The 144,179-nt window shown below is 47.5% G+C and overlaps 1 protein-coding gene across 1 annotated transcript; it reads right to left on the bottom strand.

Annotated features, from left to right (window-relative positions):
- Window positions 1–34,507: 34,507 nt before the first annotated feature.
- Window positions 34,508–125,611, bottom strand: AMOTL1 (angiomotin like 1). Its single transcript, XM_028119656.2, has 13 exons — window positions 125,384–125,611; window positions 99,529–99,681; window positions 94,041–94,953; window positions 80,376–80,667; window positions 74,157–74,301; window positions 72,783–72,872; window positions 54,024–54,169; window positions 50,484–50,633; window positions 46,515–46,705; window positions 41,759–41,881; window positions 40,879–41,105; window positions 37,857–38,117; window positions 34,508–36,537 (listed from the first exon to the last, which is right to left on the bottom strand). The coding sequence occupies exons 1-13, from the start codon at window positions 125,430–125,432 to the stop codon at window positions 36,431–36,433; spliced, it is 2,847 nt and encodes a 948-aa protein (XP_027975457.1). The 5' UTR covers window positions 125,433–125,611; the 3' UTR covers window positions 34,508–36,430.
- Between the last annotated feature and the right edge of the window lie 18,568 nt (window positions 125,612–144,179).

Below are 144,179 nucleotides of genomic sequence, written 5' to 3'. Positions count from 1 at the left end.
AACTCTCTGCAAAACACGTATCCGTGACCTGAAATACACAAAGAACTCTTAAAACTCAACAATAAGAAAACAATCTGATATTTAAGTTGTCAAAAATCTACACAGGCACCTCACTGCGGAGGACATACAGATGAGAAATAAACAGATGAAAACACGCCTGACATCAGATGTCATTGGGGAACTGCCAATCAAAACAAGGGAGCACTACAGACCTATTAGGATGGCTGAAATCCAAAACACTGACAGCAGCAGATGCCTGCGAGGATGTGGCACAACAGAAACTCTCATTTATTGCTGTTGGGAATGCAAAATGGTGCAGCCACTCTAAAAGACAATTTGGCAGTTTCTTGCAAAGCTCAACATAAGCTAGCCATATGATCCAGCAATCATCCTGCTTCTAGATATTTACCCAAAGGAGTTGAAAACTTATGTCCACACAAAACCTGCACTGAATATTTATAGCAGTTTTAAACTTAGAAGCAACAAAGATGTCCTTCAATAGGTGAAGGAGTAGATGAAATCCACCCAAATGGAATATAACTCAGCCAGAAAGAGAAATGAGCTATCAAGCAATGAAAAGACCTGGAGGAGGGACACGTGGGTGTCTCAGTCGGTTGAACAGTTGCCTTGGGGTCAGGTCATGATGCCAGGGTCCTGGGATCGAGCCCCGTGTCGGGCTCCCTGTTTAGCGTGGATTCTGCTTCTCCCTCTCCCTCTGCTCCCCCCCCCCGCTTATGTTCTGTCTCTCTCTCTCTCTCAAATAAAATCTTAAAAAAAAAAAAAAGACATGGAGGGACCTTGAGAGCTAAGTGGCAGAAATCAGTCGAAAAGGCTACATATTGTATGATTCCAATTTTATGACATCATCATCATCATCATCATCATCATGTTTGCAGTCCCAAACCCAAGTTCAGAAGGCACTGTCACAGCAGTGATCTGATCTGATCCTCACAAGAATCCCACAGATCAGGCAGGGCAGAGATCTGGATCCCAGTTACAGATGGGGAAGCTGTGATTGGGAGACTGCCCTGCCTGCCATCCCATAGCAGATAGTGAAATCACCTCTTTCCATCCCAGATCTTAATTACACCCCACTGCCTCCAGTCCAGCCTCCAAGGCCTTGACTGGACCACAGACAATGGTGAGGGTGACCATGGGACTTGATGTGTCATCCTGGAGAGGAGTGCAGAACACAGTGTCTAACAATTGGATTCAGTCGTTCCCGTTCTCTCTGGGCTCTGGACCAGCGCAGCTTTCGCTCGATCCCTCCCTGTGGCAGGCATTAACACTCACCGCACGCAGAGACAAGGCAGCAGGACGCCTATTATTTATGCATTGAGAGCACATCAGCAGACTCCTTCTTCTCCATCTGCCTGGAAGAGTCGGGTCAAGATGTGCCAACCTCTGCCCCATCAGCCCTGCGGGCTGATTCACTGGCCACACACATGCCTGCTTGCAGAAAGCAGAAAGAGGATTTTCTGTAGGTAGGAGAGTTCCCCTGAGGTATCCATAGATGCACACAATGGAGATCTGCTAAAGAAATGTACAGATGGGCAGGAAATGGGAAAGAGGAGAGAGAGTCTCTTTCCCTAGCCTCTGGTTGCCATGGCAACAATGTCATCTTAAAAGGAGCACTGATCATTTTAAGTCAGAGGGGTTTTGTTTGTATGTTTGTTGCTTTTTTAAATAACTATGAACACATACTAGATTCCAGCTTTTTTAAATAACTATGAACACATACTAGATTCCAGCCTCTTCCATAGATGGAATTTGGGAATAGAGGAGTGGAAGGATGAGTCTGCACCCCAGCTCCACACCCAGGCATAGAGTCTTGGGGACAAATATGTCTCTGAGACTGGAAGCCCCTAATTTAGTCCCCTGACTCAGAACATACTTTTCAAAATAGTTGAGCATGTTGGTGGGAACGGAAAGAGCCATACCTCGAAAGCCCATACAGGGAAAGACTGTGGAGGGTGGGATTGGCCTTTGCAGTAGGGCTCACCCCCCCCCCCCCAGTGATGGGGGCTGTCCTCATGGCAATGAACAAGGATGCAAGGATACAGCAGCTGTGTGGGACCTGTGGTAGGCTGAATAGTGCCCCCCCGCCCCAAGATGTCCACATCCTAAATGCTGAATTTATGAATATGTTACCTTGGTCAAACGCACTTTGCAATTGTGATTCAGGATCTTGCGATGGGGAGCTCATCCTAGATGATCTTGGGGCCCAATGCAATTACAAGAGTCCTTCTAAGAGGGAGGCAGGAGGATCAGGGTCAGAGAAGATTATGTAACAACAGAAGCAGAGGAAAACTAAGAGATAGGAGAGGGAAGCCGGAGCTGCATGCCGAGCAAAACAAGCATCCTCTAGTAGCTGCAAAAGGCAAGAAAACAGTCTTCTCCAGAACCCGCGAAGGAATGCAGCCCTGTCAATAGCTTGATTGTAGACTTCTGACCTCCATAACCGTAAGAGGGCAAATGTGTGCCGTTTGGAGCCACCAAGTTTGTGGTAATTTATTACAGCAGCATTAGGAGACTCATAAAGGACTAATTTTCAGGAATGGGATGAGCCATCGTCACAGAAGCCAAGGGACCAGGACACAAGGGCCCATCAGTGAATGATGAGACTTTGAACCTCTGTGTGCCTGGCATCTGACAGCAAGACGGACCCCCTGGAACGAGTGAGGCTGTGTTGGCCCAGGGGAAGGATACTGGCTACCGCCTTCCAGTGAAGCACGCGGTGTTCAGGAGCACTGTCACATGGAGTCCTCTCTTCCTTTCCACAGAATGGCAGTGGGGAGGGCCGGGAGGAAAGGGGAACCTGACCTTCAGGTGTTTTAGAATGTCCACAATGGTCAGAAGTCTCCAGTAGCTTTCCTCATCCATGCAAACCATTGGGGAAGACACTAGAACTGTGGTCAGCACTCCCCAACGAAACCGATCAGCTATCTACTTTGCAAATTCAGGGTGGCCTTTAAGTTTGGAAATAGTTCTAGTCTTGTAACTGAAGGTCATTTGAAGCCAGTTGTTAGGCCCATGCCTCTATGCGTATATACCCCATATCTCTGGAATCTTTCCTCCACATACAGGCATCTCTCTTTATTCAGGTCACCTTCATTTGTCACCTCGATTATGGCAACAACCTCTGACTGGTCCTCCTGCCTCCACTTTCTCCTCAGATCCGACCCCTACATGCTTTCCAGAATGCTCATCTTCTGTCACCTCCTGGATGAAAACCTTCCCCCAGCTTCCTACTGCCTTTAGGATAAAAGTCAGAATCCTTCACTTCTCCAGACCAGAAGCTCATCAAGGGCAGCAGTATTCGTTGGTTCAGCTAGAAGTATTCGTTGGTTCAGCTGGGAGTCCCCTACTGCCTGTTACTGGGATGTCTCGCGGGAACCTCCATGCCTCACCTTTTGTGACTTCACTTTCAGACCACTCCAGCCATATTAACTACCTCTCGATCCTTCCTCAGAGCTATTTCTCCTCCCCGCCTTTGTACCCCCTCTCCCCCAGTTTCTGTCCTGTCAGGGACTTTTCCTGAATACTGCCTGAAAGGGCTCTTTTAATTCAGGATGGCATAAGAACTGCAAATGGGTCCATGGGGCAGGAACAAGCCCATATTGTAGAGTCAGTATGGCCCGGCTTATGGAATCTGGGTTGGCGATCGCAGGGCAGCTCAGAGCACGGGCCTGAGCGTCAGGGAGTGCTGGGCCGAGCATCCTTAGGCCCCGCTCTGCCATCACAGCTCCTTAGGCAGATGACCCATCTGCCTAGGTCACAGTCTCCTGTTCTCTAAAATGGGAATACTGCGGGTACCCACTTCAGGGGGTTTCTGTGAGTAGGAAATGTGATCGCATTCTCGAACTTCTTAGCAGGGTCGACCTTGCTGGTCATTGTTGGGATGCACGGCCATCAGCATGCACAGTGCACAAGCAGCAGCCCGCGTTGGAAGCCTTCGAAACCAGCCTCCCCTGGTGAGACAAGTGGCTCGGGTTGTGCCCGTCCAGCTCCGCACTCTGTCCTTCCATTACCCTGTGTCTGCATCCCTCACCGGTCCAGATCCCATTCTGGAACGTAACCGTCCACAGCAGAGAGGACTCCCTTGGGTCACTGTGGATAAGCCGCCACAGACAGTTTGAGTCTCCACACCCTCAAAGATTTGCTGTCTCGGCTATGCTGAGGCTTTCCATTGCACACACTTGGATTGCTCTGGCTCCTTCAGTTCCATTTGCAATGGCAGAGTCAGGCATTAAAAGGGAATGTTGGAGATGCCTTTAATCACCCTAGTGCCTCGACCAATGCCTGGAACCAAAGAGGGTCTCCATAAATATTTACTGAACAAATGAATAACGCCTCTGAAGACTACTCCTACAAAATGTTTACAAATACCCTCACCAAGGGTCTGCTGGACGGTGAAAGAAGTTGCCCGCACTTCTTGGCACTGCCCTGTCTCAGGAGACTTTCTCTTTCCTGGGCATCAAATGTACTTACACGCAGCAGCTGGAGCCAAAAAGAACTTGTTCCTTGTCAATAACATGTAGCTTTGTCTTCATTGTTTCAGCTTAGCTGTTTTCTCTTCAGTAGGAGGGGATTTCAAATGTACTTGGAAAACTGGGCAGACCTATAAAAGCATAATTGCTACTGTTTCATGTAACAAACTATTAGAGATTTAAAGCAAAAGGAGCCTGGGTCCCTCTCTAGCCCTGATTTTCCAGAGATAGAGCGATTTTTACATGGGTTCAGTGGAGAAAAGTTGCATTTGAAAGAAGCGAGGAGAGAGAAACCCAAGATCAAGAATTCTTTTGAGTGATTCACTAACCAGTAGTTTGATTGCTGAGAGTCTCTCAGTCCTGCAGGTGGCAGACCTCAGTTACATCAGTGAAACCGTGAACCAAAAGGGCTCCCTGGGCTGGGGCTATTTATTTGCTGTGCCTGAAGTAAGTATTTAGAATATACAAAGCACACTTCACCCATCTCCCTGCCTCTAGTCACCCACCATACACTGGCCACATGGATCCTTCTAAAACGGATCCAATCGTGACTCCTGGGATACCACTCTTCTGGTTTCCTTCTACCATTTTGATTTTCCCTTCTCTGTCTCCACTGAAGGCTCACCTTTGCCATCAGTCCTTCCCATGGAGTTCATCGGGGCTTTGGCCTAAGCTCTCCCCAATACTCTCTCCCCGTCCTCTCCTCCAGCAGTGTCAAGCATACCTAGAAACTTTATTCCCACCTACAAACAGATGATCCGTATATTTCTATCTCCAGCCCAGATATCTCCTCTGACCTCTAGATACATTCATCCAATCGCTTGCTTGAAGTCTTCACTTAAATATTTCAGTGGCATCTGGGTGCCTGGGTGGTGCAGTCGTTTGAGCATCTGCTTTGGGTTTCGGCTCAGGTCCCAATCTCACGCTAGTGAGATCAGCCCTGCGTGGGGCTCTGCACTCAGCGTGGAGTCTGCTTGAGATTCCTTCTCCCTCTGCTCCTCCCGCTACTGCTCTCTCTCTCTCTAAATAAATAAATAAATTCTTAAAAAAAATATTTTGGTGGCATCTCAAACTCCACTTGTTCAAAATTTTTGCAGTGTTACCTATTTTAGCCAATGACCCTGCCAACAGTCCAGCTGTGCGAGCCAAACCCAACTGTCCTCTCCAGCACAGTCCTCTCCAGTCCCACATCTGCCAATCACCAAGCCTCCCCTCCAGCTCCATCACTACTACTCTGGAGCAAGTGTCCACCATCTGTCACTTGGGCTATTACAACAAGCTTTCAGCAGACTTCCGTGGACCCTTTGGATCTTCTACCAAATCCATTTTCCCCCCTGAATTGCAGATCTGATCAGGTCACCCACTCCCAACAGTTATTAAAAAAAAATTCGATAGCTCTCCTCAGGATTTCCAAACTCTCCTGAAGATAAAGATCACCTGGAAAATCTTTTAAAACAGTTTCTAGGGGCCCAATACAGATCTATGGAATGAGAATTTCAGGAAGGATGTCCAGCAATCTGTTAACTAAATAAGCACTCCAGTAATTCTCACTATGAGGCAAGTATGAGGCTCTAAAATCTCCCACATGACCTGCAGTGTGTCCACAGCCCTGCGTCCTGCCTGCCTTTTGGGTCTCACCTCCCCTGCACAAGCTTTTTCCCTGAGCTCCAGCCTTCCTTGCCTTCTTTCATTTATCAAATGCAACATGCTGTCTTGTACCCCCATGGCCTTTGAGAACGGAATATTTTACTCTTGCCTGAAGAGTCTGAGCTCTGACACAGAAATCCCACAACCTAGATTTCTTGCTAAGTCTGTTGGGGCTGCAATAACAAAATACTATGGCCTGGGTGATTTATAAACAACAGAAATTTATTTCTCACAGTTCTGGCGGCTGGTGGGGCCTAAATTTCTGGTCCACAGGTGGCACCCTCTTGCTGTGTCCTCACATGGTGGAACAGGTAAACAAACTTTTATAAAGTCTCTTTTATAAGAGGCACTAATCCCACTCATGAGGTCTTCACCTTCATGACCTAATCACCTCCCAAAGGCCCCACATCTTAATACCATCACATCAGGCATGAAGTTTCAACATATAATTTTGAGGGAAGCACAAACATTCAGACCACAGCACCTCCCCGTCTTTTGTCAGATCAGGTACCCCCAAGGCCTGTAAGCTCCCTGTTGAAGGGCGATAGAAAGGGTTTCACTAACAACCAGCAAATACGACATCCCACATTTACCTTAACTCTGTTCTTTCCAAGAGAACAAAACCCCAAGGTCATTTTCTTGTTAATCAATCTCTTAAAGAAAATTCACTTTGCACCAGTCAAAATGCTGCTTTATTTAAATGTAGCCTGAACACCACACTTCCACCAAACCAATAGCATCCTGCTCCTTTCTTTGTTTGGAGAGAGATTACATTAATGCCTTTAGTTCTCCCTTGCTTCAGCAAAAAATGAATTCAGTATTGTTTTCCAAATTTTAACAGTTGGACTAGGCTTCCCACCTCCCACCTCCCCTTCAAAGGCTCCCCCTGTGGCCTCGCCTAGTCGCTCCCTACTTACCCTTGACCTCAGCTTGCTGTCATTTCTCCTGAGAAGGATCCCAGAGCCCCTGAAATGCCCCCTCTTTCCCAGTGCCCTTCACGGCGGGAGTTTTACAGTCCTTTGTCGGTTTATTTGTTTAGAAGTTGTCCCTCACTAGACTGTAAGCTCCAGGAGGGTAGAATCCTTCTTGTTCTCACTCCCTGCTGCTGGTTCAGCACCAGGCCAGGTGGGACCCCTCCACACAGTTGAGAAGACTCCATATTCCTTGAACGAATGAAACAATGAATGAATGAAGTTCTTCTTTTGTTTTAAAATATCCAGTTGATTCACCATTGCCGGGGGGATAAAGGATGAACGCCTTCCTACTCCAGAATGGACATAAAGACATCCTGGATGCTGCTTCCATCGACGTCCAGCAGTGTCGCCTCCTCCATGCATGCCCCAGCACGCCCACCACTACTCTCCTCTCCTTCCCTTCTTGAATGCCACCCTCCATCTTCTCATATTCAAGAACTTCTCATTCCTGACTTAGAGAAAATACAGAGGAATATGTGAGAACACATACTCTGGGGATGCAGTCAGCGAAATTCGGACTCCGAGGAAATCCCATAGAACGAATGACTCCGTTTCTTCAAAAAATAAGTTGCAGGAGCGGGGGTGGCTGGCAGGTGGGGTGAGAAGTGATGGGGAGGGAACATGGCGATTAAGAGACAAGAATACATCAGCTGGGGCACCTGGGTGGCTCAGTCGGTTAAACGACCGAGTCTTGGTTCGGCTCAGGTCATGATCTCTGGATCATGGGATCGAGCTCCGCGGCGGGCTCTGTGCTGAGCATGGAGCCTGCTTGGGATTCGCTCTCTCTCTCTGCCCCTCCCACGCCCGCCCCCAAAACAAAAACAGTGAGTGCACCTTGTTTGGATCCTGATTCAAACCCAACTGTAAAAAATAAACATTTATTACATTTCTGAGACAAGTGGTATCAAGAAACCACGAAGTATCTTTAGGTGATATTAGTATTGTGGTCTTAATTTTTAAAAAGTATCCTTATCTTTTAGGGAGACATCATGAAATATTTATGGATTAAATGACCTAATGTCTGGGAGTTGCTTCAAAATGATAGGAGAAGGGGTAAGTTGATGGGATGCGGATGAAGCGCAACGGGCCATGAGTCGACGAACGTGGAGCAGTGGGCCTTCGTCCAGGGGTGCAAGGGCGGACATGGCCAGGCCTTACTTCCCCGGGCTCCCGGGACCTCCGCCTCCTCCCTCATGAGGAGCCCCCGGGGCCAGCCCGCCCTCCAAGTGGAGGGGAGGAGCCCTGGAGACCCAGCTCGCCAAAGGGCCCTTGCCAGCCTCCCTCGGAGCCCCGCCCAAACTCACCTCCCAAGCCTGCCCTCGGGCAGAAGGGCTAAAGCAGACATTCTCCAGCTCCTCTCTTAAGTGCATCTTCACGGCTTTAGGAGGAAGGCCAGACCCATGAGTGTGGCCCACAAAGCCCCTTCCTACTTTCCCCATCTCCTCTCTCCCACTGCACCCCCAGTCCTCACTTGGCTCCACCTGCTTCTGTCCCTGGAACTTGTCTGGTCGCTCCAGGCTTTCCTGGGGGCTCTTTCCTCCTCCAGTCCCCGCCCCCTACCCATCCCGCCATTTCTCCTGGCGCTTTGCCCTTCAAATCTTGCTTTAGGCGTTACCTCTTCTAGGAAGCCTCCCTCCCAGGCAGACTTGCTGCTGCGTGAGCCAGATCACCCTTCAAAGAAGGTTTGGCCCCCGGGGCAGGGACGCACAAGCAGGCACCAGGGGCTGTCAGCTCTTCCCAGCCTCCATATCCAGTGGCTGAGCAAGATGGTGGGGGCGGGGGTCGGGTAGGCCCAGCAGTGTCAGCTGATGGAGGCCTGGGACAGGCGGTCTCCTCTCCCCAGCCCGGGCCTGCTTGGCCCAGGCTTCGCTGGGATTGATCATCGCCTCAGCCCCACCCAGCCTTTCCTGCCTCCCTTATACACGTGTGAGCCCACTAAACGTCTTGCACCCCAAACTCCACCTCAGCAACTTCTGGACCAAGAACCCAACCCACAGTCCTAACTTAATGAAACTGCCTGAAAGCATGAAGTTGAACAAAAATCAAAATGGCCACATTAATGCTTCCTGTAGCTCGATTTTAAACTAAGTGACCTTTTCCTCTCTTCCCCAAACCTCCCCACCTCCCTTCTTAGCTTTTTGTTTCAGGAACCTGGCACCACGTGGAAAACGACTAACTGAGGAGGTTGGCAGCAGGTACCCAACTCCTGCTGAAACTGGGTAGATCCTGAATTTCTCTGTGAAACCCCCCAGGCCCTTCTTCTGGGAGGGCTTGCAGTTTTTGAAGACCTTAGCCTGCTGCAGCCTCCTTTGCCCGGCAAAGCAATAAAGCTATTGTTTCTCTTTATCCCAAACTCTGTCTTCCAGTTATATTTTGGCTCCAAAGGACAGAGGTCAGTTTTCGACAATATCCTACACTTCCTTCTGCCCACCCAGTAAATGAACCCAGAGTCCATCCGGCAGGCTCCCCTTGGCATGCTCAGGCCCCAGCACAAGTCCAGTGAGCAGGAAACTGGAAATCAGTATCAGAAGCCCACTGTTTATGGTATTCATAAGTGATTTTGAGATCTTCCAATTGTTGGCCTATGAAGTCATCATTAATGAGATGAAAGTATCAACACTTTTTGTATTTATTTATTTATTTATTTATTTATTTATTTATTTATTTATTTTTAGAGAGAGAGTGAGCAGGGAGAGGAGCAGAGGGAGAGAGAGAATCTCAAGCAGGCTCCATGCTAAGTGTGGAGCTGGACATGGGGCATGATCTCACAACCTTGAGATCGCGACCTGAGCCGAAATCAAGAGTTGGATGCTTAACCGACTGAGGCACTCAGGTGCCCCTGAAAGCATCAACGTTTTGAAGACCCAAGAGATTTTGGAGAGGAAGCACCATTTTTTCCCAATAGGGGCGTCATTCAGAGAACCTTGCTAAAATGAGGTCTGCAGTGGGTGTAGCCATTCTTTGGGTCTATTAATAAATAAGTTTGTCCCCTGGACAAGACATCTAGGGACACCATCCTACAGATACGTTCAAAGAAAAGTTTTAAAATCCTCATACAAGCTGAACACAGACTGGGAACAGGCACTCCCTGGGGAAGGGGAGGCCTGCATAGTAAGCTTCCCAGCACTTTCTCCCTTCAATAGCCAAGGGGCTCTCTGGGGCCATTTTAGGCCCATTTCCCTAAGTAATCTGCAGCCAGAAAGAGGCGGCCTGGATCCTCTTCCTTAGTAGCTGCAGGGGAATCAGGGCAGAGAAAAGGCCTCTCTTTCCTATGCCACGCCTCCCCCACAAGCAGATCTGCCAGATCTCTGCAGCGCCAAATCAGTAATAATAACACCTGACATATACTCAGTACTCAGGGGCTGCCAGGCCTGTCCTGGGAACTTCTTGTGGGTTGTCTGGGGGAATAGGCTGCAGGTTACCGGCAGCAGCCCTGAGAGACAAACATTACCCCCACACAGAAACAGGAGCTGAAACTCAAGAGGTTGAGTTGCCCAGAGTGTGTAGGAACATCAAAATCAAGGTTTGAATCCAGGTATCTGTGACCCCATAGCCCGTCCTCTGGAGCCACAGAAAAAATCATCTTGCAAAGATGGCGCCTGTCTTCTCCGCTGAGGCTGCTCTCTGGAGGCCATGAGGTAGCCGCTGCCCTGGGCATGTGCTCTGCTGTGTCAGCAGAGACCCCGTGAATAGAGGTCCTGGATGCCTGTATCCTGTGATGCTCTGAAATATGCTAAATGCATTAAAAGTTCTGGGACCGATTCCAATGTGTGTGGGGAGTGGTTTCCACGTTCTCAGGACACAGATGGGTGTCCTACAATGTAGCCCCATTCTGATGCTCTCTTCCCGGAGATAGCCCCGGGTTCCAGTTGGAGGGCTCCATCCCACCGGACAGCCCCCAGCCCCACACTTCAGATGCCAATCACAAACCCAGCTTATCACGTGTGGTTCTGGCCACCCGGCTACAGATCAGGGGTTCTAACGAGCCCCTCGTAGGATTTGGTTAATTTGCTAGAGTGACTTCAGATGCCAGTCACAAGTCAAGGTGCCTATCTGTGCTTTTGACCAACTGGCTATAAATCAGAGGTTCTCGTGACTTTCTCCTTTGGGGTTGAGTAATTTGCTAGAACAGCTCACAGAACTCAGGAACCTTTTACTCATTAGATTACCAATTTATTACAAAGGATATTAGAGGATTCTAATCAGTAGCCAGATGAAGAGATACTTAAGGCAAGATCCTGAGCAAAGGAGCTCTGTTCTCAATGGAGTTTGGGACCCAGCATGGGAGCACTTGGAGATGTTCTGGTTCCTAATCTGGAAGCTCTCTAAACCTCCTCCTCTGCAGTTTTTAAGGAGGCTTAATTAAATCTGGGCCATTGAATCTCTAGCCCCTCATCCCTCCCCAGAGGTCCAAGGGGTGGGACTGAAAGTTCCAACCTTGTATTCATGGCTGGTTCTCCTGGCGACCAGCCCCCATCCTTAGGTGCTTATCGAAAGTCACCTCATTAACATAAACCCAGTTGTGGTGAAAAGGAGCTAGTTATGAATAACAAGACACCCTTTATCCCTTTTTTAAAAAAAGATTTTATTTATTGAGTGCACAAGAGAGTGCACAAGGGGGCTGAGGGGGAGGGGGAGAGGGAGAAGCAGCCTCCCCGCTGAGCAGGGAGTCTGACCCAGGGCTCGATCCCAGGACCCTGAGATCACGACCTGAGCCGAAGGCAGACGCTTAACCAACTGAGCCACCCAGGCATCCCCGACACCCATTTTTACCTTTATGACCCTGTTTTCAGGAACCGAGGACAAGAGATCAAATGTTGAAACCAAAAATGTTTCCACCGCTCTTATCACTTAGGAAATTCCAAGGATTTGGGAAGCTGTGAGCCAAGAACAGTGGATAAGGACCAAATTGTATGAGAAATATATTTTGATCATCTGAGGGACCAGGTACATATGTCCTATAAATCACAATATTGCACACATCTTCTGGGAGTTAGAGCAGCTGGGTGAGAGCAGCAGAGAACTGGCATGTACGCGGCAAGACAGCATGGACTCTGGCATCACACCTGGCTCAAATCCCAGGGTGGCTAGTCACTGGCCGTGAGCCCTGGCACAGGGGACCACAGTGCTCTGGACTTGCCTCATTTCCTCATCTGCAAATGGAGGGTGGTTTCTAACCTAAGAGGTTTAAATTAATTAGTAATGCGTGTAAAGTGCACCGTAAATGTTGGTTCTCTTCTCATCAGCATATGGTCTCTCCACAGCCCCAGCGGAAATTCCCAGTGAGTGACCAGTAATGACTTGAACAGACTTCAGGGCCTCTGGGAGAGGTATTACCATGTTCAACTTCATTTTGCCCTCCAGACATCAGAGGATGACAGCGAGGCCTAAATAATGTGTCCCTTGGTTGCTCTGACTGTATAAAAGGTTGGGCAAGTGCCAAGAGGGAGCACTGCCTGAAAGAATTTCCAAGCAGGGATCCTGGAGAGAATGGTGGCCGTTCCCACAGTGGGCCACTAGAGGGCGCACTGCTAGGGCAGCCAGCCTTGTCACCAGGTCCCTTCCTTCAGTTCTGTGCTTTTTTATTTCTTCCTTTTTTTTATTATTATGTTATGTTAATCACCATACATTACATCATTAGTTTTTGATGTAGTGTTCCATGATTCATTCTTTGTGCATAACACCCAGTGCTCCATGCAGAACGTGCCATCTTTAATACCCATCACCAGACTAACCCATCCACACATGCCCCTCCCCTCTAGAACCCTCAGTTTGTTTTTCAGAGTCCATAGTCTCTCATGGTTCGTCTCCCCCTCCGATTACCCCCCCTTCATTCTTCCCCTCCTGCTATCTTCTTCTCTCTCTCTCTCTCTCTCTCTTTTTTTAACATATAATGTATTATTTGTTTCAGAGGTACAGGTCTGTGATTCAACAGTCTTACACAATCCACAGCGCTCACCATACCACATACCCTCCCCAATGGCTATCACCCAGCCACCCCATCCCTCCCACCCCCACCACTCCAGCAGCCCTCAGTATGTTTCCTGAGATTAAGAAATCCTCATATCAGTGAGGTCATATGATACATGTCTTTCTCTGATTGACTTATTTCACTCAGCGTAATACCCTCCAGTTCCATCCATGTCGTTGCAAATGGCAAGATTTCATTCCTTTTGATGGCTGCATAATATTCCATTGTATATATACCACATCTTCTTTATCCATTCATTTGTCGATGGACATCTTTTCTCTTTCCACAGTTTGGCGATTGTGGACATTGCTGCTATAAACATCGGGGTGCACATACCCCTTTGGATCACTACATTTATATCTTTGGGGTAAATACCCAGTAGTGCAATTGCTGGGTCGGATGGTAGCTCTATTTTCAACTTTTTGAAGAACCTCCATACTGTTTTCCAGAGTGGCTGCACCAGCTTGCATTCCCACCAACAGTGTAGGAAGGTTCCCCTTTCTCCGCATCCCCGCCAACATCTGTTGTTTCCTGACTTGTTAATTTGAGCCATTCTGACTGGTGTGAGGTAGTATCTCATCGAGGTTTTGGTTTGGATTTCCCTGATGCTGAGCAATGTTGAGCATTTTTTCATGTGTCTGTTGGCCATTTGGTGTCTTCTTTGGAAAAATGTCTGTTCATGTCTTCTGCCCATTTCTTGATTGGATCATTTGTTCTTTGGGTGTTGAGTTTCATAAGTTCTTTAGAGATTTTGGATACTAGCCCTTTATCTGATATGTCATTTGCAAATATCTTCTCCCATTCTGTTGCTTGTCTTTTGGTTTTGTTGACTGTTTCTTTTGCTGTGCAAAAGTTTTTATCTTGATGAATTCCCAATAGTTCATTTTTGCCCTTGCTTCCCTTGCCTTTGGTGATGTTTCTAGGAAGAAGTTGCTGCGGCTGAGGTCGAAGAGGTTGCTGCCTGTGTTCTCCTTTAGGATTCTGATGGACTCTTCTCACATTTAGGTCTTTCAAACATTTTGAGTCTATTTTTGTGTGTGGTGTAAGGAAATGGTTTCATTCTTCTGCATGTGGCTGTCCAATTTTCCCAACACCATTTGTTGAAGAGACTGTCTTTTTGCCATTGGACATTCTTTCCTGCTTTGTCGAAGATAAGTTGACCATAGAGTTGAGAGTCCATTTCTGGGCTCTCGATTCTGTTCCATTGATCCATGTGTCTGTTTTTGTGCCAGTACCATACTGTCTTGATGATGACAGCTTTGTAATAGAGCTGGAAGTCTGGAATTGTGATGTTGCCAGCTTTGCTTTGCTTTTTCAACATTCCTCTGGCTATTCGGGGTCTTTTCTGGTTCCATACAAATTTGAGGATTATTTGTTCCATTTCTTTGAAAAAAGTGGATGGTGTTTTGATAGGGATTGCATTGAATGTGTAGATTGCTCTAGGTAGCATTGACATCTTCACAATATTTGTTCTTCCAATCCATGAGCATGGAACGTTTTTCCATTTCTTTGTGTCTTCCTCAATTTCTTTCATGAGTATTTGATAGTTTTCTGAATACAGATTCTTTGCCTCTTTGGTTAGATTTATTCCTAGGAATCTTACGGTTTTGGGTGCAATTGTAAATGGGATCGACTCCTTAATTTCTTTTTCTTCTCTCTTGTTGTTGGTGTATAGGAATGCCACTGATTTCTGGGCATTGATTTTATATCCTGCCACTTTACTGAATTCCTGTATGAGTTCTAGTAGTTTTGGGGTGGAGTCTTGTGGGTTTTCCACATAAAGTATCATATCATCAGCAAAGAGTGAGAGTTTGACTTGTTCTTTGCCAATTCGGATGCCTTTGATTTCTTTTTGTTGTCTGATTGGTGTGGCTAGGACTTCTAATACTATGTTGAATAGCAGTGGTGATAGTGGACATCCCTGCCGTGTTCCTGACCCTAGGGGGAAAGCTCTCAGTTTTTCCCCAATGAGAATGATATTTGCTGTGGGTTTTTCATAGATGGCTTTTATGATACTGAGGTATGTACCCTCTATCCCTATACTCTGAAGAGTTTTGATCACGAAACGATGCTGTACTTTGTCAAATGCTTTTTCTGCATCTATTGAGAGGATCATATGGTTCTTGTTCTTTCTTTTATTAATGTATTGTATCACATTGATTGATTTGCAGCTGTTGAACCAATCTTGCAGCCCAGGGATAAATCCCACTTGGTTGTGGTGAATAATCCTTTTAATGTACTGTTGGATCCTATTGGCTACTATTTTGGTGAGAATTTTTGCATCCATGTTCATCAAGGATATTGGTCTGTAATTCCCCCTTTTGATCGGGTCTTTGTCTGGTTTCAGGATCAAGGTAATGGTGGCCTCATAAAATGAGTTTGGAAGTTTTTCTTCCATTTCTATTTTTTGGAACAGTTTCAGAAGAATAGGTATTAATTCTTTATGTTTGGTAGAATTCCCCTGGGAAGCCATCTGGCCCTGGGCTTTTGTTTGTTGGGAGATTTTTGATGACTGCTTCAATTTCCTTAGTGGTTATAGGTCTGTTCAGGTTTTCTCTTTCTTCCTGGTTCAGTTTTGGTAGTTGATACATCTCTAGGATTTGCTGGCATATAGTTGCTCATAATATGTTCTTATAATTGTTTGTATTTCTTTGGTGTTTGTTGTGATCTGTCCTCATTCATGATTTTATTTATTTGGGTCATTTCTCTTTTCTTTTTGATAGGTCTGGCCAGGGGTTTATCAATCTTGTTAATTCTTTCAAAGAACAAACTCCTAGTTTCGTTGATCTGTTCTACTGTTCTTTTGGTTTCTATTTCATTGATTTCTGCTCTGATCTTTATTATTTCTCTTCTCCTGCTGGGTTTAGGCTTTATTTGCTGTTCTTTTTCCAGCTCCTTTAGGTGTAGGGTTAGGTTGTGTATTTGAGACCTTTCTTGTTTCTTGAGAAAGGCTTGTATTACTATATACTTTCCTCTCAGGACTGCCTTTGCTGCATCCCAAAGATTTTGAACAGTTGTGCTTCATTTTCATCGGTTTCCATGAATTTTTTTTAATTCTTCTTTAATTTCCTGGTTGACCCATTCATTCTTTAGTAGGATGCTCTTTAGCCTCCATGTATTTGAGTTCTTTCTGACTTTCTTCTTGTGATGGAGTTCTAGTTTCAAAGCATTGTGGTCTGAAAATATGCAGGGAATAATCCCAATCTTTTGGTACCGGTTGAGACCTGATTTGTGACCTAGGATGTGATCTATTCTGGAGAATGTTCCATGGGCACTAGAGAAGAATGTGTATTCCGTTGCCTTGGGATGGAATGTTCTGAATATGTCTGTGAAGTCCATTTGGTCCAGTGTGTCATTTAAAGTCTTTATTTCCTCATTGATCTTTTGCTTAGATGATCTGTCCATTTCAGTGAGGGGGGTGTTAAAGTCCCCCACTATTGTTGTATTGTTGTCAATGTGTTTCTTTGCTTTTGTTATTAATTGCCTTATATAATTGGCTGCTCCCATGTTAGGGGCATAGATATTTACACTTGTTAGATCTTCTTGTTGGATAGACACTTTAAGTAGGATATAGTGTCCTTCCTCATCTCTTATTACAGTCTTTGCTTTAAAATCTAATTTGTCTGATATAAGGATTGCCACCCCAGCTTTCTCTTGGTCTCCATTAGCATAGTAAATGGTTTTCCACCCCTCACTTTCAATCTGGGGGTGTCTTTGGGTCAAAATGAGTCTCTTGCAGACAGCATATTGATGGGTCTTGTTTTTTTATACAATCTGTTACCCTGTGTCTTTTGATTAGGGCATTGAGCCCATTTACATTCAGGGTAACTATTGAAAGGTATGAATTTAGTGCCATTGTATTGCCTGTAAGGTGACGGTTACTGCATATTGTCTGTGTTCCTTTCTGGTCTATGTTACTTTTAGGCTCTCTCTTTGCTTAGAGGACCCCTTTCAATATTTCTTGTAGGGCTGGTTTCATGTTTGCAAATTCCTTTAGTTTTTGTTTGTCTTGGAAGATTTTTATCTTTCCTTCTATTTTCAATGACAGCCTAGCTGGATATGGTATCCTTGGCTGCATATTTTTCTCATTTAGTGCTCTGAATATATCATGCCAGTCCTTTCTGGCCTGCAGGTCTCTGTGGATAGATGTGTTGTCAGTCTAATGTTTCTACCATTGTAGGTTACAGATCTCTTCTCCCGGGCTGTTTCCAGGATTTTCTCTTTGTCTCTGAGACTCGTAAGTTTTACTACTAGATGTCAGGGTGTTGACCTATTTTTATTGATTTTGAGAGGGGTTCTCTGTGCCTCCTGGATTTTGATGCCTGTTTCCTTCCCCACATTAGGGAAGTTCTCTGCTATAATTTGCTCCAATATACCTTCTGCCCCTCTCTCTCTTTCTTCTTCTTCTGGGATCCCAATTATTCTAATGTTGTTTCGTCTTATGGTATCGCTTATCTCTTGAATTCTGCCCTTGTGATCCAGTGGTTGTTTAGCTCTCTTTTTCTCAGCTTCTTTATTTTCCATCATTTGGTCTTCTATATCACGAATTCTCTCTTCTGCCTCATTTATCCTAGCAGAGCCTCCATTTATTATTGCATCTCATTAATAGGCTTTTTGATTTCAACTTGGCTAGATTTTAGTTCTTTTATTTCTCCAGAAAGGGTTTCCCTAATATCTTCCATGCTTTTTTCAAGCCCAGCTAGTATCTTTAAAATCGTCATTCTGAACTCTAGTTCTGATATCTTACTATTGTCTGTATTGATTAGGTCCCTGGCAGTCGATACTGCCTCTTGTTTTGTTTTTTTTTTTTTTTTGAGGTGATTTTTTCCATCTTGTCATTTTGTCCAGAGGAGAATAGATGAATGAGAGAACAAAATGCTAACAGGGTAACAATGACCCCGGAAAAATATACACTAAACAAATCAGAACAGACCTGAAATCAGGGGAAAAGAAGGGGAAAGAAAAAAAAGAAAAAAGAAAAAGAAAAAGATAAAAACAAACAAACAAAAAAAACAAAATGATCAGGCTGGTGCATAGATCAGTGCCACACACTAGAGTTTGGGCATGTTTTGGTCTGTTAGAAGAAAGCGTCTCCCAAAATTTTGAAGAAAGAAAAACTTATATATGTACAAAAATAAGGGTAAATACAATGAAGGGATGGAATATGACTGTAAATTATATTATAAAATTATAAAAGATTTTATAAAAGGAATTGATAAGGTAGAAGTTGGTTGAAAAAAGAAAGAAGATGATTTAAAAAAAAGGGGGGGGAGAGAATGTGATCAGGCAGGAGACTAGAACAAAGCCATACACTAGAGATTTATGGTATATTTTGGTTTGTTAGAAGAAACTGTATCCCAAAATTTTAAAGAGAGAACAACATATATATATACACCAAAAATAAGGTTAACTAGTATGAAGGGATAGAATATGACTCTAAAAATGAAAAATGAAAGAGATTTTTTTAAAAAGGGATTGATAAGATGTTGGTTGAAAAAGGGAAAAAGAAAAATTCAAAAAAAATAACTTTGAAAGACTAAAGAATCATGGTAAAAAAGCCATGAATTCTATGTGCAGTATTCCCCTAGCTCTGGAGTTCTGCCGTTCTCATTGATCGGTAAACTTGGTCTTGGCTGGCAGTTCGTGCTGATCTTCTGGGGGAGGGGCCTGTTGCCGTGGTTCCCAAATGTCTGCCGGAGGTGGAACTGCCCCGCCCTTGCTGGTCCGGGCTAAGTAATCTGCTCGGGTTTGCTCTCAGGATCTTTTGTTCCCTGCAAGCTTTCAGTACAGCTTTGGAGGACGAGTGTGAAAATGGCAGCTTCCCAATCTCCACCCTGGAGGAGCTGAGAACTCGGGGCCCCGCTCCTCAGTGCGCCCCCAGAGAAAAGCAGTCAATCACTCCCGTCTCCTCAGTCTGCAGCCGCACTCCGTGCTCACCCGGCCTGTGACCGAGCGTTTCTATCTCTGGCCCCCGACCCCGTGTGGAGTCTCCAAACCCAGCAGATCCCTGCAGTGCGCTCCCGCGCCGCTCCTCCTGGGGAAGGAAGGGGAGTCTCCCCGGATCTGCCGCTTGTTGGGTCCCTGCTGGAGGAGCAGTGGCCCGACTGGGCCGTGGATCACAGTTTATGGCAACCCCGAGCTGAGAGCCCGCGCCTCGGCTCCGTCTCTGCAGCCGGCTTCCCCGCTCCAATACCTGGGAGCTCTGCTGCACTCAGGCACCCCCGGTCTTTCTGTGACCCCGAGGGTCCTGAGGCCACACTGTCCCGCGAGGGTTCCACCCCCCGCTTAGCCACTGGAGGGACGGCCCTCCGTGGAGCAGACTTCTAAAAGTTCCGATTTTGTGCTCCGCGGCTCTAGCACTTGCCAGAAGCGGCCGACGGAGGCCCCCTCCCCCGCTGTCTCTCCTCCTGAATATCGCCTCGGATTCACTTCTCCGCACGTCCTACCTTCCAGTAAGTGGTCGCTTCTCTGTTCAGAGAGTTGTTGCTACTCTCCTGTTCGATCTCCTGTTGAGTTCGTAGGTGTTCAGAATGGTTTGATCCCTATTCAGCTGAATTCCTGCGACCAGACGAAATCCAGGTCTCCTACTCCTCCGCCATCTTGCTCTGCCCCCCCCAGTTCTGTGCTTTTTAGAGGTGGAATGGATGGCCAGTTTCGTGGTGACATTTCCATGTCATATGCAGGCAGAATACCTTTCCAAAACATCTTTCCCCTAGGTCCGAAGGCACTGATTAGTTTCCATTTTTTGACCTAGTTGTTTAGAGGCAAATTTCCAAAGTATCATTAAAGCTTACCAACCATTCTCTGATTGGAAGAGAAGAGGAAGGACTAGGAGGGTGATGGGAAGGGGAGCAGGGTGGGGGAGGGGTAAGAGTCATTGAGGAATGGGTCACTGGAAAGGGAGGAGCAGATGGAACTGAAGACAAGCCTCAGTACTAGTCCAGCTCTTCCTCCGCAGTGACAAGAAAACCACAGAGGACTTCAAAGGAGTCCCATTATCCCACCTAGCACTGAGAAACCCTCTGCAGCCCTGGCTGCAGCCCGACTCATTCCACTAAAGCCCATCCAGACATCCTGCCCCTGATCAGAATGGGGAAAAGTGTTGAGAGAGACGAGCCATCCTGGGTGCTGAGCACCCCTGCCCGGTCTCACTAAGTATGGCAAGAATGCCAGGACCTGACTGCTCTTTGCCCAGACCGTTTTTCAGGGCTGTATTTGCAGCAAGCAGCAATCACCCTAGAGGAATGAGGTGATGTCTTCCTCTGGACAGAGAGCAGGCATGCTTACTGCTCTCTATAAGAGCAGGGGCTTCCTCAAGCTTAGTCGTCCTCGGCTTTGACACAAACCCACTTCGAGGACAGCATCGATCTAAGGGGCATGCGAAACTGATGCCAACATGATGCTCACGCTGCTTTCTGTGCCATGAAGAACCAAGTTCTCTATCTCTGACCCATGACCGTCCTGTCTCTGGCGTCCATGAAACAGTACCAGGCTAGCTTATTACCTCGGAAGTCGGGGAAAATCCCAAACCCAGAAGGGGCTTTGGGAGCCTTCTGGTTGGGAGGAGGGGCTAGGGGATTTATCATTTAGATATTGTTTTTATTTTTGAAGCTGCATCTAACTCTCAAACACATTCAGGGCAGGGTAGGAGGCGAACACATTGAAATTCATCCACGCATCTGCCCCGCCCCACAGAGGTCCGCTCTGGCACCAGCACACCATGGATGGGGCTTTCTGAGGCAGGCGGGCAGGTGCATTCTATGGTGAGGCCCTGCAGCCCTGGCCACGCCGCTGGCTGTGTCCTAGAGGGTAGCCTGGCCTCGGGGAAGCGGCGGGGAGGGATGCAAACTCTGCTGATCGGCAGTGTGCAGCCTCTCTTGCCTCCCAGGAATGCATGACTTGAATTTCAAGGGATTGAAAAATTATCTTATGTCATGGATCTTCAGCATTATTAAAGAATAGATGAAGGTAGGGATTTGAAATCACAAATATCCAGGGTCCCCTGTTTTTCTTTTATTAACCATTCTGTGTGTGTGCTTTGCTGTTAGCCCCCTGGAATCCTTGTGGGAAAGACGAAAGATAAAAAACAAGCTGACCAGCAAATGTCAGAAAGACAAAAACCCCACCTTCAGATCTCTTGAGTGATGCTGGTGAAGTTCAAAGGAGGAGAGAAAAGGGATTGACACAGATTTTCAGAACATGAAATTTACCCACCTTTCTCGAGCTCCATGTAAACAGAAGTTCTGTAGAGCTCCCACTTGAGATGCACGCGGGAAGTAAGGGATCGGTCCTCATCATGGGACTCCCGGGAGGGGACATGGCCTCCCATTAGGAAGCCAGGCATACCTGTAGCCTTTCATGTTGATTTTTATTTTCCAAAAAGGAAAGGAGCAAAAAACCAAATTTTGCTCCAAGAAAGCTGGTGGAGTTGATAACATAGGAAGAGGGGAGGGGTGTTCTCACACTTGGAACCACTGTCGCCTCTGCAGGTCTTAAGCGATGGGGGTCCACAGTGACGATACACAATTGTCTGGTTTTGAAGTGTTTGGAAGGAAGGTTCTACAGAATCTTGAGGGGCGAGGCCATGATTGTATTCCCTAACCATCCTTATCGTGAGGCATGGGCGGCAAGCCGCCGAGGCTGGGCCAGGAACCCTCCAGCGCGTACATCACTCAGGCTCTGAGTGATCCGTTACTCTGGTGACCAGACCAGCTTGCCCGCTTGGGCAGGAGGAGAGATGTTTTGGCTCACATAGCCAAATCACCAAAACACCAGAAGGACGGAAATGCAGTTCTGTGGGGGACCATGAGCAGGAACTCTGCTGGGGTGCTCCCAGGGGCTCATCATTCTCTCTCAGCTCCTGCCCCATGATGCTGGGCACCCGCCCCCCCCCAGAGCCCAGCTCCACCGCCAGAGAAGGGTCTTGCTAACCTAAATCCAGAGCCTCCCAGCCTCCCTGGGACCCAGCTGTGTGGCCTCTGAGTCAGGGCATCGATGACACTCCTGGGTATGGGGGCCAGTGTCCATGAAGCTGCCTCCCTCCACACCCTCACCTCACTCCCCATTTCGTTAGTTCCTTTATCCCTTGCGAGTGGCTGGACGGATTAACCCACCTCCACCCCGTGCCAAGGCGAGCATAAACAAGCCGCTTCCTGGCCCTCTGCAGAAAGCTGACCCCCGGACCATGAGAATCCCCGATGCCCGAGTCAGCCCCACAGAGCTGCCGTCCCCCAGCCTCCTACCACTAACTGTAGCTGACATCCACCCATCGGGCACTTCTTCTGTGCCGAGGTATGCCCTGAAACTGCCCAGGCTTGTCTTACACTCCTGCTGAGGAGCTGTGTTACAGATGGGGACACAGAGGCATTGCAAGCTTCAGTGATGGGGTTCAAGCCCACACAGCTAGTAGATAGTGGGGCTGGCTCCCAGCTCGGCCAGTGTGACTCGAGGGGGCCTTCGTAAGCACCCGGTGGCCAGCCGGTGTTGCCCCATGCCCAGCATGGGGGCCATCAATTCCTCGATTCCTGTTATCATGGTGGATGGGGAGTGGATGCACGGCAGGGAGGCGGGGGCTCCAGGGTGACGTCCCCTCTGCGACATTATTTCATTCCTTGAAGGCTGACAGCAATGATAATAATACCTGTCCCACAGGGCTATTGTGAAATGAAATTAGATAGTGCACAGGAATTGCTTCGCACAGAGCCTGGCACTCGGCAAGTGACACCCAGGAGTTCTGACTCCCTGGTATTCACACGTCACCCATGATGCAGATACAGCAAGAATTCAATTGGTCTTCAGGATCTGTTGAATAGCCTCCTGTTGAGCTCAGAATCACCCCTCCCTTTTTAGTGGTGACGACATTGTAGGGCAGAACACTGAGCTTTGAATTAGTCCCTGCTTTCCTTCCCCCGAGGAAGGCAGGAGCAGGGAGAGGGACGGGGCCTGGGGCCATTGGCCTTGCACATGGAATCCAGCCCCATCTCTTGGGGTGTGATTTTAGGCAGACCACTTAACCTCTCCAAGCCTCCTGTGATTTCCTATATATAAAATGGGCAGGAGAATACCCACCTCTTATGTAGAGGGGGAGAATCCAATGAGATCATGTATTTAAAACTTTGGGGGGCAGACTTTATCTTCCAAAGTGATCACACAATAGCAAGATTTCTGATCCCTCATGCTTTTCTAGAACCTGCCGTTTCCACCGGAAGGGATTAAAGCTGCCCTGCCCTGCCCCCTCCCGCTTGAACCCCACCCAGCAGGTCCTTGTAACTGCCTCAAAGACCTGTGGCGGAAGAGGCTCTTTGTGACTTCGGACAGGTCATAAAAGGCAATCAATCCGTCTTCTGCCTGGCTCACTACCCGCCCAACATGGGTCTTTGACCCCATGGGCCACCGCGTCCAAAGTCCAGCCACCCTGCAGCTGCCCCACTGGAGACACCACAAAAAGGGAGACGTCCCAGGACTTCCCACTGTTGTCACCCCGCCTTTGAGCCCCAACTAGGCCAAGCAGAGATGAACTGCTCCCACCAAGCCCTGCCCAAATTGCAGTTTTGAGCACACTAAATGGTGGTTTTGCCCTGCTAAACTTTGGGGTAATTGTTACGGCCGTAGAGTCTGAAACACCTGGTATCATTCATTCAGTCCCTTCCTACTAGTGCGGACTCGGCAACCCTCGTTGTCTTTCTGTAAAACAGCATTGATTGGATCACATTCCTGCCTAAGTATACCTTTGCGGGCTCCCAACATCCTGTGGCCACAGGACAAAGGCCAGATTCCTGGACACAGCAGCTCAGGGACCGAGAAGACCATCTGGCCTCATCTCCACCTGCCGCTGTGGAGAAGAACCTTACGTCATGAGCGTGCCCGGCTTCTGCACCTGCTGTTCCCTTTGCCCCAGCCTCAGGCCTGTCTCCGGCTCTCAGCCATCCAAGTTCAATTCACAACTCTTCTGCTTTCCGATTTCCCTCTCTTTCAGACCCCAGACCAGCCTGTACGACCCATGGAGTTGACACTGTACTGTGGTCCCTCCTGGTCTTCTCACTCAGACTGTGAGCTGGGGGTGGGGCCGGCAGGTGCAGCACCTTATTCATCTTTGCTGCTTTCATTTAATGCAATTAAGAGTGTGCCGAACTGATGTCTGTGTGTGTGGCACATTCCAGCATGTTGCTCAGTGTGAGTTACTTACATCATGAGTTATTTGTGATGCTGTGGATGTTCTTCACATGCCGAGAAGGCTGAAAAACCAGCTGCTCTGGGTGGTCTCCACCACACTGTGATGGGTGGCATCTCTCCAGCCCTGGATCTCAGAGGCAGAAGGGAGCCGAACTCGCCATCGGCTCCGTTATCCCTGGGGAAAGGTCCCCCTGCCTATTGCCATCCGCCATCTTGCGGCCATGGCCGTTCTCTTCTCAACCCTGCTATAAGGTCATGGGTTTGAAGGCTGGCAGAGGAGTCCCCAAGCATTTCCCACTGTGATCTCAGTACTGGCTCCAGCCCTCCTGGCTCTGACCCTGGGAGAAATGCCAGCTCCTGAGTCTGGGGTGACGCCTCGGCTCTTTAGCACACACGTCAGACATGGAGCTCTGCTTGGGTGACCGCCGGGCTGACCCACAGCAAGCCCATCGCTTCTCAGTTTCCTGATACCCAGGCAGGGAAGGGGGCAGAGCTCTGAAGGTACCCGATGCCCACGCGGCATCAGCACAGATGGCCCACTCTGCCCAACACGAGCTGAGAGGTCTTCAGGGGAGCCTGGCTCTAAGTTGGCTCCGTTGGCATTTCCCCATGACCTTGGGAAAGTGCCCCCTCTTTTCTGCCTGGTTTCTCCCAGTTGTGTAAAGGAATCATGCTAGCTGTCCCTAGGCAGTGTTACTGGCATAAAAGACATACTTACGCTCTTTAGAAGGAGGGCATTATGCACAGGAGGGCAGGATGCTATTCCGTAGAGACTTCACATTTATCGGCTGCTCACTGAATGCCCAGCATTACTGTACAGAAAACAGATGTAGGTGGTGTGGGTTTTGTTTGGTCATTTCCAGAAGCCCTGACACCATGCGTGGGCTTTCATCTTCCCCTCCAGAACACTATGCTGGTCTCCACTGAGAGACACAGAGGACTTGAGAAGTGGCTGGCTTTGCATTTCTGTGTGTTACTTGTTTGTTACTGACAGACGTCAGTTGCACAGGCTTGGCAAGCCGTCACATGCGCCGGAGCCTGAGGCCCCGGACGCAGAGGAGCAATGACGTGACAGAGGGAAGAAACGGGAAAGGGGGTACAATTTGTCTGGATATAAACTGTTGACATAGAAGAACAACTTTTTAAAAATAAGTAAAGCTACTTACAGTTACTGCCTCCAACGACTTCCCTTCCGAGTAAAATTAGATGGAGAAGATAAATAGACGGGAGAGAAAGGGGGGGCAGAGACCGGCACCGGCTCTTGTGGGACCCCTCTCGGGGGCTCCCAGTGGGACAGGACAGCAGGTGGCCCTCTGGTGCTGGTGGGGCTCTCAGAGCTCCTACGAGGGGGCTAGGTTTGGTCTGGGCTCTCTGAATGCGTCCCAACTGTGAGACTACGGCATGCAAACTTTGGTGGTGCTCAGACTGCTCCCATCTTGGGGCTGGGGGCTCCAGCCAAATTCTCTCCAAATGCCGAGGGTGGCGGGGTCTTAATAGGGCTGTCTGGGGACTCTGGTGTCCATGCCCTGACACAGATGGGCCAGGAGAACATTGTTTCCTGTACTTGTCTTCCGATCTTAGACCTAAACAGGGGGCTGCATAATGTAGTGGGAAAATCATGACTTTTCATGGCCCGAACCTCAGCTCGGATGCCACGCCGGTACTTACGTGGGTTAAGTGTGGACCGTGGGTCATTTGCTCGCTTGCCCTGATCTGCCTGCACCCCCTGTCCTGAGCTAGAGAGTAGCGAAGGCTGTAAAATGCTTGGCACACCGTAGGTGGCCCGTTCTCCTCAGGGCAGGGATCTCCAGAGCAATCTGGACCCTCTGGCGTCCCCTCCCCAGGCTCTGAAATGTGCCGGGTACATTATGAATTTTCCGTAGTAAACTGACAAGTGAGTCATGAATCGGGGTTCTGCTTACAGGCTGTCCAAAAGCTAAATATTTGTAAAAATCTGATCGACACTCTGCAAAATGAAAGTGCCAGGGACAAGGGAGAAATCAATGCCATCCACGTCACTGAACAAAGTCAGACTGGGGCTAGCTCCGAGTTGATGATGCCAGGAAAATGTGTTCTTCTCCAGGTCAGAAGGTAGAACACTGGATGGAAAAATCAGCCCCTCAGTGAGAGCCCGAGGTTTTCTGGATAGAAAACAGGGCAGGCCCGGCCAGGCTGGGGCCTGAGCCATCAGCTGGGGCCAGGGCACGGTCAAGTCCTTGTGATCCCAACGTCATCATGACATTAATCGCCAATTTGTGCCTGGACAGGCAAGTGGAAAGGCTTTGATGCCCTGGGAGTGGGGGGGATGAGAGACAGCCCTTGGTCAAGCCTGACACATAGTGCAAGTTTTGGCCTCTTTCTTAGAAGAAAATCTGAACCTCTCCCTAGTGTCCCCATGTCCTCAGCTCTCCCTTAACTGCTGGGGGAATGCCGTGGGGAAGCGGGGTAGCCGCAAAGGAGCACCACTCGGATTTCAGTAAATCCCTCCTCTTCCATACAAGGACACAGCCACCAAAGATAACAAGAAAGATCTATATAAGTTGGTAGAGAGATCTCCTATGATCGCTTATTGAGTGAGAAAAGCAAGTGGGATAAAATAGCACGATCTTCCTTTTAAAATTAATATTCATACACATCTATAAACTTCACTATAGCGGTTAACAATGGTTACTCACAGGGGTTTAGAAGAGGGAGTGACTTCTATTTTGTACACTTCTGTATCATTTGTTTTTATAACAAATGTGCATTACTTGCATAATTTTGAAGTAAGATTTTACTTTAGTTTCCTCTTCCAGTTTCCCTGAAAATAGTCACTGAACACATGCAATAAGCAGCTTAGGATAACTCACATTTGGCTCCAATTTTAATGAGCATCTGCTCTGGATCCCAGACAAGGAGCTGATAGACACCCACGCTGGAGGCCGGGGCTGGACCAGATGCCAGGATGCTCGGCACTCTCATCTGTGGAGGGCCTCCTGTGTGCAGGAGGAGTGCAACAACTCTTCTCTCATTAAATCTGTAGGGTTGACTCAGTCAGTCAGCAAATACTCAAGCACCTACTATGTGTCATGGCACATGCTAGGACCCTGATTCACATGAGTGAAGAAAGAGGCATGGTACCTGCTCCAAGTCATCTTACAGACAGGAGGTTTGGAGAACTTAAGCAACTTTTCCTACGATGACTCAGCTAATAATGGAAGAGGGGCGATTATTTTTGACCCTGGTGATCTGGAACACCGCCCCAAGGGAAGACAGCATTTGAGCCCCACCTGAAAGAAGGAGTAAGACTTGGGCAGACAAGAAGGTACTCCGAGCCAAAGGACCTGAGGGCCAGGGGCCAAACAGAAATGCAGAGCGCAGATTTGGGCCACAGTGGTGATTCCAGAGTGACTGGAGACCAGGATGGAAGGAGACGTGGAGAGAGACCAGCCTGGGGAGCGGGCCAAGGTCATGGTGTAGGGCGTGAATGCCCTATTAGCAGCTTCAACTTTATTCCGGAGGTCACGGGGAGCTAAGAATTTTGTTGTTGTTTCCCTCGAGGGGGTGATGCGATCAGACAAGCTTTAGGAAGCTGGAAGGAACAGTGTGGCCCAGAGTCTCTGGAGCCCATCTGCGTGGCGTTGGACCCCAGCCCTACCACTCACAAGTTCTAGAATTTGGGGCAAGAGACTTGGGTTCTCCCACAGTACCATGGGGATGTGCTAAGGGTGCCGGCCTCAGAGTGACTGGAAGAATTCGATGTCCTAATTTAGGTGAGGTGTACAGGCGTGCTGGGTGCATGGTGACGGTAAGCCGACGTCAGCCATCACTTTCGTTTCTCCGGTGTCCGTGCCAAGGATGGAGTGGGTGAGATGGGAGGCAGGCATGACTGCAACCGTCTGCGTGAGAGGTGAGGTCTCACACAAAGCCTGTGAGGACAGAGAAGCGAAGTGCGGAGACAAGATTGGAGGCGAGTGGACAGAACAGGTGAATGACTGGCCAAGGGGGGGGCCAGGGTGACTTGGGCTCCTAGCAGAGGGGACAGACAGGACGGAGCTGCCAGCAGGGCAGAGACCGTGGCAGGGAAGGCCCCAGGTGGGGGCTGCGGCCATGTTTCAGGTGACTGGGAAGCCACACATGGAGGTCACGCAGTACAATCCAGGGCCTCCTTTGACTGGAAAACCAAGGCCCTGTTGTTGACACTCAGCATCCCTGGACCATGAATTCTGAGGTCTCGGGACGTGGGTGAGGAGGAACAAGACGGGGGCCCCAGCCCCAGAGCAGGCTGCGTGACGGCGTGTACCTCAGGGTCCCCGCCCCGGGCGCACCCCGTGTGAACCGGGTCACGTCGCTCTAGCTGATGTCTGTGTCTCCCAAACAGACCAGAGGCTTTGATCCAGCCTCTCTGTCCGCCACAGGCCTCCGGCTGGAAAGACCACACTGCCAAAAAGAGCCTCAAAAATGTTTTATTTTCGGGCGCCTGGGTGGCTCAGTTGGTTAAGCGACTGCCTTCGGCTCAGGTCATGATCCTGGAGTCCCGGGATCGAGTCCCGCTTCGGGCTCCCTGCTCAGCGGGGGGTCTGCTTCTCCCTCTGACCTTCCCCCCCACCGCCGTGTACTCTGTCTCTCTCATTCTCTCTCTCTGGGTGGCGACGTCGGGTCACATCCACCCTGGCGGTTGTGAAGGCCACAGCGTTCAAAACCCTGCTGCTCGGCGAATGTCCGGTCCGCTGTCCCTCACACGGTCAGAGGGGCGAGACCAGTCAGGAAGGGAAGTTACGTGCTCTAGTTTCCCCACAGAGGGCCGAGAATTCACATTCTTTTACTCCAAACTACCCGACACCGCCGTCTGGGAGCCTTTATCCTCTGTTTGCACCTTGAGACCTTGGAAGTCACCCCTGGACAGATGGGGAGGGCCTGGTCTGGATGCCACAAGGGAAGAGTCAGGAGGGCGACAGGCTGGTCAAGAGAGCTCCGCTGAACCACCTGGACACCGTGTCAGATGTCTGCCTCCCGGGAGACATGGCCATGCCCCATAAAAGGGTGACAGAAACAATCAAACAGCGGCATCATTTGGGGATAGAAAGCTCTTTCTATTCCATCACCACAGACCTTTTTTTAAGAAAGGGATTTCAGGGCTCCTGATTCATCTCTCACGTCTAGAAATCTAAAAGGCACTGTTACCCCTGTCGTGGGCGGAGGCCCCCCCACCCCAGCTCAGGATCTCGGGAGAGAGGTGGCATTCCTTCAGGGTACCACAATGCCGGGGGCAGCCACACAGAACTGGGGGTGCAGGGGCTTCTCTCCTGTGGTGTCTAAGAGCCCGAGAAAGGCCAGAGCTTGGGGGCGCCTCACACGAGCTCCGAGCACCAGGTCAGGGCAGGGAGACGGCTGAGGCGGATCCCGGCTCGGGAGGGTCCCCATCTGAGCCCCAGATCAAGTGCAGTCCTCAGGCTGCCTTCCCAGAGTGGTCCTGACAGGCGAGGCTGGGGAGCTGCAGTGCGTCCTTTAGGCTGCATGACTTACATCCATGTGGGCAGAGATGTGGGGTCCCTGCAGAGAACCCCATTCGAGTGGAAGGCGGGACAGGTAAGAACCCAAGCAGGTGGGAGCTTGGGCTCTCCCACCAGCCAGCACCTACCCCTTTTACTGCAAGTGCAGGGGCTCTGGGTCAGGGAGACCTGGGTTCAAATCCCACCCTGCCACCTTCAGCACGTTACTTGCTCGAGGTCGTTTCCGTCTGTTTCCTTGCCTGTAAAGTGGGGATGACTAGGTTGTGGGGAGGACTGCGGAGGTGGTACGTGTGAATCACACCAGCCATTCCTGGGGGAGTAGAGGCGCGTCCCTTGGCCTCCCCAAGCTCACTTCAGGGCAGCTCCCCCCAGGTTGGACCCACCGGGGGTGGGTGAGAAGTGAGGTGTCCCTTTGAGGAGCATGAGCAGAGGGCGAGCAGAGGGCACCTCCTCCTCCCCCACAGTGTCCCCCGGGTCGCTGTCTCCTTGGGAGGGGACTGCCGGTGGGGACTCTCGGCATTTATTCCGTTTTCCTGCTTTAGCGGCAGAGGCTTCTGCCTAGGTGTCACCAGCCCATCACGTGACTCTTTTCTCCCACAGTGCCTCGCTTTTCCTGCGGCCCCCAGACACGAACAAGGCAGATCCATCTCCCATGTCCACCGTGGGGCGCAGAGACACATCTGACTCCAGCCCAGACTCAGCTGTTTGGCTTAATTCCCCTGAGGCCCAGTGGTCTCTGGCAGGCCCTGAAGCCAGGAACCCCAGCAGAAGACACTCAGATGTGACCAAAGGAACACCGTCCCCCTGGGCCCGGCCCCCTTGCATTTCCCCTTTCCTCATTTGTCTGCAGGAGCTGGGGGTGGGTGGACAGCAAGCTCCAGCGGTCTGGATGACTCATTTCCTTCTGAGAATCAGGAGCGGGTGTTGGTGGAAGCTCGAGGCCCACGAGGGGGTCGGGGAGGCACCGGATGCTTCTGGAAGCGGGACGACGAGCGAGGCTGCCTCCAAGCACTGAGAGGACATTAAACTCAACGAGTATGTAAATTTGGGGGGATAGAAAAGAGCAAGCATGAGAGAAAGAAGAGCCGTTTTATCCCTTTATTATATACAATATTAAGGCACAAATTTAAGCAGCAAAGAATAGGAAAATCTTTGGCTGACCAACAGGATCAACATTTGCTGTGGGGGGTTCCCCCCGACTGGCACACACCCCCACCTGGCTGTGCAGCTCTGCGGACACCCCTTCAATACAGACCAGCAGGACGAAGATGCCGAAAGGGCACACCAGAGTCCACTGGAGGGAACAGAGCACGGTGCCTCCGAGCACGGTGATGACACATGGCGGGGGGAGAGAGCGGGGGCCCGAGGGCTGTCCGAGTGCTGGCTGAGGTCGCTGCACGCACCTGCCCGTGGTTCACAGACTTCCACACAGATTCTGTAAGTGCCCCGTGAAGGAGGAGGCTCCACGGTCCCTCCACAGAACTGGGAAAACACCTTTGTTCCAAGAAAACCACTGTGGATAAACTTGCTTACATTCTGTTTTGTAATAAATACTTGCAGGTGTCTCTACGCGACCAGAATCCGAGGCAAAATCACATGTAAACACACCACTGGACATCGTCGACGCTTTGAGAGCTGATACGAGAAAATGTGGTGTATGTACCTCATTATATTGAGAAGAGTATCTTAATTCTGTGAAGAAGCGGAGTTTTATGACAAAGAAACACTTCAGTCATTGCATTACACGACAATAACATGCACTTAAGTATTACAGGGCTTTACGGAGCACCTACTGGAGGTCTCTACTAAGGAATACGCACCTCCATCTGTGTATGCAGAGAGGCGAACACATACAAGGCATGGCAAGAGAAGAGATTTTTAAAAGTGAACCCACTAGAAGTTACACGTACTGATGACTATTGTCCTCCTTGGAAGGGGTCACTTTGAGAGGCTCCAGGAGTCCAAAGACCCATTCCAAGGAACATTTTCGGGATTTTTCTTTTTTGAAAGGTAAAATGGTATGGCCTTCATCACCCGTCGTTATTTATTCAACTGGGATTATTTCCAAACTTAAATCCATCCTCAAAGGATGAAGATTTCTCATCTGTAAGGATAATCAAAGGGACGGGCCAGGCCCCAGAGGCCACTCTAACAGAGGTGTTTGCAAACTGTTTCTCCTGGGGACAGCAATCAGCACAGAGTCTCCCAAAGGGTCACCGTTTAAGGAAGGGGTGAGATGAAATACTTGGATCTTCCGGATATTAAGCAAGAAAACCCGACACACAACCTTGTAGTCATACCTCATACATATGCACTGACATAGACACACGTCTTTATATACCATTAAATTACTAAACAAGAAAAGGATATGCTACTTAAAAGGAAGAGAGAAAAATCGACTCCTTAGTTCCAGAAGAAATCCATTTACTGAAATGCTGACCTTTATATGCTCCCAGTTGGCCAGCTTCTGGAAGCTTCTTAATTACTCTGCCCATCTCCAGTGGAGCCATACATCAGAGGCAAGCTGATTAAACCGTCCTCACATTGGAGGAAGACATTTTAAACACATCGATTAATTAGCAAGAAAGAAGAGAAGAGATGCCACATTTATAAAGCATCTACCGTGCCGCAGGCCTGGGGATGTGAAGAAGCCAGCCCCGGGCTGGACACCCTCTGGCTACGTGAGGGTTTTACCTGTTAAGAATATCCACGGGCTCCCACTCACCATGGCCTCAGGACCCCTTCGCTCAGGAAGCCAAGTTCACTCGCGGCTCACAGCACACTCCCCCGACTCCAGTGCGGACTGGAGCAGGACTTTGGTTTTGGAAAACGGGTGGAGCTCCATGCAGTCACGCATGAGCTCCCTGCCTCGACACCTTTTAAAACCCCGATCTATTCTTCACTGCCTCCTGGGACTGCAGCCTCCCCTGACGTCTGCGCTCCCAGCGGTCTCTGCAACTCGCGAGGCTGTCGGGGAGTCGGCTTGTCTTCCCATCAGGGGAACCCAGGCATCAGGAGGTCACAGGGGGCTGAGGGCGACCGCCGGGGAGGACGGGAGTGATGGCCAGCTCCTCTGCAGCGGCCATTCCAACAGCCTCTCCCCTGAGGTCTCTGTTCCAAGATCAGAATTCGTAAGGAGCCCTATCTGGCTATGGGACCCCAACCCCGGGCAGTCAAACCCACGACGTGTTCCCAAGAGCTAGCCCCGCGGGCCGGAGGAGGGAAGGGCCCCGCTGCTCTGTGCGCTCCAGCCAAAGCCCTGCGACAGACGCGGCAGCCCTGGCCTGCAGGCCTGCCTGGAAGGGGCCCAGTTCCACAGCGGCACTGGCCACCGGCCTCCAGCAGGTAGCACAGAAGCCAAGAGAAGAAACCGCTAGGAAAAGGTTCTGCGCCTGCTCTGGAAGGAGTTGCTGGAACCCAGCGGCATCTATTCCGTAGGATACCCCGGTCAGCATGCAGACACTGCCAGGCGACCCATTCCGGGGGAAGGCCCGAATTACGCCGGCAGGTCTTCACACGAAGCCAAACCCTTTACCCTTCACCCCGGGACGGGACTCGCGAGGGCCACAGTCCCACTCCACGGAGTCCTGCCGTCCAGGCCTCCGGACAACGCACGAGGGTTTTTTTAGATGGATTTTGTGGCCCTGCTTATGATGGAACGTGGAGACTTCCGTCTGTACCTCGTGTTTATGGGCAGTTGTGGGACTTCTGGGCTCTAGTCCTCTCCCTTAGTTCCCGAGCGGTGTGGCAGCTGCGCGTGCGTGTGCGTGCGCGTGTGCGTACGCGTGCGCACACGCACACATCACAGACCGGGCCGAAGCCGGCCAAGACGTGGCCTGAAAGATGGCTGTGACCTATGCTGGTGGCAGTCCAGCCTCTTCTTAGGCCCTTGGTTCAGTTGCCACTGCTGTGAGCCTTTGGGGAGGGACTGAACCTCCCTGAGCCCGTTTTCTCCTCTGTGAAGTAAGGCTAAAAGTAGCCCTTGCTCTCCAGGTGGCTCGAGGACTCATTAAAAGGTGCTCACCGCCCTGCTTGCCTACAGCCAGCACCAAAAAACAGAGCTGGTGTTTCTTTTTCCGAACATCAAATGAGATCAAGGATTGTAAATGGCCCAGAACGCAGAGCAGGTGCTCAGTGTTTGTGATCTCTTGCTCCTATGTGCAAGCAAGGCTTCAAGAAAGCTGCGAACATGAAAAGCATCGGGGGCGGTGGTGGGGGGTGGGGGCGGGGCTGGCATGGCAGGAAATCTCCCAGAAAAGAACACATCTGAAAGCTAGAGATCCCTTTTCTTATGGGAGAGTCTTAGCAAGTTAGAAGAAAAGAGACTGCCAAAGACCACAGCACAACTGAAAAACGGTGATGTTTGTGTTTGTATTCTGACAATATGCTGGCGATCTGGGTGACCAAGGGCAGCACCCGAGCCTGGAACCTGGTGCCGAAGGGTGTGCTGGAGCAGAGAGACGAGGCTTGGGGGACACTGGGCTGTGGCTCCCACTTTCCCCCACTTCTAGGGGAGACAGCCCAAGTTTGAGGTGGCCCAGGTGTGGGTCGCGGGGACTTGGAAGAGCAGACTTGCCCTCCTCTCTCCAGACACTTGCATTCATTCCTGGTCCATTCCCAACATTAATTAAGGGGTCAAAACATCCCTATGAGAAAGAGTCGCCATCGCCTAAACTTCACCACCTGTAAAACGTGATGGGGAACCGAGACTGGGGCGGGCCCCCCTGCCCCAACCCCACCCGCATCCAGACTCAAACGGCCCCGGCACGAGGCAGGCTGCCCGGCCCCCAGAACCTCTCTGGCTTCCTGGGCCTGACGGGACCAGAGGCGGCCAAGAGCATGCAGCACAGAGGTCAGTGCCCACCGCAGAGCAGGGCTGGGGAAGAGGCGATTCCTGCTGTCACACTCGCTACGCCCACTCCAGCCAAGGCCCCTGCTGTCCTCCCTCCCCCTCTCCGGTTTACACTGCAGTATTCCCTCCACCACTTCTATCTGGGGAGGCTACAACTCCACCCACCTTACATCCCAAAGACCAACTCTAAAAGAAGCCACCCAAGCAAAATTCCCGGAGGAGTGTTGTGTTCAGGGCTCTATGTAGGTGGCACTTGAGAACGTCGCAGACAGAGGCCCTTTTTCTTCCTTCCCCTAAGTAAGCATGAGGAAAGGGCCCTGGGATCAGAAGCATCCAGCTGATCGGGAGGGAGGAAAGTATCAGGACCCTGCAAGAACATCTGCCAGCCTGATTAGCTTCTCCTCTTCCCTGATCCAGCACCTCTCAGATTCGTAAAGAAAGCCAGTGTCTGAGGAGTTAGAGGCCCATGACCCCACTCACTCCTGGCTCTTTGACACGGTGCCTCTGTCCTACTTTGGTCAACTTGTCCCACCCCAAAACCTCGACGCACGTGACCGCACTGTATATATACTGGCCCATTAGGTCACATAGCAAATTCATGACAGAGAAACACTGATGTGCCAACATGGAAACCTATGTGCTCGTCCACAGCGACCAGAGGAGTGTGAGGGGGTGGGGAGAGTGCTGAATATGCTCATGAGCCACAGGCTCTAGAAAGTGGTACAAGCTATCGGGTGAATCTCTGGATGCCACCAAGTCAAGTGTCATTCATTTCCTGGAGGGCAGTCCTGAAAGTCTTATTAACCCAACAGAGGGTGGAAACCAGGCTCTGTGCAAGAGAGCGGATGTGAGACAGAAGAGCCAGGGTCAGTGACCGTGGAATCTTCTGCCTCATCAGAACTTCCCTAGTTCCCAGTCACAATGAGCCTAATGACTCCAAGGCATGGGAGGTGGCCAGGCAGCCAGCATACGGCTCCGTCCCACTGGGCACTACTAAACAGAGATCAGACTCTGCTCTAATAAATCCCAGACCTGAGGAATTCTGCCATGTTGTAGTAACAAGGAAAAGAAGTGAAAGAAAAGAAGAGTAAAATGAAAGAGAATGAAGCAGAGGAAGAGAGGAAACTCAGAGCAGTGAGGGAGTTTGAGCACCAAGATCATAATGCTCCCTTCCTGTTTCATATTTTTATGGCTGAATCCAGAAGCTAAGAAGCCCCGCCACCTCCTGAAAATCCAAACCAAGCAGGGAGTTTGGTGAGAACCGCCTTCTAAATTCCCATCACCTGCAGACGTGTCTTCTCACTGCCAACCCCACACACATTCAAAGGAAACCCCGATGGCACAGGTGACATTACATGATGCCGAGATGGGCTCTTGGAGATTTCTAGAAGGTTCTTCTTAAAAAATAAAAAAAACCCAAAAACAAACATGCTAAGAGGCAAGGAGAATAGGGGTATTTCAAGGAAGATCCATGTTCGGGTTTATGTGTTTATAGCCAGAGAGCGGGTGTACACAGACCCTCCCCAAGAGATACATTTTCTATACAGTGAAAATCCCACTTCCTGTGACGTCTTGGTTTCCAAACCTACATGCGTCTTCTCTTTTCCACCATATGAGATACGAATCCACAGCATTCTCCTCATCTTCAGTCATGTAGGTCTCCTGATTATTTTTTTAAACGTTTATAAAAAGTGTTCTTACTAATTTAAGATCTTATCAGTTCACATCGTTCCTGATTTCCCATCCACAACTTTCTCGATCTTTCTTCTCCCTCTCGGCCACGCTCTTCGTTTGTCAAGATCCCCTCACAGAAAGCAGCAGGGACGCCAGTGTTAGATGAGAACTTCCATCATCTCTCCATCAGGGAACTCGGGCTTGTGGAGCAAGCTGCTGACGCGGCCTTTGTGGTCGGGGGACTTCCCATGGCCCAGAGGGTTCTCTGCCAAACAGAAGGGGACATCAGCAGCCTGTCCCACAGAGGGGCGCGGGCCTGACCGGCTCTCTCTAAAATGAAGTCCCAGCGCTCAGCACCAGCGTCTGTGGGGGAGGCTGCAGAACCCGGCCCCCAGGGCAGAAGAGCGAAATGATGCGCCCTGGGATTCAGACACGAATAACAGAACCAGGGTGGTGATGGGAAAGGTTAAGTGGGTGAAGACGGCCCTGGGGATGTGTGCGAGGAGCCCCTCGAGGCCACTCTCCCTCTCCACAAAACCATCCAGTGCTGTGCCTACAAGCCACGTCCTTTTCACATGTTCCCTGCCTTGGAAGTGTCTCAAGAACTCAATATTCAAGGGACACCTGGGTGGTTCAGTGGGTTAAGCGTCTGCCTTCAGCTCAGGTCATAATCCCAGGGTCCTGGGATCAAGCCCCACATCGGGCTCCTTGCTCAGGGGGGAGCCTGCTTCTCCCTTTGCCTGCTGCTCCCCCTGCTTGCGCGCTCTCTCTCTGACAAATAAATAAGATCTTAAAAAAAAAAAAGAATTAAATGTTCAAAAAATGACAATGCTGTGTTTCCTTGTCTGTTTTGGAGGATGAAACTAAAGCAGCCCCTTGGAGGAAATGGTTAATTCATGCCCCCGAAAGCCCCACCTCCTCCAAAGAACCCAAGAGGGCTATCCCCATGACTCAGATTGATCCAAAGGCACGTCTGGTCTTTCCCTGGATGCTTCTGGACTCATGACAAGCCCACCCCACCCAGGCTGTCTTCTCTTAGATATTTTAAAGCACTTCATTCTTACTGGCCTGAGCGATATGCCAGAAGTCTACCTGCCCTGCAGTGAAATCTGTCTTCCCCTTCACTCAAGAGGGTACCCCCAACCTTGAATCCCTGAAGGGTGAACCCCTCCCAGGCAATATCTACATACCTGGTGCCTCTGATGTGTATGGTACCTGGCACTAGCTCCCAAAGATACTGGGGTGGGGGGGAACCTAATTCCCTAACACCCCGCAGCGGGTTGATTCTCACCCCCTGGGAAAGGGCTGATTACGAAAGCATTCATTAAAAGGGTACCTTCAAGTTATGTACTCTTTAAATGGCAATCAATTAGAAGTGTCTACACATATTTCATTCCCATAAGAATAAAGTGCATTAGGGTAAGCATAATTATAAAGAACCTCATGAAGTGGGAGCTGACGGGGGCCCCTGGTACCCGTCCCCCCCTTACCCCACCCCCAGGTCCCAACCAAAGGTTCCCTCCCTGGCCCCTGGCCAGAGTTCTGTGGTTTTTCTCTGGGTAAAGGGAGGGAAGAAGCTCATACCTGGTTTCTCTGCAGCCCCTTTGGCCCCCGGGTGTTTCAGGACGGGGCTGTTGGAAGGGGTCATGCTCAGCCGGCCGCGGCTGGGCAGGGAGGCCATGCTGGGCCAGAAGAGCTCAGCGCCCTTGTCCGTTTGGGTGCTGTTGTCCTTGCTGCCCGTCTTAGCGTGGGCGCTGCCGGCCGAGGCGGTGGAGGCGCTGGGGGACAGCGCGGCGGCCGGGGCGGTGGAGGCGTGCTCGTGGTGCTCCTTCCCCAGCAGCAACCCTGAGGGCACAAGGACAGCGGCTTCGATGCCATTCTTTGAACAAAAACAAACCAACGCCCCCCCGCCCCCCCCCCCCCGAGTCTTGGAGATCATTTCCTTCTCGACGGAGGACTGCTTCATTCATTCATTGGCTCATTTACCACGTGCATTTATAAACGCTTATCACGTGCCTGATAGGAGGACCAGCACTGAGGGACTTAACAAAAAAAAAGAAAGAAAGACCTAGTCCCCTCTCTAATACTATGTGGGTTTTTTTTCTTTTGTGGAGGAGAGAAGTTGTTATGTAAACTGGTGATGATGAGTTATGAAGAACGGCGGGATAAAGTCATGCCCCGGGTAGCGAGAGATGCCTAACAGCCCGTGTCGAGGGGAGGGGGCATTCCTGCCAGGCTTTCTAGAGACGATGCCGTCCTATGGCCCAGGGGGGCTAGCTGTGAGCACCGCATGCGTGCTCACACACAGAAGGCTTCCTGGATCTGCGACACAGAGCCAGTGGCCTGCAGCTCTTCTGAGCAGCCACAGGACCACCCCACTCTTGGTCATGGAGGGGCTCCCGCAGGCCCAGTTTCAAAGGCAAACACACTTCCCGGTCAGGGCAACCCCGAGTTGGGCACATTATTCCCCAAAGCGGATCCCTTGCAGTGGAAAGCCATAGCCCCCGGGGAAGCAGGGAGCCGGCCGGCCTTCTGGGCAGGGTCGTTTAGCCCTGCTGCCGCCCCGCTGCCCCAAGCGGAGGTTGCCGTGGAAAGGGGATGTGCCGGCCAGGAGAACAACGTCTGTATTTCTAAACAGCGCCAGCGCCCCAGAACACCAGCCCACAGAAAAGGTGGTAGTAAGCACAATCAAGTGTCCATTCACCTAAGCAGCCAGCAATCCACAGAGGATCCTGGCCAGGGCTATTTCAAGGTGCCCATTCATAAAACACCGCGGAGCAGTTCAGTCTGTCCACAGCACTACTTCTCCACATGTAACGTGTGTATCCATAACTTGGATATATTGTGAAAATGACGGTTTGGCTCAGTGGGCGGGCCTGGGGTTCTGCTGCTCCAAGGAGCTCCCAGGTGATGCTGGGGTCCTCCCACTGCACTGTGAGGAACAAGGGTCTTCGGCGAGGTGCTTCACTCACACTGGCTCACTTTCTACTTTACAACACTCCTATGACACAGGGCCTGTCCTTATCTTGTTTTACAGCAAAGGAAAGGGGAGCTCCGAGAAATGAACCTCTCACAGCTAGGAAGTCGCAGAAACGGGATTCAAACGCGTCTGTACCCGACTCCAAGGCCAGCCCGTGTTCCTGCCCCCTTATCACCCTGCTGTCGAACCTCCACGGTCTGACAAGGATGCTCTGGTGGAATGAAGTCACCAGCCCGTCATCCCACCGGGGAGCCCTGGGCCATCAGGGATGCATACGCAGCCACCTCTACCTCCTTCCAGAGCCCATGAAGCAAGAGATGGTGGAAACTGTTTGGGAATTGTGAATGTGTGCCTCTGCTCAGCCTCCCAGAGAGTCCCCTTCGGTTTTTTGTGACGTGTGGACAGTCGCAATCATGAGGAGGAACACCAGTGCAGAGAACACAGCAACTCATCCTGCGGACTGGGTCCTTGGGCTCCCAGGCCTGGTTCCAACATGCCGAATGCTACGGGGGACAGACCCAGGGGGACTGCCTGCCTGGCTGGACGTCACAAGCCGCTTCTGCCAGGGAGCAATCCGTCCCGGCCAAGCACATTTCCCACCCCCTCCGCAGACCTGCCTGAGCACTGCCCGCGAGGCTCTCTGACCGGGGGAGGGAGCTACGGGTCCTTGGGAGGGTCTCTGATGATCCCAGCTGCTCTCTACACACGTCCTCTTTGAAGTACATTCCCTTGGTGGGCAGGCGCTGCTGAAGGGACGTGGCTGTGCGCCTTTGATCCCCCAACTCTGTCAGGGCCACTCTGGAAGCCCTTCTCCCCTTTGACACAAAGCAGCCAGGCTCCTCTGGGGTTCTGTGCTGAGGCAGACTGGCTCTCGGCTCCACAGATAAACAAAACACACTCTGACCCGAGGAAAGGCATCAAAGAAGGGCCAGACCCTCGGAGCTGCTGGAGTGCAGGGGAAGAGCGAAGAAGATCCATGTCTGGGAGGGCCGCCTGCTTCCGCTCGGGACTCAGCCAGCCCTCCAAGGGGGCCGCCCGCACCCTAGGAAACCCACCACGGCGAAGGAGGACCACATCGGCAGAAGTTGCCTCAAAATTCTGCCCGTGCAACAACCACCCAACAAAAACCACCACCCACCAATCCCTTATGCTCGAGAACACTGCTTCCGAAGTACTTTCTCCCCATTCTCTCGTTCTGCCCTCAGCTCCGCCGCACGGCAGAAAGCAGGGCACACGTGGCCTTGCTTTTCTAGACACGGAAGCAGAAGTGGAGCCAAGTTCAGAGGCCTGACGGCTCTGGGCTTTTCCCATGAGGACATTTTATGTTGTGAGGGTCACTTCAACTTTCAGCAATAATGACAATAATTATGATGTGAATCAACCCATGGCCAGTAGCTACTCTTATAATCTAGCTTGGCTTCCACATATCTCATCTAATTTCCACACCTGAAGCATGACTGATTATCCTATTTTACAGATAGATAAACAGACTCCGAGATATTCAGTGACATTTCTGCATCTCATGAGTGGCAGAGCCAGAACCCTTTCCACCAGGTGAGGTCGCCTCTCCACGTTTGTGTAGCTCTTGCTTTGCAGATCCTGGCCTGAAGGAGGCCTGGGGCTCACCTATGCTCCCCTTCCAGGTCTTCTCCTCTTTCTTCTCCTCGGCTAATTGGCTGCTGGTAAGCGAGGTCTGGCGGGAGTGGGTCCCAGTGGCCGCAGCAATGGACGGGACGGAGCGGGCGGGACGCAGGCTCGAGGAGTCCGTCTTCCCGGCATCTTTACGGGACCGCTGCTGAAGGACCTTAATCATGGCATCCTTCTCTATGATTTTGGCATGGAGATTCTTAATACTGTGTAACAAAATAAAACCAAACGGTCATAATCAAAAGCTATTTGGCTAAAAAAACTCGAACCATTTCTCTCGGGCTGCCCCAGGGACTTGAAATATAACTCAGGGATGACGAGGTGAGTGCGGCCTAAGTCTTCAAACATTTATAATCTGCAAATTGTACAAAATGGAACTTTTGTAACCGATCAGAAAGGCACGCCTTCTCTGGCCTCTCCGGAGACCCTGGGACCTCCTGGGGCCCCAAGGACATAAAGACAGAACGGCCGCGGCCTCCCAGCAGGGACCTCCTAGACCAAGGTGTGCTCAGGGGCCAATTCAGAGGGTGTCGGGTCCCCGGTGGCGGGGGCGGGAGGGGCGGCAGGGAAGCTCGAAAACCCTGAAGCCTCACACAGGGCTGGCTTTCCACTGAAGTCAATGTCCCCGTTTTCTGAGAAAAGAAAAATAAAAGAGGGACAGGTTTTCTGGGAAAAGAGGATTTTATCCCCCCGAGGGCCCAAAATGAGAATCAGAAATCACTCTTCCCGACTTGGGTGTAACTGGCTGAACCCGTCAGCTGTTCAGAGCAGGAAGGGACTGGCAGGTCCCGTGGGGGAGTTGAGGAGAGTGGCCACAGCGGAGGCCGGTGGCGCGGCCATGCACACGGCGGTCCCTTACGTGTACTCCATGTCCTGACACCTCCTGGTGGCCTGCACCACCTCCTCCTCCTGCCAGATGGGGGCCTCCAGAGAGCTCTCGCCGTAGCTGCCATTCCTCGAGTGGTTGATGATCGTGGTGTCCCTGGGGACACAGGACACCCAGACAATGATGTGGACGCTCCTGGGGAGGCGTCCGAGGGCGCCACATGACAATATCCCTCCACAAACTCCTTCACTCCCTCCCCCTCTCCTAAATCCTGGCCAACTCTCCCCCTAAACTTGACAGGATGAAGATAGTGTCTAGGAAGAACAAAATAAAATCCAGAGATCAAAATTCCCTGCCCCTGCTGCTAAGGACATCGGGTATTAAGCTGTGGACCCCTCCTGTACCCCTACCAATGGAGGGGTGTCGCTGTCATTGTACTTGTGTTTCCATTCTTATATTCCTTCATACTCACTCTTTCTCAATCACAGTCAAAGTTCTATTTCCATTTCTCACCCACCTAGCAGTGATTTCAGTATTTTGCAGTAAAATGGAGACTCAGCAAATACTTAGAAACACACACTGGTCCTCTCGGACGGTGAGGCTCAGCGGAAATCTTCCTTTGTGCTTGCACGTTAGCTCACTTCTAGCTTTATGAGCCCCTGTGTGACAGCCACGCCGGGTGGCAGGGCAGAAAGATGAAGACGTACACCTGTCCTTGGAAAGTCCAGTCAAGGAGGTGAAGTGAGGGGAGGGACAGACACGGTGGATTAAAATGCAGGGTAGCTGGAAGCAGGCGTCTGGTCAAAGTCAACTATTCCTCCATTGTTTCTGGTAATTTAATTACTCCTAATTAATGACGACTGGGAAAAGGAAGGTAACTGAGCCGTCTAAGTGATCTAAGTCTATCTCAGACTGCAAGGTGCACTAGTGTCTTAGACTAGTGAATGCCAAATTGATAAAAGGTTTAGCCAAAGATCTCCCATCTCTTTAACTTCATATTCCAATGTCACAATCATATTTAAAATCTTAATAGCTCTTTTCTGGAATACTCAAGAACAGCAAAGAGAACTTCTTCTTTCATCTCTCTACTGACAGCTATCAATGAATGAGCTTTTCCTTTATGCCAGGGATGGGGTAAAGCACGCTACACAGGGCATCTCACACGGTCCTCGCAGCAACCTGGGTAGCTAGTGTTATTATCCTCACTTTACAGGTGAACAGACAGGCTAGGTGGTTTTGTGACAACACTCAGTGAAGGTGGAGACAGATTCAAATCCAGATATTTCTGTCCATGCCCTGAGCCACCACTCTACACTGCTGAAGCTTCCTGTGTCTTTTTAAAAAATATTTTATCTGTTTGAGAGACACAGAGAGAGAAAGAGAGAGAGAGCACGAGCAGGGGGAGGGGCAGAGGGAGACGCAGACTCCTCGTTAAGCAGGGAGCCCAATGTGGGGCTCAATTCCAGGACCCTGGGATCATGACCTGAGCTGAAGGCAGGCGCCCCACTTCCTGTGTCTTTTTGAAGAAGGCCTCAGCAAAAGGCATGAAGATAAAATAAACCAACAAAGTGGGTGCATGTGAGAGTGTGGTATTTGTGTGAAATGCAGCTGAAAATAAACCACAAGGCCAACTAACATAGAAAACAAGCAAAAGCTTTAAACGTACAGACAGCCAAAAAAAGCACTTTGGAAGAAGTGCTCTTGAGCATCGGGGGCTGTTGGTGGTGGTTTTTGTCGTATTGTTGTGCAGGCAGAATTCTGAGGCAAATTCTGCAGATTATGAATTCACCCTATAGTGCACAAAAATCATCACCACAGAAATTAGTGGCTAGAGAAAACATTTTCAACCAATTTACTTTTGGAAAATTCACACAAGGCCAGACACCAATTAAAAAAATTCATGTTTATGCTGCCAAGTAAGGATAGCAGGAAGAATTAGATCAAAACATCTCACAAGGTAACATAAGACTCTAAAAACATGAGCTACATTGCATTGAAATTTGTAAAAAGGTTCAAAACCATAAAAAAGGCCCAACCCCTCAAAATTCTGATCAATGGCTCCAAAATGCACCAAGATGGTGAAAGCATTTGGTAAACAAAAATCATTTCTTTAAAAATCATTGCTTATAAATGTGAAGCATGAGTCAGTGGCTGGAGAGTTACAAGACGAATGGCTGGTCATTTTTACCAGTTCCTATGTGGCCACGTAGCATCTAGACAAGAGCTCAGAATTTTGACCTTTCTCAAAAATTCATTTCCCCTTTCTCCCTTTCTATCAAAAGAAAAGCAGTGCAAAATTACAGAGGTTTTCTTTGAAAAGAACATGAAGATTGGAGCTAACCACCTGACCTCCTCTGAACTGACTTTCCCCCCGAGGACGGCGGAAGGAGTGGGCAGGAAGGGGAAGGTGGCTTCCCACAGAATTATTAGATGCCCCATAAACACACGTGGAAGCAAAGAAGGGGGCCAGGGGGACTGGTGGAAGGGCCTTGATCCACCTGTGCATCTGAGACTCCAAACGGGGCAGAGGAGAGCAGCAGGCTGGGTAAATCCCACAGGACTCCCATTCTTTGCGGGCAACAGACCAGTGTCCCTCGCCTGGAGGGTGATGAGCAAGGCAGGGCCTAGCACAGATGAGTGGCTGAAGGTGGGCTCTGTCCGGTGCCCACCACAGGGGTCTTACGCTTCAGACCCGTCCATTGCCCGACTTCTGATCTGACATTCCAGTCCCATTTGTCCCCTCGGGGCCCAGGCTCCCAAACATGCATCTAACCCGATAAAGCACGGGGAGCGGAGACGACAATGACACACAAAGACCCCCGTGTCACGCTTCCCAAGTAGCACATTTACACGGTTACTGGGGCTCCACCGTCCTCAGCCGGTGGACTCCAGTGGTTCTCTGCTCCTAACCAGCCAAGAATTACCATTTCCGTTTCAGAAATTAGGTAATTTGTGAAGGAAGTCAGTGACACTCGGAAAGGCTTATGCGTAATCACACGCCCACAGCCGGCAGCAGAGGAAGAAGCCCTGAATGGGGGTGCCCCGCCTGCCTGGGCAGTGTTCCTGCCATTAAAAACCCCACGGAGTGAGACAACTCCCAGGGCCATCGTCAATAGCTGGGCGTTAGACCCAATCTGGCAAAGAAGGCCAAATTCCTCAGGAACTGTCTGGGCTCTTCCTCAAGACAGAGAGGGCACTTATTGCCTTAGAGAATGAAAAGATGAAAAGAAACACCTCTCAGCTCCGTAAAACTCCAGGCTTCGCTGTTCTCACCCTGGGCAGGAGGACTGATCAGAGGTTGCAATTTCCTCCAGCTCTCCCACCATCGCTCTGGGGCTCCGCCACACGACACACCTCTCGAAGGTCTGCTCCCGCTCCCGGGTCTCGCTCAGAGGGGCTACTGTAGGCTGTTTTCCCTCACGCAGACATATGTAACCAAGCACTAGAAATTGATCCCCGGTGGTCATTTTCCACATGAGTCCACAAGGTCTCTCCAGATGCGAGCACGCCGTGGCGCCCAGCAGAGGCACCTGTGCCCTCGTGGGTGGCACCGATCTCTCTCCAAGTTTCTGGGAGGGGAACCACTGGAGGTACCATTCCTGGGGGTTCTTTTCTACATGAGTAATGAATGTGAGAGCCACGAGACCTTATAGAGTACACCCACGCCCTCCAGCCCAACAGGCCTTCTCTTCATGGCCCCCAAAACGTGGGATTGACTATATGATGGGGCTGCATCCAGTGTTTACTCCTCACCTGGTTCAGGTCCCACACTCCCAAAGGGTTCAACAACAACCCGTATTAAGTCCAGTTTCGTGGGTGTTCCTCTGAGATTTGAGGATCTCCTCCACCTATACTGACCCTGAACTTTGATAAATCTCGAGCAACTGTGAATGAAATGCCCATGGCATCTATGGGCCCACAGCCAACTGGTAGGGCAGGGACGCAGCGGGAGCCCTGAGTGTGAGATGCACGGCCCCTCAAGTCGGGGTGGGGGGGGGGACAAGACTGTGCGCAGGTGAGCCCCGGCAGTCAGGGAGAAGCACCTGCTCGTTCAGACAAGAGGATGCTTTAACAGAATTCCTTTGTCAATTATCAAGCATTCTGAGCTCATTTTTATTTTTTTTTTAAATATTTTATTTATTGGAGAGAGAGAGAGATTGTGAGAGAAAGATCACGAGCAGAGGGGAGGGGCAGAGGGAGAAGCAGACTCCCCGCGGAGCAGGGAGCCTGGTGCAGGACTCAATCCCAGACACCGGGATCATGGCCTGAGCCGCAGGCAGACACTCAACCAGTGGAGCCACCCAGGCACCCTAAGCTCATTTTTAAAGGGAGGATAAGGCTGTGTGCCCACAAAAAGGAAGTAAAGCAGCAGAGGTAATAACTGACAACGGCAACAACTTCAAACCTAAAGAAACCAGGCTTCGGGTCACACACAGCCCCAGGGAACACGAGACCCAGCGCTCACGGCCATCGTGACTGGGAATACAGCAGCACACCAATCTGAGCCTCATTTCTTCACCTGCAAAACGAGGCCACTGACAGTTCCTGTTGGGCCCTTTGCGAAGGTGGGACCTGAACCAGGTGAGGAGCGGATGCAGCCCCACCTTCTGGTCAGGCCCACGTTTAACGAGGATTAAATCTCGTCTGGCCCATGACACATACATGCTGTTAAGAGAGAGCGTGACATACTTGCACAACGTCACTCTTGAGGACCACGTAGTATCCCACTGCGTGGGGGTGCTCTCAGCGACTGAACGCATCCTCTGGATGCACCACAGGCGGGCCTCACCTCTCAGCCGCTGCAGTGGCCGCGGCATTCATGGCAAAGTGTCGGATGGTACTCTCCTCCAGGTACTTCTGCTCCCACTTGGTCATGTCGGCCTCCAGGGCCAGGATCCGCTCCTCCTTCTCCCTCACAAGTTCCATGAGGGCCGGGGCATTATACTCTGGCATGCCGGTTGGCTGGCCATTTCCATGTTTCTGAGAAGCAAGAGAAATATGCATCTTGAGGCGGGAAAGGGGAAGACCATAGAAACGGGGTGTGCGGACCCCACAGCCCACTCCCACACTGTCCTCATGCCCCTGCTCCCTCTCCTACGGGCACGACGCAAACCCTCCAGGTCCTACCGCCAAGGGTCACCGTCCAAATTCCTCCACCCCGAATTCTCATGCAACTCTGTAAGACGACCTTATCCTGATGTTAGAGGTGAGAAAACTCAGCTTCTGGGAGGTAGAATGAGCTGTTCAATCTCTCTCAGCTACTCAGTGGTAGCATCGGACCAGGATCCGTCTGGCCACACAGCCCTGCAGGACTAAGAGGCAGCTTGTCCCATGTCTGCCCTTCACTTAGACCAAAATCAACAACAGGAACGAAGTCTTGGCCTGCTGGACTAGGGCATTTTCTGCGCAGGTCAAGGAGGTGATTCCCACTGTTCGTTGCCCCTGAGCCTGGGAGATTAGAACGGAAAGGCAAAGGAAGGGGAGCAAGATGCCCCGAAGTACATGCTCCCCTGGGTGCAAGGCTGTCATCTGGGACACAGAGGAAGGAGTGTCTGCCCCACTGAGAGGCCTCGGGAGCAAATTAGCTACTGCCTAGGAAAGCCTGTAATCAACTTTAAAGGGCTAACCAAAATAAAGTGCTACCGGAAATCCGCGAATGCCAGTCAAGCTAATTTTTCAGCCCTTTCTTTTCATCTCGGTCTGGAAGATAGGAAATAAAGCGGTTGTGTTATCCGGACTGCTTGCAAGTGAGGATACTGACGTTTCAGATTTCTTTCCTCCTTTTAACTCAGGTATATTATCTCCTCTAAACAGCATGACTTGCAGGACGGTGGGGTTTTGAGAAGGTTCTGCCTTCAGAAGAGAATGATTTCTCCCCATTATTCCTCGTGTTTTCCGGTGATCACAAACTGTAAATGCAGGGCTGGGTGCAAGGTGAGGGGTTCCTGAACGCTTTACCGGGAACCACATCCGTTACCCGGAGCAACAGCTCGGCGTGTGAGCCACCCTCACAGAATCTAATCCTACCAGAGAGACCAAAGCAAATGGGCCCAGGGGCTTTCTATAACCCACATGTTTCTATTCGATTTTTTAAAGCTATACTTACCAGTATTCTAGAATCTGGTGGTTGCTTGCCAGTAACCAACATTTAAGCAAGAATAGAGCAGAAAGCATGTAACTGTCCTCATCAACCTGTACAAAAAGCTGGCGAGGCACTGATCTCAGGCAGGGGGACAAATGAACCAGTCCATTGAGATGAGAAGCTCCCTTGCTGTTAGAAACCGTCCAAGAAAAAGACCCCACAGCTTGGCTAAGCCGTCATCGATGCCTATCATTTTCTGTCTCACTCCCTTGTGATGGCATCTCAGCTGGCTGATTTCTGCAAAATCCTCTTGGCCTCACATGAGGTCATGGCACCTCTTCACAGGGCCCCCGATTCAGGTCATTGAGAGTTATTTAAACAAAAGCATGAATTTCAACATTCAAGAACACGAAGATAGCATGGCTGAATGGATAAGCATGCCGGCCAGAAAAACGGGTTGAGGGTCAGGCAGGCCAGCTTTTGCTGCCCACTCAGCAAGTGCACAAATATTTACTGAACATGTACCTGGTACTAGGGATGCACAGTGAGCAATACAGACACCATCTCCATCCTTCATGTTTTCATCTCGGAAGAATGTCCTAGTTAGCTAATGACCCTGGGCTGGTCTCTCAACTGCCTTGGGCCTCATTTCCCTCTTCGAGAACATTCTCCCCCTTCTCTCTTCTACCTCACAGGGCTACTGCGGTAGTGAGATGTGACAATTATCTTGAGCTCTTTGCAAGAAAGAGAAGATGGTGAATTCTTTTTTTTTTAAGATTTTATTTATTTATTTGAGAGAGAGAGAATGAGAGATAGCACGAGAGGGAAGAGGGTCAGAGGGAGAAGCAGACTCCCTGCTGAGCAGGGAGCCTGAATGTGGGACTCGATCCCGGGACTCCAGGATCATGACCTGAGCCGAAGGCAGTCGCTTAACCAACTGAGCCACCCAGGCGCCCAAGATGGTGAATTCTTACACGCGTTCATTTCTCTTCCTCTTACCTTCATCTCTCTTTTACCACCTCTCAGCTTCCAATGATGCTAAGTACGATTGCGCTTCCTATGGTGGAGGGAGATTCCTTATAATAACAAGGATAATGGAGTTGAGTCTGGTTTCGCAGCACTCAAAACAGAAGATCCAAGGAGAAGTAATCTGATTGTAGGGTGTGGGTGGCACATTAACTGGAAAAGAACATTCTCTTTTGCTCTAAGTATTGAGATGCGCTCTTTTTGTCAGCCAAAGCCTCGTTAAGTATCCCTCAGATGCCAGGATGGTACCAGGCACCAGAGAAGCCTACCTTCAAGTTGGGGAGGTCAAGATCTCAGTTACTGAGAAGAACTCAAGGGTGGGCCTTAAATATCAGGGCATATGGCACAGGCCAGATGGATCCGAAGTCCAGAGACAGACTCACCCTTCCTATGAGCTAGCAACTAAGCCAAGATCGTGGGAGGCCGGGTGGGTTCCTTAATTTTCTGGGCAATCTCACTAACACCTCCTTCCCTAGCCAAGTACACACACCCAGAGCAAAATGTGTGTGCCCGCCATGAGAAAGAGCTGAGTTGGCCTGAACAGATGCTTTCAAGTGTTTTCAAGTATTCCAACCACAACCACTATGCTCTATCCAGTAGATAATTCCGTGGAGCCCTGCCTTGCATTTCCCTGGTTCCCAACTTAGAGCACACCCTTCAGCAGCTGCAGAGGGCTTTGCCGACTGCACTGGCTGATGACACACAAGCCCCAGGCTCTCTCTGGAGCCAGGAGCCTTTGACCAGTGTATAATGGAGCCCAGCCCAGCTGCAGAGCTTTCCTTGCTGAGGCACACATGGACCTGGGCTGGGGTGTGTAACTCTAAGCTTTTCGCAGCTAGGTTTTATTGACAGCTGTTACTGGCACAAAGAAGGAAAGGCAGAAGAACTAGGAGCTTATGGCCAATATCATATCCTAGGGATAGTCCTGAACTCCTTCCTCTCCTTTCTCTCTGAAAACTCACTCATGATCAGGCCTGACTCATTTCACCCTCTTACTAGCTCCCGCATGGAATCCCACTTCATGACACCCTCGATGGCACCAAGAGCCTTCAGGCTGGCCCCCTGGACTTCCACATTCACCCCTCCAGATCCTCCTGACACCATGAGATGGCTCTTTCTCTGATCCGCTGTACCATGTTCCTCTCCAGCTTAAAGAGCTCCTAGTCATTGGCTCTCTGCTGACCGCAGAAACAAGAACAATCTCTCAACTTGACCAGATGCCTTCCACTAGCTGTCCTCTGCCTCCTCAGCAGCGACCTCGCTGTGCATTCTCCCCCAGCTAGTGGCAGCTGGCCACCTGGAAAGCGCCATGCTGTTCCACACCTCTCTCCCCTACACAAAATCCTCTGCTACCTCTGAGGTTCATCCCCCAGAATGTCCAACAAACTCATCTTTCAAAGTCTGACTCAAATGTCCTCCCTTGGGAAGTTGTCTACAGTCGCATTCCCCTGTGCCAAGCCCCCGGCAGTCAGCACTTTCTCTCTTTAAGGACTTTTGTCACTGCAACGAGTGGACTGACTGGTTCCTCCACTGGCCACAACGTTGGTTCGCTGGGGACAGGGAGAGTTCTCATCTCCCTGGGTCTGCAATGCGCAGTGCGCAGCCTGAACCACAGCAGGGCGCTGGAGGAATGTGTGGCCCTGGCCTCACCTGCTGGGTCCTCAGCGCATCCAGCTCTCTCTCCAGCCAGGTCCGCAGTCTCCGCTCCATCTGCTCTCGCTTCTCACACGCAGACTGCAGCTGGCTCAGGGCCTGCTGGAGCTTCTCCACCTTCTCCACATAGGCTTGCTTCTCTCGTAACTGAGCAGGGGACAGTGAAGACGAGCAGAGAACTTAGACTGGCAGTTCCCAAAGCTGGGATGGAGGTGGGTGGGTAGGGGGTCAGATTACCCCCTGGGGATCCTGTTTGAACTACGAGTGTATGGACCTTCCCTAATGCCATCCCTCTGCTGTGCTGGGACAGAAAGGATTGACACAAAGGCCACAAGTTACACCTAGAACGGATGGGATGCTTGGAATGAGAGACCCCTACCAGGGCACCTGCTTTCGGCCAGAGGTCCAGCTCTGAGCTCCATCCTCGGTGCCTGCTTAATTATGACAGCATTTGCAGACATTGGAAATGAAGTTAGTAAAGAGTTTTTTAAGGCCACAAGGAAAAGCTTATTCTATAATGTTAAGTAAAAAACCCAGAATCAAAAATTCTATACATGCTCACAGCTCCGCCCGCCTATCATCGACGCATGGAAAAAGACTGGAAGGAAAGACTTAAAAGCATCCCCCATGTTTATCTGTACAGCACAATAGGAATTTCTCATCTTCCTTATTCTCTTCTGAAGTTTTCAAATCTTCTATAATAACTGTAACTTGCTATCACGAAGAAATTGTAGGTGTGTGTACACATTTGTGTGTGAATAAAGATAAAATGTCCTATTGTAGATATCTGTGGAGTAGCTTTCTTCTAAAGAGTTCTGAGCCCTTTATAGAGGAGTAGTGGACAGCCCTGGAGAGACAGGGAGGGCACGATGAACCCTCAACCACCACCATAACCGAGGAGATAGAAATTGAGGTAAAAAGGATTTATGGAAATGTCACATCAGGCACAGAAATTAGAATCAAGATGGACAACTTCAACTCTCACTCCCAGACTTTTGGCTTCCTCCAGTTAGGAGCCTGGCTCATGCCCATAAATCCCAGGTCCCTTTCTAACTTTCTGGGAATCGGCTCATGCCAAATGCCAGGCTGAGGTGTTGACTCGATCTGGTCGTGGGTGAGAAGATACCAGATGGTAGCTCCTGTCTGCACCTGGGTGTGCTGATGCCGTGCAGGTGATTCAGATCCTGAGCTCGGCCCGCGATTGCGCTGGCAAGCGGGAACATGCTAGTGGTTGAAGAGCCTGCTGCAAACAGCGGTTTGTTACTTCGCAGGCAGCACCGTAGGGAGCTCCTGGCCACAGTCACTGGATAAGATGGAGGTGCTTCTGACCTTTGAGGGGCGGGTGGGCAGCAACCCCACGGCCTTTTCTAAACCTGCTCGTGGCATCATTTTCCATCGGGCCGTTTCATTCACTCTGCTTTTGATGACTTGAGTCAGCTGGGTAGACATTTGAGGATTTACTAACTGCAGGCTTCTGTGCTAGAAGCTGATTTAGCTGAGAAAACATTTTGAGTCCCGTTCATACACTACTTATCCTACACAGTATATGCAGTTTCCTGGGCACGCGTGCAGCCATTAGAACAGAAGGGCCATGAGATCTGTGCATTTCGATCCCTGCTGGGCCGAGGTACACGGTGTGTCCCCAGTGCCTGCAACAGTACCCGGCATCCAGTAGGTACTCAAGAAATATTTGCTGAATGGAGAGCTCTTATTCCTAACCAACTACAAGATCCTTGAAGGCATGGATCTGTCTCATTCACCTTTGTCTCAGCCTTTAGCTTAGCAAGGAGTATATTAGAATGGGGATGATTAAGAGTAAAAGTTCATATCAACCAATGTTTTTGAACTTTCTCCATGCCAAGCATTGTGTTTTATATGCAATGATCTCATCGAATCCTCCCGATATCAGTAAAGGGACAGCTCCTCTGTTATCTCCATCTAAGAGAGAGAACTGAAGAGCTTACATGACTTGAAGTCACACACTGACACATCCCAGGATCAGGATTCTAATTCTTTAGAGTCTGGCCCTGGAGTCAGCGTAAGCACTCGGTATGAGCTATCTGAACTGAATTAGGACCCCTCAAAAGAAACTTTAAAAAGAACGGGGAGTGATACTGGAAAGCAGACAAAAGAGAGATTCTGGAGAAGCTACACGCAATCAAAGATCTTCTAGAATGACAAGAACATCCACAGTAGTGATTTAAAAAAAAACACCTGTCTTTAAGGAGCTCGCAATTAACTTGTACTTTATTAGAAATATTAAAATTAAAAGATTTTTATAAAATTATGATTTTCCTTGGCTCCACACATGGAGATGGCAACCTGACTAATTTCAGTTATAACCATGATGAGGAATCCTGGCCCTGTCCTCAAAGCAGACCTTGTGTCCTTTAGGGATTAAGGTCGCTTTCTGCACCAAATGGAAGTCCTAGCTGATGAGTTCCACAGCGGTAAACGCGAATCCTCTGGGGCTGCTACTTGGGTCCTCGTGCTAGTCTTAAAACTGCAGTTCCTCTACAGGACTTGTGGGTTTAAAAGGCTTCTAGCGAACAAGACCTTTGTTGACTTAACAACCTTCCCGGTAAGCTGCTTGAACGGCGACACTGAATTTGCTGGGACACTTGAGTTACCCAGCGTCAGGAGAGGTCTTCTGAAGGGGTTGCTTTTCATTCTCGACAATAGTTGGATTAGTAACAACCCTGTTTGCTGTGTGTGCCAACCACCAAGGTCAGTACTTTGTGTGGAATAACTTACTTAGGCCTCTTTCAGACTTTGAGTCTCTACTTTCGGCAGTGGCTCTGCGCAGGTCAGGCCCCATGACCCGGGGGGCTTGCTGCCGTTGGGGGCTGGCAGGTGCGGGGCAGCAGGCTCCCGTCCTCCAGCCTAGGCCACTCCTCCTCCTCTGCCACCATGTCTGCAGTCTGAATCCCCTAGCCTGAACCTCAGAAATGGTCGATCCACGTCCATAGTCAGGCTTCATGGCAAAGTCTACCTCACAAAATGTCATCTAAAGGGTTGATTTAATCGGAAACCACTAAATCCATAATGCTTGAGAGGGATCAAACTTTCCTGGACGAGGGGAGTCATTGTCCAGCTGAGCCAACTTCTGGAAACTGGAGACCGGTTTGCTGAATGCCACGCCAACCTCACCCTATCAGAAGACTTTTGCTTTTTTTTTTTAAAGCAATCAAGAGCCCAAAGACAGAGCAGATAAACTATTTAAAAAACAAAAAACTGTTAGCCTCTTTTCTCTACAGGCACCAGTGGTTTCCAGTCCTTCCGTTTGTTTCCAGCCCTGGACACTTGCCAACCAATGGGCTGCAGGCTGGGTTTCGGGTGGAACGTGAGCTCTTTCACGGCTGTGTTTCAGAATTTGCCTGGCTCTGGGCTGGATAAACTTTGTTGGTATTCATTTTTATCTGGGAGGCCTCCTGTCCCTCCCCCTGACTCAAAGCTTTGGAGCTGGCTCCAGTGAGGGGTGCTGGTTGGGAAAAGGAAGTGGAGGCCCTTTGGGCTCTGCCCCCACCCCCGTCTCACCTCCTCTTCCAGCTTGATGACCCTGGCCTGGGCGTTGCTCAGAGCCTGGTCTAGGATCTCAATGTGTCTCCGGTGGTCCTCGCTCGCAGTCCGCACGGCTGCTAACTCCATTTCCAACTTCTCCTTCTCCTTCAAGAACTCTTTGTCTAGAAGGGAGACAAGAACAAAACTACCTCTATCAGAAAGCACTGCCCTCTGGGCTCATGGCCAGTCTACATCTGGCAAGGATTAGAAATAAAAAAGCATGCAGAGAGTGGAGGGTTGAATTACTGCTTTGCTCCCTCTTAATAGCGGTGATGTGTGAGGTAAGGGCTTGCTCAGAAACCACTGTTAACTCTAGATACATTCCAGGTCACAGTACCAGAGACGAACAGGACACCAAGAACTACTGACCCCATATTCTCCATAACTCACTGCTGTACAACATTTACTTTTGTGCTTCTTGTTAACCTTGTACCTATGATTTCATTTTATGCTCACAACCTCCCCTGCTTCCGTCTTCCGAACCTGTAACAAAAGGGCAGGCAGGACTAACAATACTAATATTCTCATTCACAGAAAAATAAACCAAGGTCTAGAGGGTTCAGCTCTTTGCTGAGGCCAGACAGCAGAGGGGACTCCAACCCAGGCCTCCAATGCTGTGCTGGATCCTCTTCCCATATGACCTGGCCCCCCACATCTTCTCCGAGTTCTGTTCAAGAGAGGAAAGGGTTATTGCTTTGGATTTAGGGACACTGCTCTGGGTTTAGGAAATGGCTTTCCTCTCATTCAGTGACAGTGTAACTGATGGCGATCACAGGGTGTGGAGTGCAACAGCTGCCCTGCATTCAGTAGCCTCCACACGGCCTTCCTGGAGACTAACTACCACCTTAGCTTAAGCAGGGATGGCCAATGGCATCATGGGTCAGTACTCCACACGGCCTTCCTGGAGACTAACTACCACCTTAGCTTAAGCAGGGACGGCCAATGGCGTCATGGAGTCAGTACTGTTTATCGAAGATATTTTTCCTGTTAACAGAAGCAATACATTTTATTTTTAAAATAAATTGGAATATTTAGTCATGTTGTTCATAACATGGAAAAACTTGAATGGACGCAAGGTGCAAGACTGTACACCCTACAAGAGACTGCATTGCAGCCATTAAAATTAAATAAGAATAGGCGCGTCTGAGTGGCTCAGTCGGCTAAGCGTCTGACTCTTGGTTTCGGCTCAGGTCATGATCTCAGGGTCGTGGGATCGAGCCCCACATGGGGCTCCGGCCTCGGCACGGAGTCTGCTTGAACTTCTTTCTCTCCCTCTCCATCTGCCCCTCCCAAATAAGTAAATAAAATCTTAAAAACAAATAAATAAATAAAAGACAATGGCATGGAAAAAAAATACTTCATTACTGAAAAAAATTGGTTACGTAAACCGTGTGCACACTATTCCATAGTTGTCAAAAAGAAGGTGTACGATTACAGCGGCAGCAGTAAGAGTTAGAGGTTGATTTCTACGGACCCACACCACTTGAACGCCTCTGACGGGTTATGTGGATCCTTCCATGACCCACACTGCAACACAGAGAACCACCATCCAATAGAAGCTCCACCAGTGCGTGCCAGTGGTTTCATTCATTCATATTTCCTTGTACAGTCACCCATGGACTTCATAGTTATCAAACCTTAAGGACCAGCCCTGTGGGCAATGAAGCAATGGAAAGAATGCTGTTTTAAGGAGCAGGAGATGTGCTTTTGAATACAGGGCCTGAGAATAAAAAAGACCTTCAAGCCTGCAAATACGCACTAACAAACTCACGGTTTTGAGCCGGAAAGGATCACAGGAAATGTCCCCCTCCAGTGCCACCCCCGTTGCTTTATGAGTGAGAAGCGGAAAGCCCAGGGGCGACGGCAACGGTCCACGGTCCCCCTGCCATCTGGCACAGAGCCAGGACCAGAATCCGGGTCCCTGATGTCCCGCTACAATGTCCTTCCCCCTGGACAGCACTGCCCCTGCACTGTGAGGTCACGTGCATGGGACGCTTCAGAACTGGCAGACTGAGTAGCCTTGTATAGCTCCGTAGCAGATGTACTGCCTGGAAGCAATGGCCTCCCCTGGAAACAAAATGAAGCCACCAAGATCCTGACCCTGAGCATGGAATTACTTTTGGGCTATTCGTGTGCCTCGCTGCAATCACCTACTGTCCTCCCCACTTCTCCCTTTCAGTGGCATTTGAGATGCTGCCTCTGGAACTTTTTTCCTAATCCGTGGAGAATGGCCACGTGAAAGACCTCATCAAATGGGTCAGGAGCAGCTCATGGCTCTGCACCCTACCATCCACAGCCCTGAGTGACCCAGAGCATTTCACAGTGCAGAGTCAATGACATCTGGACACTAGCCCCATGGATTTGGACAAGATCTCAACAGGCCTGGTGCCCAGGGGCCTTGTCCGGGCTCTGGAGGGCACCCAGGAATTACTCAGCATGCTTGGGAATGAACCACTGGGTTTCAGAGCTTCTGCCTGCTTATCAACCTAAGCGTAAAAGTTATTTTCTTTGTTGAGGGCAGCCAAGGACACACTGATTTTGACCAGAAGAGAGTAAAATGATAGACCAAGCTCAAGACCAGAGGCACAGTCAGGGCTTCTTGAGTTTTGCAAGTTGATGATCGCGATTCTTTGTGTCACAATGACAGCTATTTAGATTTTTGAATTAAATATTCCTCCCCTCCAACATGCGCCTGCCGTGCGCGCACACACACACCCACACCCTGGATTCTGGCATTTGCTATTTCCTTAATATCATACTGTGGCTAAAGCATGCACCTCAACATCAGAAAGAACTGGACTCAAACCCCAAGTTCACCACTTTCCAGCTATGAGGTCTCGGGCATAGTTCACCTCTCTGAGACTCAGCTCCCTCATCTAATCAAATCTCATCTAATCTTACTACCAAATTAGAAAGAGAACATCTACATCAGAGTGCTCTTTGATGACTCTGTTGATGGAGAGGAGACATATAAAGCACAAAGACCTGAATATCCTAGATATCTGTTTTGGTCATTATCGATTCCCTGAGCCTAGAACAGTGCTTGGCTCAATACTGTTGAACGAACGGATGACTCTCTATCGTGCCAAGTTCATTGCCAACTGTATAACACATGGTAGTTCTTGTTAGCTGCTAGGTATTTCCTGACATCCTCTGTTACACAGCTGTCTACTCTGCCCCTGAAGCCACCACTCATCAGATGGCTGGGACTGACCCCGGTTCCCTCCTCTGCTCAGGCTCCCTGAACCTCACAGGTGTACACCATGGGGCAAAGACATGGATGCTGTCCTCTGAAATTCATGGATGGAAACATCTCTGTTATGAGTTTGGAAAAGACCCTGGACTTCAGGCTGCAGCAACATCACTTAGTATCACTCGCATTGGCTCAGAACTTTGCGTCCACTGACAGGAAGCAGTGTTCTCCATGGCAAAGTTGTAAAAATAATGTTCACGACAGTAGCAACAGTAACAAAACCTGCTCATGTTTGTCGAGTGAGTACCATGTTCCAAGAACGGTGTCTTTATTCCTTTTAATTACTCCCTCTCCTCTCAGTTTACTGGGTGAGGGAGGCACACTATTATTTCCACTTTCCCGCCGAGGAAAATGACCCTGGGGTTAAGTCACACACGCACAGAAGTGGGAGTGCTCAATCAGTGCAGAGGCAGAACATGCCTCTGGGCCTCTCTGACTCACGTTCACGAGCACGGTGCTGTGTGCCTCCCCTGTGTAAGCAGGCCGGGAGCAGAACCACAGAATGAGAGAAGCAGAAAGTGAACAAGAGCTCTGGCATGCTCATTACTGCAGAGGTTTAAGCATGTCACAGGCCATATCATGTTTCTCCAGACACAGCAATCACATCCACATGTGTATCCATGTACGAATATTAATTAATGAAGCATCAACTACATGGACGCATTAGAGAGTATTGTGAAAAGCTCGGTTCTAGAAGCAAATTGCCTGGCTTCATGTCCAGCGCCACCTCTTATGGTTTTGGGACTCTGGAAGCAAACGAGCCTCTTCGTGCTTTAGCTTCCTTGCCTTTAAAGTGAGGATCACAACAGTCCCTACTTAAAAGATGCATGTGGGAAGTGCCCAGGTAGTGTCAACTATGATAATGTGGTGGTTCTTGCTGGCATTCCTAAAAGCATGATCAATTCTAGGGCTGCAAGATGAGTAGGTCGTGGCATTCTGCTCTCAGTCGGGCAGGAAGAGAGCAAGGACACACGCAGAGGCAGTGTGACAAGTCGCTCCACCATGCTTGCGCAGGTGCTGTGAGAACAGAAAGAGGACATCTAATTGAGGCCAGCAAGTGAGGGGGGCGGCCGTCACGGCAGTGAGCCTGTGCGCAGGGGGCTGTGGCCCAAGAGACACAGGATCGAGGTATGTCAGAGCCATTTTTAAAGGGCATCTCTTGGGAGCTGCCCAGCGAGAGTCCCAGGGGTGAAATCACGGCATAAGAAGGTCCCTTCAGCTTATTATTAGCTGAGCCCCTTGGCATAGCTCAAGAGAGATCAGCCTCACACTGAATTTTTGGTTGAGTTCCAACGTATATACTGAGAATTCCTAGAACAGGCAAGTTGACACAAGAGAACTCTTGCCCAGAATGGTCTGTTTACTCAGTGGATATGAATTACCCTGAACTGCGTGGAGCAGGGGGTTGTGTAGCTGATGGCTCCAGTCCCATTTACACAGAGGACGTCTGCTCATACACTGTTGACTCTGGAAACCACAGCGGCGGCACAGCTTTGTAGCCAGGCCGACCTGGCTTGCTTCTGGCACCTTCGTACAGCGGTTCGCCGTGGGCACGTGAGATGTGCCGGACTCATCTCCTCAGACGGAGCTCACGAGATCTACTCTGCATGACTGACGGGAGGTTTAGAGTGACCAGCGGTAAAATACCTACCGTGGTGCGTGGCACACAACAGACGTTCAGCAGAAAACAGCAAGAGTGAACATATTACTGGGGGTCTACCTTATCTCGGGCACCGTGTCTTGAACCTTGTAACAGAACCTCATAACGACTCCATGTGACCACTGAGAAAACCAAAACCAAGTGAGCTCTGACCCTCGTGCAGGTCAGACGGTAGTCTCTTTCCTGAGGAAAGAGCCAGAGGAAAGAGAACTGGCCCAGTAATTCAAGGATGCTCCCTTTCCATCCTACCTTCTCGGTGGGTCCAGAGTGGCCACTCTGTGGGAACGGTTTCTGCACATACGCTCTGAGCACAAAGCCTGACTACTGGCTGAACCACGGATGGTGGGCCCTAGCCAGCTCTGTTGAGGAATCCCCGGGACGGAGTGTGTCGGGTTGGACCGGGGGGGTGACGGGGACCCATACTGCTAGTTTTTAATGCAGTGCTCCAACTTATGGCTGGAGTTCATGAGGGAGCAAAGTTGTGACTGGGCTCTTCTCAAGTAAGTATCAATTTCTAGGTTGTTCCTGAGATAATGGGTTTTTGAGGAGTTTCTCCCTGAGCCCCATGTAACTGAAGGGACAGGGAGTCCAGCAGCCAGCTTGACCAAGGGCTGACAAATTTACTGGAATGCGTGGAAGGTAAAAGATAGGTCTTCTTTTCCCTCTTCTCTCCCTTCAGCCAGAACCAAGGTTTATCCCATTAACTGGCTGGTTCTTCGGGGATTTACATCTCTCCCGGATTGTGGTTCTACATATGTGTGTAGACATAAACACAGACCAAGCAAACTCTGTTCAAGTTCTGAATCCCATATGCTCACACAGCAATGCCCAACTAGCCCAATTTGGCACCTGGTTCTGCACGGTTATTTCCTCGGCACTTCTCAAGGAATGTTCTCGCTGCCTTGGATGTGGCAAGAGGGAGTGATGGTGACAGAGTTAAGGGAAGAGGAGGCAGGCACAATCCAACACACCTCTGAAACGCCAATGACTAGAAGTCTCATTCTGACTGCTGAGACTGATTTTAGGAGTCCAGTCTCTGGGCCGCTCTGAGCAAAAAGAATGTAAAGGACGTTACCAGAGAACAGGCCATAGACTGTGAGAGTCAGAGGAGATGGGACTGAAAGTGGCCAGGCCCTCTGTGCACCCCAGCAGAGGACCCACGTCCAGCACCGGTGGGAGACAGCCTGCATGAGGCAAGCGCTTCCTGACTGGATCTCCACGGAACAGACAACTTCCACGGAGTTGGCTAACACTCAATTTAGAAGGGCCATTACTACAGTCCTCCACCCACGGGGCTAATGTGACAAGTAGCCATGAGTGTACTACAAAGTCCCCCTCATCCGCCCCTGCCCAGCACTTCCCATTTGAGGGGGTTCAACCTGAGGGGCCACGTGCCCAAGCAAGACCAGTCAGAGTCTCTTGTCTGGGAACGTGGAAGTGGGAGCCAGGGAGAGGTGTGATGCTGACAAGGACAGGTAACCTAGCTCCTCGGCTAACAGCCATATTCCAGCATGTGCTTTGGAGAAGCGGAGAAGCAGAGAAAGCCATACTGTAGACAATGAACAATCAAGCAGGTGGACATAGAAAGGTGGATGAGAGTCCATGTTGCATTACGAGGAGGGAGGAAAACAGCCATCCAGACAGACATAGACCCCTAAACACAAACCATGAGTTGATTCTCACAGACATGCTAGCCCAGGCCCCTAGACCTCACGAGGCCTGCCTGCACTCCCAGCCTAGGGACTCCCTCACACCCTTATGTTCTCAGGAAACAGTCCTCTTCTCTGGGCTTAAGCTAGCTCAGGCAGATTTTTCTTCTCATAATGAAAGATCACTAAGACACTCTTCTTTCTTTATACGTCTACTCCCTTCTCCACCAAGAAAGGGCTTGGCAGTTTGGTAACACCTCAGGAGGACGCGGACCAACACTAATGCTATCAGTTCTGGTAACCAGAACCTTCTCTGCGCCGCTAATGAAATAGACTCCCTCTTGTGAAAAGCTGTCCAAATAATTATCTGCCATCTTCTCTCCCTAAAATTTCTTCTGTCTCTTCTCCCTCAGGGATGCTTCGGCTCTGAGCTCCCCGGCACCGTATCTTATAACACTGGACAGATGTTGGGCAGGACTCCGTTCCAAGGGCCAGTCACAAGCTATGAGGTAAGTGAAGAGTCAGATCCTTTTGGAAGTCCCGTTGACACTAAGAGAAATTCCTTTTTTTCTGAGCTTGTGTGACTACAGAGACAATAGGAGGGATCTCATTTAGTTCATTATCTGCAAGTTATTCAGGTTCATCCTGCCTCAAAGATATTCTTACGCTGGAGCGCGTTGTTGACAACTGCCCTCACCCACTCACCTCAGTTTCAGCGTCAAACCGATGAACCCAGAAAGAGACCCCCCCCCGATATAATCCAAATAGGGCACTGTTTACATTAGAGAAGAGTGAGCTACTGACAGGAGGCTTATTTGATGTCAAAGAGGAAAGATGATTTACATTTAAAAGCCACACTAATTAATTCAGACACGAAAAAGTAATACACTACAACGCGACCCCATATGCTGCTTGTCTGGCTTTTCGCTGTCTTTTAAAAACTGGCTGCTCCGGTTTCTCAGGTAAGGCAACTTGTGATTTCAGGAAAGGGTAGAGGATGCGAGAGCAGGTTGCCATGGTTTTGCCAGGCGACTGGAGACAGAGGTTGTGAGGGGGCAGCTAAGCAGACCTATTCACAAACATGGGAACACTCCAGTGGGGGCCTGTTCTACATGGCTCAGAGAGTGAACTGCTTTAAATGAATTCTCAGTGAGGGAAATTAAGAACAGGAGTTCAAACCCAGCTGTTCTGCAGAGCCTTGGCGGAGAGAGAAGGGGAAGGGAAAGAAGGGGGCGGCTGCATAGGAAGGAGGGGTTCAGAAGAAAGCACACACACACACCCCGCCCCGCCCAGTCTCAACCAGAAATCTTTTCAGCTTAAATTTAGAATTTCCTTTCAATTTAAAAGGAAAATAGAGTGTCCCTTTTACACAGTACTATGGCAGCAAGATGACTCTAAAATAGGAATCAGTTTTCAAGGCCCACCCTGAAGGGTACTCGCTGCACGAAGCTTTTCTGATTCCTCCGATGAAACAGATTTCTCCTGCACGGGAGAGCCTGAACTCACACACTTTGTTGAGGCGGCGTCAGGTGGGGGGAGTTGTCCGGTGAGTCCTTGTGTCTTCTGCCTTGTAATATGCCACGTAATATGCCCGCGTCCGCCTGTCTGAATCTGCCTACTGAGCGTACTTCATACTACCTTTGTAGGATATTAAGAATCTAAGACAACAGAAGTGTTTCACAGGGGAAGAGCTATGGCAGGTTTAAGCAACAGCTTATTGAGGAAGCTAAGTAGCAACTGACACATGATCAAATTCTAACCCGGTCTTTAAAATAAAACTTGAAAACGATAGTTTCAAGGGCACCTGGGTGCCTTAGTCGGTTAAGTGTCTGCCTTCGGCTCAGGTCATGATCCCGGAGTCCTGGGATCGAGCCCCACGTCGGGCTCCCTGCTTATCGGGAAGCCTGCTTCTCCCTCTGCCCCTCACCCCGCTCGTGCTCTCTCTCTCAAATAAGTAAATATCTTCTTAAAAAATTTTAAAAAGAGATAGCTTCAGGACCTTATCACCAGAAAGCTGAAAAACCTAACCAGAAAATATCCTATTCATCTAATGAATGAAAATAATACATTCTGGTCTTAACATAACTTATATTTTTGTTATATAACAAAACATATAACTTATATTTTATATAAGTTATCGATTGTAGCACCAAAAGTAAGCTTCCTTACTATGATGTGGTAGAAATATTTGAATACCAGTAGTTCTCCTCGATATAATTTTCTATAAATATAGTTCCCTTGAATACAATATAATCTCTTAAAATATAATTTTCTCTAATTTGGTCTTCATGTTGCATTTTAGTGCTGGAAACTGTACTTACACATTCAGGTATAATTCCCAGGGCTACCTCAATTTATGACCTCTGCAGCTTGCTAAGTTGCTTGACTGAGTAGACACACCCATGCATCCACTCAGCCTCCAAAGGTACGGCTCAACCTTCCACTTTATTACTATTTTTTTACTTGAAATAAAAATGTACTGCTACTTCTCTCTTTTGCTGACAGTAAAATAACAAATTAGGCAGTGAATAGTGCCACATAAATATATGAGGTACAGGGCATTTGGTTTCGACTGCACACATATTCGTGAATTGATTCTGAACCGAATTTTCTTATAACCATCGGAGAATGGCTCACCGTTTTTCTATTTTTGTCTTTTCTTAATATAAAAAGATGAACCACAGACGCCTCCATCTCCAGGTATGACCTAGCAGACAGTGCGGTTCCCGGTGTAGAAAAACTTCCCGGGATGTGAAGACGTGGAGAGTGATGTTGCTACATTGTCTCACACGTACACCTGAAATGTCTAACTTTTATTACATATCTATATAGGTACACACTATATAAAACAGACAAAAAAAGAATATGTTTTTTTTTAAGATTTTATTTATTTATTTGACAGAGAGAGAGAGAGAGAGAGCAGGAACACAAGCAGGGGGAGTGGCAGAGGGAGAAGCAGGCTCCCAAGGAGCAGGGAGCCCGATGTGGGACTCGATCCCAGGACCCTGGGATCATGACCTGAGCTGAAGGCAGACGCTTAACGACTGAGCCACCCAGGCGCCCAAAAAAAGAACAAAAAAAGAATATGTATATAGAGAAAGCTATGACTTTCAAATGGGCCCTTTGGATGGCGGATAAGGTTTAACACTAGCACCTGGCCCAGACCGACGTTTACGCTGGGGAAGCTGTTTGACCTGGGGAAGCAAGTGGTTCCTTCTAGGACTGATCGAGGAGGACAAGGAAATGTGTGGCCCGCAGTTACATTTTCTGTCTCCTTCAACTTCTGCAACACCTCCCTCCCATTGTCATTTTTGTAACTTGCTTTGAACTGATCCTTTTCTTTCTCTTCTTTCTACCAAACCACAGTCTTTGTAAGCAAAAAGAAAATTAGTAACAGATGCAAGCTTATTTTTAATGGTCTAAGACCAAATTTTCTGGACTTAAAACAAACACTTTGTCCCCTCAAAGTTCTCTGATTCCATTAAGATCCAGCTGTATGCTCTCACTACAATTCGTGAACCAAAAACAGTTTCAAAAACTAATTGTAAAGGAACCGCACCACAGAATTACTCATTGTATTCTGCTTATTTTTTATTTTTCATCATCTCAAGAACAAAAAGTTTAATTCCATAGATATTTTGAGAAAACTTTTTTTTTTTAGATTCTGAGCTCTATTCTGGTCTCAACAATTTTTTGTTTTTGTATTTGAAGAGATACTGGATTATCCAACAAGGCCTTCTGTTACAACTGGCCAGGGTTCATAGATGTAGAAGTTGGAAGCACAGAATATTAATTCCAGTAGTTAGAAGTCACTTGAGAAGACCCAAAGACATTATTATTATTAAGTCAAATAATTTGCAACCAAATAACACTTCTAGGAAGGAATTATTTACATCCACCCTACTATCCCAGATTCTTCTTGAGATAAAAATGTGAAATCTTTCATCAGAAGAGATGACCTTTGGACAAGGGAAAGAAAAAAAAAGTAAGAAAAAGGAGTTCCAACTCTGGTCGCGGTTTAGCCATTAAACACCTATGGGGCCTTGGGGAAACCACTGGATCATTCTTGGCTGCGGTTTCGCTCCCATTACAACCTCTCTTCGCCCCCGGGGTACACAAGAAGAGCCTCCCCACACCAGCTTAGTACGAGTTTGGGCTCCAGATTCAGAATGACCTGGGCTCAAAAACCTGTCTGCTCCACTCGCCACCTTGTATGACCATGGACAAGTTATTTGGCCTTCCTGTGCCTCAGGGTCCTTGTCTGTGAAGTACCGGTAATACTGATCTCATAGGTTGTTTGAAGGACTAAAAGACACCATGTATCCAGAGAGGCTAGCAGAGTGCTTGGCGCATAGTAAGCGCTCAATTAATGTTGGCCGCTGTGACTGTCCATCGATGACCACAGCCAGGCTGGCCTTAACCACGACCTGAAGGACAGACCCAAGGGAGCAAAGTACAGCTCCACCTGAGGATAAACTTTCAACCATCAGGCTCAACAGCCTCTGACGACACTGTCGCTCACAGTGGCAATCGGATGGCCTTTTAAATGAGCTCCAGTTCAGAGCACATATGCATTGCTGGTGACCACATTTGTGACCTTCAAGGTCCTCTCCAAGATCTGCAGACCTCACCTCACAGAAGGCTGCCTATGGCAGGAATTTCTGGCACTAAGACCCCACTATCCAGATGGTTCCCCACCATTCACCACAGGCTGATCCTGCCAGGCCCTATCTCCCTCATTAGCAAATTCTGGATTCTCGCTGGGAGCTAAGACTGGTGACTGCGTTTCTACATGTCTCAGTTTATCTAAAATGATGACAATCATGCTCGCTCGATTAGGGATGAAGTAAAAGAGGACTCCCAGGAAAGACAATGATAAGTACATCCTGGTTTATAAATTAGGGCAATTCACAAAATAAGATGTAAGGACGACTTCAGGAGTTCTTTCTTCTCCATCCTCCTTTTACTGAGGTTCCTGTTTTTTCTTTCCTTCCATGACTAGTACTTGGCACAGAGGTCAGCACGCGAGGGCCTCCAGCCCCAATCCCACAGCCTGATTCTGTCAATCAAGTTTCACTGGCACTCAGCCACGCCCAGCTGCTTATGGAGCATCTATGGCAGCTTTCAGGCTAGAGGGACAGGGTGGAGTAAGGATGGCCCCCAAGCCTAAAATTATTTACCATCGGGCCCTTTATAGAAAGAGTTTGCTGACCTGTGGCCTAGAACTCAGCTAGCTCAGAGTAGACAGCCAATAACTGTTTGGTTAAATGACAACCATCGTCATTGTATTCAATAGCCAATAAATATTTATTAAATGACTCTAAGGGCCAGGCACTGTACCAGGTTCTGGAAATACATAGACCTGGGACTGCAACGGTGAGGAGGACAGATGGGGCCCCAAGCCTCATGGTTTAATAAGGGAAGACAGAACATGCCATCCAAAGAGTTATTTATGTACAACTGTGATGAGCCTTTACAAGGGGAAAAGTACCCGATGTTGGGGGACGATATAAAAGGAAGACTTCTCTAGCAATTGCCATTTAATGTGAATCCTGGATTTCCTGGTTCTGAATGGTCAGGGAAAGTAAGGGTTTCCTGACGGCACATGAAATGCAAAAAGACTTCAGCATGTTTTTCATTTAATGCTCCATCCATCCATCCATCCATCTATCCAGGTCTTAGTCCAAGAAAACGGGAATCCTAATAAAGTCACAGACATTTGCTTTTTCAATCCCTTCACAGGAATGCCAAGCAACAGGTTTAAAACCAACCACGTGAAGATCATAACCCACGTTCAGTTGTTAAAGACCAGTGTCAACACATGATCAAGAGGCAGTTCTTCAATCAGCTCTCGTTCCTGAAGCACAGAAAATCAGCCTACACTGAATGATGTTAATTTTCACACTTGGGGACATTTGAATGAACCTAAACAGATGCCCTGCAGCCTGGATGCACTCTGGTTATTGTGTAGGTTTGAAGTTTCTCAGCATGGCCTGTCAAGGTTGATCAAGTGGCTTAAGCATGCAGCACATGCTCTGCTTTCCAAGTTCAGCAAGGCTCAGTGAGCTATGTGGGCATTCTTTGGGAACACGGCCCATTTCCCCACCCCGCAAACTGGTAGGTCCTGCCAGAGAAGGTGAGTGCTGAAGCAGATGGAGGAAGGATGCACGGAGGCAGGAAGAAATATTGCAGAATAAATGCATTCTATTGAGTCTTTGCCTTTCCTATCTCTGGTTATCCCTCAGAGGCCTGTTGGTTGAATCAGATTTATTCCATTTCTTTAGAAGAAAAGGAGGTACAGGGAGATGAAGCATCTATCTTCACGTCACTGAGTACACTGGTGAGAGACCAGGATTTAGAAGATGTAGCAACTGATCGGAGATTATTTGCTTGAGCCTGTGCCTATAAAACCTTTGATATTTAGGACTGCACAGTCCTATTAAACGTAGGGGTCGTCTTTAATGAAAATCAGTTAACTTAGGGCAAGAAAATTTTCTTGAATTAAATGATACTGCCTTGGCAGGCTTCATGGTCCTTTCCTTTGCCCAGGCACTCATCTGTGGTGTCTGGAATGGTCTATGGATTGGTCAGTGTGAGCATCTGGCCGGTTGCTACAAAAACCTTCATATTCCAGGGCCAACTCTCATCTCCAACCACAGAGGAGTAAAAGAGAAGGAGTCAGGGGAACCAAAGTCAACTCTACTAATACCAACTTTCAGGAAAAATACTATTAAATACACTGTCCTTACTAGTAAAAAATTTCCCTTACTTTGATATTTTCCTACTTAAAAAAAAAAAAGAAGAAGTAGAAGGGAAGGATGAAGGCAAAAAGGGAATTTGAGCCTTTTTTTAAAAAGATTTTATTAATTTAAGAGAGAGAGCATGCATGCAGGAGCAGGGAGAAGAGCAGAGGGAGAGGTGAAGGGAGAGAATCTCAAGCAGACTCCCCGCTGAGTGTGGAGCCTCATGCAGGGCTCGATCTTCACAACCTTGACATCACCACCTGGGACAAAACCAAGAGTCTCACACCCCGGTGCCCCCTGAGCATTTTTAAGTTGCTTCCATTCTGACAGTTCTTTTATTAATTTGCCTAATATCTTAAAGTAACTGAGCATAACACAAGTTATGTCTAAATACAACTGGGAGATACTGAGTGAAAGAGTACATTTTGATACCAACGCCACAGGAGAATTTCCAGCCTATTGTTACAAGGATTTTTCCACTTTTATTCATTCCTTCAATACACATTTATTGAGTGCCAAGTACATAAGAAGGTTCAAGGGCTTGGGTACTGTGGATATCGGTAAAAACCGTCTACCGTTCTCCCACCTCGAGGAGGGGATCCATGCAAATAAGTCACACCCATACGGAATGCAATTGGAGTAAGCGCTACAGTGGGCTCCTCTCCAAGTCGGGAGAAGCTGCGAGCACGGGCAGGCCCCGAGGAGGGGTGAACCAGGGCACCCGTACGTCACAACATCTCACCTAATGAAGCCCGATGGAAACCCACCACATGATGCAATGAAACCCAATGAGGATTCAGAACAATCTCCTTGTGCTCTACGTGTGTCAACGGAACCAATGTTTATATCATTGTAACTTTTGTTTTGTGTTTCACACAAGCCCTTTCCGGAACCACAAACACCAAAGGAAGGGTCTTACAGGAGATTATATTAGTCTCTTTTATATTCTACAAGAGACGGAAAATCAAAGTACCTCAAAGAGGATTCAAGAGTAAGAGAATGATTACAAGACACACGAAAAATGGCAAATCACTGCAAAACAGGTTTAAAATAGGTTGGTCACAGACACGTTTCTGTGTTAATTTCTAAACCCACTGAGAATTACAAGAGAAATCAAATCCATATGGTTCTGACTTATTTACACCCATTACTCAATAACTTAGACAAATAACTGAATGTCCAAAACACGTTTTTTTTTTTTTAAGAGAGGGACACCATTTAACAGCCAGAATCTAACTTAAACAGACTTAAGTTTAACCAAATATGCTAAACCTGGAGGGCCTAAAGAACCCCAAAGAGCTGGAGACAAGTTCTTGCAAACCATGGAACATGGCTGGTTTTATCCTGAAACAACACACATAGACCACAGCTAATCAGCTCCCATTCAACCCGAGAACATAATAAGATCATCTCTACCAGTCTAGTTTCCCTGCATCCAATATATTTCATTTTTGTCTTTCTGGCCTAATGTCATGGGAATTCTGCAGAGTTATCAGTTTTCAGAAAGAAACAGATAAACGGTCGTACTTACTGAGAAGACACAGCTAAGAATGAGGATAAGACATGCCCGGGGTGCCGCCTTTAGTGGACAGTGGCCCACCTCTGCTCTGTGTGTATGTGTGCGTGAGCATGCTCGATAGTGCACGTGCGTGAGTGACAAATGCACGGGAAAACCAGGGATCTCAGTAAGTTAAAGAAGTTAAAGGGCAAAGGAGCCCCAGTTTCACATAGACAGACAAAACAGGGATTGGCTTTTGGTTCCAAAAATATTTAGAACAATGCACAAGCAAACCCAGAAAACAAACAAATAAAACTGAATTTCTCTAAAGTGAGTGATGCAACACCAAGAGGTGACAGAGAGAAAAAAAAATTCCTCAGTCATTAAACTCCTAAGCACTTAATTCAGCATGATTTTTCTTTTTTTTAAGATTTTATTTATTTATTTGAGAGAGAGAGCGTGTGCGTGTAAGGGGGGGAGGGGCAGCGGGCAGAGGGAGAAGCAGGCTCCACACTGAGCGGGGAACCAGATGCGGGGCTCCATCCCAGGACCCTGGGATCACAACCTGAGCCGAAAGCAGACACTTAACCGACTGAGGCACCCAGGTGCCCCCGGTGCGATTTCTAATACAGACATCAATTTCATGACCGGGGGGACACAACAATCACTGTGTTTAATGTTCATTTCAATCTGCAGAGCTAAGTAGTAACCACCCCCAGAGTCTACCAAGGTCTTCATCAGGCACCAACTTCAGAGCAGGGAGTTGAGTCTTCAAAGGCAAACTACCCTGGGCAACAGAGATATTTACTGATCAGGCCAGGAAGGAGCTTCTCCCTCCATTACCTGAGAGAGCTTTACAGAAGTCCCACTGACCACTTGTACTGCAAGAGTTCCATGGGTCTTCTTGGCCCTGGACTCCTAGATTCAACACGAACACCTAGCAAAAAGTCAATCAGGCCCATCTCTACTTTCCCCTTCCCTCCAACTTCTCCATTGGCCAAGGTGTCTGTCGGGGGCTTCACGACTTAGCCTTAGCTCCTTGGCTTGTTGTTATCCAGAGAAGTCACTTCTCTGACCCAAGGGCTAGAATCTCAAAAGATCCACTTGAAAAGGATGGCTCCCTTTGAGTGTGCGACGTTTATAATTATGATTACCAAGCATTTAAGAAGTATTCTAATAATACAATTTCTAAAAGAATACACAGATAATGCGACACATTAATAAATATGAAGAGAGGTGGTAATTCATGCCTGCCGTTCTATGCCCACATGCTAACGCCTGACAGAGGGCCCTGCCCATCACCAGCCTTCTGGGTACATCTGCACCGACTGTTACATGGGCTCACTCAGCTATGGATCGCAGCGTGAGATGACCCAACACACTCAAACCTTTACTCATTATCTAATCCCAGCCTGCTTTTCCTGCTTTTTATTGGTAAAGGGTGACCATCCAACCAGTTGCTCAGTCACACCCCTTTCTCGGGCTCTCTCACTGCCATTATTCAACTGGTCACTGAGTCCTACTAATTTTGTCACTTACTTCTCTGTCCCCTACTCTCCACCACTACTTCTGTCTTACTTCAGGACTTCCTCTCTTGTCTAAATACCAAAATCTCTGTTAATTAGTCTCCTTAACTCAAGCTTAGTCCCTCCTGAGTTTCTCTTCTACTGTGCCTCCCAAACTAGCTTCCAAAATATAAGCCTTGAAAACAGTGAAATCATAAACACATTTGAAGAAAAGAATAGTTTTATAATCGTGGAGAGTAATAAGCATTTCTAAGCATGATATAAAGCCTGGAAGGCATAAATATGGTTACTTAAAAAATATCTCCTTTAACATAAAGAACACTGTAATCAAAGATTAAAAAACAACTGAGGAAAATATCTGCAACATATACAGTAGAGGACATGCTAATTTCTTTAATATACAAAGAGCTCTTACAATTCACTAAGAAGAAAACCTATCTGCAAATTTGAAATAACATCTCAAGTCCATCCCTTGCCACACCAGGAGAGGAAAAGCTAATGCAAATAATTTATCACAAAGTTGTGATAAAGGCACAAATGTCCCGTAAAGACCAGGTACTGAAAAATTTGTTAACTATCACTGGTAGCAAACCTGCTTCAAATGCCCTGCCTAGATTCAATTACATTGCACATCGACCCTGAGATACCTGTAAGCAGTTGAAAAATGCCTCTGGACTGTCTTGTTTATGCCTTTGGAACACAGTGAAGCATGTTTGCACAGAACAAATCATTCCCTGTAAAGCTGAAAGGCCCTCTTTGCCTGCATTATTGATGTGTTAGCTTTCAGCCAGAAGGTTAACGTTTTCAGGAACATTTCTCAACTCACACAACCCCAAACCTTATCACTCCATCAGCATAGTCTGGGCTGGGAGGCTGGAGCTGATGCCCCTCAGATGAAACTAACTGGCTTTTCCATTCTGACCTGAGCTAAGTGACAAAATAATATCCCCTGACAAGAGGCAGAGTCCCAGCTGGGTGACACTGCTGATGTAATTGCCAAGACACCGCCTCTTACCCAGGCACATGGGCATCCAAAAGCCAGGTGTTAAAATCCTAAAGACCAAGAGTACAGATGACTCCTCTTTTGAATGAAAGCTCAGATGAGACGGTGGGTCGACTGCACCCATAAGAAGAGATAAAATTTGTTAGGAAAGTGAATCATTCAAGACGCTGACACAGCTGTTTATGTAAATCTGGAACAAAGGCCAAGTCACCTACTGCAAGACATCCAAAGATTCTGTGGCAAAATTCCTTGACCACATTAGTGTCCATTTGCCGAAACAGAATTTAAAACATGAAACTGAGACTAATAACTGAGTGCTACCATGAATAAATTTGGGGGAAACAAAGGAGCTTGAACTCAACCAGGCAGTACTGGAAATCAGAAAATTGAACCAATTGTTTCTCAGCCTTGAGAATGTAAGGCTGTGTGGTCAGGGGCCAAGCATCAGAATACCACCATCGTATGAGGGATGGCCAGTGCCTGAACACATGACTTTCTGTTGTTGGAACCAACTCTCTGGAGTTTGTGAGCCCTTGATTCACAATGTTGTTGAGAATTATGATACAGAAATAAATCCAATTTTCTAAACAGCTTCCAAAAAAAAAAGAGTTGGATTTTTACATTTGCAACATACAATGAATGGATTTGCAGAGATTCAAACCCTGGTGGATGGTTTCTCAAAACCCATTTGCTTCTATCATTTGCCTCTGGTAAAAAGCATAAAATATTCTCCCAATAAATCTAGAGGCCCAGGGTGCCACTGATCATTTTATTCTGGGCTGCAGTGCGCTCAGCGACTTCTGGAAACGAGCGTCACACATGGAGATGCACGATGGGACCATGCGGTGACTTGATGCTGCGAGGGGCAGCCAGGAACCGCTCACCCTGAGGAGCACAAGAAACATGCTAGGAGGCCCAGACCCCGCCCTGGGCCTCCTTCCCTCTCTGTGGAGGAAAAGAGTTGTGCCTTATTTAAAGGACTGAGTGCCGGGAAAGGCTGTGACCTTGCTATTTCTTGAAGGATATTCTAGAGAAACAGAGAGAAACAGTGGGTCAGAAGGACAGAATGAAGGGGGGTAATCGGAGGGGGAGATGAGCCATGAGAGACTGTGGACTCTGAGAAATAGACTGAGGGTTCTGGAGGGGAGGGCGTGGGGGGATGGGCTAGCCCGGTGATGGGTATTGAGGAGGGCACGTTCTGCGTGGAGCACTGGGTGTTATGCACAAACAATGAATCATGGAACACTACATCAAAAACTAATGATGTCATGTATGGTGATTAACATAACAATAAAAAATTTAAAAGAAAAAAAAGAAACCAACTTAAAATTAACAGGATTCCTTCCTCAGGCTCCCAGTTTTTAAGAATACCAGTGTGAGGACAGAGAAACGTGGAGACTCACTCTGGGAAGCGTAGAGCCCCTCTGCAGCTCTGTCTTCATGCCCGTCGTACTCCCTGCTAGACAGCTGCCTGTTGGCCGTCTCTAGGCGATCTGCACAGAGAAGACATGGTCACATGGAAGTGCATATAGATCAAAGTCACCATCCCAGCAAGAAACGACATGGTGCCAGGAGCCCCAAACTGAATCCCTCTTGGGGAGAGACAACAGGTTCCAAAGAAAAAGTCTCCAGATGCCACACTGTGTGGCTGCATGCAATCTGGTGTCAGCAGAGGGAGGCAGCTGAGCGAGCGCTGGTTCTGAGAACTGCATCGCCCCCTGCAAGGCCCGCGAACCTCTGGAAGTCCTTGAAAAGGGGCTAAGTGTCCTTGGCCTCAGACCCAGCCCTAGTCTATCCCCGACCACCAGCCCTATGGTAGCCAGTGCTGGCACATGTAGCTAGGAAGCAAAAAATAGAAAAACAACGAACTAAAACTCGAAATTAAAAAAAAAAAAAAGTCAAAACGACCAAATGGATGAAGATTCTACCTAGTGAGTTCTACGTTTGCTCAAACCACTTGGTGAATCTCCATTTATTCAATTCAGTAATTTGGTTTAGTAGAAGTCTTTATTGAATGTCGGTGATTCCCAAGACAAAAGGATTTGTGGTAATGGGAAAGGTAGGCTCTAGCTACTGGAGACCACCAGTACATTATTTTCACTGACGAGGCAACTGAAAAGTGGCTCAGCTCACTAAAAACAAGTAAAATGTTACAGGTTAAGTCATTCTGTGTTGGAAAGTGCCAACATCCTACAGCAGTTGGCTTCCAGCTTTCGGGGAGTTTATATATATCTACTCTTTTCACAACTGGGGGCTTTTTCTTTTTCCTCCAAGAGGATGCTTTCTGGGTCTGTCTTGTATACTGTATCTAGCAAATGTTGAGTGGTAGCTTTCGAAGAATGCTACCAAATGACTCAGCCTGATGTGGGAAGGGCTGGGCATCCAACATTGGTCTTTTCAAACATTCTCCCTTGCATGGTCACAAATCACTGCTAAGTACTTTTATTTTATTTTATTTTTTTAATTTTGAAGTTATGTTTTTATTTTTATTTTACAGAGTCAATTTGACACAGACCGTTCAGTACTTTTAAAGGAGGGAAGGAGCTGCACACACACTCCCTCGCTTTCATGGACTCGTGCACAGAGGCTGCCCCTTCTCAGGCCCAGGGCAGCCACCCACAACCTACACAGGAGAAAAGAACAATCCTGCTTTTTGAGCACCCCTGCCCCAGGTGGTTGGACTTCCCGAGATTACTGGACACAGTGTGGCCCGGAAGGCAGGCCGCCAGCTCCATGGGAGTCTAGGGCAGGGAGCATGCGGATGGGGCCGGACATGCCTCGGAGGTCTCTGTTGAAATCGTGAAGCCTTCGGATCTCGCCTTCCAGTTTGTTTCTCATTGCCTTGTCCAGTGATTCCCGCTTGGTAGTGGACTTGACCAGGCTCTCATAGGCTTCTGAAATTCTCTGAAGTTCTTTTTCAAACTGCAAGAAAGAAGCGGCATGAAAGTGGGATTCCTGACATGCCCACTGGTGCCTCTGTTAGACTGAATTCTCTGACACGCCGGGTGTGAAGGCGGTGTCTTCTTTCTGCATCTCCACCCGCACTGTCTACAGACGCTGCCATCGATCCCACGCGCCCTCTTCCCTCCAAGGGCCACACTAGGATCCTGTAAACAGCAGGCTCTCAAGTCTGCCTGCACCGCCCGATGCCACCTTGCAGAAATCTTTCTGTACATTTACCAGGAAGGGGTGAATTTAAACGTAACTTCAACCTCCTATATTTTGTATGGCAATTTACAACTATTATTATTCTTCTCACTTTAGAAAAGGGAAAAAGATTACTGTACAGAAAAACTCAAGGACCACAGCTAGAACCCAAGTGCGGTTCTCTTCCAGAGACCCTCCTACCCATCCCCCAAGGAATGTAAAACCCACAGGAGGAGAGGCATCGTTAAGCAGCATTTTTACCCCTTTGTCTATGAACTTGTCTACATAAGGACAAAAGACTTGTATCTAATTATAGACAAATGCACCACAGGAAACCTCTTCATATGAAGAAATTGAAAGATACGGGGTGAAGATCTGCCTTTCTAGATCAGCCTTTCTTCGTTTTTCACTAAGTCAAGGGCTGTGCCTTTAAGCTCTGGCATATTTAAATCTATAACAAGTAGCTGTAACTGTTCTAACAGGAGTCTCCTATAATAGTACGTTTTTTGAAGTAGATCTCAAAGACTCCCACTTTACTGTTGCATAGCATGTAAATGCAGGAGAAAGGAGGATGGAACTTTGATGAACGGCTGCTCTGAGTTGGGACCGGAGGCCAAGTGGGGAGGGTTGGAGCACTAGTGCCCCTCACTTGGCACTAAGAGGCCTGCACCGTGTTTTCAGTCCGTCCGCAGGAGAGCTATGTCACCACGAGCCAGGCACCCTCACTACCTGTACCCCAACTGCTCAGATCCGAAAGTCCCTGCTGAAGCCCTGCTGAAACTATTAAGTAATACATGTCTTGATAGAGCAGATATCTATTGTACATTTTCTATGTGTCTGGGTGCCAAGGATACAGAAAGAAGGAAGATAATTTCCGGTCTTGGGGCGCTCACAGTCTAGCGCTGGCTTCTTCCCCAGACACATGTGCTTTTCCAGTGCATGTGATGAGGGATGTGGTGGTTCTGGATGCTCTCACAGCCTAGAGACAAAGTCACTTTGCAGGGGTTTGCAGGGGTAAGAACAGTCTTCTTTAAAAAAGATTTCAGAGAAAATGCTACTTAAAATAAGCCTCGAAGGATGAACAGGACTTTGCCAAGCAGAAAAGATCAAGGGGCTTTGCGTTCTAGTCGGAAGACAGGGTGGGAGCCACGTGGCACAGGGCCACGAAATCAAGTGCGTGTCTCTGACATGACAGGTAGTCCAGGGATGAGAGCAAGACAGGAGGGCGGGAGCTAAGCCCAAGGGAAGGACTTTCGGAGTTGGGGGCGGCGGGGGGGGGGGGGTGGGCGTCAAGACTCCACAGGTACAACAGAGGAGTCAGTGAGTGAGACAGGAAGCCGGGGGTGCCACAAACTTAAGGAGAGAGAATGTGGTCAACGCCCCAGAGGTTACAACGGAGCCAGGAAGACACACCTAGGAAGAGACCAGTGAAGAGGCTGGACAGCGTGGGGTCTTCTGCAAAGTGGCAGCCCACCAGAGTGGAGCTGAACACCAAGCCTCCCCTCGGTACCAGGTTATTTTCCTAAAGGCCTCCTAATACCAGAGCTGATCCTTTCCTGGTCCCCTCATTTCAACAGGCCTTTCTGTTTCTTCCAAAGATACGAATCGTTGGTACTGGGGCAGCAGAGAGAACAGCATGTCCTGACTCCTATTCACAGCTCTCCCGCAAATCATGTTCCTTCCTTATAATTTTGTTTTCAAAGGGAGGGCTCCAGAACCTACCACCGTTTCTATGCTAATTTCATCGATAAAAGCTGGCCTTTGTTTTCAGACAGATGGGCATGCCTTGGGGACAGTCCCCTTCCAGGCCAGAGGGCGGCACCTAGTGTTAGGGAAGCCGAGCAGAGGTGCTGAGACAGCCCCCAGGAGACTGGTGCTCCTGCTTTAAGCCCAGGACGAGCCGGGAGCCTTCCTCAATGACACCAAACATGGGAACTTTCCTCGAGCTGATTTCACAGTACTTTCAGGGAAACCAGGAGGAAAGAGAAGCAAAACAAGTGGCCAAAAGGAAAAACTACAAACAACTACTCTTTCTGGGGGTCCTCAGCCATCATCCCAACACTAACAGTGACAATCACCACGTTGGCTGAAATTCTGTCCTGCCGGAATTCTGTCCTGCGTAAGTATTTTACACCTCTGATCTGAACTGTCAACTCCGGGAACGCAGGAACAGCCCTTATAGCCCTAACACTGCGCCCCGCCCCCGACACAAATACAGGCTGATGAATGAATCTTTAACCGTGTAACTCCTAAAACAGGCACTGATGAACTGCACCCGATCGTGGCTTCTTTCCCTCACTGGAAGAACTTCCCTCTGCACACTTTATAAAAGGAAACTGCAGGATCCCTGGGGCAGCATGGTTTACTATCTTAAATCCTAAAACAATCGGGAACCGGGATATGGTTACGTGCTGGTAGCTACCCAGTGAGAAAGGGCAAGGGTCTCCGTTCAGGACAAGGTACTTCCTGTGGGAAATGGCAGTTTCCTGTCATCATGATGGAGACCTTCATCCCCTTCAGTGTGTTAGGGAGGACAGAGCTATGACTAAATGGAGCAAGTCCAAGGGATGCAGATTTTGATTCAAAAGAAGGGAGAATTTCCGAGCTATGTTTTCCAGAAGTAGGCCCAGTAGGAGGGAGCTTCTCTCCTCTGGAAGCATTCAAGTAAAAAATGAATGATCTCCTTCCAGGGACATGAGAACCTGGCCTAGAATCATTTTCAGAATTTTCAGTCTAACACTTTATGATTTGACTGCACACTCCTTCAGAATGGGAACCACCTATCCCCCACATCCAGAACACCAAATCCCCCTGATGTTTGTTAAAGATGAGGGGCAGGCTAGACACGCTGGCTTTGAGATGAAAACACCCGGGCCAGTTCAGAGTCCCAGTAGGATCCTGTGAAGACAGCACTGGGTCTGCCTCCACAGCTCCCACCTGCCCTTCCAGCCTGTCAGGAAGCTCTCAGGCCAAGCTGCACAGCCCCTGTGATCCCATAGACAAGCACTCCTTGTCCCAGAAACAGAACCAAGAGCAGAGAAAGAGAAAACCTCAGCCACTCCAAGCTCTAGATACTGGTGTCTTCCCTAAGCCCCTTCATGTGCACCACCCAGAGACCCACAGGACCAAGACTGGCCTGCTGTCCCAGCCACAGAGGGCCCAATCAGAGCCACCACTGTTGTGCTGACAAAAGACCAGGGTCTTCACTCAGGCAAGCCTGGGGGAACCATAAATACCTGGCTCTTTCCCTTCAAATGCCCACCTAGGCCCTGATGGCTTCTGAGGCCAACCTTCTCAACAGCCCACAGTCTGGTCCAGCTGCAAACTCTGTTCATTAATTAGGTTTCAGGGAAACCAGGAGGAAAGAGAAGCAAAACAAGTGGCCAAAAGGAAAAACTACAAACAACTACTCTTTCTGGGGGTCCTCAGCCATCATCCTAACACTAACAGTGATAATCACCACCTTGTGCCTCTCTGGAAACAGGGTCTTCCTAACTAGGCCTCGCTCGGGCAGGCTCCGCGTTTAGTCATTCCTTCCCACTGCGTTCCTGGCACAGGATGCATAGGCTAAGGCCTGTCATTAAAAATTCATCCATTTCTGGTGTTGCCCTTACAACGAATCCTGCGAGGGCTCCCAACACTGTGAGGATCCCGGATTGGATGTTATTGCTGGCACATGGCGGCCCCATCCTTTGGCACCGTATGCGTCTCCACCCAAAGCAGGGTCATCCTCGCTGAGAAGTGAGGTTGTCACCTCATCCGACAGTCCTCTCCCCAGACCTGCTGACAGATGGCCGAGCAGGGCGGCCCATGAGCAGGGAGGACCTGGGACAAGGCCCACCTTGGGGACACAAGCCTCAAAATGTTAAGTCACAGCCTTCAAGCAGCCCTTGTGTCTCTCACTCCTAGTTGCTGACAACAGCTAGGGGACTAGTGATGAACACACCAGTCTCCATCAAAATCTGCATGTTCGAACTGACAATTCCAGTTGGACATATGACTGATTAATGACTTGGAATAACTATAGAACCATTTGTAATATTCAAGGGACTGAAGGAGTTTTGAGTTCCAGAAGGGTAACAGCTTTTGATTTTTCCTTTTTCAATCATCAAAATCCTTTTGGCCACAAAGTTTAAGAATCATCCCCTGTGCCAGGAAGCTGAGTCACTGGGAGACTGATCTGGTTTTTCAAAACAGAAACGTGCACCGAAATCAAGAATGAGATGCTTGTGACAGGTCAGTAAAAAGTATATGTTAATAAAACAAGCCAATGAAGAATAACAAGATCTCCCAATTTCTGCACCTTCCACGTTACCATTCAAAGACATCCATGTGGAAAGACCCAGAACCAAACTGCCCTCAGGTGGCTCTGCATAACTCCTGGACCTGTCTGCCACAGGGCTTCATTAGGGAGAAGAAAGAATGACTTCTTTCCCAGGAGGGGCTGGGGAGCTCCTTCCCAATGTGCAGACTGCGCCTAGAAAGAAGATGCCCCCGGAGGTGTCAGAGGCAAGCTTGGGCCTGAGCAGTGACTTACAGCCAAGGCCACGAGACAGCGAACTTGTTTCCCAGCTTTGGAGGTCCGATCAGGGTAGGTAGGACTGAGGCCGCAAACTTCAGGCAGCCCATTTCTCTCTGGCTTTCACTCTTTCCCCTCCAGGAAAGGCATCCAGAGTTCTCTGAGCCAAGTCTGGTCTTGACTCCAGGGAGCTCCAGACCCTTTCGGTGGAAACTCTGTACGAACGTGCTGGGGCAGATTCCGCCTGTGAACATCTGCGCCATCAAACCCACTGCCCCCAGCTGTGTACTGCCAGGAAATCAGAGACACTCACTATTCTGAAATGCTGACCAGCAAAAAGACCACGCCTCACCGGAGAGAGGAACGCTATGCGGGCCAGCCAGCCGGGAGCATTAACTGTCACCTGGGACCAAAGGGCAATGCTCCTGTATGTAAACCCTGTCAGGCAGGGTTTATATTCCTACCTTTTCTCTTTATAAAAGCCCCCGAATGTCCAGGACAAAGCCAGGTACTTAGACTGTTATAAGATCACTCCTACCACACAGGCCTCCAGGTCTCCACAAAGGAGACTCTAGTGCCCTGTGGCTCTCCTGCTCTCAAACAGCCTAGTGCCTTTGCCCCTTCACCTCTTCTGTGCGACCGGAAGCATTTCAGGTGCTGCCACGTGGGGCATCATGAAATCACTGCCCACGACAGTTCATCTTGCTGGAAGTTCTCCCACTGACTGTGGCTCTCGGCATAAAGCCCTAAGCATGAAGGCTGCCGCACACACGGATATTCCCGTGATGACGACACGGGCTGGAATCGAGCGGCATCTCCCCACCTGACAAACGCCAAACAGAAGGATGGACGGCAGGCGGTCGCTTGGACTCTACCCGCGGTCTTGAGGCCACGCTGCTTTCTGCAGAGACCAGCTAATGAAACCCACATGGCGATCACTCGGCTCCTGTCTGAGAACCCTGGATGTAAAGACAGACCTGTCTCTCTCAACCCATTCCTCTGTGTTCTTCTCGGGGTTCCCTCTTCCACACCGTGCACCCGGGGGAATACTACTGAACTCTGAGGCCATCCCCCCTCCCCCTGTACCTGTACCTCCTGCAACCTGCCTGACATGCCACTGCAGGGATGAGCTCAGGGGACGCTCCCTCTTTGGGACTGTAAGCTCCTCCTATTTATTTGTCTCCCTAAAACTTTGCACGGCGCCTGGCATAAAAAGGGGTCACTGCAGGCCCGTGGATCAGGGCATCCCCCCACCCGATGAGAGGGTAAACAATTCTGACCCTCCCAGAGAACCTTCTTCTCCCTCTCCTTCCCTTGGGAAGTCACATACCTTGTGGAGCTTGTCGGCATTGTCATAGTAACCCTGAAGTTCCTGGTGAAGCACCCGGTTCTCCTCGGTTAGGATCTCCACCATCTGCTGGGCTCGCTCCACGATGGCGAAGGCATCGGGTCCGAGCTGCTGGCTGGGCGAGGCGGCCGGCGGAGGCTGCGGAGCCGCCAGGGTCACAGGCAGTGGAAGTGGCAAGGACACGGAGTGCAGCGGCCCGCTGACCGGGGGGTTCTGGGAGGACATGGGGCTGTGCTGCTGCACGGTCGATGGGAAAGGGAGCTGGCAGGGGCGGCTGCAAGGGAAGCGGAGACCAGGCATCAGACCCCAGGAAAGCAGTGGGAAGACAAAGAGCCGGCCTATCGCTGCCACAAGCTGCCCGCGCACGTCTCCGTGTCCAGGCCCTCACCCACAGATAGGTAATGTGTTCTCCCTCTGGATCAGCACTGTTGGGGTGGCTGGAGGGGGGGGTTACCAGGGCCCTGCTCTCACTAAGCTTACGTTCTCGGGGACGGACACAGATTATCCATCCAACCAAACTAGGTAATGTGACAGCAAGGGACCGAGTGGCTAGTTCATTCTGAGAGGGCAGGGAAGGGGATGTGGGTGCCTGAGTTGAAGTCTGAATGACAGACAAGAAGGAGCCAATGGCTGGGGCAAGGGGGTCAAGGAGGAGGCAGAGGAGCCTTCCAGGTAGGGGAATCGCCTAGCGTATAGGGCCTAAGTCAGGACTTCGCACAGGCAGACTTGTGGATATGATGCACGGCCAGCAAAAGCGGAACAAGGTAAGACCAGAGAGAGCGATGGGCAAGGGCCTTTGTAAGCCAAGGCCAACCCTGCCCTCGGGGTGTAGCCCTTGGCCTTGGAGGAGCTGCCCCACCGAGTGGTGCAGAGATGAGATGCACAGGGGCAGGAAGGGACGCAGGGCGCCCCGCAGGGAGGCCGAGCTGTGGTCTCGGTGAGAACTGATGGGAGTCTCACGGGGCCGTAGCAGAAGGGCAATTAGGGATGGATTTGGGATACATCGGATTGATCATGGACAGCTAGAGAGAAGGGAGGGAAAATTTAGAAATCACTCCTACATTTGGGGCTTCGCACAAATGGACAGGGGGTACCATCCAATGAAATGGGCAAGTCTTTAGGAAGAGACAAGTCTTTTGTTTTGATCTGCTGGGATGAGGAGGTCTGGGGGTCTTAGCCGTGTTATAAAGATGGTTCAAAGCCCGGGCTCTAGGTCCCCTATCTGAAACCGTGAACTGCCATCTCGAGTTCTGCTCCGCAACCATCCCCACCTCTCTATTCTGTTACCTGTTCCGTAAGAATCATCGTATTTTCTCCCAACCTACGCCAAGGGCTCCTACCAACAACTGTAGATATAAGCAGCAAAGACAGTCATGGTGGCTAGTTCTCCAACCACAGCTGCCTCTCTTCTGCAGACTTGGGACTTGTCGACCTCCCTAACCTTTTAGGTCTCAGTCTGGGAACTGGAGTGCGAAGAATTATCAGCACCCCTAAATCACCCACATTCTATATCACAGGGCAGTGTCCTCTGGAGATCCAGCTAACTAGTACTTCCAGTCTTTGACGCTTACTTGTGTTGCCTCCCGTTACTATGCCAGCTATAGTCAAAGCTCTCAGAGCTCGCCCCACTTTGCCCAGGAGGCCACCTGACCTTCTATTTTCCTTTTAAGTATACTTGCTGGAATATTTTGGGACCCTGTCGGCCTCTGTATCGCTCACTTTGTAAGCATCTCTTGTAGCCAGGATTCCTCCTGGCAGCCTCATGTCGCACTCTAGAAGAAAAGTTGACAGGGGTCACTCTAGCCCTCCCTACGTGGATATGCAGACATTCACAAAGATGACCTCAGAAGCAACCCAGGAGATCCTAGCAACATGACCTACCACAGGCCTTGCTACGGTAACGAACACCAGGTCTCTCAACCTCGGCTTGGAAGATATTTCCCAACTAGATTTCCTTATGCCTTCAATCAGAAAGCCCCTTCCATTTCCCATTCAAACAGCTAGGTTCTAAGTTCCCCGAGGCAAGGTGGAGAACCGTGGAACTCAATTCGGTTCTTGATTCCTTAGTGGGCTCCCAGATCTGTTACTGAGTAAGCGCATTCCTACAGGCTGGCTAAATCCTACAGGGTATTTTTCATGGAAAAGGGTTGCCTTGGCAAGAGGCAAAACACCACATCTTACACGGCCTCCATTCAAAGGCAGATGTCCATTCCCAGCCCCAAATATTCCCTTCACACTTTATCCAAGGCAAAGGACAAATGTAGCATGTCTCCTTGGGGCTGAGGTGGGCACAGATGAGCCCGCATCCCTACTGTCTGAAGCATGGGGCCTCCCTTTGGCCCAGGCAACTATGGGTTGGGGCTTCTATCTTTTAACATTTATTAAACTCTGGGATTTGGGACTCACTTATGGTCAACGGTGGGCTTATCTTCTCATCTTTTTCCGATCTAGAACAAAAAGGAAGTGTCTCCTGAATGCCAGCCTAAGTCATCCATGATGGGGACAAGTCACCCGAGTGGCAATGCAGGAAAACGGTGTTTGCCAAGGTTAGGGGACAGAAAAGAACTACTTTTTCAAAATGGGAACTCTTCTACTAAAGAGAACACTGGCCTCATAAATAATTGAGTTACACATTGAATAAACAAGCACATCACAATGGATGATGTGCAGGTAGGACAGCAAACTTCTATTCCTTGGCTCCACTACTCTGCCAATGGGTTGGTGAGATCAAAGATCTGGACCAGGTGGATTTGGGCTTAGGGTAAATGAGGGGGGAAAGAGTGTTGGGACAGAACAGGACAACTTCTCATGAGATCATACCAGAAACAACCTATCTTCAGCTTCCAAAGGTAATGCTCTTGATCGGCCACGTCCCAAGCAATGCGGACACAAAGAAAAGGTAAACAGATGGGATGGGAACCAATATGCATTGAGAAACACCTGCGAGTAGAATTCTTTGCTATAATTATCTACTTGTGAGCCTGACTTCCTTCTGTGAAGTCACAGAGCTAGCTTATTTGATACCATGTGTCTTGACTTCCCGGGACTATGTACTACTTAGCTCAATGCTAAAGGACTTAAGGGGTTAATAATATGTATAAAGGCCAGCACAAAGTAAGCGCTGGACAAATGCACACTATTATCACCATTACTATTATCATCTGAATCCCACAGCCCCTAATGAAAAGCCTAGCACCGAGCATGGCATGCATTAAGTCCAGTACATTTTTTCTGTTATGGCTAACAATTACTGAGCACTTTTTGCATTCAGCATCTCATTTTAACCTTTATAACTGCCTTCTAAAATAGGTCTCATTATCAGTCCATTTAGATGAGACAAACAAAGCACAGGAGGGTAACTTACAAAATAGAACAGAGAAAATAGGAACATAAAGGAGATCCACGCCCAGGCTTTTTGATTCGAGAGTCCACAGGGTTCACTATTGCCCTATCCTGGTGAGAGCAGGGAGGGAAGGCAGCCACTCTTTGGTCTTTTGCTCCTGGGTTCCTGGGGCCCCCTAGGAGCAACTACACCACAGTAGGATGTCCACAATAACACCCTAACACAAAAGCTTCACCCCTTCTGCAGGCTTGCGCAGCCTCAGGGGAAGCACGAAGGCTGGAAATTTACCTCTGAGTTCTTCTGGTGGACTGTTACTTACATCTCACATTATTATCTTTCACAGGCTAGTGTCTTGTCTCCAGAGAGCATTCAACTAGCACGTATTGTGGGTCCATGCTATCTGTGAGGCACCACGTTTCCACTTACTTACTGCTCACAAAAACCAGGGCAGGTACCCTGCGCAGGTCCTGCTCCTTTCTCAAGGAACTCAGTGACCCTCAGAACAGCGCAGAGAGTGACCTTTTCCCAAGGGCCACCCAACTGACCAATAACTGACCAGTTACTTAAATATGTCTGAGCGAAGCTAAGTCCACAGTGATGCATTAAAAAAACAGCACTTAAAGAGTCCCATCTAGGGGTGCCTGGGTGGCTCAGTTGGTTGGGTGACTGCCTTCGGCTCAGGTCATGATCCTGGAGTCCCGGGATCGAGTCCTGCACCAGGCTCCCTGCTCAGCAGGGAGTCTGCTTCTCCCTCTGACCTTCCTCTCTCTCATGCTCTCTACCATTCTCTCTCTCTCTCAATAAATAAGTAAAAATCTTTAAAAAAAAAAAAAAGAGTCCCATCTACGAGAAATTATGGGGGTCATGCAGGGAAGTCTTACAGACTGGCCCATCATCGTCAATGACCTGGGCCAAGCTGCCCATAGCCCGACCCCAGAATTGGTACCCATTTCTTTCCTCCGAACTTACAAGCGGCCTAAATCACAATCCTGACAACCTACTACCGCTGGCCTTTATCAAGTCTTTTGTTCTCCTGAATTTTTATTTAAATGTGATATTATGTAATTTCTCATACATTTGTCTTTTCTCCCAAACTTTTAGCATGCATGTTTTTTGAGGGTAGAAAATGATGACTTAAACTAGGTTGGTACCCAATACATTTGTGTCAACTGATTTGGCCCCTAAGCCCAAGAGCAAGTTGGGAGACCACATATGCTTAATGTGCTTTCAAATAATGGCCAAACCCTCAATACTGTATTATTAAAGAAGAGACCTCTGGTGTTTAGATTGGTTCTGCATAACTGGTTCTAGGTAGAATCTCAAATCATGACGTTGCCAATATAATAACATAACTCCATGTCACTGCCCTTTTTTTTTTTTACAGATTTATTTATTTATTTATGTGTTAGAGGGTGAGAGAGAGAGTGCGCAGGCATGCGCACGAGCGTGGGAGGAGGGGCTGTGAGGGGCAGAAGGAGAGACAGATCCCCAGCCGAGCATGGAGCTCAATGCGGGGCTCATCCCAGGACCCTGCGATCACGACCTGAGCCGAAATCAAGAGTCGGACACTTAACCGACTGAGCCACCAAGGCGCCCCATCACTGCCCTTCTTATGTATTTGGGGCCACAAAATGCAGCTCAAAATGGGAGTGACAGTGTTATTTGGATTGGGGAAACAGGGTCATTGGTGACATCTAAGCACCAGCCCATTTGTTCCTCTGTGCATACCGCAAGCCTTCACACACAAGCTCGTTCATAATCTTACGTATTTACTTGATACCTGGACATAATGTGCCACATTAGCATGTCACATCCACTGTGTCACTGATTTCTCATAAACATTCACTGCTCTCATGCATACACTATCCTATTTTTAAAGTATGCAAACTTTAGGTTTCCCAAAGCCAAGATCTCACTACGAAGCAAAAAAAAAGGGCTTTGAACTAGGCAGTCTAGAATCCACCATACTCCCACCACACAGGGGCTACCTCCTATGTTAGTACAGGAGAGCACCGTTCCTCAGTATGGGGTCTCTTTTCTCTGCTTCCCCTTCCTTCTAACCATGGACCCACGGGCGAGTTTCTAACTTCTTCACCTTTAAATGAGATGATCATACCTACCTCACAGGGTTGTTGCGAGAATTAAGTGAGATAAGGCATATAAAGCATGGCATACCGTGTCCATCCTGAGGGAAGTACTTAATACCTGTTACAGTCTCTGTCGTTACCACACACTGATAATTGGTGTTAGGAGAAAGGCAAGAAGAACCACCCCTGAGTGTCCCTTCCTCTTCAAACACCACGTGATGAGAATCGCAGTCCCTAATCCTCGACCTCAGTAAGGGATCAAAGCTCACTCTAGCACCACAGAACCTCTGGCTTCTGAAGAGCTTTCCTGCTGTACAACACAGAACAAGAGCTCGTTTCAAGATGATGTGTGGACCTGTAAGGGCACTCTCTCTTGACACAGACACAGTCTTACCTCCTTTGGGACCTGTGTGGTCCCAAAGGGTAGCCATGGGCCACACAAGCTACATGTGCTACCAAGCACCTAAAATGCGGCTAGTCTGAATTGAAATGTGCAGGAAGTGTAGAATATATACATCAAAATCGGAAGACTTAGTACCAAAAATGTAAAATATCTCATTAATATTTTTTTATATTGATTACCTGTTGAAATGATAATGGTTTTAGCTAACTAAAACATGTTTTTTTTTTAATTTTTCGAAGATTTATTTATTTGAGAGAGAGCAAGAGATAGCACAAGCGGAGGGAGGGACAGAGGGAGAAGCAGACTCCCCACTGAGCGGGGAGCCTCATGCGGGGCTCAATCCCAGCACCCTGGGATCATGACCTGAGCTAAAGGCAGACGCTTGACCTATGGAGCCACCCCGGCGCCCCTAAAACATGTTTTTAAAAAATATGTTTTTAACAGGTTAACTCAACTATGTTTTAAAATTAATTTCACTTGTTTTAACTTTTAAAAAATGTGGCTGCTAGAACATTTTTAAATAGACACGTGTGGCTCATAACTATACTTCTGTTGGACAGCACTGCTGTAGACCATACTGAATGTACACCAAAAGGCCTCGTTTTGGGAGATAATTCCAGAATGCAGTGACCATCAGAGCAATTCATGCAAAGAGACCAGCAGTCAGTCCCCTCTCTGCTCTCCCCACACCCCCAAGCACCAAGGGTGATCAGCAAGTTACGTTCAATATATGAAACTGTATGTTCATCTGCAATTAGGTCATCATGCTAACATTTAATAAATTTGGCTTGTGTGATTAACAATCAACAATTAAAAGTTTTTCAAGTTGTGGCAGGAAAATAAACGTCAATGGATAAATAGATGCAGGATGTGATCAAAGAATTCAAAAGAGAAAATGCAGGCAGCTAAATACATTGTCCAAAGCAAACTTATTAATAGAGACATAAAATCAAAACAACTTTGTCCAGTTTATTGACATTAACAATTCAGTTCAACAAGTTTTCGCTGAGTCCCTAAGAAAGGATTTTTTTTTTTAAATCATAGCTATACATATCAGGATTTCACCTAGTATGTGTGAAACAAAATGCACAGAAAAATGACTAGAAGGAACTGTAACAATTGGTTGGAGTGGCTAATGCTAGGTGATGGGACTACGGATTTTTCTTCCTTGTCCTTTTTTCCTTTATAAAATTTCTACAATGAACACATCTGGCTACTTTTTAAAATATTCTTTATCTAAGATTACTTAGATATATGTACACTGTAGAAAAATTAGAAACTAAAGCCAAAAAATCTTCATCGTTATTTTGATAATCAGAGAAAGTAAACAAAATGAGATAAAAGAATTTAAAAACAAGATGAAATAATAGCGGCGCCTGGGTGGCTCAGTCGTTAAGCGTCTGCCTTAGGCTTAGGTCATGATCCCAGGGTCCTGGGATCGAGCCCCGCATCAGGCTCCCTGCTGAGGGGGGAGCCTGCTTCTCCCTCTCCCTCTGCCTGCTGCTTCCCCTGCTTGTACACTCTCTCTGTCAAAAATAACTAAAATTTTTTTAAAAAAAAGAAAAGAAAAAGAAAAAGATGAAATAATAAAGGGCTTCTTGGTCCGTGGTGAAGAGGTTCAAGTGTTAAGACCTGTCCTTCAGCAAAAATACCTCCTATTTACATAGAGTTTTCCCACTTAGAATATTCTCTTCTGATTTTCTGATCCTTAAAACAACACAGCGAAGAGAATACTTAACTCTGGTTATCTCTGGATAGTGGGACTACAGATAATTTGTCCTTTCCTTCTTTTTCTTTGTTGGGGGGAGAAAATGGATGTTAGGAAAAATGAGCTATAACAATTTGCAGATAAGGAAACTGAGGCTCAGAGAACCTACACAACTCACTATAAAATGCAAGAGCCAGAACTCAAAACCCCTCAAATCTTCACCCAAACCCATATCCTCCCCGCTGGATCCCGTTGGTTGGGCAGACACTGGTAAGACTTGTAAATGCCCAAAGTAAGACTCAAGTCTTGTGTAAACTAAGATCAGATTTATTTCTATGCAGGACGGATAGAGGCAATCCTCTTGTTTGAAAAAGTCACTGGTTTCATGCATTATAGCTGGAACTGCGGTAGGTTTCCTAAGAAAGTAACCTGAACTTGACCCTAGCCTTTGAAATTCCCATACTGCAGAGCTGTTTCTCAGAATAAACAGCATGTAGTTACTTGGCTCATCCAGCCATAATCCAGCTTAAAAGCTGTAGAAACTCCGGAGTTCTAATGCTGGTATTCAAAACACATGTTCAGCTGGTGGAATTTAAATAAGGCTCCATAGCCTTATTTCTGTTAAGAGCAACACATAGTTTTTAATCCAACAAGCTTGGATCTGGCTTACCTTTTGTCCTACATAGCAATCCATGTTCATAACCATATAAATTGCAAATTACCACTCTGGAAACATACTTACTCTGAAAATTCTCCCCCCTCCTCCAGACATTTCCAATCCGAAGTAAAATGGGACCACCAAACATTCTTTCTTGTAATACAGCACATTCCAAACCCCAAGCCCACCAAGTATGCCCTGCTCTTGGGCACCTATCTCTGTGCTTGTTCATGGTTTAAACTGCACTCCGGTTGCACAGTTGGATCAACATGAGTTTCTTGGGGAGAGGTGTTCTCTCTCTTTGTCACACGCACTCCTTGGCTGTGTCCCCTTCTGCTCCCTCCCTCCTCACTGTACCCTCATTTGGCATGTTCTCAGAGGATGTCGTCTATCCTAAATAAAACCAACCCTGGGGGTTTCTCTGGGGAAAAATGCACAGTGCATTTTTGAAGGAAAATATGAGTGATTTAGGACATTAGTCACACCACACATTCCCTCTCTGAATGCAGGAAAATGTTAGCCTCTGCTCTGTTGGGAAGGAGGGTGGTGGAGATGGCTGCCCCCGGGGGCGGGGGCGGGGGCGGGGCGGAGGGGGGAAGCGAACAAACTTCTCCGTGCAAGGAATTCCACAGCACCTCGTGCCTGACATCATCTTGTAAGATGCTTTTATCAGCCCCGGACAAAGGGCTGGGTCAAACACCATCATTTCATGCCTTTATAAGGTATCCATTTACATACTAAAAATCCAATTAATACACTCATAGATGGATAAAATATTAATGAACGGTTACCACTCTTTGCTCCTGGAAAGCTGGTAAATCTAACTCCCTACGCTTACGTCTAAGCCTGAGTGCTTACCATGAACATCATGGATCCCCTACCATCCAGCAGGGACCGTGACAGCATCCACCCCTGGGCAGTGCTGTGACAACTGAGGAAGGTCACCCACACAGAGTGCCCGGCACAGGCAGGAGCTGATGCTTTAGTCCCAGTGCTGCCTCACCACCCCTACTCCACTGCCACCTGCTAAGGGTACAGACGGAGTTCTAGAAACCGGAAGATCAGGACGGGCGTTAACAGAACACAAGTTGAAGTTTGTTCTCAATCCATTGTAATATAGAGATCATACAAACAGAAGACACAAACAGCTCATTTGCAAGGTCAAATCTAACCGTTAAATTAACCCCCGCAAATAACCTAGCTAATAATTGCAAAGTAAAATAAAGAATTAACACTATCTGCCCGTTAAATTAGCAAAGGTTTTGTAATTACAATGACTAATGTTGGTCAAAGGGCAGGGACGCAGGCACTGTAACGTTTTTTACCAAGTTATCTGGTATCACGAGTCATTAAATGTTCGTTACAATTGACCCAATAATTTCAACTCTAAATAATGATTCTTAAAGAAGTGAACCAAAAGTCCAGACACCCCTCCAGAGAACAGAGCCCCCAACTTCTGCTGGGGCGAGAACAGACATGGCAGCTGTCCATGAGCTAAGGCAAGAGGGGGACCTGGAACTCCAAGCACTCTTTAAATAGACATTCAGTTGGTCCTTCTGTTTTTATCTCCACCTTCACACCAATTTTCAGAAATATTACCAAGTCTTAAATGTTTGGGGTCTTCTCCAGGACAACCAGGCTGCCTCTCAGGCCCTCCCATCATGCGTTCAGAAAGCCACCCTCCCAGAGCCAGGGTCAGGGCTAAGGCCAGGGTGAGGGTTAGGGGTAGGGTCAGAGGCAGGTTAGGGGACAGAGGTCAGGGGTCTGGGTATGGAAAATTTGATATGCATGATGATGTTCACTACATTATTTGTAGACAAGATGAGGTAAATTATATACTTTATAAAATATTATGCAGCAATAAAAAGGATGGTGAGGAAAACAAGTGCACACTGTCGAAAGAAAACAAGCTAAGATACTATACCAAATATAATCTATGATGATAACATGGGAAAAAAATCAATGTGTAGAGGAAAATGTTAAAGTAGTTGTATTATGAAAGAGGGCTATTTTAAGTAATTTTTTGGCATCTTCGGTTTCCACTTTTGGAAATATGGGCCAATTTCTTTGGAAAGCAAACGTGCACTTGACTTATGTCTTCCCAACTGCTCTGAAAGCAATCAGCTCATCCTCGGGTATTCACTTCCACTCATGGTACAGCTCCGTAAGCCAAGTCACCGCTTCTATAATGCTCTTCCCACAAAGTACATCAGAATTAACACCCAAATGCTGGCTTTTTTTTTTTTTTAAGCACAATTCTACATAGAACAACCTGTCCAATTCTCACCTTGTCCTCCTTTATATCCATTACCACTTTCAGGTTGAAGAAAAAGGAAGACGAAGCAGGAGTAAAACCAGAGACTTTCTCAATGGCCAGCTCCCGTTCCCTGGAGGTCCCCACCAGCCATTTCAGCAGGGCCTTAGTCTCCCCATCTCTGCCAGCCTCACTAGCTCACCCACGACAAGGGCCAAGCTGGTGCAAGTCAACGAGGCTGTGACTGATAGCCTCTCCCTGGGCTTCCCACCAAAGGAGACTAAAGTGCTTTACAATAAACTACCACACATCTCCATCTTTAGCAGCTCAGGGCGGGTGAATTTATAAGCTATGGTGAGTCAGTAATGAAGGCAAGAACTCTGAGTTCTTCCTCCTTCTGTCATTCGCTTGTCTTTTGGACCTTTCCATCAGTAGGCAAAAAGCAGTGAAGTCTGAACAATGTAAAGGGCCAGGAGATTGGACTCCATGATCTCACTCAGTGGCCTTTCCTTCGTGGCCAGGAGTCTGTGATGTACGGACCCCACGGCCTGCAGCTTCCGAAACCATCGCCATGAATGACAAACGGATAACCCTTTAGGTACAGGGGAACGTATCCATGAAATTAAAAGGAGCCCTGCTCATCTCCTGGGTTGAAGGAAACTTGAACGTCACACACTGCTGGGTTTCAGATCCGACCCGTGGAGTTCAGACCACGCTGGAAGTGTCCGCAGCAGGGCTGGTGTGGATACGACTTTGTTGACTCTGTCAGCCCAGGGCTGCACCATTGGAGCCATGCTGGCTAGCCATGGCCCGGCTCACAAAGGGGCCTTTTAGCTCTGGGGCCAAGCCTCAATGGCCCGTCTGTTATGTCTCCTGGGCCATTTTGATGTTCCATGTCAATCTGGCTGCCAAGCCTGGCAATTAGCTCGGATCCCTCATACATTTCTTCTTCTTTTTGACGTCAAAACTTTGAGACAAATGACACTTTCCACAAATAACTGGGTAGCTCTCCTGCTGGTGCTTCTTTTCTCCCCTCACCCTGTCTCCCACCTCATATCACACCTACTGCCAGATGACAAAAAGCAAAATGATCCACGTTATGCATTGCTGTAAAGCCAAAGAGAAGAAGTAGACTTCCTTCAGGGATGTCCCCACTTTCTATCAATCTCTAGAGGCTGAGTCAAATGTTCAGGAAGAAATGTGAAAAAATAGGATCCTGTGATAAACACTGTAGATGACTTTAAACAAAGTCTCTTGAATCAATGTGGCAGACGCGAGAGATATGAAGACTTTTCTCCCCCCCCCTTCTTCAAATCTGATAGTTCTAAAGTTTAAATGTCTCCTGTGGCTTAAGGAACTATAAAAGGTAAGAAACAAGAGCCCCGTAGGCCCCACCTTGGATTCCTCAGTGGGGTCAGACTATGGCGCCTTTAGGAAGAATGAGGTCTGCAGCCTGTCAGAGGTCTCAAAGGTGCTGTCCTGCTTCCAAGCTGGCATTCCCAGTCTGATATGTGGGGAAATGTGTCAGCAGCTGTGCGAAGTAAAGGGCAGGTCAGCCAGCTCTCTCCCTCTGCCAAGGCCCAATCACTGCCTTTTCAGAAGATGTACAGCCAAGGTATGCCCTGCACACCGCTGCTGAGGTCACCCAGGGAAAACTCAACTCATCTGATTTAGAAACAGACAAATAAGGCCCTTTGTGAGAATGCAGACACAGCCAATAATGAGTGGTCGCCTGCCTTCTCTTCTGCTCCACGCTCTCCCCAAGAAGCTCGGCAACATCGAGATGCTGGTAACTCCCAAACTTGTACCTTCAGACCCAATTTCTCTCTTGAGAGCTTGATTTCCAACTGCCCTATTATTTCTCACCTTCTGTGTCTAATTGGCCATCAGAGCCTGCCAGTGTTACTTCTCTGCCTCTCACAGCGCATAACGCTCCCCTACACGTCCGGCCTCCAACGTAGGCCGTGCTCACCAATTCTTAGCTGGACTACTGAAATTGCCCCGAAGGTCCCCATGGCCTTTGGTCCTGTTCCTCTGTTCCATCCTTCACTGCCACCGAAGTCAGCCTAATAAACACCAACAGGTTCTCTCCTTGAAAATATTGGCTCTCCCAATTGCTTATGGCTAAATTCCAAACTCCACAGTAGGACTCCCAAAGACCTCCACCAGCCGGTCTCAGCTCCCTATCCACTGGCCACTCCCTCCTAACCTACCTGTGTTACCTCAGCGCGTTCCAGACCAAACCAGTGGCACTCCCTCTTGCATAGTGTGTCCCGCTACCCCATCTCTTCGCACACTTTCCCCCACAGCTCTTACTGGTCCTTCGAGACCCAACCTGGCTATCACCTCCCCTGCGGGGCTCTCCCCAGTGCCTCCGGTTGTGAGTTATAGGATCTTTCTGGTTCTGAGCACTCTGCATACTGTCTTCAAACAGCCCACTACAGGGCAGTGATGGGCTCAGGTGCTGGTCCCCCCAGGACAGTACCTTAAGGTCCTTAAGGGGGCGGGGAGCCCTACTTTATCTCTGAACCTGGTACAAGGCCGCACAGAGTAGACACTCGGGAAGTGTTGCTGAATCCAGCCATCACTGGAAGAGGGATTAGAATTAGGGCAGTGGAGGGAAGAGATGTGGATGGTCAGGACACTGAAACGTAGCTCCAGCAGCCTCAGAGTAGATTATGGAAATGCAGGAGTCTCTCCAGGCTTTAGTGTCTCATCTGCTCAATACAGAGGTGAGACTCTAAGATTTCCATGGCCCCTTTAACTCCTCTGTTCTAGCACTCAGACTACATTTTCCTTTCAAATCTACAATGAAGAAAAGCTCCATAAAAACCCCACGGTAATAATATGCTCCAGAAGTCTGGATGCTTTCCACAGAGCCAGCCAGGAAAATTGCTGCTTTGCCTGGCCACTAGGCAGAGCTCCCAAGGACGGCCAACAACTGAGGCTCCTCCCCTAAATTCATAAAGCCCCAATTGCCTTCTGTTACATTTGGAGAAAATCCTCCATTGATCTCTGTTCTGTTTCACTCTACGTATTCTGGCCCAGAAGTGGCTTATTAAGTATCATGCGCAACAACAACAACAAAACCCCAGTGGCTAAAACCCAACATGCCTTGAAAATAACAAGTGCTGAGAACATCATCACTGAATTTCAAAAAGCCAGGTTAAACCCGTGGCTTGATAGCTAATCACCTCGTTACCCCGTACTCTGGGGGCGGCTGGTACCGCAGGACGGCCACTTCCGTTCTCGCGGGCTGAGGAGCAGGGTAAGGCTTGACCATCTCATGGAGCATCCCTGGGTGCTGGTCACTGTAGAAAAGTCCATGCTCCTGGGTCTTGCTGACGGGGGACATCATCTGCTTGGTCTTGTAGGGGTACTCAGGTGGAGGACCCCGGGGGTCCAGCACTTTACCTGCAGGCTGGGCTGGCGAGGGTCCCCCTCCTGCCTTGAACCCCTTTCCATTCCCTGAACCAGGGAGGTGCTGTTTAGCACCATTCCTCTCCAACGACAGCTGCATGATCCTCTCACTGAGAGAGCGGACGTGACCCTGCTTGAGTTCTTTCAGCGCCTCGTCCTTATGCGCCTGCCCACTGTTGGCACGGTTCACCGTGGGCCTCCCCTCAGTCCGGGCCTTCTGACTGCTGCCCCCTGCCATGTAGTAACCATGGCTGGCAGCCCCCTGCTGCTGCTGTTGGCCCCGAAAGAACTGGGACTGCGCCTTGGCCTCCTCGTAAGTGGGCAGCTCCTCGTTGTTCTGCTGAGGCTGCGTGGACCGCACCTGTTTCTCCATCACCGTATTGTCCACCTGGTGTTCTTGACCCTGCGGTTCCTGACGTGCCGACTGGTAGACCATTGGTGGGTCTTCTTGAGCGAGGTTTTCCGTGGAAGAAAAGCTGTTGGTGGGGTGGGCGGGTCCTGCGCTCCCTGTGGCCTGGTGCTGAATGGCCAGCAAGTTCATGTTCTCGGTCGGGGTGCCATACCGCAGTTGTTCCTGGATCAGCCGCTGTAACACTGTCCCAGCTGCCGCATCCTCGGAACCTCTCATTTCCACCTCTGACGTCCTCAGGAGGCTCGGGGGCTGGAAGTGACACAGGGGGTCCTCAACTGGAAGGCAAGCAGAAGGAAAAGTGTTTCAGGAGGCGCCACAGGCATACAGGTCTGTATCTACACGCTGAGTAATTAACATGGTAGCTACGGTAGCCTTTATTCTTTTTATTTTTCTTTCTTACAGATTATGTATTTATTTATTTGACAGAGAGAGAGCATGTGCACACGACGGTAGGGGAGGAGCAGAGGGAGAGGGAGAAGCAGGCTCCCCACAGAGCAGAGAGCCCGATGCGGGGCTTGATCCCAGGACCCTGAGATCATGACCTGAGCTGAAGGCAGATGCTTAACCCACTGAGCCACCCAGGTGCCCGCTACATAGCCTTTAAAGACAACATTTCAACTACACCACCGCCTCTATTTACCCAGTGGTTTCTCAGGGAAGTGTTTCTCCCATTCACAGCGTGTCTACTACTCTCCATTCCCTCACCTCCTGCTTCCTCCTGGACCTTGCTCTGTCCTTCACGCCCTCCCTTTCCTTCAAACTTCCTGCTGGCTCCTTCCCTTCCTCATATAAACATGCCAAGTCTTTCCCATCTTAAAAAAAAATGGAAGCAAAAAAACCAAAATCAAACAGAAAGGAATCCCCTTTTCTTGGCCCTACCCATGTACCACTGTGTGTCTGTCCTTCCCTTCTCTTCTGATTGTCCTCAGTAAGCAATCCATACTCCCTGTCTCCACTTCCCAAATGTCCCATTCACCACTCTCCCTACAGCTCTGATTAGCCAACAAACCCAATGAGAATATTCCATCTCCCGTATTACACACCTCACCCTCTCTGAAGCATTTGGCATGGTGATCATCTACTTCCTGAAATGCTCTCCTGATTGAGCATCCAGGTCTCCCACCCCAACCCCTGCCCTGGTTCCGGCTCCTGCCTCTCTGTGCACTTCTTCTCTGGCTCCCTTTTCTCCACCTGCCCCTTGAATTCTGGTGTTTCCCACAGCTCTGCCCTGAAAGCTCTCCCACCCTCACTCAACAGAATCTCCTGGGGCATCACATTGGCCACCTGTCTTCAGCTACTGACTCATGACCCACATCTACCACCACCAGCAGATGGCCTGTTGGTTCTCCACACTCAACATGTCTTCCTCACCCCCAACACTTACCCACCCACCAAACCCCACATCCCTGCCTCATCTACGCCTTGCTAAGCCAGAAACCTGGGAGTTTTCCAAAGTTCCTTCTGTTCCCTTACCCCCAACATCTAGTATCAGCCTGCCAACTTTACCTCCTAAACACCTCTCCTAACCCTCTTCATTCCCTCCCAATCTCCAAGTTTATTATTGATAACCACAATACAACTGCAAGAACCATTTTAAAAGTGCATATGATGTATCAGGTATTGTGCTAAATTCTCTCCATATGTTATTTCGTTTATCCGGCATATAATCATATGAGGCACATGCAATCGTGAGACAGATATTAATTTCCCCTATCTCCCAGATGAGGAGAGAGGTTCAGAGAAGGCAAATGACAGAGGTCACAGAGGTAGGAAGAGCCAGAGTCAGGATCTGACTCATTCTACAAAAAAAAAAAAATCTGTGTTTATTCCACAATACTGCAAAGCCCTTGGTGTCTTACACCCAGACAATGCCAGCAGCCTCCTTATCTATTTTTCTGACACTAGTCTCATTCCCAACTCCAAACCCACCCTGTAGACCTCAACCTATCTTCCACATTACCCTGAAAAATTGTTCAAATAGGAAAACCTAACTATATCACTCCTCTGAACAAAATTCCTCAATAGTTAATTAAAAGATGAAACTGACATTCTACCCTAGGATGCAGCAGGTACTGCGTTACCTGATCCAGCAACATTGCAGGCCACCACCACCACCTCCCCTCCCCAGCCACCCCTCAGCGTGTAAGTCCAGCAGCACCTGAGATCACATAGCTCCCAGACAGGCCAGTTCTCTTCCACCTCTAGGCCTTTGCTCACGTTCTCTCATCTCTGCTGAAGAGAGATGCATCTCACCACATCTTCTTGGGAGATTCTAGACATGCGTCAAGTGAGAACTCCGCAGCTACTTCTGAGTACAACCTGTCCCACTGCAGCTCAGCAGGCTTGAGCCCTCCTCCTGAGCCCCTGCTCCATTTGTACAGATCACCATTAGGGCAATTACCACAGTAGATAGCAGCAATTTACTTGCACAAGACTCTTCACTTCTTAAAGGCCAACTCACCTGGGTCTCTCTAGTGCACAGCCCAGTGTCTGCATGTAATAGGGGATCAAACATTTAACCAAAGAATTCCTACATGAGTGCCGTGAAATATAAAATTCATTCATTTCACAACAATACTAGTAAGTAGTGCGCTGAGGAAATTAGATAGCATTGGGATAGTAAAAATTCTAGCATTTACTATGGGTGTGACCTCAAGCAAATCACTTACTCTCTCTGAGCTCCACCTCCTCAGGGGTAGAGTGAGGGAAGTGAACTAGATCAGAGCCAAGCAGCCTCACTTCTACAATTCCAGGCAATGATGGCTCTGTGTTTCTATATATACACAGAATACCTCGTCCCCCTGCAAACCAGCTTTCTTTCCCAAGGTTGCTTTTTCGTTTGTTTGTGTTTTCTATAATTGGCAACCTAATCATGTGAGCCATCCAGATAGAAATTTCAGATGTACTTTTGGCTCTTTGTCTCCTTTTCTCCCCATGTTTGATCAACTGCCAAGCTAGTTTTTCTCAGTCCCGTGAAATGAGAAAAAACAAAGGTGGTAGTATATGCTTACAAGATAGATAAGTAGATTGCCCATATACGCATGTATATACACAGACACTTGTCATTAGGTTTATGCCTATCTTTTTTTTTTGGCAATGGCTGTGACGGGTCACATCCCTCTTACTCTTTTTGGTATTAAAATATGAGAAAAGGTGACACTAGATGACATTTTTAGTGTCTTTGCAATAGCAAAAGACTGCAACCCTAACTTCCAAGCCCTCAGCCGCTTCCCAGGTTCTGGCTCTCCCTACCACTTGCCCAGAGGTCCCGAATAGCCTCCTAACATCTCTTGCCTCTGGCCTCTTCTTTCAATGCACACTGCATTTATGATCTGTCCTCTTCTACTAGAATTCAAGAACCAGATGGCAGAGTTTTATCTGCTGTCTTCACTTGCTAACTCCAGTGCCTAGAACACAACCCTGATACCTAGAAGGCATTCAGAAAGTAATTGTCCAGCAAATTCAAAATTTTTACAGACTGGGTCCTGAAGCTCAACTCTGATCATACCACTCTGCCTCTTCCTCCCCCCGCCCCGCCGCCGCCCCACTCCCCAAATCACACCTCCAAGACCTCAGGCAACCTCTCTCCTCTGTAAAATGGGCAGACTCCATATCTGCTCCGTAAGACTGCATGTGCAGTAAATTCGAACATATTCCCGACTTTCCGAGAACATATACTGTAACTAAGATGTAAACCCAAAACTCAACAATAAAAAATTTCAAACACAAAAAACAGGTTATTGGAAGTCCATGTAAGATGAATTGCCAAAGAACTGTAATAAGCGATGAAGAAGCCAAGGAAAGAGAGATCGGTATGGGCTGAAATGGGCCACACCCTCACTGTGCAAATCTTCCCCGCCAACCAGTTACATCCGGGCATTCAGACAGGTGCTGTGGATAGAAGGTAATGAGAATGCAGTCCCTACCCTCGGGATAACTGCTCTGAAAGGCTTGTGGCACAAGCAAATTCAAATAAAAATAAACACTGTGAACAACTTGAGTAAAAATTCAAATAAAAAGACAAGTATATTTCCAAAAGATAATCATTTTGGGGGGATGAAAAATAGAAGGAATGGGGTCTCATTAAGCACGAAAACTACTGAATTCCCTTTTCATAAGCACGTTTCCAAGAACCAGGAGATCCTCCCTACAGGTTTGTTTTTTTTTTAAGATTTTATTTATTTATTTGACAGAGAGCGGGAGAGAAAGTGAGAGAAAGTACAAGCAGGGGGAGCAAGCAGAGGGAGAGGGAAAAGCAGACTCCCCACTGAGCAGGGAGCCCGATGCGGGGCTCGATCCCAGGACCCCGGGATCACGACCCGAGCCAAAGGCAGATGCCCAACCAACTGAGGCACCCAGGCGCCCCTCCTTCAGTGGTTTTAAAGATTCCCTTCCAGTTTTACCAATCTCAAAAGCCCTCAAAAAAAGGCAAGAAGTTTTCACAAAGGAGGCAGCTCCCTGCCTACTATAGTTTTGAATTTCTTCTGCACTTCTCAATTATTTGCAAAAAGAGATAAAAGTGGAAGCAGAGAAGGAGAAAAAGTTCTGGGAAAGAGTACAAAAAAGTATTTAGGACTTAGAGAAAAATTAGGGGATAAATGGTATAACTCTCAAGTTCCTACATAAGAACTCTGTCTGTTGAGAGAGTCACATATTATTATAAAATAGTCTACTGATACCATAGCCCAAACATTAAAAATAAGGCACCTACCAATAAAGAGACAATCAACAATACAACAACTGGCTGATTTTTAAAACAAGGCTAGAGAAAAAATTACACAAAAAGGCTAAAAGTCAGAAACATATGATCATCTTGTTTTTCCAACCCACACGCCAGTAAAAGGACTTACCAACTTTTTCCCTGATGCCACTACCGTTTGCCTCCACCGTCAAAGCAGATGGTTCACGCCTCCCAGAATAGAGCTGGAAGTCTGGGAAAAAGTAGTTGGGGTCTTCTAGAATCGGGGCGGGACTACCGGGGCTGTAACCAATAGGAGGGGGACCTGGGGAAGAAGCAAAGTGCCTATTAGTGCCCACGAAGTCCTCCCCTCCCTCCTGCCTGTGTGACTCATGAGAGCCCACGAGGCATTCTCCCACATTCAACTCAGAGCTGTCTTCTTGATTCATAAAATTCCAAAGTTACCATTCAGAATTATCACAAGTCCAGCCACCCACCGAAATGGCCCATGAGGTCAAAATAACCACCTTTAAGACACACTGAGTGAAGTCATGGTGCTTTCACACAAGCCAGTTCCCTGGGTGCCCCGCAGCAGAAATCAAGCCCCCGAGCTCGGGATGGTCAAGGTGGGGGACGGGAAGGACAGAGGTGGGGAGGCCAGAGAAGGGTACTAAAACGGGAAGAGCAGCTGTGTCACCAAAGACATAAAAGACACAGAGGGGGGCTGGCTGTGTTGCCACACCCCGCGGGAGCAGGAGCCCGTCCCAGCCCTGGACAGAGCACGCAGCCGCACTCAAGGATGCTGGAGCCCCGCGCGGCAGTGGGAGCCAGGGACAGGGGCTCTGGCTCTCTGCCGAGCGCTGGCCTTTTGGCCCCAGTTTATCTGCTTCACACACAAACTGGAGTGTGCTTCCTGTTCCAATTCAAACGTGACACAGTAGTCAACCCTACAGGCACTGAACATGAGATACCACTACAATAACACTGATATGCACACACAACATCGTGGGAACGCTCGGCAGCGCGGGCCCGGGCCCCCTGCCCTCTCTGCGCGGACTTCTCTGCCTGGGCACCACATGGAAGGCTCTTTTGGGGCCGAAGTAGCTTCATTTACTCCAGGGGAAGAATCATGCTTTTTTTTTTTTTAATTAAAATCCTTGACCAAATGTTAATTCCATTAGAACAAAAATGTTTCTCAGCTCTAAAATTTTATTTATTTATCTGAGAGAGAGGGCACGAGCGGGGGGCAGGGGGAGCAGCAGAGGGAGAGGGAGAAGCAGACTTCCCGCTGAGCAGGGAGCCTGACCACGACACGGGGCTCGATCTCAGGACCCTGGGATCATGACCCAAGCCGAAGGCAGACACAACCGACTGAGCCACCCAGGCGCCACAAATATTTCTCAGCTCTAACCTCAAACTAATTTGAAAGTGATATGAAATTTCTTGCTAGGTTTTTTTTTTTTTTTTTTAATCTGCTCCTTTCCCACAAGACCAAAGCTAGCAGTACCTAATTATTCTGAGGCCAGGGAGGGGGGTTTACTCATCAGCCTCCTCGGTTTCTTTACTTCAAAACACGAAGTAATATTTGCATGTCTGCTCACATCTATCATTGGCACGTGTGGATTAGAGAGAAAAAATAGAATATTTATCTTATAAAGTTAAACTAAATAATGTAGTAGTGACTCTCACCTTAAAGGTGAATATAAACCAAATCGGAATGACATATTATATGGAGATCAGTCTAAAATTGCAGTTCCAATGCCTATGACATTATCTGTCAGGGTGCTCTTTTTGGCCCACCTGCCAGGAGTATCTCAGAAGAAACTCACTCCTTTCTGGGCCTCACCTTCTACATCTATAAATCTAAAAGTCTCAGGCTAAAATTAGGAATCACGGATGGCCTGGATCCTAAGGCAAATCCTGACCTGGCTTCTACTTCAGCAGGTGGAAATGTTGGTGGGAAATTAGAGAAGTGCAAGGTGCAACGTTGGCGGCACATTACAGTCACCAGGGAACTTTTAAAATCCTAATACCTGGGGCGCCTGGGTGGCTCCGTCAGTTAAGCGTCTGCCTTCAGCTCAGGTCATGATCCCAAGGTCCTGGGAGCAAGCCCCGTGTCAGGGCTCCCTGCTCAGCGGGGAGCCTGCTTCTCCCTCTCCCTCTGCCCTCTCCCCTGCTGGTGCTCTCTCATGCTCTGTGTCAAATAAACAAATAAAATCTTTAAAAATAAATAAATAAAAAACAAAAATCCGAATACCCAAGCTTCCTCCAAACCACTTCAGTTGGAATCTCCGGGGACAGGGCCCAGGCATTTGTATTTTAAAGAGTCCCTCAAATGATTCCAGTGTGCAGCCGAAGCTGGAAAGCCCTAAGCCGGAGGGAGAACAGTGCACCCAGGCAAAAATCCCCAAACATAAAAACACCTTTCTGTGCCCTCAGCCCTACCCCCACCAAATCAGCGTGAGAGAGGAGTTGAGGACCCACACATTTCAATAAAAGAGAGAGTGGTGTTTTCTCATAGTGGATCTGGCTCAGGAATGTCATGTGCAAGCGTATGACAACTTTGGGCGACACCATCCAGTCACGTGACTCAAAATTTTAAGTGAGAACGGAGAGCAATCTGCTAATGAAACGGAGGCCTAATTAAGGGTATACACGTACATGTGTATATGCATATAAAGGAATGTGTACGGTGTCTGTGTGTGTATGCATAGATATATGCTTTCAATATAGAACCTATTAAGAACCTCTGCACTAGCCATTCTCATCGCTACAATGAGACAGTTAGGGACCATGGGAACAAGCCCCAGGTGAAAAACATTATGTACCTGAGGCGCTTTCTGTTGGGTTGTTGGCGTTAAAGCGCTTCTCCTGGAGAGCAGAACCAAGATGCAGCCTCACACACAAGCTGTACTTAAAACAGAGGACTCTGGCTCCAAAAAGCACCAATGAGCTGCCTGAATTGCCAGCCAACATCAACCAATCAGGACGAGGCCTTTCCAACCAATCAAGATGAAGCCCTCTTTCCCCGCCCCCTCATTAGCATATTAAACCAGCGTGGGAACCTGAGGGGGAACTTTATAGGAACCGCGCCTCCCTTCTGTTCTGGCAGGCCAATCTAACTCCTCTCTGTTAGTGTTGAGTCTCCCTTAGGCTCCAGCTGTACACCCGGTTAAAGCCTTGCCTGTGCCTTTGATTTTAGGGTCCAGCTTCGTTTCTATCCTTGCCCAGCCCAAGAACCAGTAACAACAACCCTGGTAGAAATTGATTTTCCACACCTTATCCAATGGCCTGGCAAACGAGAGCAGGTTCAAGGGCTCCAGGCCACAGAACATACGGAGAGCAATCCTTGAAAGGGATCTGCTGTTCCCCCGTCAGCAGAGAGGGCACCAGAGATACGCCACCTTTCACCATTTTGTCTAGAGGCCTCAATATTATGAAAGCGAGAAAGCACATCTCACGCATCCGCAGACCGAGGGACAGGATGTCCAACCACATATCAACAATCATCTGAGACTTTTTTTGTACTTTCGGGTGTTCCACGCATTCCCGGAGAGTCATGTTCCCACTGCTGCTGCCACTCCTTGGAGCTGAAGAAAGAGCCCAGCAGATGACCAGGTGGACCTTGCAGATAGGCAGTCCTGGTATCATCGCTCCACTAAGCCAAGTGAACTCTCCCAGCTTGACACGCCCTACAGGAATCATGCTATTTGGAGCTCCTCACTGGCCAGGCAAGGTAAAATGACAAGAATCTGTGTCACTGGGTCTGCTGCAGCAGACTCCTGGGCTATATGGCAAAAATGAAAGAGAGGCCTTGCCCTTAATCCCACATGTACATAATCCTTCCCTTCCTACTGTAGTTCACGATCTTCACTAGGAACTCCTATAGCACAGATTGAGTCTCTTAAGCGAACGCAGGGTACACGATCTACCCCACCAGGTCAAGGCTATCTGACATGAGAAACTGGAAGTAAACACGTGACTTATGACAACATATAAGGGGGAATGCTGTGGGCTTTGTTAGCGTTCTCCATACCCAGGACCGAAGCTGGGAGAACCCAGGGGACAGTCCCAGATACCACTCCCACCCAGTAAGCCCCTGCAAGGCCTGGCTCCCGCCCAGGGGCTCAGGCACAGTAGTGGTTTTATTTATTTATTTATTTATTTGACAGAGAGAGCGAGAGAGCACAAGCAGGGGGAGCAGGAGAAGGAGAGGAAGAAGCAGGCTCCCTGCTCAGCAGGGAGCCCGTGCGGGACTCCATCCCAGGACCCTAGGATCATGACCTGAGCTGAAGGCAGACACTTAACCATCTGAGCCACCCGGGCACCCCACAGTAGTGGTTTTAGGGCAGTGCACAGCCAATCAAGGATTCTGCGGGCTCAACAGTGTGGTCTGTGTCCATGTAGTTGCCCCAGGGGCTTCATAAAGACTATTTCCACATAAGGTCCTCCTGACTTACTAACTTGCGGTCACCTGCTTCTTTCAAACCAATCCTTGTCCCAGAATGACGGCTGACACAGCTTTAGTCTACAGGGGAAAGTGGCAAAGGCAATGGAAAACAAGCCAAGGCCAGCATAAAGGAGTCAACTCTCTATAGGGTCTCCCTCTGGGAAGGGGCGCATGCAGTTCCTATGGCTCCGGAGGGAAAGCCAGGGATCTGTTCGTGCTGCGCTCCACAAAGGGTGAAGTTCTGGGATTCTGGTTGGAGGGGTCAACATTTCTGCCTCACCTTGACTCTGATCCATCTCACCAAGAATAGTCCCCTTCTTCTTTACCAAATCTGCATGTCCGTGTCAACGAGAAGAAATGAGTGTGACTGCTTGTGGCTTATTTCTAAAGCACTGAAAGCTCCCTTCCCGTTATGGTTTTATGCTGTTACTTTCTTTGTAACTGTCCCGAGGCTTTTAGGTAATGCGACCCTGAACAAGACTTTTTTTTTTCCTTACTCAATATAGCAATAACAAAGGGCCTCACTGTTGAAGGGAAAATGAATGAAGGTAAAATGAAGTGAGTTTTCTGGGATAGGCAAGAGGCAGAAGAACCCTGGTGATCTCACCTGCTTCACCTCTACCATAACTAGTTACTTCCCTAAGATGAGATCCTGAATCTGTAAAGAAGCTAATACAACAGGCTCACAAGTGCCCTTTACGTTTAGACACCAGAGGACATTCCAACTGTCACCCGACTGTCACCCAACACTCACAGAGCTAGGAAATCTCCGGTCCTTAAATCCCACTTCTAAGCATGCCACCTGCTTGCACATAACTGTTCTAGCTATAGCTTCAAGTCCAAATTCTGTTTGGTTTTCAAGGCTGCCTGCTACCAGGCCCCTCCTCTGCTGTCAACAGCCTTGGTGGTCCACTTGGCCTCCCCGCATCCCATGAACATGTCACCCCATTTCCCGAGTTCCAGCTGGGAATGCCATCCCCTGGCTTCACATTCCTCTCCCCAAGCCCTTCACAGTTCACCCCAACAAAACTCACTCGACCTTCTGTCGAACACCCCCCCCACACACAAAATGGCCTTGCTTCCCTCAACTATGGCAGCGATTATGAGGTGAAGCGCACAACTTAGCATTTAAACATCAACTACCTAGTATTTTAAAGCAGTCATTTAATATAGGCTGGTGCTACTGTCCTGGGGAAGCTGGAAGGCAGGTGCCAAACCCGTACTTGCTACTTTCTGCAAGGAGGATGTAAGGGATATGCTCTCCTATTTACTTGCTGACTGATGCGGAACTGCCATCATCCTCAGGGATGGTCTCACTACCAGGTAAGAGTTTAAAGAAAAGGTCAAAGATCCCTCCAAAGCATCTCTGGAGTTCCCGATGATTCCTTGCACGTTTCAGTTCCCTAAGACGAGAGAGCATTGGCACACCACCACCCCCTGGCCTGACCGTGGTGCTTTGAGAAGCAGGCCATAGGCCCACTCCTCAAACCCTCCACGAACTGCAGAACAACTCCCAGGTGTTACTCCGCCAAGGCCCAAAACTTCCTGCCAGCCACAGGTAATCCAAAACCTCTTAATGCATTTAAAAACAATTTCACCATCTAGATTAGAATAACCTCCTATAACTTTGTAACAGAGATTTTAAACACAGCAACAAACAATTCTGTGGGCTTCTACCTTCCCTTTCAAAGAGCTAAGGAATTTGCTGAGTGTGCCCCTGGCCTCAAAGTTAAATGTAAGCAACCACGCCTGATTCGGGCAGATCTGGAGGCTTTTCCGGAGGAGTGGAATACTCTGCTCAGGGAGACAGATGCCCTAGAAACAAGAAGCGGCCTCGAGAACCCATGACTAGGGCCTGAAAAATAAAGGCAAGTCTGTTCATAAGTCCTCATGTGAGACCAAGCTAGCTCATCTGAGTTAGCCAACTTGCACTCCAGGAGCCTGAGACCTAAGTGAAGCATAGACAGGTAACAGCGCCCTGCTGCTCCAGAACACTTGCACGAAACACACATGGTTTTAACCAGGAAACAGAATCTCTACACAATGGAAGAGCTCTTTGCCCAAGGAACCATTAGCTGAAACCCAAGATGGGGATGGAGAGGGGTGGGAGGGAGGAAGGCTTCCGAGATTTCTAACCCCTGTATGATACCGTCTTTCTCGGCACCAAATGTGGATCCTAATCCCTGGACCCGTCTGTCTATTGTAGAATAGAAGGAAAAGCATAAATACGCCAATAGCTATTTAATTTAGACTTTCTCAAAGTGGAATTTGTGATTAATAACTTTAAAGCCGTGCGAAGTTTAACTTTGTAATGCTTGTTGTGAAATATCTGAGAAGTTGTCAGTGTGAGCCAAAATGCAGAATGTATGCTTAACCTTTAAAGTAACAATTGAGTTCAACAGGGCACCATGCTAGGAGCTATAAACACCAAGAAATGAGTAAGAACATCCTTGGTCTCAGGATATTGTGACCTAGCTCTGGAGACCAACATGCACAAAACTAGCCAAATGTCACTGCAGAGTAAGCGCTCTATTAAAGGGACACAAAGTGTTGGAGGCCCAGAAGTAATTCATCACTACTTGTTGACTAGGGAGGTGAGACTGAGCTGAAATGACAGGGAGAAAAAGACAGGTGAGCAGAATGGGGGAAAAATGAGGAGGATATTCATCTGCCCACTGCCATGGGGTGAGGAGAGGGTGCTAAGGAGGAGTGATCAACACAGTGTGGTTCAAGGAGAAGCACAGGGACTGAATCACAAAAGCCTTTCATCTCTTTAAGGAATGGAGAGTTCAGTGTCACTCGGGTACGGGTAGAGAGGAGGATGACTCAGAATCCTGTATTTAAGGGAGATTTTAAAAGCTTTTTAAATTTTAGTACATTATTTTCGTAACACTACTGAAATGCAAAATAATTTTGAGATTAGGTGATTCAACTGCCAACTGCTACCTACCTTATTCCTGAGAGTCAATCACCTCTAATTAAATACTTTTAGTGTTTGGAAACCCTGAACTCACTGTGTAAACCCTGGGGATAGGTTCTATCTTCCATTACAGAAGCCAGAAGGTCCCCTCTCTGTTCTAGCAGCTAGAATAACCAAGGCTCAGTTAACTGGATATTCCATCCAGAGACTTTGAGTCTTGATGAAATGACACAAAGACAAAGGGTGTTGATAAAATACCTGCGGTAACCTTAACACAGGAGTCCAGGGGCAGCAGGGGTGGCTATGGTGGCCCATACTCACAAAACAAACGGCATATCCCTGGCTGGGTTCCCGGTGAATTTTCACCTCGGTTCCTGCCCATTTTCTGGGCCTTCCTGTCAATTTGTGAGCTGCCTAATATACTTCCAATAAATCCCTCTTTTGCTTACGTTGGCCAAAATCACTTTGTGCTTACAATCAAGAACTTCTGAGAGAGACTTACATTTAAAAAAATGAATTGTTCTGACCCCGCTCATAATAACTGAGCATTGTTTGTATCCTACGTCCTACATGACTTAGCACGATCTGCCTTGAATTATAGTAACCCGCCTCTATCGCCCCAAATACCCTTTGCACAAACCCTAAAGAAATTTGAGTTCCCCCCAAAGATTCCTTCATCTGGAGGGCCTTTCTTTCCGAGTGAGTCGGAAAACTCTTACCCGGGCACATACTAAATGCCCAGATATACATGCTGAGTATCCAGAAGTCTTCTGGAGCTCTACTCTAGCGCCACTTCCTCTGGGAAATCATCTACTCCACCCCCCCCCAAATGTTTATAGGCTGTTCATCTGTGCTCCCATCACGTTCCATGCATATTTATGCCACTATTAAACTACGTACATATTCGGCTTATATTTTTCCCCCCGTTAACTCATAAGCTGATTAACAGCAGGGATGATGTCTTATTCGCCTTTTTATCTCGTTTCTAGCAAAAACAAAATCATAGTAAATGCTCAATACGCATCTATTGAATCAATGAATTATCTGCGTATGTTTACAGTACCTGGTAGTTTCTAGCGCATAAGAGGCATTCGATAAATATATATTAATGGAATTAGGGTACATTTTAAAATAACCAGTTATAAACATATTCTTAATTCTATAGACCTTAGCTCAAAGATGATTTTGTCTTTTTCTTTTTTTTTTAAGATTTTATTTATTTATTTGAGAGAGAGAGAATGAGAGATAGAGAGCATGAGAGGGAAGAGGGTCAGAGGGAGAAGCAGACTCCCCGCTGAGCAGGGAGCCCGATGCGGGACTCGATCCCGGGACTCCCGGGACCATGACCCGAGCCGAAGGCAGTCGCTTAACCATCCGAGCCACCCAGGCGTGTCTTTTTCAAACTAATCAGGAGACCAAAGCTTAGTAAAAGCTACTGGGGAACAAAAAATGAGAGAAAGCCATCTAGTGCGAAAACAGCTTAATTACAAGTATACATGGATACAAGTATCCAGTTCCTGCAGGGACTCTGTACAGGATTTTGGAAGTAACAGCATCATGGGGATTCTGCAGCTGGAACACAAACTCGCACTTAGGGGAAGGTGCTCCTTCATCCCGCTCACCCCTGCAGGTGAGCGCTGTGTCCTGGGATGGTGCCCCAAATGCAGCCTTTGGCTTGTGTTTCTTCCACAGGTCTGGGAGCAGGAACAGAGTCAGGAAACCCCTGAGGGTGCCTGGTCCCTCTCCGTAAGAAAAAGGAATCAGCCCAGTCCCACCTACCCCACAGAGTCACCGCAGGTACATGAGAGCAGCCCATAATAAAAAGACTGTAACTACAAAGAGAAAATCATTTTTAAATTTTGGACTTCAACAGAAAATCCAAAGGCTACTTAAATACCTTGTCTCAAATTGTACGTAATATCATAATGCGTATTTCATGTTGATATATTTGGTGTTTAAGCTGTCTAAAACTACAAGTACCTGGACTCCAGAAATTCTTTTCTTCAGATAAGTTAAAAAAACACACACACACGTTATTAAGGTATGATTGACATTTTAAAAGATGTACATATCTAACGTGTACAACGTGACAAGTTTGGCGGTAAGTATACATCCACAAAGCCATCACCATCATCAAGGCCACAGACGTATCCATCACCTAAGTCCCCTGCTACCCCCTTTGTTAATTTGTGTGTGTTAAGAACATTTCACATATGATCTACCCTCGTAGCAAGTGTTAATTATAGAATATAGTATTGGGAGCTATAGGCACTGTGGTGTATGGGAGATCTCTAGAACTGTGTACTCTGGTTAGTTTTAATAAATAAGCCCTGTATTTAATTAAATAACTGAAATTTAAATAATCTCTCATCAATCTCAGGACCATAATAAAGGTATTCTTGTGCGTGGTCCTGGCACACATTGTTTCCACTGAGGGAAAAAAAAAAAATCCTAGCATGTGAGCGCCATTGCTTCCGTGTGTTTCTATCACTAAAGAGAGGAGCAGCTCAGACCCCTCTGGCCTGCCCCAAGGTTTCTCCGGCTCTCGGGGATCCTATTCGAGAAGCCACTGAAGCTGTGGGACATGGTGTGTCCATCGGGCAGCATCTCTCCTGGCGACTGGGGCTTCTTACACTCACTCCCCTCAAAAGTCAATATTGGTTCATAAATGGACTTCATAATTTAAAGCAACCAATGTTCCCCAAGAAACAAAACATCCCTCCAGTATTAAGAGTATAATCAACAGTAGCAGGAGCTCCCACTTATTGAGGGCCTAGTTAGTATAGGGGCGATACAAAAATCATCATGTTTAATTATCACCGCCCTATTCCCATTTTGTAGCTAGGGAGACTAGGCTCACAGTGGCTAAGTAATGCCCAGGGTGTCAGAGAGCTAGCTAGCAGCACAGACAAAATCAGAGCTCTTTTTGCAAGGAATGCCATTCTGCCTCTCCAAATCCCTCAACAAGGCACGCTTAATTCTGAGTCCTTTACTCCTGACTAATTTCTTACATTAAAATGAGCCTGGTTTTAATGATACGCTCTTGCTTGTGGATAATGGGGAAAGGTACTGGGAAAGTTGCTTTCCCTGAATATATGAGGCAGAGAAGGAACCAGAGCTATTTTATTTGTGCTATTTTTCATGAAAGCTTAGAATAATAATAGCAACCTCCCTGCCAATCACCAGAGTACCGAGGCAATTGATGAAGCCACCGTCCTCAGTCCTTCCACTTGGCCGCATACTATCTTCACCATGGTGTCTCTACTTTAACGACGAATCCCAAACCTGTGCTGGGTCTGCGTCAGCCGTGGTACATGTTAAGAATGTCACTTCCAAGCCCCCGTGTCGCACCTGTAAATCAAGATCTCCACAAGTGCAGACCAGAAATGAATTCTTCACAGAGTCAGGCTTAGGAAGCTGATATTTCTCTGCCATACAAGTGCTGATACAGGACATGCACTCTGGAAAAGCGGTAATAAACCGAAATTGCATAAATCGATCACATGTGAAGCCAAAACATGATGGATCTGATGAACCCAGATGAGTAAGTAAAGGCAGCGACTCTTTCTAAAACAAGCCAACCAATCAACCTGCACTGACTCCTTTGGTAAAGAATTCTGTGTGTAAATTTGTGACTCTTTAGTAAGTTCAGATTTGAAGTCAACAATTTTAGTGCCCCTGTATTTCATAATTGCTAATCTGAATGACCGGGTATGACTATGTCAGTTACATCTAAACTGCTGTTATAAAGATACAATAAAGTGACTGTAACAAAAAATATAAGGCCTGTGAAAATGCCTACCATATTATATGACAAATGCTTGCTAAATCTGAAACTCAAAAATCACACAGCCAGCTACCCCATGGAGTCATGTGATATAAGCAGCTGCTTAATTTTATATGGAACGAAGGCACAGAACATAACATTATGGAGCAGGACACGATACACACATTATCTCAGGTAATTATCACATCTCTGAGAATCAGGTCTCGTTATCTCCTCTTGACCTAAACAAAAACATAAATGACATGCTCCGGGTCACAGAGCTCACAGCCCTAGGGCCGAGATGCAAATTCAAACTGTGACGGTTCCAAAGCATTCCACAGAACTTAAATGGTATTTTAAAGCACCTAGATACCTGTGATAGTATTTGGTTTCCTTATAATCCCTATCCGTTACAAAAGACCATGGGTCTGTGGACTTTACGAGCAGCAAAATGCAGAATTACTCACTCACTCACTCACTCACTCGTTCATTCATTCCACAAGATCTGTGACACTGAGCATCTGTCACAGGTGAGACGGCGCCCTGTATGGGCACCCAACTATGGCAGGCTAGTGAGAGAGGCAGACACAGAAGGCAGATAATTGCCCAACAGTGACACAGGCAGGCTCAAGGTAGCATGGAGTGGTAAGCAGATACCAGTGTCCAGGTCCACCTCAGGGAACACACACTGGATTCTAGAACTGTCCTTAGGAGCTACACTTAATCTCTTTCTTCTCGTTCGCCTGGTGGTTTGGGATCGTGGACACCCGCTCTAAAACAGTCTGTCAAGAGCTACGGTTTCTCCCTAGGTCTATAAGAATGCACACACACTAATTTTACAGACTTCACAACTCCTTGAGGATTATCCTCATTTCTCAGATACAGAGACTAAAGCACTGAGAATAACTTGCCTAAAGACACAGTTAGTAAAGTGCAAAAACCGGAATTCAAGCCAAGCTGGTCTGGCTCAGAATGTATACTGTGTTTACTCCTATACCAACAGTGCTCAAACTTTTTGGTTTTAGGATCTCTTTTATACTCTTAAAAATTATTGAGGACCCAATAAGCTAAAAAACAATAATAATAAACCCATTCTAAGTTACACGAAATATTTTTCATGAAAACTCATTTAAAAAAAAACCAACTCATTTCTAAAACAAAAAGCAGTGAGAGCGGTATTATTTTATAATTTTGCAAACTTCTTTAATGTCAGGCTTAACACACTGCCGGATTCACGTATCTGCCTTTGCTGTCACTCTGTTGTTGTGTGATTTTTAGTTGAAGCAGATGAAGGAAATCTGGCCTCATTCAAATATGTAATTGGAAAAAGGAGGAGTATTATGATAACCTTTCCAGATAATTGTGACTATTCTTTGAAACAATACCAAAACAAGTGCTAATTTATTAAAGGTGGTTGCAATGTGAAATATAAAACTGTATCAGTGACCTCGTCTTGGATATTCCTCTAAATTCTATTACACTAAAATCCACTGGTCACCTTGGAGGGAGATTTATCGATGATTTCATAATTTCATACATTGGTCATTTGGAAAATAATGGCTCACTGAACTATGCAAATAATCCATATATGGAAATATTTCAAGAATATAACATCAACAAAATCACATTTGTTAATATACCATGTATTGTGATCATCAGAAAAGTCTTTTGTGTACCAGGAAGCTGTCAAGCTCATAGTGGCAAATCCAAATTTTCCAAAATTCTAATTTTCACTTGAAAGCTTGAGTTTTATCATTGGCAACAAAGAGTGTCCACTGATTTTCTTGAAGTGACAGGCTCCCTTCATTCATTTTTGAGAAAACATCTACCAAATACCCAATAAACCAAGAAATCAGAATTACCACGGTTCGTCAGCTGTTCTCTCAACTATAAATGGCATCCCATGAGAAGAGCCTCTAGTTAAGCTCCCCACCCAGTCACATGAGAGCTCTCCCCTCGTTTGCAGCATTAGTACTTTATGCATACTTTCCATTTCATCACACAAGGCATTAAAAAGGTGTAGCTGAGGTTGGAGAGTTAATAAAATTAATATTTGTACTGCTTCTACAAGAACGGTCTTAAGTGAAGCAGGCTTTTTACAGTGTATGCTGGTCAGGGACAGGTAGACTACTAGTAATCAGTGCCACAGCCTTGAACCAGGCAAAGGCACTTGTGGTTTCACCCAGCATTGCTTCTATACCATCAGTACGAATGTCCCTATAGTGAAAAAGGCACATGTGTGTTACTGTTACTATGAAAGTGGTTTAAAAAAAAAAAAAAAGTGGTTTTTAGGTCTCAGGAATCCCCCAGGGTTCCACAGAGCACACTTTAAGAAACATGGCTCTGCGTGCTATAGCCTCTTCTATGGGGAAGGGACCAAAAGACGTAAAACTTAAAGAGACCTTTAAGATGAAAATGGCTGCAAACCCGTTATAACAGAGTGAATTACCTCCCTGCCCAAGCAAAGAGAGGTGCCCACAGCCCCTGAAAGTGGTAAAGCTTGAAGACACACAGAGGACCTTTGATGTAAAGCACTGCTTGACCTCTACCTGTAACTCTACTTGTCAGACGAACGGACTCCAATGACTAAAGAAAATGTATCTGAGAGAGGTAGCAGCCTCTCTAGAAAACACCTGCATGTGAATGCATCTTCTTGCCCTTGAGGGATTTTCATAAAAGGGACTACAAATCAACAATGATATTTCACTAGAAAAAAAGCCTCCATGAGAATTATTTAGGAGGTGGGGAGAAAAGAAACTGTAATAACTTGCCCAACAGGAAGTCAGGCAGTCCTGGGACAAAGGGAAGGATGTTAAGACATGATGAGCGAAGAGAAAAGAGAATGATGCTGTCAAGCCAGAAGACCGGAGTATTAAAAGATTTAAAGAATAACAGAGATAGAGGAGAAAATATCCACCAAAATGGAAAGAAGAGAAAAAGGGGCCATTTTGTCTGTTTATTTTGTTTTGGCAAATGTGCTCCTAAAGCAGTGTAAGAATCCAGGCTCTATGATTTATTACCTTCGTGAACTGAGCAAATGAGTTAACTTCTTGGTGCCCGTTACCTTATCAGTGAATGGAGACAGCACCTGGACCTACTACATAGGGCCGTCACAAAGATTAAATAAGTGCAATGAACAGTGTTCTAGCACATGATAAGTGCTCAGTACATTTTAGCTTCTTTTTATGAGAATGGGGAAATGGAACAGGAATCAATGGTATAAATTTCACTTTCAAGAAATGATCAAATCAGGGAGCTTTTTAAAAACAGCAAGATGCTCAAGCAGATCAAAGATGAAGACATTTACGGCAGCCCTCTTGGGTCTCCTCCCTCTTTGGGAGCTTTGTACTATCACTTTACTATTGCTCAATAACCTTTGCTTTGCTGCCCACCAAAAAACAAACAAACAAACAAACAAACAAAAAACACACACACACACGAATAAAGATGAAGACATTTGAAGTTTTGTTTAGGTCAGACTGTTCAGCAAATTGACAAACTAGACTAAAATTACATTTTCAATTTTCCAAGCACTTGGGTTGAAAGATCTTAAAATATACAATTTCTCTGAAAATAAGCTCAATGGTGCAGTCCTACTGTCAGAGACCAAAACGAAAGAATACATGGTATCATCCGAAGGCTCTTCAAAACTCCTCTAACTTGTCTGTCACCTTGGCATGTCGATCAAGGGCTAGTTGGACCTGGAGGAGGTATCAGGAACCAGGCTCTACCTTGCACACCCTCAGCTGCCTAGGAAGCTCCTCTTCAGACAGGCCAGTAGGACAGGCGGCGGGGGGAGGATTTGTCCTCTCTCCCAAGCATGACAAATAAGAAGGAAAAAAACTCTCCTTCCACAGTGAAGGTTCCTAAGGAACACTTGTGGAAATTGTGAATCTCAGGTCTGATTCAAAGACAAAGGTCATCGACGTGAGCATCGATTTCACTGCTGCATTGATGAGCTTTAAGGTTTGTTTAGAGGAGACATATAGTTGGGCGCCTGGGTGGCTCAGTTGGTTAAGCGGCTGCCTTCGGCTCAGGTCATGGTCCTGGAGTCCCGGGATCGAATCCTGCGTCGGGCTCCCCGCTCAGCGAGGGGCCTGCTTCTCCCTCTGACCCTCCCCCCTCTCATGTGCTCTCATTCTCGCTCTCTCAAGTAAATAAATAAATATTTAAAAATAAAATAAAGGAGACATATAGTTAATTTTTTGGAGATATAGTTATTGATAAACACATCATACTCAATGGTGAAAAACTGAGAGCTTCTCTTCTAAACTCAGGAAGACAAGGATGTCCTCTCTTACCACTTTTATTCAACACAGTACTGGAAGTCCTAGTTGCAGCAATCAGACAAGAAAAAGAAAGAAAAGGCATTCTAATGGGTAAATAAGAAGTAAAACTGTTACTGTGTGCAGATGACATGATACTATATAGAGAAAACCTTAAAGACTCTATCAAAAACTATTATTACTGGTAAGTAAATTCAGTAAAGTTGCAGGATAAACAGAATTAAAAGTCCAGGGGCTGTTTTGTTTTTGGTTTTTTTTTTTTAACTTCTTAAACTACAAGAGTAAACAACACATCATAGATTCCTAAATGCTTTTTTTTTATTTTAAAGATTTTTATTTATTTATTTGACAGAGAGAGACACAGTGAGAGCAGGAACACAGGCAGGGGGAGTGGGAGAGGGAGAAGCAGGCTTCCCGCTGAGCAGGGAGCCCAATGCCGGGCTCGATCCCAGGACCATGGGATCATGACCTGAGCCGAAGGCAGACGCTTAACCGACTGAGCCACCCAGGCGCCCCCTAAATGCTTTTTCAACATGATTAAACAGACTTTGCAAACAGATCATGATGCATAATTAGCACTAATTTTCCACTCTTCTTCCCAGATTGTACAACTCACTCAAATCAAAGAGGAAACTGAAAGGCAAATGTAGACACAATCTGCGCTGTTGCCATAGGACATGTCTCACAGGACCCCCTGACACAGCCCCACCTGATGGTTTTCCAAGGGCTCCCCTCCGTCATCTGGGAGAACCTACTGAATCTGATCTGGTTCTTGCTGTGCACGTCAGTCACAATTCCAGCCACACGAGCTTCCTCAAGTTCCTCAAAAGCTCCACAGATGAACACATCAAAACCAGCCATTAAACCCACCTCCCACATTCATACAGGGCATTCAATCACACTCAATTTAAAGAGATTTCTAGAATGAGACAGCCCCACACTTCTAGTAATTTCTTGGTTGCACCTATAACCTCCATTTCCTCCCAAGCTCCTTGGCACGGAACGCTTCCCGGGCTTCTAGAAGTCATGATATCTGTAACTGAAACCCATTCCCTCTTAATCAGTTCACAGGGAAGATAAAATACTTGAAAGGTAGTTCTAAATTGTTCCTCGTCCTCTTCTCAGAACAGAATAAACCCAGTTTGTTTGCCTTCTGTTTTCTAATGACTTCCTCCATTACATCCCTTTTAGAATCTAAATTCCACGGGAGCAAAGGACATATTTCCCACACTTAGTCCACTTCCACGCATGTGACAGACCCTACAATGTCGGACGGAGGACTGCATCCTTTTATCATGTCCTTATCAAATCCTCCACCTCAGTATTGACGTGCACAGTCCAGAGTTCCTCGCTCAACAGATATTCACCGAGCGGCGAATGCTTCTGTATCCCAGGTGTTGCCTAATGTATAGTCTGTCCAAAAAATGAGAAATGTCATGCTTCCTAATGTTCAACATGTTCCTTCCTGAAGAGAAGTTGAAAATATTTCGAAGTAAATTCAATTAGGATATTTGTGATTACTGCCTAACTACTAAATTTAATACTACAAAATCTGTCCACTTTATGAGCAAGTTTAATTACACATAACACACGTTATGTTCCTAAACTAATAAGGTGATCTTAGTCACTTAATAACTGCCATTAAAATATAAATATTTATATTCATTTCAATTTGTTTCTCCAAATTCCTGGAATCTATTTTGGGGAAAGTTGAAGGTAAACAACTTCAGAATTTCAGAAAATTTTATTTCTAAACTCAGGACTAAGATAATCCGTATCTCAGAGAAGACATTTTTAGATCTTACATTCTTGGGTTTTTTTGGATGAATACTTTACAGGATCAGGTCTCAAAGTTAGCTAAAGTAAATGTACTCCCCACTTTTCATGCCACGACTGCTCATTTATGATCTATCAGGCCAGTCATGGCCACAGGAAGGAAGTCTGTCAGGATTATGTCCTTTCGCAAACCTCCTGCTTATTATCTGACAGCCCCATAATATTTAAGGTTTGTGTAAGTGGTTTTGTGATGCTGTTTACATTACTTTCCCAGGTATCTTAATTTAAGCTACTTTGATTTCAGAAGACGTTTTCTTTCACTCTTCTAGATACACAAACCAAACTGGTGTTACACATATTCTGCAGTGAATTAATGCTGTCCCCTAGGTACTGCATCCACTGGTTTCCATAATTCTGAAAGAGCACACTTCCTAGCCACTTTTTCTATTTTTCCTCCTCTTTGATCCCCCATTGCTCAAAAAAGATTCCAGACAGGCAATCTCAACTGCCCTTATATCTTTCAATCTTTTCCTACATAACCAGGATGAGCAATCAACCTAGCTGCAGTGATATTTAGAAACTGGTCCCTCAGGAAACAGGGCCTTGCCAGAGAATTTCATATTTACCCCTTTCCCCCCAACCCCGTAGAGAGAGGGCACTTACTCTTCAGGAACTTGGTTCTCAGAGTCCTTCGGAGTACAGTTCATGTCAGGAAGGGAAAGCCCTGCCTCATAGCTGTCTTTGGGGGTCACATTCCTGGGTCACACGACCCAGAGCAGCCCTTCCGCCTGAAAAGCAGCAGCTAAATGTGAGGTGCCTCCTTCCTCCCTGGCGCAGGGCCACAGGGTGCAGGGAAAGCCTCACCTAATACAGGAAGCAAAGCGAGCCTGGAAGACAAGATACCTATCACCCTTGTCTTGCTCTGCCTGTTCTGAGAAGGGTGGAGGAAAGAAGGAAGGACAGAGCAGATCAGAAGAGGTGCGGAAGAACAGAAGTGGGAAGACCAGTCGTGCGCCTAGCGAGGATGCCGGAGCCAGGTAATGAGTGCCTAACCACCTGGCGGGTGTACATGCAAAGGGAGGAGAAGTATGCAAGAAGTACTGGGGAAGTCAGTGCAAGGAGCTGGATGTGGGGAAGGGAAAGGAACCTTACAGCTTACAGAACACTTTCAAAGGAGGCAACCGTCAGGATGATGCAGTGTGGAACAGTATCTCAGCAAGTCCAGACACCGGCCAAAGGCCCACCCCCTGCCTTGCATTGACAAAGGCTGGTTCAACAGTGGAACAGACCCAAGGTGGAGGAGTCCAGGCTGGCCCTAGATCCTCCCGGGGAGAAGGACCTCTCGGTGTTAACTCCACACTAGCATTTCTATTTGCTTCTCTCAGGGACCACACCCCCCCGGGAGAACCCCAGGAACGGAACGAAAGCCGCAAACATCCCTAGGAACAGTAGATTCCTCTTGATAACAGCCTGCTAACCTGGTAAGCGCTGCTCCCAGCATAACCCAACCCTTAACCATAACCCTTGCTGACCCACCTTCCAGATGAGATGAATCTCCAAAAACGAGGTTCATGTTGACAGAGGAGTGGCCTGTGGTATTTTCTCCCAATCGGTCCACACAGGACTTCAAGAGAGAAGTGATTCATGTCAGTCAAAAATGTGTCCCTGTCCCATCTTATGAAGCCCGATAATGGTGCCATCAGTCAAACTGGGCTAACATCTCTCTAGAAGAGCATTAGCCAATGGAACTTGCTGCACCGAAGCAAATGGCTATTAGGCATTTGAATTGCGGCTCGTGTGACTAAAGACTTGGAATTTTTAGTTCACTGACTTTTGACTGATTTAGATAGACACATGTGGCTAGTGGTTACTGTGGACAGTGTAGATTGAGAACTCAAAGTAAAAATAGATGGGGGCCAGAAATAAATTCAGTTCCAAAGAGTAAATCACCTCAGTCTAGAGCCAGTTAAAGGGAGATTATGCTCTCAAATAGTGGTTCTCAAAGTGTGATCCCTGGACCAGCAGGGCCAGCATCATTTGGAAACTTGTTAGAAATGCAAATTCTCAGGCCCCTTCAAGAGCTAACTGAAACTAAACTGGGCGGGGGGGCCCTCACAGTTTGTTTTGTTAAAACATAGGCCCTCTCGGTGACTCTGATGTCCAACCACATTTGAGAACCACTGTTCTAACCACTGCTCTAGAAAGAACGTCTGGAGTTCATTCCACTTCCTCTGGGAAACACACACTTTTAGTCAGCGAGGGAAAGGAAAGGGAGCTGCCGGTCGTGAAGTTTGGGACACATCCTGGTGACATCAGCCCTGACTTACTGTACCTAGGGTGACAAGCACTGTAACCTCCGAACTAGCTTTGAGAGCACACAGACCTCCTGCAGTTGGGGCAGAGAGGAAACTGTTCTTTACTCAGAAAACCTTGGTTGATAGGTGGGGGAAAAGGTCTATTTTATAGCCAGTACTAGCTTGTGAATAGTGTCCTAACTTCTAACTTCATGCAATAAATAATATTTGGTACACGATACAGTGTTCCCAACTGTGAAAAGCTCAGTTTCTATAAGAACTGGAATTCCAGTTTCTCAGAGAAAGGACATACATGAGAATACACATAACATTCTAAAACCATTGGTCTCTGTTATTTTAATAATAATAATAATAGCAGCAGGTATTTATTGAGTGCTTTCAATGTGCCCAGCACAGTACATATGCACTATTTCTTTCCACCCTCATGCAATTCCAAGAGGTAAAGAACTACTACTGTCTTCATTTTATCCATGATGCTTCAGCAGGTCAAATTCCCTGAGATTATACACCAAGGAGGCAGCAGGGTCAGGAAGCAAACCAGGTCCACTGTTCTTAAACAACCTAGAATATTACCACCTTTTTCACTTTAACACACATTCTCATTTTAAGGCTATCTAACTTTCTTCATACTCTGTATGTTACTGAGTTTTTATTATTATACTGCATTTTTATTATTGTTTAAGCTATTACGCCACGTGCAGTTCCCAAAAAGCCCTCAACCACACTCAGTTTACCCCAAGTCCCTCAGCATGTGCTCAAGAACCAGGATAACCCACACTGAAGAATTCATGGCAATACAGATATCCAAAACCTGCATCAAAGGCAAGAACTGATTTTATTCCCACCATGCATGGGCAACCTGCGCAGGGAAGCCCCAACTGCCTCCATCAAAGTGAGCCCTCTCTGCTCAGTGTTCCCACAGCACATGTTTGTCTCTTTTACTGTTCTTCACACACAGAAACGTCCATACAACGACCCCACTAAGGGGTGAGCTCTTGAGAGTGGGAACATGCCTGGGTCAACAGTGTGCTTCCAGAGCACTAAAAACATAATAAACACCTAAGAGATGGTTTTTAAGATCGGTAACCAGACATACAAATTCTTAAAAGAGGGCAAAAATGAACTAATTTCAACATAAAATGTAAAACTATGGGGGTCCTGGGTGGCACAGTCGGTTGAGCGTCTAACTCTTGGTTTCAGGTCAGGTTGTGATCTCAGGGTCGCAAGATAGCATCCCACAAGCAGGAGGGGAAGAATGAAGGGGAGTAAATCGGAGGGGGAAGACGAACCATGAGAGACGATGGACTCTGAAAAACAAACTGAGGGTTCTAGAGGGGAGGGGGGTGGGGGATGGGTTAGCCTGGTGATGGGTATTAAAGAGGGCACATTCTGCTTGGAGCACTGGGTGTTATGTACAAACAATGAATCATGAAACACTACATCAAAAACTAATGATGTAATGTATGGTGATTAACATAACAATAAAAAATTTTAAAAAAAAGATAGCATCCCACATTTGGCTCCTCACTCCGCACAGGGTCTTCTTAAGTTTCCCTCCCCTTCTGCCCCTCCCTGCCTCTCTCTCTCTCTCTAAAATAGATAAATAAATAAATCTTTTTTAAAAAATGTAAAACTATGAAACTTTAAAAACAAGACATAGGAGAAAATCTTTGGGATGTAGGCCTAGGTCAAGCATTCTTAGACGTGACACTAAAAACACAATCCATAAAAGGGAAAAATAATCAATAAACTGGACTTCATCAAAATTAAAAACTTTTGCCCTGCAAAAGATCCGGTTAAAAAGATAAAAAGGCAAACTACATACTGGAAAAATATATATGCAAGCCATATATCTGCCAAAGGACTCATATTCAGAATATATGAACTCTCAAAGCTTAAGAGTAATAAAAAACCCAATCCAGTTAGAACATGAGCAGGCCATGAGCGGACATTTCACCAAAGGGGACACATGGATGGCAAACATGAAAAGATGCTCAACATCATTAGCCATTAGGGAATGCAAATTAAAATCAGGCTGAGACTAGAATACTTATTGGGACAGCTAAAAAAATAAACAAACGCAGGTGAGGATGCAGAGAAAAACCAGATCTCTCATACGTGGCTGGTGGGAATGCAAAATTGTACAGCCACTCTAGAAAGCAGTTTGGCAATTTCTTAAAAAAACAAAACATACACCTACCATTCAAAACCCAGCAATCACACTCCTGCTCATTTATCCTGGAGAAATGAAAACATGTCTATACAAAACCCCGTGTGTGCACAAATGTTCACAGCAACTTAAATTGTAAGAGCCAAAAACTGGAAACAACCCAAGTGTTCTTCAGTAGGGGAATGGTTCAACAAGCTGTGGTATATCCATACCATGGACTACTACTCAGCAATAAAAAAAAGAACAGACTGTTGATAATGTGACAGCCTGGGTGGATCTCAAGGGTATCATGCTGAGTGAAAAAGTGAATCTCAAAAGGTTACATACCACATGATTTTATTTTTGTAACATTCTCAAAATGACAGAGGGATAAGAGATTAGTGGTTACTAGGGTTTACAGCTGGGTGCAGGAAGGGGAGAGAGTGGATGTGACTGTGAGGGGTGGCATAAGGGACATCCTTGAGCTGATGGAACAGTTCTATATCTTGGCTGTGCTGGTGGTTACCAGAATCCACAAGTGTGAAAAAAATGCAAAGAAGTATAGATACACACAGACACATATGTGTGCATGCAGAACCAGTGAAATCTGACTATGCTCTGTGGACTACACCCATGTCAGTTTCCGGTTCTATTGTACTTTGGTTATGTAAGATGTTACCAATGGGGGAAAATGGGTGAAGAGTACACAGGACCTCTCTACTATTTTTGCAACTTTCCATAAAGCTATAATCATTTCAAAATAAAAAGTTTTTTAAAAAGTGAACTACAGGCCTTTTACTTAAAAGCAAAACAAAATGAACAAAAAAGAGGTATATATATATATATAGCTGCATGACTAGTCAAGTGATGTCCCAAACACAGATTTAAAGTCACACAGTAGGTCTATGTGACTTCATTTTTTTTTTTTAGGTTAAATCCAATTCTCCAGAGTCTTAATAGGGATACATTTCCTAACATCTTAGAGCTACTTCTCCATCCCCCTCATAAAATAAAAAAAAAAAAAGGCCTGATGTGTAAACCCCTTTGGGAATCCAGGAGTCTTAGCCTAAGTGCCTGGAATGAATAGATCCTGTTTCACAAGAACAGAGGCCAAGGGCCTCACAATTTAGAGAACGGGGAATGTGCCAACACACAAGCCCAGGCGTGGCTTCCTTCAGCAAAAGTAGTGTACTGACCTACCCACAATGGCCAAGATTTAAATTTTGCCTTTCTTCCAAAACAAAACAAAGTCAAACCAACAAAATAAAAATTCAAAAAAAATCGATAAGCAAAAAAACAAAAACTTCAACAACCTCCGATTATTTCCAACAAACCTTATAATCAAATATGTCCTCTTAGTTGACCTCCAACTTACCCCTTGCTTTTCAAGTATTCCATTGCCTAGTGAATTCTGGGACACAAGAGCCTACCAAAATTAATGAAAAAATAGGAGAAAAATTATTCAAAACGCTAGAGGATTTCCTGACCTGAGCTGCTTCCATATGCATTTGAAATGCAGATAGCCACATGGGGGTTGTGGGGGCCAGGGTGCAGGATGCTACTTTGGGAGAATTTTGCATATCAGAACTACTAACAGGTCTTACAAAGTTACTTCCTTTTATTTCACTGGCCTGGAAAATTTTTCAGATTTTTACAGTTTTCACTACCACTTCCCTTGTTTCAGAAGTCATTAATTTTTTTTTTTTTAAAAAGCCTTACGTTATACAGTACTTAATCATTTTCAAAGCAGTTTCACAAATTACTATGAAGAAAAACAGCCCTGGTACCTACGGGCTGCACTTTTCCCTGCAACTCTAACCAGCCAGGCTGCCTTCTACATTCAATTAGTTTGGCCATCTTTCCCCCAGGCCCTGGGTCCTCTCTTCTCCACGGAGGTAGACTTCAAAAAAAAAAAAAAAAAAAAAAAGCACAGTTCTACCCACAGAAGCCTCCAGACTCACTGGCCAAGGGCAGACACTCTCAAGTCTAATCAGCAGAGTGCCTTCCCATAAAATTACTCACTCACATTTCTGCATTCATGTACTTTTCTTAAGGACAGCACTTTTAAATCCCATTTAAACTGAAAGTCCTCCATTAGCTTCCATGAAAAGATGTATTTTTAAATGCTTTGATCTCCACATGCCCTTCAGTACATTAATATTCTTCACCCTCCACCATCAGCACAGAACTTAAAAAAAACAACACTTCTGTGCATTTCAAAAAGAAGAGGGAGGGTGAATTAAAAGTGTGGCACCTTCTCTCCCTCCTATCCATTTGCAGAGTTTACCTGGGTTTCCTTATTTATCTTGAGAAATGTATCTCACAAAAGTCAAACTAAACCTATCCAAAAACTAAATATCCCCCCAGACCTCATCAGGGAGACTAGAGGCATCTCTAAAACTTTTACTCAGTATCTTCCTCCTTTTCATTCGGTCAAATAAGTGGTTTCCAACCCTTTACTCCTCTGCAAAACAGTTCAAAGTGTATTCAAATATTGTTCCCACACAATTCCCATAAAGAATGGTCATAGTAGATGCACTATGAACATGCTCAGAACACCGTCCTGGGAAATAAATTTCAAATTGGTCTAGATTCTTCAAGAACTTGCAATCTAGAGAGCCCCCTTAATCCTTACCCTGGGTCTGCCACCTACAGGGTCCAGCAGTGGTGGGCAGCCAGGAGCGGTGGGTAGTCAGCAATGTGGGCAGCCAGGGGAAATCTTAAGTCAGTTTGGCAGGGACCCACAGGCCCTGCAGAGAGCCATAATTGTTCAACATTTCAAGGCTTGACTTTTCACTTCCCGAAAAGGAAGGAAGTTTTTTGGGATAGCAGCTATTAATATCTCTCTATTCAGGTTTTACTCGCTTATGGCAAGTAACGTTATTGTCTGGGGTAGTCCAAAGCATTTTGGGGATGATAATTAGCCCTCGCGACCCCCTACCAACGCTACCAACCAAGGACTTTATAAGGAGTACAAAACCTCGATTCTCATAACATGCCTTGAAAGAAGGAAATGGGCAACCATGTCCGCACTTTATCAGGACAGAGCAAAGGAGTTGAGGGACCAAGGGCACAAAATATTCGGTCCCAACCGCAAAAGCCACAGGAGCAGGGCGCCCCTCTACTGAAGCCCTAGTCCAGGTGATCCATGCAGTAGCCGGGCACTTTCCAAAGCACTGCCATTTGAAGACAGTGAACCAACACCCAAGCCAAAATAGCAAAACCTTCAAACAAAAATGGAAAGGGAAAGTCTCCCCAGCCACCAATCAAGACCCTACCGGGTAGGGCGTGGCGCGGCGCGGGAGCTGCGGGTAGGGAGCCGGGATTCACAGCCTGGGCTCCTAAGAGGGAAACTTGGAAACGTCGCCGCGAGCTCAGCACAGGAGGCAGAGGCCCTCGAGGTGGGTGCGCGCGCGGCGTCGTGGGTTCGCTGCCTCTTCCTCCAGCCCTGCAGCCTCCGGGGCACGTTCGGCCCCTGCCCCGGCGCAGGGCCCCCGGCTCCGCAGGGCTGTCATGGGCCGACGTGCCAATCTCCCTCCTGCCACAAATGTCACATTCCAAGAAAAACCAGTTCCACTTGGAAAGTTTAATTTTCCCCCCTTGAACCAGATTCTTTTAAAGGCAGCACTAACAGCAAGGGAAAGCTAAGTCTAACTCCCCAGTTTCTGTCTAAGAAACTTGTCTGGGCAGAACAAAGGAGCAGCAGCTAACGCGATCCGAGCCCCGGGGTCTGGAGCGCGACCCCCTGGCCAGCCCCGCCCGCCACAGCCGAGACTCCCCCGCGCGGCAGGAAGGGTCCGGACCGGGCGCCGCATCCCGTCGGGCGGGCCCGTGTGCGCGCCTTTGTCTCGCGCGGAGGGCAGCGGCCACCGGCCACTCGCTTCCGCCCCCTCCCTCGGCCGCCGGGAGACCCGCGCGCGGGCGCGATTCGGAGAGTGCAGCCATATGGCAGCGCCCCTCCGGAAAGGCCAGCCCCGCGTCGGGGGCGCGCCCGCACCCGGGGGCCCTAGCCCCGCCGGCCCACACAACGTCCCAGGCTCGGATGAGGCGCGGGGTGGCGCGGCGATCCGACCCGCCGGCACCGGGGGCCTGCAGGGTGGCGCGGGAACAGAGTTCTGCTTTTTTTTTTTTTTTTAAACCAATCTGGGTAAGGGAGGGCAAGATTGCGGTGGCTGACACTCCCGGCCACCCGCGCCGAATCGGCTGCCCAAGTCGCTGGGGAGCCCGGCCGATCTCAGCCCCGGGTCCCCCGAGGAGGAGCTCCGTGCTGGGAGCAGCAAGGGGTGAAGGAGCACCGGTCGGCTGGGTCCCTCGCGTGGGAGACTCGGAGGCGCCCTCCCCGCACCCTGAGCGGGGACTGGTTACCTTTCACCGCAGACTCACAAGTTCCCCGGCGCAACTTTGCCCGCCACATGAGGCGACCATGGCTAGCTCAGTGGCGCGGCTGGGGAAGGCGGCCGCCGGGCAGCGTGCAGGGCATGGCGTGGGGCAGCGCGGGGAAGCGGCGCCCGACAGTCAGCCCCATTCACACAGGAAGGAGAGAAATGCCAGGGCTTCACCTCCAGCCCCGAAGCCGTCCGCCGCTGCTGGGTCCTAGAGCGTCCCGCGCGTCCCACCGCAGCCCGCGCTCCCCGCCCCGGGCTCCCCGCTCCCCGCGCACGGGCCGGGGAGGGTCGTCGGGCTCGTCACTGTAACCCTACACTCCACCCCCGCCCCCGCGCCGGGCCGCTGGGCCCTAGAGCCCGCCTGCAGCCGCCCGCCACCCCTCCCGCGCCGGGACATCGCCTGCTGAAATTGCCCCGAGCTCCAGCTGACGTGTCTCCCTGAGAGTTTAGGAGGGCGATAGCCTCCGCCGTTTGCTTCCCTGCCGCGGCTTAATTAATGTCAGACTCAACAGTTCTCCCTCCTTCGAGTTTCTCTTCCTTCCCACCAACCCAACTCGGGCAGAAATCGGTTTCCTGGTCTGCCTTCAAAGTCCAGATTAGGTTATGTTTCAGATCTTTTCTTCTTAAGTGGAATTTCCAGGTGAAAAGCGGCCACACTGCTCTTTGCATTCCTCAGGCCCCGGTACATCTATCACGCCCTGGGACTGGGCGCTGAGCTGCTACGTTCGACTCTGTTGACAAGCAGAAGGGCCCAAACAGGTCTTATAGCCTTAGGTAGTAAATGTGTTGGCAGAACTGTACATCCTGTGGTCACAACCCCACAGGCTGTTATCTGCCCTGGTGGAAGCACAGAAAGTGACTCTGGAAAAATGTTGCCCATTCTGCCCCACCTCTTAAATCGGGCTGTATTAAGAAACACTACTCACCCATCCCATTATACTCAATTGTACTGGGCAGACCTCTGGAGCCTTGATCTGGGGACCTGGAACCATGCAACCATAACATTTCTCCCTAGCTTTCAGAGGCCTGCTCTGCGGCTGAGAGGTGGACAGACCAGGGAATAGAATAGTTCCTGTGGAAGACGTTACCAGGAGTCAGTGCATACCACACCTCTTATCTTGTGCTCCTCTGCTCCCTTTGCCTTCTCACTAGATAGGGATTTCTTCTGGGATTCCTGCCTGGACTGGGGCAATTCCCCAAGTAGTCCGCCCCGTGGTTGTACCCTTCTGGTCAATTCTGGTGGATTGTGTATCCTGATTCCAGTCTATTCTTCTGATTCTTCTGATGGCTTAGTAACCTCGGCTCTCAAGATAAAACCCAAAGGCAGTAATTTAACAATCATTTACCAAATACCTAACTCCATTTAAAGTCAGCTACCCTAGGACTTGATAACACATAAAAGAAACACATGATAACACATAAAAGGAACAGCAGCTAACCAGCCTTTCTAGGATTTATTTAAATAGAAAAGATATGCAACCAGAAAACGCTGGTGATGCCTAAAAAATGTGGAGTAAAGGACTGACTCTGTGCAGAAGAAAGGGGAGCCTTGAAGGGTGGTGGGGCTCAGATGCAGGTAGCATTTGTAGGAAATTAGTCTAGAGTGGGGAAAAGATAATGGATAGAAAAAGAAGGGAAAGAAGGAAGGAAACCAACATTTATTAATTGCCCCCATTAGATAACACACTATATCCTAGGAGGCAGCAAAATTTAATAGTTACAAACATCCACAGGAACAAAACAGGTATGGGTTGAGTGACAGCTCACCCACTCACTCACTGTGTGACCTTGGGCAAGTCACCTAACTTTTCTAAACTTCTGTTTCATTTGAAAGGTGATGGAAATAGCCATGGCAAGGTGGTTGTAAGGATGGAATGAAGTAACAAATAAAATACTTAGCATAATGCATATAAGTGCTGAATGTATACTTGCTATTATTATTTCAATCAACCCTTCAATAGCCTTGTGAGGTAGGGAGCTAATCTGGGAACCAGTCTCAGGAAGCAATGACTTGTGAGGTCCAGGCAAAGGAGATGGGAAAGGAAGAGCGAGATACCATACAAATACCAAATCTTTGAAGATACCAGATACAGTGAAGATACCAAATCTTTGAGGCAAGATTTTACTTTTCCCAGTGACTTAGATAGGAGGAAGAACAAGGTAATCAAGTCAAGCCAGTTTGGAACCTGGGTCATAGGAAGAATGGACCATTCCTGGAAGGATGTGTCATTGAACCAATGCTGGGAGAAGCTGAGTGAAGAGGGGGAACTGGTTTGAGGAAGTTGTTGAAAGACTTTACTGTCCTCTGGGCAAGAGGAAAGAAGGAACAAGAATGTGGGTGAGAAGTGGAGAACAGACATGCAGAGAAAAACAGAAATGAAGCTATGAAGGTTGGTTTACTTGGAGAAGGTCCAGGACAAAAAAATTAGGGAAAGGAGGAGGAAGAAGAGCAAAGGTTGGAGAAGTAGAAGAGTGGGGAGGTTTAAAGGCATGGAGGCCAGAGGAAGTTTTGAGAAGGTCCCTCCAGCAGGGGGTCCGGATTCTTAGACTTCCCATGACATGGTAGGTACTGCTTGTGGGCTCCACAAGTCAGCTGACCCCAGCAGGTGGACCTAGCCTGAGCTCTTCAACTTGGATACCAAGTAATAATACAAGGGTCAAGTACATGGCGGGCCAATTTTTCCCCTCCATGCACCTGAATTTCTTCAACTATTAATAATCACCACATCAAATATAGAAAATGAATAATCTTGCACATCAAATATATCTGAGAAAAAAATATACATATATATGAGAATCTATTGTTCAGGAACTAAGGCTTGAGAAAAAGACTTCAGATTTGACTAGCAACAGGTTATCAATAATGTTTTACAGTATATTTGGTTGCTGATTCCAACATATGGTTGGGGCCAAAGAGAAACAAGGTATGTTGACAACAAAAACTGAAATCTGCTTTACTAGCCGTAAGGTAGCTCACCAGTCAGCATCTGTGTTTTCTTTGGATCTAGATACTCTAAATGTCAGCATTCTTTCTAAAGTGACCCAGTTGTCTTTTACTAACTCCTAAGAAAGTTAAGAAGGTGATGGAACAATTTCAGCACGCTTAGAAGAGAACAGTCTTTAAGTCCAAACAAGGCACACACTAGGATGTTCCACACCAGATGACAGAGGCATCCAGGTGGAGGAGAATGAATATGGTCTTTAGAGCTAGTCCTGAGTTCTAACCCTGGGTCCACTTCTTTCCTGCTATGAAAAGTAACATAACATGAACGTCAGCCTCCTCCTCTGTAAAATGGGAATAATTACACTTACATCATTGGCTTATCAAGTGCTGGACACACAAAAGAAATCCAGTAAAAGAAACCCTTTTTTTCTCCTCCAATGATTTGAAATACCAAGGAATTGAAATTCCCTAATAAAATGCAAACCTCCTTTCCCCTCACTCTTCTCTGCACCCTCCAAACACACCCCTTAAAGTCCTTATCAACTACTACGTTGACTAGGTTGGGCCTGGGCTTAGTAGGAGGGAAACAACAGATGGCAAGAAGACAGTGGTCATGACCACCACAGGGACAGTCACTACACAGTATCACCTAAAACAGGTCACACTCCATTTATGAGTTGCCAGTCAATGCCTGTTGAGTGAACAAACCAATGATTGGATGTAGCCAGGCTGTCCTTATCAAAACGCTTGTTTTGCTTCCAGAACATGTAAGGAGATTTTTTTAAGTGCTTCCCAAAGTGTGATGTATAAACTGGACACATACAAATTCATTTTCTGATGTCCCCACCTCCAAATTCTAGAGATTCAGAATCTCTAAGGGTGACGTCCTAGAATCCATTCTGACTCCTGGCACATTGCAGTTTGAGGGGCACGAACTAAGGTCTCCGACTGGCTCCTTGGGGTCAAGGAGCTCTTGTGATTCTCTTTCAGAAGCATTCACTACATCAGAGCTTAGTATGATCAAGGTAAAGGATGATGGGTGACATATTAGAAGTTAAAAACAAAGCATTACGGGAGCAGAATGGAGTGACTGATGCTGTACGGCAGGCAAACAGCAGGTTCCAAGAAATCCGAGTGCTGAGAGGAGGGTACTACTAGCAAAGACTTGGACACAGGAAAAGAAAGCACACACTGTCATGCTTCTCAGCACTTTTCCTTTGAGCCCCTTTTCATAAATATACAAAGGTCACGCCCACCGCAGATATGATCATTGCCGTATTATTGCCAGGCAAGACGGTTTCTCCCAAGCTTTTCTTTCAGTCCCCTGTTTTACAATGATGATAGTTGTGATCTTTTCCTTCTTGTTTCCAAATACAAAATCATGTTCTCAAATAAGCTTTCTCACATGGCACATGCTTCCTCTGACACATGCCCTGCCCCCATCTCGCAAGCTGCTGACAGGAGCAAAATTCAGGGAATACTGGGAGAGCCTCGAGTAGATGGGGGGCCAGGAAATATTGTGTGCGGAGAGGGAGGAGCAAGGGGTGAGCCTTTGCCGGGCCAGACTAAGAATGGAAGAGTAAAAAACAAAGAAGATAAAGATGTCAAGAGCAAGTGGAAATACACAAGGTGAGGCGCCTCTGAACTTCTGGAAATACCAGGTGCTGCTTTTAGGAGGAACTCAATGTGATATAACAGAATAGGGCATTTGAAAACCTTGCTCCATTTGAAGCTTACACCAAGCACTCTGTTGATTATGAAAACATTTCCCAACAAATATTTATTAAGTACCTACTAAAGGCCAGTCTCCATGCTACCATCCTACATAGGCGTTAGACTCATCTAGTAAGTTATAGATCTGAGGCCTGTTTGTCTGGATGTTTTTAGCTTCACCCCGCATAGCGACACACCGGTCTCTTCTTGCCCGTGGCTTTCTCCTGTGAGTGTATTACCTAGGATGCACTCAACCCCTAATTTGATCGATAGATAACACAATCAGCAGAGGGTAGACACGATCATGTTCAGGGAAAATGCACACACACAAAAATGCTAAGGAGGGAGAATACAGACAATGTCCCGGAACAAACCTGGGGTCAGATCCTGACTCAGTAGCTAGGAATTCTTTACAAAGACGCTGGCAAGTAGCAGATACTTAATAAGTAATAATCATTTCAATTATTAATTGCTACTGTTACTATAGAAATCTTGGGAGTATTGAAAGCTCATACTTTTTGGTTGATTGGTTTTCTCAAGGTTTCTTAGCGGCAGCACTAACAGTTTGGACCAAATGAGTCTGCATTATGAACGACTGTCCTGAGCATTGGAGGGAGGTTTTAGCAGCACCCCGTAGATGCCAGGAGCAACTCCACCCCAAGTGGTGGCAACTAATGATGTCTCCAGATGTTGCCAAATGTCTCCTATGGGGTAAGATTGCCCCCCGCTGAGAACCACTGGGTTAGTTGAGTAATTAATGGTCCCCGTTTACAGGTTCCCAAGCTTCCCACCATATTGATCATTCCGTTGAGTTGCTGGGTGAATCCAATTGCAGACTAGCAGGAGGCAGCCTCAGTTTTGTTCACCCGACAGTATATCTTGATATGGTTATTTCTTCCTTTTCCTTTTTTCATGAACAAAAAACTAATTATGTTTTTCTCTATTTCCAAGGATGATGTAGACATATTTGGGGTTTTTTTCCCCCTGAAGTTGGAATCATACTGAGTTTCTAAAACAACAGCAACATAAAATCACTATTAAAAACAAGGATTGTCACAGTAACTGGTGATAACTCAAGTCAGAATGTTCGTACTTAAGAGCCCTTGTCACCGCCATTCTGAAAAGGACGCTTGGGTATTTTATTCTGAAAACATGTCCTTTCTGTTCTTAGCTACAAACAACAGTGAGAAGGAAGGCCCCTCCACAACGTGTATAGCAGTTCTGGTTCTTTCTGGAATATGCACTAAAGATGACATGTCTTGTAATTTAAATGCCAGAGACAGAGAAGTGGGGAAACTCTCACCATTCCTAATGGCTCTAGCCACTCCAGGTGGTTCAATTCAGGAGAAAAGAAATTATTTTACAGCATAGAGTCAGAGTGGGGGGGGAAGAGTTCAAATTCACATCTTAACTGATAAGTTATCCATCCAGAAATCAGAAAGTATTTATTGTGTGTCAGCGACAAAGCCAGTATCACGCTAAGCAGAACAAGAGTCTTCAGAAAAGTTCAAGGTAGAGGGGGGAATAATTAGAAATAACTAGAAAAAATTAAGACCAAAAAACAGAAGGACTAACTGAAAGGATTAACTGAAAGCACAATAGAGTTTGAAAGAAAGCAGGGCCACGGGAGAGCTACAATGATGCATGCATTCATTCATTCCTTCAAAACATATTATTGGTTACACTGACTAATAAGCCACACACTCTGCCAGGTGCGTGAGTACGGTCATATGGGCTCTAACTAACATGTATATAAATAAGCCTATAATTCATTGATCTATGTGTGATGAAGAACAAGAGCAGGGCGCAGTAACAGAGACTAAGGGGGGAGAAAGGAGCTGGAAAGGGAAGGCGTCTCCAAGATGGTGCCAGAGAGGGCCAGAGTGTTCCAGCTGGGCAAACAGCATGTGCAAAGATTCTGAAGCAGAGAAGAGCTCAATGAGAGGGGAGAACTTAAAGGAGACAAAGGGAGGAGAGGGCCTGCAGGGATGGGCCCTGGAAGAGTTCCACAGGAATGTTACCAGTCTCCTCTACCCAGTGTCTGTGAACAGTCCCTTTCCAGTCAACCTTTGTGATATAAGGTATATAGAAGATGAGTTTCAAATTAAGTGGGAGAGAGATAAGGAACGTCAGAAAATGAACAACTTGGGATAAACAATAACAAGAGGACCAAATGGAAACAACCTGAAAGTGAACTCTACAGTCTATGTATTTGGTCACAGTCTCTACATGAAAGATGCAGTCTCTCCAGAGGCTTCAACTGAGTCCTTCTGAAAACGGGAAAAGACCCCAGATCCTCAGTACCAGTAGGGCAGTGGTTCCGAAACTTTACCTGCATCATAGTCACCTGAAGAGCTTGTTAAAACAGACAGCAGTTGGGGGAGGAGGGGGTTACCCTCCCGCCCCAGATTTTCTGATTCAGGAGGTCAGGGTGGTGCCCCAGAATTGCATTTCTAACAAGTTTCCAGATGATGCTGATGCCGCTGGTCCATGGACCACACTTTGAGAACCACTGGTATAAGACATTTGGGAACCTACGTTTCCATGTACTCCGAATCTCAGTCTAAATGAAGGAACAGGTCTCTTGCTTGTTGTAGAAGAATGATCAGAACCCAGTGTTCTGTCTTGAACCAGCATGCACGGAGTGGTGTCTCTTCTGTGCCAGGTGATTTTGTACATGATCTCATTTTATCTCATTTTATCTCATTTACCCAACACCCTGCACAGTAGGTGCTATTATCCATGTTTTACACATGAGGAAAAGGGGCAAGGTGAGATTAGATGAATTTCCAGAGATCACATGGTGCGTCAGTGAGAGAGTCAGGATTTGAACCTGTGTTCAGAGCAGAGCTGTGTTGTTTCCCAAGCACTCAGTTCTTCCTCCCAGGTCTCCTGGACAGGAGAGATGCCTCCCCATCCTCCAGGCAGCACCGCACCACTAGAAAGCACCATGAGGCCTGACCCTAGTGCGGTTAGTGATGAATCTAGACACTCTCCATAGACTCCTGGGGGCTGCTAGGGACCTCAACTTGCTACTAAGTTCTTCCGCTTCCTTATGGGAGGGAGCAAGATCTATGAAGCCCCCCCATAAAAGCACCATGCTAGATATGTGACATACCAAAGGTAGTTTCCCATATGTGGACTCAATACTGAGTTAAGTATTCTAGAGCACAGGCTGAGGAGTCAGATGGGCCTGGGACCAGCTTCCCCTCTACCACTTATTGATTACAAGACTGGTTAAATGACCTGACTTTATTAAAGTTCAGTTTTTCTTCTTTCAGTAAGTGGTAATTACAGTAGCAGCCACCTCAAAGTGTTGTGAGAAATGCATGAGTCAGTGGCATGTAGAGTATAAAGCTCTCTGCTCTGTGCTTAACAAGCAGCACACACTCCATAATTATTAGCTGTTATTACTAACCTGTTATCCATTTTCTTTCAAAATATAGTCACTGTAAGAGGAGATTTAATTGTTGTTGTGCTAGATACATAGTTTCTTTTTGTTTACATTTCTTGAGTCTGGGAATATTTCATTGGTAGATCCAGGATACATGAATGATGGGCATCATGATTTGAGCCCCTCCCCTCCCCAATTAGGAAAAATATCTCCAGATACCCTTATAGACAAAACAGGAAAAAAATGGGTTAGCTATTTTAGGTAAATTTAAAATATTAAGTAACCATTCCCAATGAGTACTGATTGATGGAGTGATAGTAATTTGGATGGGAGGTTGAGATCAAGGGGTCTGATGATCTCACTATGCCAAATATTGGTCAAGCTGTATGTGAGGCCATGTGTTCAGTTCTCTGAGTTCTTCCTCACCTAGAGAGCGCTCTGCAGATGTTGAGCATGATGGAATGGAGAAAGCAGAGCGTATTAGCTCTGGTCCATTGTGTGGAGAAGATTAAGATACAATTTGATAGCTATCTTCAAATATTTTGGTAGCTTTCAGAAAGAAAGGAAGAACAGACTGATTCTCCATTTGCCATATAACACTCTAGAGCATTGTTTTTTAAATGGCAGTTGGCAACCCATTAGTAGAAATCAATTGAACAGGCTAAGCAGCATTTTAAATAAGTAAAAGAAAACATAATGGAAAATACCAGATGCAGCCAATCTAATAAGAGTAATTACTATCCCATACAACTTCTTAGTTATATTTATATTAAAATTTGTATGTGTGAGTCTCGATGTAAAATGTATCCTGATATTGGATCGCAGTAAGAAAAAATGTTGAAAGCTCTAGAAGACACAAACACGGACAACTGGGTACAAGAAACAGAAAGTCAGGTTTTCCTTCCCTCCCTATAAAGAAACTGTTATAATAATGATCACCGCTTGGCAAAACCAGGTTTACTCAGGCAGGGGGACCCCCACACATACGTCACCCCTCTGGTGATGATCTAGCACAGGCTGAGTGCCAATGCATTACAGAAGGAGGGCACTGGTTATCCACTCCTAGGAGGATATGAAGATGTTCTGACTCTCCAAAAGAGAAAAGATTGGACCTGAGCTTCTGTTACAAGAGAGAATGGAAAAAAACAAAACCTTAAAATCCAGACTCCAGAAGCCATGCGGCCTATCCAGGAGAAGGAGTTGCTCTGTGTTTATAATGTTATACAAATGGAGCATGGAACAAATCCCTGGAGTTGTTTAGGATTTCTACTCTAGGAAGGATTAATTTCCAACATCCTTTTCTAATTGAGGTGATAAAAGAACTCAGACATCAGCAATCAGGTCTCATTGATAGAAGCACCTAAATGGAGTCCCGTGCGGATTGAATACCTGGTGATAGGAACAGAGCTGTGTTTTATCACGCCTCCTAACAGAGCAAACTAAAATCCAGTGCAAAGAACAGAGCATCCCCAGACGCTGCTACCTACACCTAGGGCTGCCAGATAAAACACATGACACCAGTTGCATTTGAATTTCAGAAAAGCAACAAAATTTCTTTAGTATAGTATGTTTCAAATATTGCAGAGGACATACATATACTTTTTTAAAAAATCATTTGCTGTTCATCTAAAATTAAACGTAACTGGGTATCCTGTATTTTTGTTTGCTAATTCTGACAAATACCTGCCCACCCAGGGATATGTCCCTATACCCGCCTTAGAGGATTCCTCAGTCTCTCATTTGGCAAACAATGTGGAATGTCAGCACCAAGGAGATGATAGTCCTAAAAAGCAACAATGATGCTAATGGAAAAAAGGAGTGAAATTCGAATGAACATGGTATTAACAGCTTTGTCCCACTGAACCACCACCCCCCCCAGGCCAAATGTTAAGGACCTTTTGAGAGTAGGACAGATTCCATGAGGTATCAGGCCTGGCCCAGCATTTAAGGAAGGAGTTAATGGGGTTACATTCCCACTTTGTAGAGTTTCCATGCTAAACCCCAGGCACGGATGCGGGAGAAGATTCAACTTCGTTCACCTGTTCTCCGTTATTCAGCACTCAGTGGCGCGATCCCTACAGGAGGAGCTCACTGTGGTTCCGGGACTGCCATAGCTATTCTAAGACAGATATGATGCTGTTCCTGCCTGGTACCCTTGCTCTCTTGCATATTTGCATTCCCATATCACAGATGAGTAAACTGAGATCTACAGAATTTGGATAACCCACTCAAGGTCCCTGGTCAGTAAGTACCCATCAGCTTGGAGGAGCCAGAGCTCCACCTTGTAAATTTTCTGTTACTTGGTCTTTCTCCCTGCCTTAGGTCGTCACTTCTTTGAGGAAAGGATTGTGTCTCTTCACCCTTGTGCCCCCAAGCCTAGCCTGCAGTGCGTGGCAAGTTGTATGCAGGATTGTAAACAGGTCAGCCCATATTTCTACGGTCAGATAGACCTGACTGCAAATCACGGTTCTGCCAAGAATCTGCCACTGAGGATCAGGAGTTTGGGTTCTCATAACTTACTCTGGAATTGGGATGGTGGGTTAAGAACCCTAGCAGTGAAGAACAGAGCCGGGCTCAAGCCCTGGCTCTACCACCCACCAGGTGCGACTTGGCAAGTTATTTAACGTGTTCAGGCTTCAGTTCCCCATCTGTAAAATGAGGGAAATAATAGTACCTGCCTCACAGGATTGTTTCAAGATGACTGACATAAATTTCTTAGCAAGATACTTAATACATGGAAAGCACTCAACAAATATCAGCTCTTTTTATTATAGTGCATTTAAAACTGCCATTTGAACTGGAGTAAATAAATTTTGGTTAACTACTGGCATAGGTATGGCAAGTTTTAAACATAGTTTTATTCAGGGGATCAGAACTTAGGGACAATAAACCCCATCAGGTAAATAATTTAGGGGAAACTTATTTTAAAAGAATTAATCAAAGGAGAATTTAGTCTTTTTATTATGTACACGACACTGAAAGAGTTCCCAGAAAAGGAAAGAAATATCCATGAGAATGTCATCCAGGGAGTGTGGGATCAGGGCTACCACATTCAGTTGTGTAAGCTGTTCACTGCACAAGAGTACCAGGCTGAGAGAGTGAACGAGGCAGAAGTGGGGGGCTGAAATCTAGCTTGCACTCTACCCACTAAACTGGCAACCCTGTCTCTGCTCTTCATCCACTTGGAGAGGATGATTTTTTCCAATTTGTTCAAAGGCACTGTTTGAGATTGTGGTGGCTTTGGCTTTATACTTTTGTGGTTAATTTTTTCCCTTTTCTCTTCTTTCAGTGTCACTAGATGACCAGAAAAGGGGAGGAGAAATGAGATGGAGTTCAAGAAAGGAAGACATACCTGAAAGTGATGAGGGAAGTGCGGGGCAGGGAGGAGGCAGCAAAAATTGGATAGCATTTACTAAACCCTGGCCATTTGTCAGGCACTGTCCTAAGAGCTTTAGATGCGCCAACTCGTTTGATCCTGTACAACATGGGGAGCCACTGGAGGTGAAGGCAGCGGGTGGTCACGTGAGCTTAACCCACACAAGGGTCGCACAGGACAGAAAAGAGCCTGGCAAACCCTAGTCCATAGCAAATGTTCAGAATCTGGAATCCCTCTTTTGAGTTTGGGGGGAAAATGACTTTTTGAGCCAAAAGGGAAATATGTTACGTCGAGGACACAGTCTTAAGCTTTCTGGCTGGACAACCACCAAAGCTACAATAACGAACTTTTCTTTTTGGTCAACAGCCAGTGAATAATAGCAAACCTCTGGGAGACAGAAATGCCAATGCCCCGGCAGGTTACACATCCCAGCAGTAGACCTTCATCATTCAACTCCCCTTCAGCCCCGAACTTTCTGTAGGGTTCATTTCAGACCAGATTCTGCATCCACAGGTCCCTTCTCTATTCTCTTAAAAACCTGAAGTCTCCATAAAATATTTACTGTTAAACAGTGACCAGAAAGCAGCTATGGTGCCCACTGTTGAAAACAAAACAAAACAAAACCTCTGAGTTTGAAAATAAATCTTGCTACCAGGTGGTCAGTAATGTTGCCAACTCTGGATTTGGGGGTACAAAGGTCACGGGGAGAGGCGAATTAGGCAGAGATAAATATATATACATATTTGACATTAAAATAACCACACGTGTGTCATGAAGATGAATGTCTGTAACTAGCGAGCCTATAAGGAGAGCGTTTTCAGCAGCCAGCACACAGCTAGAGACAGCAAAACCACCCCTGAACATCTGTTTCCCCCATTTTGCCAAAGAGCAGTCTTTTTTTATCCTTTTTTATAATTTGACCTGTTCCATTTTCTGGCAGAGGGCCCTAGGAAGGCAAGCACTGCTTTTTCTGTCCATATTCCAACTTAAGATGGGAAAAGGGAGGAGGGAACCAGAGCAGGAAGGGGGAGGAGACAGACACAGAGAAACCGAGGCACAGATGAGGCCAGGGAGGGAGACAGAGAGCAAGGGGGGGGGGGGAGAAAGGAGGAGGAACACAGAGAGAGAGAGAACACAGAGATACCAAATCATTTAAATGTGCCCACCCTGAGCAAAACTGATTTGAGAAAAATACAGAGAGGACATATTCCAGAATGATCATCCAGTAAGAACGTGACCCAGAAATCATAACCACAGTACTCCTGAACAGATCAAGCTGGTGACTTAACACTCTCTAGATTCCAGTAGTGCTCAAAATCGATGAAATATTATTGTTCCTAGGTAGTCACATTGTGTTTAACAGTCAGGAGTAACTGGACACAGGCCTATATATTTCTAGCATAAGCATCTCTCTGGCAAGGAAAATGCCCTTCCCATTTTCCTGTGTAGTGTGTGTGAGTGTTTTATCCCATTATTCCGTATCTGCTTCCTTGCTCTTTCTTTTGTTTAGCCAAGGTAAATAACCACTTATCCCCCAGAATTTGTCATTTCCCTTTCCTGTTCCCTTCTCTCTCCCAACTAGAACAACGTGAAATAAAGCTTCATCTCGTGGGCCACGCACGGCATCATTTCACAAACAAACATAAGGAGCATGGCGGTGAATTTTATACCTGAGCCTGAGCCCACCTGTCCTTAGTTACATTTTCAGATTCCTCTCCGAGCTCCTACCACTGTGCTACAAATCACGCTGCTGCCGAGGTTTAGTTTCCTTTAGAAATAGCATGAGCACCATCACCACAGGGAAACCATCAGAGGTTTCCTGTCATAGGGACTCTAGGCTGTAATACGGAGCAGGGAGAGCAGGAAGTGAATGAAGGAAGAAGCTAGAAGGAGTTTTTCTGGTTGTTGCTTCAGATCCCATTATGGAAAATTCCTTTGGAGCCTATTGATCGTCATTTGTTGGTCTAAAAACAAACAAAAATACGTGTATGTAGCTTTGAGCACCCACCCTTCATGCATATATGCAGCAAATATGTATAGAATGGTCATGTACTGTACTGTCAGGCCCTGGGCTAGTTCCTCCTACATAATTTATTGCATTCAATCCACAACCAAATCCCCCTGGGAGGAGGGCAACCTGTATAGTCTCCTCCCCAGAAAACTGAGATTGGCTCTGGAGACAGAGATAATATTTTTTAAATTTATTTATTTATTTATTTACTTGAGAGACAGTATAGAGGGAGAGGGAGAAGCAGACTCCCCGCTGAGCACGACCCTGGGATCGTGACCCCAGCCGAAGGCAGCCGCTTAACCGACTGAGCCACCCAGGCGCCCCAGAGATTATATTTTTAATCAAGGTTTGCCTCTAACTAGCTGTGTGATTTGAGGAAGATCATTTAACCAGTGTGAGCCTCTGTTTCCTCCTCCATAATGTGAAAATAATTCCTTCTGCTCCCCGGAGTTGTTCTGAGGATGAAATGAGCTGATATCCCCAACCAGATCCATCATGGAAGAGACTGAGTTGCCCAGATTTAGGCAACTACACCAATGGTGGACTCTTCTGTGGCTGTTCCGTGGGAGCCCAGGAGGCCGGCCCACACCCTGCGGCAGGGTGAGTTTTCCTGTGAAGGGAATTGAATTTCCTGCTGTCAGTCATCTTGAGAGAAAGCTAAAAGGGGGTGAACACTCCCTCCCTCTTAGAAGCTATGCTTGGGGTTGGGTAGGAGGAAGGCAGATAGACAGGCTTCCAAGGGTGGAGCGATCTGGGGTGGATCCCAGGCAGGGGTGACTGGCCCTGGCTGTTGGGAGGCCAGCCAGCACAGGGCAGGTAGCCAGCCTGATCCCAGACTCTTGGTGGGTCTGGGCTTATGTAGCAATGAGAAGGCCCCGGACCCACTCTGAGGCTGAAAGAGCACAGAGAAGAGTGGTATCCTCACCCCTGCAGCCAGCAGAGGGTAGGACACCGGGAAGCCAGCCATGCTCGCAAGTGAACGTCAAGCCTCCAGGTTCTGGTATGAGCAGGGACGGCAGCAGCCATGGCCAGCATCGTGTGGCCACCGGTTTCTAAAGAACAGAGGACACGGAGCAGTTAACACGGTGTCCACGGGCCTCAGGGAGGTGTCTGGATTCTAGCTCCCCTGGCAAAAAGCTTAGAGCATCCAGAACTGACTGTGGATGCAAATAAGCACTCCTGAGAATTATTGGACATAACATTGGAGGGTAGCCTTTGAGAAAGACTTGATCTGGGCAGGCAAATCTTCAGAAGTTGATATATTTGAAGGCATCAATGTGGGTGACATGATTCAAACTCCAAGGCGGGAAGCTGAGTAGACAGTTTATACATGTAAAGTGCTCAGCACAGAATAGGTGAACAATAAGCCCAGCATCTTTCTCCTTATTCATCCCCATATAATGGAAAGGAAGAAACTTTGGATGGAGGATACATGTGACTTGGAACAGATTTGTTCACAAGTCTTGAGCCTTGTCGTATCCTCCTAACATAGGGTGGGGGAGGGCAGATGAGCGACAATATTATTTAATTCATAGGCCAAAAATTAAAACTCTCAGAAGGTTTTGACCATGCTTGAAGGTATCAGAGCACTTGCCTAGGGGCGTGAAAACAGTAAACGTTTAATGATGGCCGCTGCACTCGAGCATTAGTCCTTCAGTGCATTCACTTCTCACCCCCGTGGTCTGAGGCCGGTACTATTATCATCCCCATCGTGTCAGCCAGGGCCCTCGCAGGAAATGGACCATGTGCCCGGATTGTGCCTGAAGAGGGTCTAATGAAGGCCCTGCTGACAACACTGTGCCGAGCAGGGTGAAGGGAAAAGAAGCCATGAAGAAGCCCCCTAGGGGCAGCCATAGTGGGGAGCCACTGCCACCCTAGGTCAGGAGAGGAGATTCCAGAATCCAGCAAGGTCTGATGCTAGGAGGGTGACTCTGGCTGGAGGAGCCGTGGCCTAGGACAACACAGCCTACCAGGAAGGGAATCAGCCCCCTGACATCTCTTTCTTTCCACTGCCCCCACCACCACCGCACCCGCATATCCTGCCAGTGCCTCCCACTGGCCCAATCCAACTGGAAGCCAGATAATACATTCCAAAAGGTATGTTTTTCAAGACACAGAGCAGAATGGCGAAGGATGGCAAGTGTGCCTGGCAGAGCACCAGAAAGTAGCTGATGCATGGTTTTAGAGATTAGGAAATGGAGACCTAGATTAAGTCATTTGCTCAAGGTCGTGAAGCAAGTAAAATTTAAGCCCACACAGTATGACTCCGGGTCCATGTTCTTAACCACCAAGACTGGGATCGAGTCCCACATCGGGCTCCTTGCTCAGCAGGGAGCCTGCTTCTCCCTCTCTCTCCCTCTGCTTGTGCTCTCTCTGTCAAATAAATAAAATCTTTAAAAAAAAAATTAAAGCTTACTAAGTATCCAGCACCTCTTTCTGCCTGCACCCTACCCAATCATTCCTCTGTTAACAGACTCCACTTTACTCCCACCTAAATTTCCCAGTCCTCTTGGAGCTGGGTATGGCCACCTGACTAAAGTTCAGGTCAAAGGATATAAGTGAAATGATGTGCCCAGCTTCGTTCGGGTTGTGCCCTCCGTTTTCCTCCTGTCTTTCCTATGGACTGGAATGCGGACGTGATGATAGGGGCTGAAGCAGCCACCCTAAACAGTGTGGAAGCAACACTTCAGGACATCAGAGCACAACGAAGCCACCAGAGCAGCACGGGACTGCTTAGCTAATGCTCTAAGTGAAAGAGAAACTAACTTGTTTCTTGTTTAAGTCACTGTCATTTTAGCCTTTGTTATAGCAGCCAAGCCTGTATCCTCAATAATACAGAGACAGAGCACCTCCATGGCCAGGATGTGGCCCCGTCATTGTGCTTTGAGCAATATGACTGATAGAGACTGCTGGTGATCACCAATATAATTGTTCTTCCTAGCACATTCTAGACTACATTTCCCATCCTCCTTTGTCTAGGTGAGGCTGTGGGACTAGTTCTCACTTTTGGAATATGAGAAGTGAGTATGTTACCTCCAGGTTGAGACAATTCAACACTAGACTATAACACAAGCAAGAAACACCACCTTGATCATGCTGAGCCGCAAACTCATCTCATATCTAAGGAGGGCAAGGGGGTAGGTTGGTAAACATTTAAGTTATTATTTTAAAGAAGTTACACAAATGTTATCATTTATTCTAATAAAGTCCATTGACATCCTGCTTGAATGAGGAAGATAAAGAGTTACATAACTAAACTCCTTCTCACGGCCCTCAGTGGAGTTAGCCCTGGTGGCTCCCGAGAATGCTATGTTCAAGAGCACTCCTTTCAGGACTCGCGGGGAAGTTCACAGGGTCTGAGCACAGACAGCAGCAACTGAGCTTACTGAGGCATGCCAGCGGGTCAAGCAAGCCCAGAGGACAACACATTAGGAAAAGTGAAGGGAACATGGGACCTGTCTGCTTTGGGATGGTGGGAGGGGATTTGCGTCCCATTCTTGCTAACGTCCAAATTGTCTAAAATAAGCATGTGTTACTTTTACACTGAAAAACGGTTTTAAAACTTTGACTTTTAAGAAAGGTAAAAAATAAACTGGATAAGCTAAAGAAGGAACAAAGGAGAGAGCTATAGGGCACAAGTCAAAGGATGCAGTCCCCAACGCACAGTTATAACAAGCAGAGGGGCCAATCTTAGAGATATGTACCTGAGAAGACAAAGCATCCCAAGAATGACCCTCATTCACTCATTCAACAAGCATTTACTGAAGCCAGGCCCTATGTGACAGCAAGATTTACAAAGAACAAAGTGGCCACCATCTAGTGCAGTAGCTCAAAACCTTGGCTATGCACTGGAATAACTTGAAATTTTTATTTTTTTATTTTATTTATTTTTTAAGTAGGCTCCATGCCCAGTGAAACAACCCCGAGATCAAGCCCTGAGCTGAAATCAAGAGTCAGACACTTAACCGCCTAAGCTACCCAGGCACATTGGAAATGTGATTTTGAAAAAGCACACTGCTAAAACGCTGATGTTTGGGGCCACACTGCAGAAATTCTGATGTAACTGGTCAGGGTGAAGGCTTGGTCTCGGCACTTTTAATGTGCAGGGTGGACAACCACCAGGAGGATGTGACACAAGGGCTTAGTGCTGAAAGAGGGGTAGGAGAAAAGGAGAAGAGGGAAGGAGAGCATGCAGGCACAGGAAATAGAGCTGAGGTTAGGGGACCGCCCCTGGCTCAAATATAACTAGAAAGTTAGAGCGGGTGGGGGTGATGCAGATCACGGAGGTCCTCCCTTGCCTAATCAAGTACCTATCCTCCAGGTTGGGGGGGGGGCGTCAATCAAAGTTACTAGACAGGGGCAGACATGGTCACATCTGGGTTCATCTCAACTCTCCAGGCATTCCTTCTTACCCGCTCAGATGGCTAGCACTTCTGCCCATGGATGGGACTATAGAAAGGCAACGAAGAGGTGGGGGCTTTGCCTCCTCAGAAAATGGCACCACGACAGAGAGGGGGCTTATTTCTGGATTCTCCATCATAGGCAGCCTTCAATACGGCACTCATCTAGAGATAGACTCTTGTCTCTACTGCCTTTCCAAAACCCCCTTTTTGTGTAACTTAAATTTCATTACACGATCTTGCTGCAACACTGAGAACAAACCCACTAAGGGGCCAGTGTAGTTCATTTGGAGACTTAGATGAAAATTTGGAGGTGAAACTGACCACCATTCATGCCACAAGAAAGTAGTAGGGTTGCCACCAAAGGCCTCAGATGGAAAATCATTCCACGTGCTACTTCAGGGACAAATTACTAAATAATTCAATTGACCCGATCACCATCCCTGAGTATCTGTTTTTGTAGACCAGGTAAGTGGCAGAGAAATTTCTAGAAATAAAAATGGTATTGGTTAATCAATGGGACAATTGATAAGAGCCATTCTATCCTTCAAACACAGGAAATAAGTACTTTTCAAATGAATAATAATAATAATAATAACAGCGGCAAGCACTTCCTAAAGACCTGCACATGGTACTAGGGCTTTACAGACACCATCTACAACATCCATGCAAGGTCTCCATTTGGGTTGAGGAGATAACTGAGGCTCAGAGCAGTTTAGTCTCCTGCCCAAGGTCACAAGGAAGTGCAATGATAGAATTCACACTAAGTTTTTGTTTGTTTTTTTGGGGGGGAAGGGGCAGAGGGAGAGAGAATCCCAAGCGGATTCCATACCCAGCAGGGAGCCCAACTCAGACTCCATCTCAGGACCCTGAGACCATAACCTGAGCCAACATCAAGAGCTGGACGCTTTAACCGACTGAGTCACACAGGCGCCCCT

Source organism: Eumetopias jubatus, unplaced genomic scaffold (genome assembly GCF_037043125.1).
Source record: "Eumetopias jubatus isolate StellerSeaLion01/CBP00866 unplaced genomic scaffold, mEumJub1_p1.0 scaffold_13, whole genome shotgun sequence".
In the NCBI taxonomy this organism is placed as follows: domain Eukaryota; kingdom Metazoa; phylum Chordata; class Mammalia; order Carnivora; family Otariidae; genus Eumetopias; species Eumetopias jubatus.
This window is presented reverse-complemented; position numbering and strand designations above follow the sequence as displayed.

Coding starts and splice junctions, on each gene's coding strand:
- AMOTL1 (XM_028119656.2), bottom strand. CDS start 125,432: ATGTGGCGGGCAAAGTTGCGCCGGGGAACTTGTGAGTCTGCGGTGAAA. Junction 72,873..74,156: donor TTTCAACAGAGACCTCCGAG/GCATGTCCGGCC, acceptor TTCTCTGTGCAG/ATCGCCTAGAGACGGCCAAC. Junction 36,538..37,856: donor AGGGGCTGCAGAGAAACCAG/GTATGAGCTTCT, acceptor TCTGTTTGGCAG/AGAACCCTCTGGGCCATGGG.